At 41.5% G+C, this 144,179-nt stretch overlaps 7 protein-coding genes and 1 long non-coding RNA gene across 17 annotated transcripts; 2 read left to right on the top strand and 6 right to left on the bottom strand.

The window, feature by feature from the left end:
• Positions 1-22,913: 22,913 nt before the first annotated feature.
• Positions 22,914-27,402, bottom strand: mych (myelocytomatosis oncogene homolog). Of its 2 annotated transcripts, XM_031296755.2 has the most exons (3): positions 27,161-27,402; positions 24,962-25,511; positions 22,914-23,856 (listed from the first exon to the last, which is right to left on the bottom strand). In XM_031296755.2, the coding sequence occupies exons 2-3, from the start codon at positions 25,494-25,496 to the stop codon at positions 23,267-23,269; spliced, it is 1,125 nt and encodes a 374-aa protein (XP_031152615.1). In that variant the 5' UTR covers positions 25,497-25,511; positions 27,161-27,402; the 3' UTR covers positions 22,914-23,266. The 2 variants fall into 2 exon arrangements, with proteins under 2 accessions (XP_031152615.1, XP_031152614.1); XM_031296754.2 differs by lacking the exon at positions 27,161-27,402 and having other exon boundaries at positions 24,962-26,778.
• Positions 27,403-39,936: 12,534 nt separating this feature from the next.
• LOC116047780 lies at positions 39,937-51,150 on the bottom strand. The gene is made up of 3 exons (XR_004104473.2): positions 51,051-51,150; positions 41,129-41,223; positions 39,937-40,164 (listed from the first exon to the last, which is right to left on the bottom strand). It is a non-coding gene; the product is annotated as an uncharacterized LOC116047780 (long non-coding RNA).
• A 26,018-nt stretch (positions 51,151-77,168) lies between these two features.
• Positions 77,169-102,484, bottom strand: ergic3 (ERGIC and golgi 3). 2 transcript variants are annotated; one of them, XM_031296756.2, is made up of 14 exons: positions 102,295-102,484; positions 101,432-101,502; positions 100,574-100,661; positions 100,353-100,472; positions 99,829-99,925; positions 97,953-98,118; positions 96,400-96,457; positions 92,358-92,372; positions 90,752-90,783; positions 90,232-90,328; positions 83,444-83,508; positions 80,505-80,641; positions 78,324-78,379; positions 77,169-78,157 (listed from the first exon to the last, which is right to left on the bottom strand). In XM_031296756.2, the coding sequence occupies exons 1-14, from the start codon at positions 102,380-102,382 to the stop codon at positions 78,078-78,080; spliced, it is 1,170 nt and encodes a 389-aa protein (XP_031152616.1). In that variant the 5' UTR covers positions 102,383-102,484; the 3' UTR covers positions 77,169-78,077. The 2 variants fall into 2 exon arrangements, with proteins under 2 accessions (XP_031152616.1, XP_031152617.1); XM_031296757.2 differs by lacking the exon at positions 92,358-92,372.
• romo1 (reactive oxygen species modulator 1) lies at positions 84,439-87,484 on the top strand. Of its 2 annotated transcripts, none has more exons than XM_031296758.2 (3): positions 84,439-84,640; positions 86,397-86,527; positions 87,235-87,484. In XM_031296758.2, exons 2-3 carry the CDS (start codon positions 86,397-86,399, stop codon positions 87,341-87,343), a joined length of 240 nt encoding a protein of 79 aa, XP_031152618.1. In that variant the 5' UTR covers positions 84,439-84,640; the 3' UTR covers positions 87,344-87,484. The 2 variants fall into 2 exon arrangements, with proteins under 2 accessions (XP_031152618.1, XP_031152619.1); XM_031296759.2 differs by having other exon boundaries at positions 84,505-84,645.
• Positions 102,485-105,566: 3,082 nt separating the features above from the next.
• Positions 105,567-109,611, bottom strand: hesx1 (HESX homeobox 1). Its single transcript, XM_031296854.2, has 4 exons — positions 109,247-109,611; positions 107,549-107,757; positions 107,080-107,181; positions 105,567-105,846 (listed from the first exon to the last, which is right to left on the bottom strand). The coding sequence occupies exons 1-4, from the start codon at positions 109,365-109,367 to the stop codon at positions 105,652-105,654; spliced, it is 627 nt and encodes a 208-aa protein (XP_031152714.1). The 5' UTR covers positions 109,368-109,611; the 3' UTR covers positions 105,567-105,651.
• Positions 109,612-113,231: 3,620 nt separating this feature from the next.
• On the bottom strand, positions 113,232-119,170 carry LOC116047783 (cytochrome c1, heme protein, mitochondrial). Its single transcript, XM_031296760.2, has 7 exons — positions 118,998-119,170; positions 116,758-116,948; positions 115,952-116,078; positions 115,545-115,702; positions 114,881-115,041; positions 114,423-114,523; positions 113,232-113,921 (listed from the first exon to the last, which is right to left on the bottom strand). Exons 1-7 carry the CDS (start codon positions 119,076-119,078, stop codon positions 113,817-113,819), a joined length of 924 nt encoding a protein of 307 aa, XP_031152620.1. The 5' UTR covers positions 119,079-119,170; the 3' UTR covers positions 113,232-113,816.
• A 4,857-nt stretch (positions 119,171-124,027) lies between these two features.
• Positions 124,028-125,704, bottom strand: LOC116047786 (nuclear factor 7, ovary-like). The gene has a single exon (XM_031296768.2). The coding sequence runs from the start codon at positions 125,493-125,495 to the stop codon at positions 124,116-124,118; it is 1,380 nt and encodes a 459-aa protein (XP_031152628.1). The 5' UTR covers positions 125,496-125,704; the 3' UTR covers positions 124,028-124,115.
• Positions 125,705-127,089: 1,385 nt separating this feature from the next.
• lmcd1 (LIM and cysteine-rich domains 1) lies at positions 127,090-143,855 on the top strand. Of its 7 annotated transcripts, XM_031296761.2 has the most exons (9): positions 127,090-127,893; positions 128,018-128,177; positions 128,345-128,546; positions 135,990-136,075; positions 137,464-137,719; positions 138,997-139,146; positions 139,323-139,574; positions 141,097-141,315; positions 143,291-143,855. In XM_031296761.2, exons 3-9 carry the CDS (start codon positions 128,520-128,522, stop codon positions 143,399-143,401), a joined length of 1,101 nt encoding a protein of 366 aa, XP_031152621.2. In that variant the 5' UTR covers positions 127,090-127,893; positions 128,018-128,177; positions 128,345-128,519; the 3' UTR covers positions 143,402-143,855. The 7 variants fall into 7 exon arrangements, with proteins under 7 accessions (XP_031152621.2, XP_031152623.1, XP_031152622.1 ...); XM_031296763.2 differs by having other exon boundaries at positions 127,090-128,173; positions 128,360-128,546; XM_031296762.2 differs by having other exon boundaries at positions 127,090-128,173; positions 128,349-128,546.
• Positions 143,856-144,179: the final 324 nt, after the last annotated feature.

Below are 144,179 nucleotides of genomic sequence, written 5' to 3'. Positions count from 1 at the left end.
AGTGTTGGGTGTAAAAAGTACAAAGTAACTACTTTATTACTTACTTTTTCGGGTAAAAAGTAGTGTAACGCGCTACTACTGAAAATTTGGTAACGAAACGTAGTTCCTTTTTCAATTCGGCGCAACGTTACTTTTCCCAGGGACAGATTTGACAGCGACGCTGCCTTCTCAGCTGCGCGCTCACAAGCTCCATACGGGACGTGACAGAGGCTGGTAGCAGAGTAATCATGGCAAGCGAGAAGCAGCCAACGCTAACTTTTGAGAGCGTTTTAAGCTGTGGACTTGTGACGGTTGCATGGACACACAAGGATTTCCAGAAAAGAGGCTGCATGTGTCTACGACAATGCACGGACCATCGTGGCTGCACGACCGGTACAAGTCGATACAGACATTACATTGTATACACTAACACCGTGTAACGCCGATGACCTGCTGATGTGCATTCAACCCGCGCTGGACTCGTTCACAATGAATCAGCTGTCACTCTGTGAGTAGAGAATCCAGTCTGCAGTGTAGTTCAGACACTTCACTGATAAACCAGAGATTGGCTTTATGGTCAAAGATAGTTTTTGTATAATTAACTTCAGTCTCTGACAGAGACCCCTGCTTTTAAAAGTAACGAGTGGGGAGGTTGGTTGGGGTGGTGGATGGGGCAAACAGCACAGGACTTTCACCCAGGAGACCAGGGTTCATGTCCCGTTCTTGTCCCGCGTGTCACTGAAACGTACATTCTGTAACCCCACCCACCATCTTTTCCTGAAACCTGTCCCGTTCTTCTGCCGCATGTCAGTTAAATGTACGTCCCGACCAAGACATACAAAAGTGACGCCAAAAGACCCAATGAAGCCCGTCTAAATATGAACCTAAAGGAGACTTTTTGCATCAATAACATATGCCAAAGACACCTGACCAAGCATGCTTTTCGACGGGATGAGAGTGAGAATATGTTGTCGAAATAGGCAGCATCTCTTTAAGAGTACATCCGCTGTAAGCCATCATTTCCTCTCCGTTTCAGCCTAAAACAGCATCTTTCTCATCCAAAAACAGAGCTTTTACTACACCGGGTCCATTCACAATGAATGGCAGCCAAGTTTCTATGTATGAACAACCTGTGACTTGTTCACAGATTCAACTTAATCCTTTGTGCTCATTTACAGGTTTTTCTTTAGTTGGATAAATACCATTTTCCTTTCCAAACAGAACCAATTCTCCTGTGAACACGATATCAGGCTCAATAAGGAAGTGCAAAGCAAATGTCAATCCAGTTGGATGATCAGGCTACAGTGAATAAACTCTCAGTGGACTGCTTGCTGTATTTATAGAGCAATAGGGGGAAACACATGTTAATTATACTAACATAACCCTCAATCTGACATAGCGGGGGTTGTCATAGTGGACCCCTGTGAGGTTTATAGGTAAGTAGACTGAGTTTTTTCCCTTTTCTTACCCTCCTGTTTTTCCTCTCCTCTACTTTCTCTGTCGCACGCATGCACGCTCACACGCGCACACACACACAAACATGTCTCTCTTAAGTCCACACTCAGTGTTTTGTAAGTAAAAGTTATGTGTGCATCTGTCGTGTCCATTTGTCTTGCTGTCAGACAGATAGATCCCACTGTGTATGTATGTGACGATTGACCCAACACACACACACACCTGTTGTCTTGCTGTGTGCAAACACACCGTCACACACCAATTTAACTGAACGTGACACCTCACCTGTCCTCAGCTTTTGTCGCACAAATCACAGCCTGTCAAACTGACTCTCTCTCTCTAACTATCTATGTATGTATCTATCTATCGATATATTTATGTATCTATGATCTATGTGTCTATGTATCTATGTATCTATGCATGTACCTCTATATCTGTATCTATCAATCAATCTATCTATAATTTAGGAGTGTTTTGTGTGTTTACTTCAGTGTGTGAAGCCTCCTTGTAGTTCAGTCAGTCAGTGTGTGTTGGCATCTGTGTCAACTGTCTGTGTGTTTAGCCCGTTTCATCCAGTTGCTCTCTGCCATGTGTGTGTGTGTGTGTGTGTGTGTGTGTGTGTGTGTGTGTGTGTGTGTGTGTGTGTGTCTGTGTGTGTGTGCCTGTGCGGGGGATGTTAAACTAAAGTACAGTAGATTGTAAGCACAACACACACACAGAAAAGCATACTGTATAAGATAAAACAAAATAATAAGCAGAATAAGATGAGCCGGTAAGATGAGACTTCAAAAATGTTGTTGTCTTTTAGGTATTTTTATTACAAAAGCATTTACAGTGATTTTCCATCATTACTGTGAATTGTTTTCTGACATAAAACAATGAATGTTAACAAAGCCTTTCTTTTTTCCAGTCAATAAGTGGTCGTGGAATAAGATCCATAATACACTCTAATGTGCTTGATATTAAATTAAAAAAAAAACTAATTTGACCACAGTTATGTGGTTATTTTCAATAGTCTGGATATTGTTGTGTATTATTGCTGACGTGTAAAAGGTAATCCTGCAGAGTCACATGAAAACATTGTCGCTAACTATTTCTGCTGGAATGTATCCAGGAGGAGGAGGAGGAGGAGGAGGAGGAGGAGGAGGAGGAGGAGGTGTTAGTGTAGTCGAGTGTCAGGTCGTTTGATATTGAAGAAATGCCTTTCATCTTGAGTGGAGACAAGTGAAGATAAGATGGTTTCTTGGGAAGGCTGTTAAATACAGCATGTTAAAGATGGGGGGAGCAGTGGTGGAAAATAACCCCTCCCTCCAGCCTAACAACACAATGGTCAGTGTTGGTGTGGGCACATTGGTACACGGCGCAGATATAGAAGATAAGATATAAACCAGTAAGTCCAGTTGGATGGATTATCAAACACCAAGACACCACAGAGCATTATTAGGCTATATCTCCGTCCAAACAAGCGTTTAGACTGCTTATCAGAAATGATTTAAATCCATATTAACACATCTGACGACGCATCACGTGACCATTCGACAGAGATGCTCACAAGTCTCTAAGCTAAAGTCCAAGTCAAGTCTCAATGTCCCAATGATGTATGCACTGGCACCTTCGCTATTCTATTTAAAATACTACATTTGATTATTTCACATATTGTCATGTGAGGTTTTGAAAACAACAGTTCACTTGTCCAATGTAATAGTTCACATGTCAATTTCCCCTTGTGCACAGCTTAGCAGTCTTGTAGTCAAGACCTTGATAAAATAATCAAAAGGCAGTTGTGGTCTTGACCGGTCTTGAAATAAAACCTGAGTACTCTTTTTCTGAGACCGAGGCAAGACCGAGAAAAAATACGTTTTGATTCCGAGACAAGTAAAAAGTGGTCTTGAGACCGGTCTCGAGACCAAGACCGATCTTGAGTACTACAACACTGCAGCTTAGAGATTAAAAGTAGGTGAAGGAAATAGAAATATAGAAATATAGCTAAACAAAAGTATGTGGACACCCGGACATTATGACGCTATGTAATAGTTGAACATGTTGCTGCTCTAACAGCCTCCACTCTTCTGGTTTCAGGTTTTCCACCAGATGTTGGGACCAGGCTGCAGCTATTTGCTCCCATTCAGCTACAAGAGCGATTAGTGAGGCCAGACACTGATGTCGGGTGATAAATTCCATCTTTCAGACTACATTTACATTAAGCCATCTCAATTCTAAAATGCTGTCTTGGTGTGATGACAATGTGTGTCCAGATTTGTGTTTGTTTTTTAGAGACTGAAACACCAAGCAAACACTTGTGAGGCCGTTTTGGGGGAATAAAACCACAGTTTTAGTCTGGAGGAAGAGAAAAGGCTGTGTTTAATTTAACTTGGTTAATGTGGATGTGCTGTCAGTCAGAGTTGCAGTTCATCCCTGAGTGGGGGTGGGGTTGAGTCCAGAGCTTTGTGCAGGGCAGTAAAGTCCCTCCACACTAAACCAGGAAAAAAGCATTTCTTTACAGACTGGCTTTGTGCACGGGGGCACCTGTTTTTTCTGCTAGACCAAAAGTAAATCAAAGTATGCAGACATGTTGTTGACAGGGTTGTGGTCTGGTTAACTAGAGTGTGTGGTTGTTAGATGTGTTGTTGACCCAAACCAACCCTGTGGGTTTTTTTTCTTCCAAAAGCATCTGTGGTGATACCCCTTCTGCACCAGCGCAGTGGACTCATTATTCATCTTTCCATTCACATATCTTTTATGCTCATTTTGAAGGATCGTATTAGAAAAGCTGAATGGCAAATAAAAAAAAAACGGCAAAAGTTGATACAACTTTCTGAATTGCACAAAACAAACGTTTTTGCACTCGCTTGAGGTAGTTTTTACCTCTGTCGAAAAGAGTTGATACGCTACACGGGATATGGAAACACCTTTGCAGAATAAGTTCTGATGTAGCGAACATTAAATCACAACATGGGCAGCATGAAACATGGCCAATACTCGCTGACATCAAAGAACAATTCAAACTTGCTTAATTGAACCAAATTCCTGAAGACTTGTCTCCATTCTTCTCTCGTAGATGGGTTAGATGCCAAGATTTTGGTTCCGATTACCAACCTCTACTTCTTCTACTCCGTTTACTAGCAGATTACAGCCATGCGTAGTCGACAGCTCCAACTACTGACCAAACTATGCTGTAGCCTAGTTTATTTGCGGGAAATGCTAATTCACTGTTCCTTTTTTTTACAATTTTAAAAGTTTGCCTAGAAATTTGCTTGACAATTGAATGGAAACATGGCTACTGACATGAAGGGGCTGCTGTCAGTGTGAAAAGACCGTTAACACTCACACAAGACCCCACCCCCTCATCCGTTAGTGTGTACTCACCCAGCCCACTGCTGACTTCCTCACACACACACACACACACACACACACACACACACACACCTACACACTGGAAGCCCACTTTTAGTTCCGTATTTGAGTTCCTATCAGCACATCAGGTCTTACAATAAAAGATGTTGAGTGTGTGTGTGTGCGTGTGTGCGTGTGTGTGTGTAAAATAGATGTGGTGAAGTCTTCCTGTTTTCACGTAAGACTCTGCCTTTTCCTCTCGGTCTGAAAGAGGACAACTGTCATACTGTTCACAGCAGAGGACCAGGAGGCTGAATCAAAAAACCTTTCACACATAAGCTACTCTCGCATTGCCAGATCTTCCTCCACAGTGCTGCGGAGGAGGGTCTGGTTAGTCCACACAGCATTCTGGGATGGGAGAGAAACATGCTCTGGTTTATTGGCATTTCTTTAAACCAATCACAATTGTCTTGGGCAGCGCTAAGCGCCGGACGGAGCAACGGTGCTGCTGCAAAATAGCCTCGGGAAGGAACTTGTTTTGGTGGAACATGTGTACATTTAAAGGTTGTTTTAGTCGTGCAACAGAAAACTCAGATTGGACAGATAGTCTAGCTAGCTGTCTGGATTTACCCTGCAGAGATCTGAGGAGCAGTTAACCATAGTCATCATAAAGCCACCGGCGTTTAGAATGCCAACACAAAGAAAGAGGAAGGTAACGGACATCCGGCCGAAAAGAGGGACATTCGGCGGAACTGAAACGTTGTGGATATAGACAAGTGAGAGCACCCTAACTCTTACTTTATTTACCTATTCTGGATGATTATTTATCATCTGGTACTGGTGTTTTTCCTGATCTCCTCCATCTTTATCACCACACCTTGATCAGTGTAGTGAGGGAAATCAATAAGAAAGATAAATCTATCAATCAATTGTTTTCTAACGCCTTTCACGCAGACTTGTGCACTTTTAAGGGCTTTACGGATTCTTGCAGAAGTGATTTCCTAAAGTAAAAATAGTGTAACAATAGTGAAATAAAAAAAATAAAAAATGGTGGTCATCTCAGAACATAGACCTATAGAATCATAAAACCTCTGTTTGTCTGTGTGGAAGAAATCAAATTAAATAATAAATAAAATCTCTGAACTGGGAATTTACAGTGGGGGTGAAATACTACCCGAACTAGCAGCTTTTGTAACTCTTTACTGCTCTGCATTTTTTCTTTCTTTGTTTTTTCTGGAAGAACCCCCGTGGCACTAATACAGTGCTCTCATTGAAATGAATAAGGAGCCTGGGGGTTGTGCTGCGGAGCTATTGTTGATGTTAAGGGGCCATTAGCTACTGTGCTAATCAGACGTGTTCCTAGAGGATCTGAGGGCCTCCATAGCTGCCAGAGGTATGGGATGTTGCAGTTTTCTGCAAATAGTAGACTTCAGTCTCTCTTGTTGCAGAAACATTTTGCTTGCATGTTTCCTTAGACTTCAGCCTCGTGAAGTGTTTGGCAGCGGAGGCCGTTAACACACAGCTCCAAACCAAACAGCAGCACCATATGTTATATATATATACATATGTTGGCTCACCCTCACACTGAAAAGTTGACTTTTAACGGTTACCACAAATTTCCTTAAAGCAGTGATGTAGTCTACGTGATACGCAGGTATACGCAGTATACCCACTAAGAAAGCTCCAGGATTTCCATATACCCACTTAAAAATGCCCAATGACACGCAACAACATACTTTGTACTGTAATTTTGATATATTTTGAATTGTCGTCTGTGTTTTTCATCTTCACATAGGCTAAATAAAGGTATTTCCACCGCAAATTGGTGCATACAAGTGTGTCAGAATGGAGAAAATTAAGTCGTTGATGCTCAAAACTTCCCTGGGGGAGGACACCCAGACCCCCCACTATGAAATGCCCCCCCCCCATATATACAGTATAGGCCCATACATATGCAGTACAGTATACCCACTACAATACATTAGACTACACCACCGCCTTAAAGGATAAGGCTGGAACTGTAGTTTTGGTATTGTTAACACATCCAATAAAAAGACCAAAACCAACAATACTTTCTGACTTCCTTTCCCTGTCTGTGGCTCTCAGCTCGAAGCATGTTGCTACTGAAGACTTAAATCTTTAAAACCGACTCAGAAATACTCTTTTCCACCAAAATTACCTTCTATGTGCAGGTTTTTTTAAACGGGGGAAAGCCCTCTAAAAATAAGCGATAGACTCCTTTCCCATTGACAGTAGACGAGTGTGACCTTTTTGTTTTTTGTTTTCGGGTGTGTCGCGTTCAACGTCACAAATGCACCGAAAAACAGGGTTAGTAAAAAACATGGAGACAATGAAAAAAGTGAAAATGTTAGTGGTTACTTATATATATATATATATATATATATATATATATATATATATTACTTATTCAGTCTCTCTTTCAAACTCGGTGCTGACTTATTTGGAGCGATGTCCAAGCGCTGCTTGGGCGGAGACGGACACAATTTGTGGCTGAGACGCCAGAAGACACGACAGACGCACATCATAGCATTGTGTCAGAAAAGAGGCGAAAATTAGCGTGTCAACCCGGGCGTCATGTTTCAATCGCTGCCGGAAAAATCACCGTGACTACTGCAGAGTCATTTATCCCGGGAGTGAATGCCGATTGTAACCTTTCCCACTGCAGACAAAAGCCAGATGTTAGTGGGTTTTTTGTGTAGTGGGAATAGGGCTAAATATATATTTGTGTTTTGTTTTTGTTTTAAAGGCTCTGTACATTTCTTGAACAACTGGGCACTGTAGTTTTTAACAAAAGATACTCAAAGAGGAGGAAAAGGTGCATTTGTTTGGGACTGATTGTCAGCAGTGGATGACTAAGACGAGACGATGACGAGACGACGCTAATGTCCAAAAACGCTGACTAAGACTAAATTAGCATGCATTATTGTTGATGGAAAAAAAACAAGACTAAAATGTTTTGCATAAAATAAAAATTAAGATAAAATCTCTCTTCATTTTCGTCTACAATTGTCTCTACTTTTTCATCATGAGATAGAATATTCTGGCACGTTACGGGCAACCGAAGCATCGCTGCATGTGCCGCTAGTTAACACTAAACTTGACAGCAGATTACATTAGCCTAGTGTTAGCTAGTAGCTGGATTAAACAGGGTAGAAATGCTGACAGCTAAACGGTGTAAAGTGTGACTGTATTTAACTGTAAAGGATTCCAACAGCGGGACGTCCTACAGTCACCACCTGCCGTTGTCGGAAAAACACAGACGCACTTCAATTAAAACTGGTAAGCCTTGTGGTGCATTCAAAGTTATTGTAAAATACCCTTTTCCTATCTAGCGGATGTTCAGCAATTCACTGGTGAAATAAGTTATCGTTACAATGTTACATTATAAATATGGCCTTAAACAATAAACAAGCTGTTCTTTAATCTCGCCGACAGTCGTTTTGTGCTCTCTTTTTTTTTTTATAGATTTTACAGATTATTGAGTTTTCAAAAAAAGATATGTCAATGACTAAATATGACTAAAACTAACAAGGACATTTGGCACAAGACTAAGACTAAATTAACACTAACGTGTGTATGTGACAATAAAGTACCTTTACCTTACTTTCTTTACTTTCACCTGAGCTGTGTTGTGATGATTCATGCCAATGAGTCAGACCATTTAAGCAGGTATTCCCCCAAACACTAATCTCTCTTGTTTCTCATCTCAGGCGTGTGTGTCACACACACACACACACACACACACGTTAAAAAGCAGCATCTGTAACCACTCATGTTAGCATGTTATGTGAGCACCAATCTAGGTTCCATTCTCCTTCTCTGCTCTGATTTCATTGTGCAGCATTAATTTATTTAATTTTTATTTATTTATTTGATTTGGACAATGCACATTAATCAACATTTCTGTAAATGCGCCAGTGTTAGCCAGACGGCTAATTTTCAACTGTTGTACTGGTTACCTAGCATGCGTGTCTTTATGGTGGGAGGAAACCGGAGCACCCAGAGGAAACCCACGCAAACACTGAGAGAACATGCAAACTCCACACAGAAAGGCCCTGCCCGGACCGGGGATCCAACTCTGCTCAGACCAGTGATCGAACTCTGCAGTGCCAACTTGGTTTGGCAGAAGTGCTAACCACTGGGCCACTGTGCTGCCATTTAGTAGGCTATAACACACAAACAGTATGTATGGTATGCAAGATCATCAACTGTGGTAACACACGACGCTAAACAGAAGGTAACAACGTATCCTTTTTTACCGAACTTATAAGGTATCAAAGCCACCTTAGACGTCCTCATGATGATGTTGAAAAAGTCCACCACGTGACTAAACCTTCCACAAACCTAAACCTTAATCTAAGTGTAATCTTAAATCAAAGCCTTTCTTTTCTCACGCATTCTTATTCAAACCACAGAGGAAACAAGTCAGATGTCATGGGGGAATTTTCAAGACTCTGCATTTGTTTTTCCACTCAAAGTGACAAAGTGGGACGTCCCCTCTTCGCCCTCATTTACATGCACCCAGTAACCCCGATACCGCGAAGAAGTAGATAAAGGGTATCAGCCTGGTCAAAGTGCAGGGTCAGCAGCAAACTGACCTCAAACACCTGAGTTTGTTTACTTTTTCTTGTTTTTTGACTGTCAGGTTAGTCATTGGAAGAATGTTAAGACATTGTTTATGGTCAGACTCCTCAGTTCTCCACTGCCAGTGTCCGTGCTGGCAACACTATAGGTGGGGAGTACAGAGTCCCCCTAAATGAGGCCTAACGATCCACTTCAAGTATCGTAAAAAAGATCATGGGTTTTTAGACTCATAAAGACGGTTTCACAATCTTTCAGGTGGCTGTTGGTCTCCAATCATTTCAGTACGCTATGAAAATAACTTTGCAGGGACATGAAAGTGCAGTCATCCATCACATGAAAGAGAGAACATGTCTTATTGAAATGTGGCTGATTTGGAAACTCTAAATTGATGCCGTGTAGAAAAGTAAAGTAAGAAAGTAGTAGAATATTCATTCATTCATTTAAAACTCTATAGCATGCTTTAAAACGTAATGGGTAACGGCAACTCCTTGTATTTATCAGGTTTTTGTGTTGAATTGTAAACTTTATATTTGTACCCTTTATGTACTTATTTTGTTTTGTGTCAGCACTAGGAAAGTGTTTATTTAAAATGTGCCTGAATAATCCTAAAATGGATGGGCCCTTTAAGCAGCCAGACATGAAAATAAACAATTCATTTGTTCATTCATGCAACAATTTCACAAATCAAAGTCTGTTTACAGGTCTTCTTTTACAAGGGAGTTATACTCTATATGTCTGTACACCTCTCTGCAGGTATTAAATCACACCGTCTAATGTTCTCTGATTGATTGAAAACTTGAAAAAAAAACATGTATTATTAAAAACATCTTTGCTAGTTAAGTGTAACCAGCAGTGTGAGTGTAGTGACGCCCACTCAGATTTCAACTTTAAAAGGTGTTCACATGACAGTTGGAATAACTGCAGTAACCTAACCCGGTTGTGGCTGTCTGCATGGAAACACGAGTTCCGTCAGCGCTTCAGGAAGTAGACTCCGCGGAGTCGCCTGCAACTCACAGCTAACGATCAAAAGATACCAGAACAGAGCAGAGGGAACGTAATTGTGCGAGAAAGAAAGTAGCTGCTTCCTTTATCATGCTAACGATGTGTCGATTGTTTCACTGAGACTACTTTCACACATTAGAAGGACGGTGGGAGCGGGTCAGTGAAGCAGAAGGTGTAACTGAACTGAGGGCAAACGGGAGGCATAAACAAGCTTCTAAACTATCAGGTGAAAAAATGCAGCTGCCACGTCTCAGCCACGTGAACTCACTGGGACACTGTCACACGAACCCCCCCGTCCACACATACAGCTGTTGACACTGACTAATAACACTACGTCAAAGCTGAGGGCTCCATCATGCTCCCTAAGGTCTTCTTCTGGGCCTGAGGTTGATACTTGTTGCTCTTGCGCTGGTGCCTTCTAACGTATCTCTTTAACCCTTGTGTTGTCCTCGGGTCAAATTGATGGGTTTCTTTCAACCAAATTGCCCAAAAAAAGCATGGATGCATGATTTCATTGAACTTTGGGTGTTTTATCAAATATCATAGCGTTTGAAAAAATGTTACAAAATGGTTTCAAAACTAAACTTTAACATGTCTGTGATCCACTCAACACTCTCAGATCTTAACTATTCGTCAAAATAATTTATAATTTCTGCTTGTTTTGAACTCAAAAAATAGGTATGATGTCATATAAATTAGCTTCATTGACCATGAATGGGTAAAAAAGCTTTAAAAACGTGACAAACAGCATCAAAAGCATCGGAAAGCGACAAAAATGCTGGGGGGGGAGCACCAAAAAAAAGGCTTAATTTCAATTTTGAAACCGAAGGACATCGTGTTCATTGCCGACGAGAAGACAACACGAGGGTTAAGAGAACAGCAGGGCCGGCATGTGTGTGCGTGGGGAGTGTGTGGTGACGGTTATTAGCTTCTGAGCGAGTAGCAATTCTAGAGTCATAGAGAGAGAAACAAAGTGTCTCCCCTGTGCTTTCTGACCACGGTGGGAAATCTGTAGCAGGAAAAGTTAACCCTCTCTTGATTTCATGTTGTTTATTGAGAACAGGGACGTGCACAGCTATGGTACTATTGTTGCCCGGGCAGCAGCCCGTTTGCCCTGATTGGCTTAGCTGCCCCTCTGGTGAAAGAGTCTAAATAAACTTCTCTTTCTTTCTTTTCTTTCTTCTTTTTTTCTGTTGTGGCTCCATCAATACGGTAATTTCATCTCGTTGTACATGTGTATAATGACAATAAAAGGCATTATATTATATTCTATACGCCCATCATTACTAAAGTTAAATCAAATTAACCCTTGTGCTGTCTTCCCCTCAACCATGAACTTCTTGTCCTTCTGGGTCAAAATTGAAAATGTTTTTGGCCCTTTTTATAGGCCTTTTTAATACACCTACTTTATTTGACATTATACCTAATTTTTGAGTTAAAAAAATCAATAATTAGGAATTATTTTGAATAATAGTTCAGATGATGTTGAGTGGATCACAGACTGGTATCGGTCAGTAAGTTGTAAGTTTAGTCAGGATATACTGCTTTGAACATTTGTTTTCAAATGCTATAAAATTGTATTAAACACCCAAAACTCAGTGAAAGTAAGTATTTATTTTTCCTAGGAAGAATGTTGTGGTTCCATACGTCCAATGTACATCCATGCATCCATGTTATTATTTAACAATAAGCAATTTGGTTGAATATTTCTGATATACAAAAACTTTGAAAACGGGTCCAATTTGACCCGAGGACAACATAAGGGTTAAATCATTATATCATCCAATCTTGCCCTCAGCGATGCTTCTGCCCCCAGTCACGTGACATTATTTATATTCTCACACACGGAGCAGCGCATATGAAAGAGAGGGAACGCCAAGCCCTTCAGTCTTCACGTGAGTTTTTAAAGTTACGGAGATTATGACAAATGCCCTGTGAATAGTAACCAAAAAAATCCACCTGAGCTTTGAATCAAGTGCAGCTTCAGCTTGTAACATTTTTGTCATTAACGCACTGCCTTATATTAACGTAAAATGCTACGTTATCGACCAAAGCAAATGACCGATGTTGCAGCAGCAGGCTAATGTAGCTACGTTAAGTCTGTTAAATGAGTATGCGTTCTGTAGAGAAGAGAGAGGCTCATGGGATGATAAGTCGTCTTATTTCATTATGAGATGATAAATGAATGTCCCAATTGGTTAATATAATAAACTTTGCATTAAAAAAATAAATAAGCCTAATGTTAGTAAGTATATGTTTACTTTGCCTGTTATTATTATTATATTTTCTCTAAAAATTAGCATTGCACCCACAGTTTACTTTTCACACCAGCTTCTGTAGAAAAGTGCAATTGTCTTTTAGTCTGTAGTTTGAGTATGAAGCTTTTTTTTCTTTACCTTAGAACAGGCTGGCAGGAAATTACATTGATTTTCTCTGCAAACTAGTTTAACAAGAATGACTGCACACAGCTCTCTCTGTGTGCAGTCATTCTTGTTAAACTAAGAAATACACACACACACACACACACACCCACACACACACACACACACACACACACACAACACACACACAGAAAAGCAAGCAGGCAGTAGAGCAAAGGGTTCTGGGTAATGGGTTACAGATGAGGGGAATGTAGGGCAGCTGCATCAGCCTTGGATCCAGCTAGAAGGACGGTAGAGTCACCGGCTGTTGAGTCACATCCAGTCTAATTGTGGATTTACCATCTCTGCGTGAACACATGATGATGAAGATGATGACTGAGAACAGCTGCTACGCACTGACAGTCTGGATAATAAACTGCCGCCATTTTTTAGGAATGAAATGTTCACACTGGAAGGAGACGAAACAATAAATGATCAAGTTCAGAGAAAAAGTTGAAACCTGGAAAGAAGCTTTTTCTTTTTGTTGACAATAAAGTCAAAGTTTAGTGTGACTTGTTTGAACTTTGAGCGGCAGCTAAGCTGTTTGGATTGTGACACCCGGAAGGTCATGGGAAATTTGTGGGTTGTCAGCGGGTCACTTCTTAAACACTTTTACTTTGTCTACAGTATAAGACATTTTCAATATCTGAGCAGCTGTAAAGGTCCTTGTTTTATTGCCAAAAACTGTCAAATGCAAAGTATAAGAAAACATACATAATTAGAAAGACACCCAAAAGTTGCGTAAGTGACTTCTCGCTGTTTTTCCCGGAGGGGATGCGTCGGATTTCCCCCTTTCTGGTCTACATATCCCTGCCTCTGCTGAACTATTTTTATCCCTGGTGGGAACAAAATGTACCCCCCCCCCCCCTCAAAGTAATCAATGCTACTTCACCAATAGACCATATATTATATACCTAAAGTAGAAGTATTTTAAAGGTGCTCTAGCTGATGTTGGGTGACGTCACTTCTTGTTGACGTTCAAAGTATTGTCCAACAAAACGGAGGCTAGCTCGCCCCCTCCTCCTCATCCCGTCCCCTCCCCCTCCCTTCTGCACACTAACCCCCCTAACCCCCACCCCCAAATCCTTCTTGTCGGTTATAGGTTGGAACACTGTTATGTTTCGTGGTGCAGGTTGGCACAGTTTGTTTTTGTTGCCGTTTGTGGAGCCTGGGCCGTCTACAGAGACTGCGTTTTTTTACAGTATGTACAGGGGACAGGCAGCTAGCAGATAGTGAGATGTTTGCTGTATGTGAAAAAAAATGTTGTAGCCTAAAAAACGCGTGACAACGCTTAGAACACCTTTAAACTAAGTAAAGCGCTGTAACGTAAACACAAAATCTGAGTGACAGTTGCTGGTTCTATTTGAATATCCTTGAATGTTCCAAAGTCAAATGTTTTTTATTGTTATTCTGCCAAAATGGTGTGTATGTAGCTAACTGCACAAGCCACAAACAAACGTGTATTTAGTCATATTGTGGCATATTGTGGAGCACTCCTGTTAAATCGCCATTTACACAGCTACCTGGAGCCAAATGCTTACCAAGCTAGCTTTAATTGCAAGCTGTGTATTTATCCATATTTTGTAAATTATGTCCAAAATCTGGTGTTCTGGAACATACAGAGTGTACTGATGGACTATGGTTATTTTAAATATGCCAATGTAGTGGTTTGAGTGGTTTCTTTTTGAGTTTGGACACATTTCCTCGCCATGACTCTCGAATCCGTCGAAACTGCTGTAAATCCGGCTCACTACAGCTGCATTCCTGGAACCAACGTTTCAGAGCCATCTTTCCATTTATGATTCATGTGTGCGTTGCATTGTGTCTCAGTGTCTGTATTCAGACTGTGGTTTGGACCGAGTTGTGATAACCCACTCTCTCTGGGCTCTGTCATTATTTCCTGCACAGTAGGAAAATAAAACAGGGACAAACTTCAGCCTTATTCTCTGTCTCTCTCTCGCTCTCTCTCTCTCTCTCTCTCTCTCTCTCTCTCTCTCTCTCTCCATTTTCTTTGTTCCTTGCTTTTTTTCTCCATCCAATCTTTCCTTACCTCTTTCTCGTCCTCTCACATATAATTTTCCCATCGCTCCCTTTTCTCTCTCTCTCTGATGTGATGTGGCAAATCGGAATGAATGAGTCAGAATATTTGAGTCACTGAACCACATGAGAAGCAAACAGTCAGCTACTGTACAACGCACACACACACACACACACACACACACACTGGTCTGTTACAGTTTGACTTTAAAGTGACACTCCACCCAAAATCAACTAAATCAATACTCTGCCCTGTGGCCTTGGAATTTGTTTTTGTCTCCTCCTACACTTACAATAAGTTCCAATAAAGTTTTTTTTATGGCAGAAGAAAAGACAAAAAGACAGTGAAGCCATTTATAGCTCCAGCTTATTTACTAGCCTGTTGCATGCATTTCAAAAAAATCACAAATATATATATATATATATATATATATATATATATTGATATTTTATTTTTTCAGAAGATTCCCAAAACAGCTGGGCACTGTAGTTTCTAGCAAATGAAAGGGGACATATACATATGTTGGGGACTTTTTTTCTGTGGAGGATGAATATACATTTGATGCTCCAGTGATTCTCAAAGTGGGGTCTGGCACTCTGCCAGGGGGTCCGTGAAAAGTTTTCAGATTAATTCATTTAAACTATCATGACTTTTTTTATATACAAAAGGCTTCATAGTTCAAACGAATAATAGTTTAAAAAACATTTTCTATAAAAGTTTGTAAATTAAGTTCTAATCTAACAAATCTATAACTCTTAGAATCTCCAAATGTGTTTAATAGCTGTCTAATATCTTTTTAATACATTTATTTTGTGTTGTTTTTTAACATAACTAAGACTATAAGTGTAGAAAATAGTCAAATTGTTTCAAGGGACATACATGAGGGGGTCCTGCACTCTATCCTGCAAGAGGTCCTTGGCAGGGGGGGAAATTGAGAATTACTGCTGTAGTAGTCTTGCATTGCCAGACCTTCCTCCACAGTGCTGCGGAGGAGGGTCTGGTGAGACCACACGGCATTCTGAGATGGGAGAAAAACGTGCTCTGGTTTATTGGCATTTCTTTAAACCAATCACAATCGTCTTGGGCGGTGCTAAGTGCCAGACGGAGCAACGGTGCCTCTGCAAAATAGCCTCGGGAAGGAACTTGTTTTGGTGGAACGTGTACGTTCAAAGGTTGTTTTAGTCGTGCAACAGAAAACTCAGATTGGACAGATAGTCTAGCTAGCTGTCTGGATTTACCCTGCAGAGATCTGAGGAGCAGTTAACCATAGTCCTCAGAAATCCACCGGAGTTTAGTGTGTGTGTGTGTGTGTGTGTGTGTCAGTGTTGTAGTCACCAACTGTCGATTCGGAGTCAAGTCACCATTACCTGAGTCCGAGTCGAGTCCCAAGTCCAGAGAATAGCGACAAGAATCCGAGTCCAGGACTCCATCACTGCCTATTACACATAGAAGTAGTCAGAAACTTCATCCAACTTCCGAGTCCTATTTCATGAATGCTCGAGTCCGTGTCCAAGTCATTAGTGCGTAAGACCAAGTCGAGTCATGAAGAGAATAGCAACTCACAGTGGCGGGCCGTGTATTTTATACCCCAGGAAGACTAGCTGGTTGTCTAGGCGTAAGCTAATGGGGATCCTATTAATAAATACTAGAGATGGCCCGATACCATTTTTTGCTTCCCGATACCGATTCTGATACTTGAACTTGCGTTTCGGCCGATACCGAGTACCGATCCGATACCAATGTGTCATATATTTTATTATGTTTTAACAACTGTATACTACTATCCCTGTATGGATGTGATATGATTTCTATCTTTGTTGTTGGTCTGGCTTATGTTAAACTCTTTGTGAAACATGAACAAACACAAAAGATTAATGCCACAGAACTTTCTTTTATTATCCAGTTTGACAGTCAACAGAAAAAGAAGATAAATAAACTACTTTAACGTAGATTTTCTTTAGGGCTTTATTACGTCAGATTATTGATTATTAATCAGATCAGCGCATTAACTCCAGTAATTTCCGATACCGATACCAGTGTTTTAGGCAGTATCGGAGCCGATATCGATACTGGTATCGGTATCGGCTCATCTCTAATAAATACCAAAAAAAATAATAATACCTGGGCCTTCAGTACTATCCTACAGCAATTAAACCACCTTTAAATAACCTCACCATGACACTAGGACATTGTTGTGTGGAATAGAGTGACTTAACACAAGGCTCAACACCTAGAGAGTTTCAATACACTATTGCAGAGACATGAATATGCACGTGACTGAAGCCATCACTTTTACACAGTATGGCAGAATGCTGCATCACATATAGTCAAAATGAATGCAATTACCAAAGAAACAAAAACAAACCCACAACAACTGGTCACATTTACTTATACGACGACCATAAATCAATCAAAAACACAATTTACACAATCAGCGATCAACAGGCTTCCCCACAAACTCCAGCCAAGCTGCTGGGGCTCAACACACGTCACCGCGCACACACAAAGGCACAGCGGCAACTCTCAACTGCTCAAATCTTCAACACCAGCAGCAACTATCCAAAGCAAACAGTTCAGCTAGTTAAATCCTTTAACTAAAATGCAGAAAAATCCATTAAATGTACCAAAAGCTGCTCATCATGTGAAGAAAAAGTACATCCACCTTTCTTTCATTAACTTTCTAAAACTTGAAACAAACTTGAACTAACATTACTGCTACAGTTATGTGATGCTAGATAGTTTTGCTTCTCGGCCACCATACACGTAGGTCAGGCCAGCCACAAGCAAGACTTTGGCCTGTCAAAGAATACGCCCAACAGGGCAAACTCGAAATTTGATAGGCTAAAGAATATGCCAATCAACAACATTGTCCCTATTTGCTTAAACAGCAGAGGAATTCACTCAAAATTCTGAAGGCCTGTAGACCTTTTTCATGGCAGACATGTTGACACGTCATAGTAGGAAAAGCACAGGTGTATTCAAAACCATTAATGATGGCTGCATTCCACTAAAGCCTGGTTCACACAGCAGGATAATTAGGCCGATTTTAGCCCCGATTCACCCCTTCCGACAATCTTAAGGATGCTCCGATTATCGTAAAATAATCTGATCAGATATTCCTGCCGTGTGTGGTGTGTTAAGACTGCTCTCGTCTGCTCGGAAGGACGTCGGGACCGCTCCGATCTCAAATTGGGGATATCCAACATGTTGGATTGTTTTGGTCCGATTTCTCCTTGTGTGTGGTGTCCCCCGGGGACAAACGAGCACGCAGCCTGTGGACTGCGGCATGTAGCCAATTAGAAAGTGAGGTGAGGAGGCGGCGAGGAAAGCACCGGGAAACAAAATCAAAACAGCCGGCGGCATGGCGCACCAGAAAGTCCGGTGGACGTCGGAGATAAGTATAGCAAGTATAGTCCATGCTCGCGTTGTCTCCACTTCTTTGACCATCGCCTTTTCTTTTGATAACGTTTTTTTTTTTCGGTTAAAAACAAACTACAAATTATCGCCACTGCATCCTCTTCGTCCGCCATGATTGTTTACTCTGAAGTCACGTTTGATCTCGAGGGATTTTGTGAGATTTCCCGTCTGACCTGGGAATGCTCGGGAGTCAAATCGGTTCGTGTGTGATGTGTTAATTTTGCCGTGTGCTGCGTACCACACACTGTACGACCAAAACTGTTAGACCCGTGATTTTTTATCGTCGTGTGTGGGGTCTCTCAGGATTGGAAAATCGGCCGACAATTTTAAAATCGTCCTGTGTGAACTAGGCTTTAGGAGAGGTCCTGGTGTTGTGCATGCTGACTCACTGAAATAGCTTACTGGGACACTTGATGGAATTGAGCCATCGTTAAGGTTATCAATTTCAGCTGTGCTTTTCCTACTATGACAAGTCAAAATGTCTGCTGTGAAAAAGGTCCATTCTGGTAGAATTCTCACCCGGAGACAGCAGAGAGGGAAATCTGATTGGATGAAAGCTCTGATGCACAGGAAGTCGCACAACCGAGGGAGAGAGAAGCAATGAAATAGACTCATGGGAACGGACTTTGTAAAAATACATATACAATTAATATATATATATATATATATATATAAATATATTTTTATAAATATATAATTATCAAAATATAATTTTCTGATTCTGACAATCTCTTGGCCAGCAGAGAGGACCATGTCACCCATCGCATGTCACCCATTGCAACAGTGTTTCAGTGATGTTGGGGGAGATAACAATGTCAGTTGGTTGGTCGGTGCAGGATCTCTCCAACATTTATGGCCTCTAACTGTACACATGGCAAGAAGCAATAAGACAATAAGAGATACACACTAATAGCCTGTAAATTAGAAATGTAAACACAGATGAACGCCTCAACGATGCCAAGTTTTAGCAAAGCTCCACCCCTTCACCTCCTTCCACCAACAACATGTTTTCTAAGTAGGAAAACACACTGAGATAGTGTGTTTATTTAGCAAAGTTACTATCAGGCCTCTCCCTGCTCTCTTTCATAAAACAGCAAACCTAATCTGTCGCTCGCTGATGAAAAGGCTTTTATAGCATCTGAACCGATCTGTTAGCTGCTATCTGACACACCTGACAGTCACATCCAGTTGACCTACATAGCTAAACACACAACACTTTACTGATTGACGTTCTTTCTCAGACCCTAAAAGAAACTCATAATAACCATCTACATGATAAACTGTCCTTTTCTATTGTTATGTTCCTTTGTGAACATCTGAAAAGTTGTTTTCCAAAATAAAGTACTACGCCTTTACTTAAAGGATATTTCCAGTGTGTATCATTTTCCCTGTGTTATGCCTTTACCGTTCATTCTGACTGTTTTTACATGGATGCAAGATGATTAAAGACTCAGTTACTTTGTACTCTTTGGAATGAAAATAAATGGAGTGAATGTGTTACTGAAGTGATCCGACACCGTAAATGAGAGTTTAGGTGAAGCACACTTTTTCCACAAGTGAATTCAAAAGAAATACCTACGCTGCACGTAGATAACACACATTCCACCTGCTCCACGTGTACACTTTGACACATGGACTGAGCTCTGGTTGCACACATTCTACCTGCGGCGGCCCGACACTTTGCCCTGAGAAAACATTCTCATATCTCTACGCTTGGGAGGGGCTGCCCAGGGTGACAGGTCTGTGATGGTACGCATTTTTGCACAGAATCAAGACTGTGAAATTTCTCATGGTGCAGACTGAAGTTTGCTCAATCAGACATTTTGACACGCAAAGTCTCAAGGCTCTCCAATGTCTTGTCAGCTGAGTGGGTGGGATAGTCCTCTCATTCAGAATATCATCAGGATAGATGTCATGCTAAATCTGTCCAGTTTTAAATCCTGACTCATATTATTGCTTATTATTGCGTTGCTATTCGGTCCGGTAGATAACGGTCGATTAGTCACCGGGTCTCGGACACCCCCCAAATAAAAACTCTTCAGATCTACACGATTCACGTGGATGACATTTTCCCCATTCAAAAAACGGCGATTTTTGCCGAAAAGTGACTAGTTCAGTCGGTAAGCCTATGGCCTAATTTGATCTTATAGTGCGTTACTCTGCACTTGCTTTTTAGCAAAATGATCATCTTAGAAGATGTCTCACATCACAGAAATTATGAACAGGTAAGAAAGTGGTCTTTTCGGTCTTGGCCTCGACAAAGGTGGACTCGACTACAGCCCTGAGTAAGACCTCTATGGATATGTTTCACTCTATTGTATGTATGAATTTTAAATCCTCCTCTAAAGTTGTATAATTACACAATTAAAATATTAAAACATGCAACACTTTCCCTGCTTTTCCCATGTGGACCTACAGTATATATTTACTCAATGGCTGCATGTACATGTGTATGTATGCGTGCGGTGCAATGAAACCACAGACATCCCAACTCTCGTTCATTCTTTAATTACATCAATATTAAAAAACAAAAGTGCTGCTTGGTAAAGAATAACATTTCTTTTCAATCCTCAATCAAAATGAACAAAAGGGAGGGGAAAAAAAAGACTAAAATAATTTATGATACAATAACAAAAATATTTACATTTTTGAAAAATAAATCTGTACAATATTTAAACCAGAAAAAAAAAACATTACAGATCAGACTGAAGCCAGGTGGAGGTAGGTTTTATCATGTCAAGAACTAAAAAGATCATTGCTACTGTCTTGTTAAAACCTGACCATTTACTTCAGAAGGCGCATCTTTGCCAGTGAAACTCCACAACAAGAAAAAACATGACGTTGGGAGACGTTTGGAAGGAAAACCAAGGAGCAAAAGCTTTGGTTTTAACTAGACAGTGACATAATTAAACAGGAAACCAGAAGTCCTGAACAGAATACATTTCAAGGCAGAACAGGTTTTACCGCTAAAACACCTCTACTCTCATTATTCCTACCAACCAGGGTTGGTACACCGAGTCTGAACAAGGAAGAACTCCATTAATAAAAAACAGGATGCATTTTAAGACATTTGACACAAATCAGCAATTGTTTGCCCTTTGCACATTTCATGACAAACCACACACTAACGGATAGCATTGGCAATAACTGATATTTAGAGTAAAATGGCATTCCACCTCGTTAGTGATATTTCAAACATCAAAGCCAGCCAAAGATCAAGCTCAATAAAATACCTGATCCCAACCAGGCTCCTGGTGAACGCGTCCAGCCTTCGCGTTTTAAAATATTACTTGGCGTCCCGGCTCTTTTGTGTCCATGAAAATCAAAAATAAAGTCTGTTCTTCTTTTAAAAACAGGGGAATGTTGATCAGTGGCCCTTGTTCATGTAACATGTACATGGTTCAAATCTTATTTGGAAATTACAAAAACATAGGCTTAAGATCTTGTGTCACATGTGCATTGAAAGCGTGATCAGTCTGTAACTGACCGCGTATTCAAGGCCATCCTCATAATGTGACAAAGCGCAACAGCTTCAATCTTTAAAACGCTGAGCGACAGTTTCAGAGAATCGGCACTTTCCAAGGTTTGATCACACAGGGCCACTGACTAATAAATCACAATGGCATTTCAACAATTTCCGGATTTCCTGAATTAATGGTTGTCTCATAGTAAAAATGCTAACCGGTCTCTTAAGTTACACTTAGCAAGATGGCTGCTTTGTCAGCCATGGAACTAAATATCACAGTATTGCGGTTGCAGCTTCCTCCAGAACTAAAACCTTTATACGTCAGGACACCATGGGTCCGTCACTCCATTTCGTACATACGAGAATCAAACGTTACGCAGAGGTTTTCCGTCCCGACTTTGGCCGATTTGCTACAACAGCACGGCTCACAGTTCAGTTCGCTTTCCAGTTCAGTCGCCTCAAACCTGAATGCTGTTTAATATGGCTACTTTTGAGTTCAAACAGTTAATTCATGACTGATACCTTAATACACAAGTAATTTCCAGGAGAATTCAACTCCAGGAAACACACACATACTCTGAAGTGACTGAGCTGGTGGTGAACTGAACCGAGGCCGAGCACGGTTACGTGTACAGCATAAAACCTGGTCTATACAGTACGGTCATTGACACACATTAACCTGATAACAGAGTGGTGTTGGGCCCAAGGGTCCGCCTGAGGCCAAACAGGGCTGAAAGCACACTGAAGAACCTTTTATCCGGATCACACAAATAAAAAAAATAAAAAAATATTATATTTTTGCTATTTTTATAGCGTCGGGTTTAGAATTTAACTGTAACTGCTGGCAGAAGTGCAGTCGACCAAATAACTTAGAAGCCACCATCAAAGGCCTGTCAGAGTGGAGGGATCACTGGTTAGTATGGCTATAAGACACTGAACACACAATATTCAAGTTTTATTCAACTACTGAGCTGACGTGGCTTCCAGTTGTTTGACCCAAAAGGCACTTCTGCCTCGTGTCATTTTCACCTGTGCTATTTGGCATCCCCAAAGTCCTCCAAAATGGCATGGCATAAACAAAAAAAAAAATTTATATATATATATATATATATATATATATATATATATATATATATATATATATATATATATATATATATATATATATATATATATATATATATATAGAGTCCTTGTCTTTCAGTGTGCGTTCAGCAAAGCTTTAAAAAATAAAAATCTGCTCACTCCGTCCTCGTTTCACCTTTAAAAACATCCTACTTTCTACAACAGTCAGCAGTCAAGGCATGAGAATGATCAATTTTGAGGCAATGAGTGTGTTGGGTCTGTCCATGGCAGCAAGTGAGAGTACACAGTCCAGCGCTATCGTTACAAGAAAGTCTTTGAAATGTCAAACTTTGTGCGCTCTTTTCAGCATGACACGCCATCCTTTAACCCCTGCTCAACCATCTGTCTTTGTACAAAGTCCCCCCCCCCAATCCCAAATTGTCTCTAAAACAGCTAAAAATGCAGCCCATGGTTTCTCCTGTACCATTAGCTGCGAAGCTGAGACAGCCTGGCTTTCAGCTCTTCCTGTTTAGCTCGGAGTTTGTCCCTCTTGGATTGCAGTCTGTGGCTCTCCTCCTCCAGGCCGTAGATGCAGTCTCGGGCCTTCTTCAGGATCACCACCTTGGACGCCTTGTCGTTGTGCGACAGCTCCGGCACGTTGTCGCGCAGGTGCACAAAGCAGTTCTTGAGCTCGTTGCGCCGCTGCCGCTCCATCACGTTGTGCGTCCGCCGCCGCTCCTCCTCATCCTCCGTCTCTGTCGAGTTTCGGGACGAGTGGTGGTGGTGGTGGTACCGTGACGAGGACGATGATGAAGAGCTGCGAGAGGAGTGGTGGAAGCGCGGCGAGCTGTCGCTCCCTCGCGAGCGCTTGTTTGAAGATGAAGAGGATGAAGGTGGCGGTGAGGCAGGACACGGTGCAGCATAGTTGTGTTGCAGCTGGATCTCAAAGTGGTGACGCTGGAGAGCTCGCTTCTCCTCTTCCTGCTTCTGCTGACGGACAGACAGGTCAGCCAATGAGGGCCGAGGGGAGGGGCTGGAGGAACAGCGCACCACAGTTACCACATCAATCTCCTCTTCTGTAGGAAAGGGAAGAAGAAACGAGAGACGGGTTAGAGGAGTTTCTGGCACAACCTTGTTTTCTGACCTTTGTGTTAATTTTATCTGCCCTGTGATGGCACTTTCACCAACACCAAAACAAGAGTGTAGACACTGTACACAGCACACCAATGGGAGCTTGGCTCACACATACAATGATACCAATCATCAGTGAAAATATGTCCTTCTACCGTGTAAACGGCCATAAACATGCAGAAGCTCACAACTGTTTGCAAACTGTAACTCTATTAATGAGTTACGGCAGCTTAAGATTACAGCAACAGTTTAATGTATAAACAGTAGTTAGTTTTGAGACTTTAAAATGTATAATTAAGTATTTCCAGTTAAATGTATCGACAAAAAGCTTTGTACTGTTAAAATTAAAATGTTATGTATTCTTCAAATAGAATACAATAAGGTCTAAAAAAAAAAAAAAAAACACACAATATAAACATAATAAAGGCAAGTCTGCCTCTTCTTCTCTGGTTAATAGCCAGGGATGCTAGAGTCGGAAACATGACTCATTAGGAGGTAATGGATGGAGCCGCAACCATTACCACACACACACACACACACACACACACACACACACACACACACACACACACACACACACACACACACACACACACACACACACACACACACACACACACTCTCTAAACCACCCATCTACTCATGTCAGTCAATGGCTAAAAGCCTGCCAACACTGCAACAACACACTCAGTAATAAAGGCTCCTGCAAATAAGCCAAGTGCAAAGAACAATTTGTGCTCAGTGACATTTAAACATTACATTCACTAATCATTAACTGTGAATGATCAATGAAATGCCAGTACTGGGCGAGGACTGTTTATACTGATAAGCTGCACAATGACAATGCAGTAATGAGATATCACTATTATTACAGTATTAGAACCAAAAAAAAATACAAATTTAAAAAGGGCATTTTGTTTATAAAAAAAAAAGAAAGAAAAAGATCTAAAAGGAACCACGGATTGAAGACTCACAACAACAAGTCTTAGCATTTTGGCTAAACTTTCATAGGAGTGAAAATCACGAATGTAAAATGAGGTCGGAACTCACCAGAGTCACTGGATGACAGCTCGCCACCGGTTGACCCGTAGTCTGATGTGGCCTCGCTGGGCTCTTGAGTTTCCATCAGGTTCTGGCAGTCCAGCGTGGAGCCGGCAATCTCCTCAAAGATGCTGGTGTGGATCTCAGACAGCAGTGGGCTGGAGCCGAGCATGGAGGAGACCAGCTTCTCCTCCAGGCTCTTGTCCCCTGCCAGGCACCGCCACAGGCAGTCCTCGCCACTCGCCTCCAGAGGGGAGCAGGGCTGGCTGAGCTCGCCATCCTTCTCAGCGGCATCCGAGTGGAAGAAGTCGCAGTTCCAGGTGAGCTGCATGTCGTGGTCCTCCAGTAGGATGTCCGATACATAGCTCAGCTGGTCCTCCTTGGATAGGGGCTTACTGCCGCCCAGCCCAGTATTAGTTGGGGGGGACTGAGGGGGTGTCGGCAGCGACTGGAGGTCCTTCATCAGACTCTGGCAGAACTCATCGTCAAACAGCAGCGGTTCAGAGTAAAGCCAGTCTTGCGATTGAGAGAAGCTTTGCAACATCTTTGCTTGCAGAATCTGGGAGAAGAGCATCAACAACAAAAATCGAAATCAGAGAGGTAGTGCAGTTTAAATCCAGAGAAGCTGAGCCAGTAGTGTGTTTAAAGCAGCTCCGTGTCAGTAAGTGGCAATTCCCAACAGCAGCAACACCAACACGTGTTGTAGTGAAAGTTCAAACTAATTTCTCCAGACTGACCCGCGACCGGCAGTGAGGCACATTTTATCTGTGTTTACATCACTGTAGCCCCGCCCCGCAGCTCCCCAGGGAGGCCGTAAATCACCCAAAAAACGTTAACACCCTCCCTCCCCATGACATCATAGGAAAAGCTGGGAGAGACCAGGGCAGAGATGTAACACCTCTTTCCACAATTTGCATTTTTCCTTCTCAGAAAGATAATTAAAAAAAAAAAATTTAAAAAAATTTAAAAACCGTAAATGGAGCCTGGCTGCCTGTTGACATGGAAAACAAAACCCCCGAGAGAAAGGATGGGTGGCTTTTGTTTTCCTTTTTTAGTTACTCCCTGCTGCTGTTTCACATAACGTTACATGACCCACAGCCTCCATGCAGGTAAAGACACTCACAACTTCTTAACAATACAAAACCTACTTTGCTCAGCACAAAGCCTGGGTAGTTGCCTTTTAAAAAGCCCCAGAGGTTCCGTATGATAACACTTACTAGTCAGGACAGTATGCTGATTTTCTACTACCATTAGTAAACTCTTCAGTCAGCATTAAAAAAAAACATGTCAAAATGCTATAAAAATCAAACCTCTGAGTTAACATAAATAACTGAAAGTGGAACAAACTGAGAAAGAAAATCCTGTGGTATTCCCATGGGCTCTTATGGTATGCGTATGTATGGCAGGCTGTGTTGGAGAACAAAGCAGCAGTGTGTGGTGCAGAGAGGCTCTGGGAGTTTAAGACTGCCTTTCTTTACCATCGCCGCCTGGGAAACCAGAGCAAATACTTAAATGCAGACCAGTCTGCGCCATTACACAACAGTAAAAATACGTAATAACGCCTTTAGGATGACATTTCCCCCACCCAACATGAGACTAAACGACTGATAATCGCATATGAATACATGCCATTCACTAGTACTGACAGCGATAAGGACAGACCGTGCATAAGTGTACACATCTAAAAAATACACATTTCTCGACGAGGTTTTGAATGCAGCTTCGCTGAAGTATTATTCTTGCCCGTTAGGTCGCGCTAAATGCACGCCTTTGCACCAGACTCAAGTTTTTTACAACTGAACACAATGTGCACATTTTTTTTTTTTTTTTTTTTTTTTTTTTAAACCAGATTTCGAAAAGCTAAACATCTTCTAAAAACGTCAACATGCAACGAGCCATGCATCCAACATTACCTTAGTTTAGAGTTTCTGTGTGAAAGGAATCAGCCAGAAAAGCTCAAAGTCTTTAACACCTCCAACCCCTTGTACGGGTCCTTTAAACCCCGCATGGGTTGAGCAACACTGTGTCTCCACGTGAAACCGGCATTCTTTCTTTCAGTGGCCACTTAAAACCACATGAAACGCAAAATTACAACATAGAAATGCACGAAAGCAAAATTTATCACACAGACATGATGTGACTAAAACTGTGCACCGTTACTTATGTGCAAGTTGTTAGCTAAACCCCAATTCAGCCGCATGTCCTTACCTTCAACTGTCCTTACAGGGGAGGAATTCAAAATGAAGAAAACTGGAGGAGACGTCCGAAAAATCCGAATAAAGTCCACAGAGAGGAAAACTAATATGATATGCTCGACTGCGATTTTCTGCGTGTGAAATTAAAGTTGGGGCAGGGCAGCATGATGTTTGTCACCTGTCAAATTTCTTCTCCTCCGACCGCTACGAACAGACAGAGTAGGTGTGGCTGTCGGGGTCGACCACTTTATATGTCTGCTACCCGCCCGTGTCCTTCCGCCACGACCAAAATCGCGCCAAAACATAAAAACCGATAACATGTCGTTAACGGCAATAAAACCTGTAGTCTGTATATCCGCCGTCGGTTCCCGTTTCGATCAAGTCCTGGCGGAAAAACCGGGGGCGACGGCAATACTGGTTATTTTCGCATAGAAATCGGGGTCTATGTTTTCTTGGCAGCGGAGTGATACAGCGCAGGCTGGGATTCCAGGAAAATGGTGGCGGGTAAAAGTTAGGACAGAAACACACGTGGATTGTGAGCAGATGCCGGGTGTCTTACTGCATGTCTCACTGCCTGCCTACTTGTCTTTCTCGCCTCAAAGCGCCGCAAAAAAAAAAGAGCAGATACAATTTAAAACGATGCCAATTGTTATTTATTAAGCTATATTCATAAAAACATTCATATGCGAAGAGTTGTGAATCATCCCTGTTTAGATGCATAGTAGGATTATTCGCACACTGAATAAACTAATGTCCACAGTCATTAGTGGGGAATGTGGTGGTTGCAGTGAGTAAGCAGGTTTGGTATTGTTACGGCATGTTAGAGGCATGTATTTTACAGTAGCCTACTCCGCCTGTCTACCTTTAATTCGTATTATGACCGAGAGACAGGCAGGCAGATAGACAGGGTGAATGCGTTCAGAGCCACGTTGTCCTAATTTCAACTCTTGCAGGGGCGTTTCACCATCCATCTATTCCTAACGCCTCCTCCTCGTCCTACTACTGTTACTACTACTACAACCACACACTAGGCTATCTCAAACTGTCATCCACATAGTTTAAAGCAAAACAGCATCTACTGCATTATCACTTAATGAAAGTTTACTTACTGTTAGGCTAGTTTTATGCCATAGTCACATTCTACACTGTGTGCTCACCTTTCAAAATTTCTTGCTGATGGTTGGTGCCTTTTTTATTTATATATTTTCGCATTTTTGCACATTTTCTGTTAATTAACCAAAAAGTGGATTAAAATGTAAAATGCAAAATAAATAAATCGCTTTTATAGACAGACATGAATATGAAACCCATACAATGCAAAATAAATGAATACAAATGTTTAAATATAGGCTATATATTGCAGTAAGTCAGTGGTTAAAAGGACTGTGCATTGGGATGAATGAACTCCAAACAGCCCCACTCCGATACCGCAGACCTCCCTCCTTCTTTATCCGCCCCCATGCATGTAGCTCTGTCGTGCTCTGCACGTTACATAACGGGCAAGGATTCGCCGTTACACGTGCGGACACGTCGGCCAATCAGAGTGAGTCAGCCTCTGTTCACGTGAGTTCTCAGCAACCTCAGACAGAGGATCTTGTAGCCTACCACTAGGAACTCAGTCTTTATATCCAGCTCTTTAACACACGCCTTATGGTATTTTCACATAAGACGGTCCAGTTGGTGGCCATATGGTAGCCTAATTATATATATAAAAAAAAACGACATAGGCCTAAAATACAATATCTTAATTATTTTTAATATCTGTTCTTCCAATCAATATATTTTTAAAGGTGCTATATAAATAAAACTATCAGTAATATTAATCGCTGTTAATTTATGTTAAGATGGTAGTCTGGTCCACACATCAAACAAACAAAAGGCTGGTAGCCTAAATTAAGCTCAAATACAGATGTGTCACCATAACCAGCTCCTTCATGTTTATTGTTAATGTTGCTTACCTTTTCTGCAGGCATTATGCACTTTTACGGATAATCACAGACTTGTTGGGAGTCTGTCACATGGAAACTATTTCTGCTAGTAAATGCTCTCCATTTCCACAAACAGAAGGGAGGAATGCAGCATAATCCTACAAAGAAATACAAATTAAAAAAAAAACTGCACTGCATGATTAAAAAGTTCTACTGTTCCACATTTAGAGGAAGGGGTTTCTGTATAGTGCTGATGTAGGGCGGATCACAGCAGCAGAGTAGAAAAGAACATTTTGCACACAAAGAGGGGCGATCTGGATGTGAATAACTGGGTTAATGTGCCACCTACAGGCCAACTGGCAGAGTGACTGACTGGCCTGCTTTCAGCTCTAAATACTAAACCTCTTGGCTGGCTGAGTGACTCACTGGTTATCTGGTCAATTCTGGGATTTCCTAATTGTTTCACATAAACCCCACCCTAAAACATCTGTACCGTGAATTCAATTGAAATGATTTCCATTTATTTATTTTTTTTAAACTTCCAGCGCAGTTCACTGTGAGATCAACAGATCATCTGCTGAGTAAAAATACAAGTTTGTCAGTTAGTTCATTATTAGGGAAATGAAGGCGCCACAAGTTGTGCTTTTTATATTGTTTAGTCATTTTTAGTAGTACACAGCATGTGAGGTGGTTAAACAGAACCTCCCCCCCCATCTTCTAACTCATTGTCAGGACACACTGTCTCAGATGAGTCTTTTTGCTGCTTACCATGACAATATTGATGATTATAATGATGAGCAACAACCTTTATCCTTACCCCACACAAGCAGTCTTTACTACACTGTCGTTGCCATACATAAATAATAAAAGAAGGCATTTTTAACATGTTGTCATTGAACATTATCTGGGTTATGGAAAACAGTTTTTGGGGATTTGGATTCTTGGTTTATTATATTTGTTGTTCATTTTAATATATGAAAACCCATCTGTGTGGGGTTTTTGCTGTGAGATTTGATTTGACACAAGAACTTTATTGTTTGAGTCATATACTGTAGGTGAAAAGTGTCAGGCAACTGAGAAATCTGCATAACAGGGCTTGCGTAATAAAATGCTATAATTGGAACAAATGTTGTGGCCAGGCTTGTTTTCAGTTTCAGGTTATTGTCCGATGATACAGTCCGTGACTTCCTCCTCTCATCAAAGCCAGAATCCCATTGGACGTGCATTGAGTCAGAGTTTGATTTATTTGATCCTTTTCTGCACAACCTGGCAGAAAATTAGAGAAGTGTATGCCTCTGTGGCTCATCCAAACAGGAGACAGCTGTTTCTGCTTTTAGTGTGAAATCTGTGAGAACTCTGAACTCCTGACTCGCTGATTGTTTTAAATGCCCAATGAAATCAGCCATCTCTCTATTACAAGTTCTGTGCCTGACTGCAGCCAGCGTGACGAGAACCCTCTCCAAGATCAACACCCGCAAGGCTGCAAATCCAGACCACATCCCTGGTCGTGTGCTAAAGGACTGTGCAGAGGAGCTCAAAGATGTCTTCACGGACATCTTCAACGCTTCTCTGAGTCAGGCTGTTGTTCCGTCATGCTTCGAAGCCACCACCATCATACCTGTTCCAAAGAAGCCCTCTCCATCCTCTTTCAATGACCATGGCCCCTTTGCACTGACCCCCATCATCATGAAGTGCTTTGAAAGGCTAGTCACGGCTCACATAAAATCCACTCTCCCCCCTGAACCCCTACCTATCCTCCCTCAGCAGCTGATCTGCAAACTGGACCAGCTGGGGCTCAGCACTTCACTATGTAACTGGCTGCTGGACTTTCTTAGTGAGAGGCCTTAGGCAGTACGGGTTCGGCAGCAGCACATCAAGAACCACTGTTCCGAGCACGGGGCACCCCCCTAAGATTGTGTGCTCAGCCCCATTGCTCTTCACGCTGCTGACTCATGACTGCACTCCATCCTACAGCAGCAACCACATTGTGAAGTTTGCGGACGACACAACCGTGCTGGGTCTCATCTCCAACAACGATGAGACCTACTACAGCAAACACTGCATCACTGGCCAAGAAGTTCCAGCGGCGTCTCTACTTCCTCCACAAACTGAAGGGAGCGAGAGCCCCAACACCCAACATGTGTTCCTTCTACAGGGGCACCATTGAGAGCACCCTGTCCAGCTGCACCGCTGTGTGGTACGGGAGCTGCACCGCCTTCAACCGTAAGACTCTGCAGCGCATAGTGAAGACTGCTGGGTGGATCATTGGTGTCCATTGATGTCCCACTCCCCTCACTCCTGGACATTTACCAAACCCCCCCTCACCCGCAAAGCAACCAGCATTGCGGGTGACCTCAGCCACCCCTCACACAGCCTCTTCAACCTACCTGCCATCTGAGCATCCAAGCCTGTTCCACCAGACTGGCGAACAGCTTCATTCCCCAGGCTGTCAGGAAGCTCAACGCCCTCCCCTTTTCCTTTCATAGTGCACATTTCACTATCTTTAGCTTTAGTTTTTTTTGGTTTTGCCTTACATTTGCACTATTTAGAATGTATTACTGTATTGTACATATAACTTATCGTTTTAATTGTATATATAACTTATCTTTCTTTATCTTATGTGTGTATATTTCTTTTTTTTAATATATTATACTTGTTGTATGTGTCCTTATTGCACCGTGGGTCGGAGAGAAACATATTTTCAATTGCTCTGTATGTCTGGCACCTATTGCAGAATTGACAATAAAGTGGACTTGACTTGATTAGAGTGTAAAAAAGATAAACATCTTAACTGACTCAGACTTGGTTGACTAATTTACAAACTGTTGACTCCATGGCGTACTCACTGAGCTTGTTAAAATACTAAACAACTGACTGGTTTCCAGTGAAGTGGCCTGTAGTTGACAGACAAAGTCAAAAAATTCCTGGGTCAAATAATCTGTCTATGTACTGAGCCTCAGATCAGTTGGAGCCGCCACATTGTATCTACACGTTTGCCTTATAAAATGAGTTTATTCTGGACATAGGCTATCTGAAAGCTGCCATTTGAGCTTGTAATTTACAGAAATCAAAGGTCACTGTAATTTGTAGGTCGTTAAATGTCTAATACCAAGTCCTAGTCATGCAGTTTCTTCCCTGTTTAAATGGTCAAATTGCTGACTGACAGGGTAAAAGGTTAATTGACTGGCCAATTGACCGACTGACTGGTTGACTGACCCAGAAAACTACATGGCATAAGTAAGCTAATAGGACACACACACAGCCGAAGCCCCAGGGGTGAGAGACAGCCTGGGAATGGGATTACTGCTCTGCGTGTGTGTGTGTGTGTGTGTGTGTGTGTGTGTGTGTGTGCGTGTGTGTGTCCACTGCTGTGATCTCCTCCTTCTTATTAAGACTCTTCATCCTGCAGTGTGTCTCCAGGCAGACAGACAGGCTGCTGCTGCTGCTGCTGCCTGTCTGTCTGTCTGCTTTAATTACTAGCAACTGCTAGTGAATAAACACACACACACACACACACACACACACACACACACACACACACACACACACACACTTACACAAACCACACACACACAAACTCTGGTCTGAGGGCTTCTTCTGGGTTTTGTTCCACCGGGTGTTGATGGACGGACTCAGGGTAGATTAACTTGTATAAAGAAAAAGAAGAAGAATAATTTGCCACGTACAATCGTACAGTACAATGTAATGAAATGTAATCTCTGCATTTAACCCATCAACTTGGGGTTCAGTGTCTTGCTGAGGGGCACTTTTGACATGTGGCCGAAGGCAGAGATGGTGACTCAAGTTTGAGACTCGGACTCAAGTCGCACACACAGTGACTTCAGACTTGAGACTGGTCCTCAAAAGACTTCAGACTCAACTCGGGATGCGGGACTCGCTAACAATCTTTATTTTTAGGAAACATCTGATGAGCTGAATGTTGTTCCCCTCCCTGTGTAACTTATAACCTATAGCCTGGATGGAACGCAGCAGGTGATACTACACTCATTATAACCACAAGAGACTTACAGTAAGATTTGACTTGGACTCAAGCTCAAAGACTTGAGACTTGACTTGGACTGTAGCTCAGAGACTTGAGACTTCACTTGGACTAGAGAGACTTGTGAGCGTCTCTGGCTGGAGGAGCCTGGGATCGAACCACCAATCTTGTGGTTGAAGGCCAACTCTACATCTGAGCCACAGCCACCCTCATTGTATAGAAAGATGTGTGATTTAAATCTTCAATTCTTTATTCTCCTTTGGCTTCCCTTTGGACACAGAGGCTTGTATTTGAAAGGTCTCAGTTCAAATAAATAAATGAACAGTGAGGGTGAGATGTTTATGGGCAGTCATCTATCAGTTACATTTTAAATGGACAGCATGGGGAGTAAAATATGTCTCATGCTTGGGCACAGCCAAAAAGAGATACAACAAAAAATATTTATTAATTTAATGATTAAATAAGGTAGTGTCTCCAAACGTACCTCAATTATAACTTGTCTCCTGCTGGTTGTACCACAGCACTTACTTTAAAAAAATAAGCATATGCCTATTTTTGAAAATATTTTTGTATCTCTTTTCGGTCCAGAAGCACTTGTCTTGCCGTCTCAACACCGGAACTAAACAGAGGTATGAATTAGCACGACTTTTATGCATTTCTTTCACGTCTCCTGCAGTCAGATTCACTGTGTTCACTCAGGAGGAATCACACACGGGTAGGCACTTGTAATGACATCTCAAACATGTTAAGAGGCTAAAAGCACATTTAAAACTTACCCAGTTTCAGCCTCCTGGGTGCAAACTGTAGCAGGAGGATAACACGGTGTAGGCAGCACCAATTGTTTTCGTTTTTCTTCGCTACTGACAGCACTCCAAAATTTACAAACAACAGAGCGACGTGTTGAAATCGACCGGAATTCTCCTTTAAGAAAAGAAACAGAAATCAACTGAGAACATTGTCAAAAATCTGAAAGGAACCGCTTGCTCACTAATTTGCCTCACAAATCACATTACACCACTCAATATAAAATCAGGGTGGTTCACAGCAGGACAATCCAATGGTAATTTCCACTTAAGCCCCCATGGCACAGCAGGGAGCTGATGACCAGTCTTACAATAGTGTCTTTTCTTAAGGAGACTTTGGTACAAAAGCTGTTGTTGTATGACTTGCATTGATGGAGGGTTTAAGTATAATCTAAGACAAATATGTAAAACCTTTATCTCTCTAGTTTTGGGCATTTTATGCTTTCAAACAATTATATGTTCTCTGGCATTTATTAAGATAATATTTCAACACTTCAGGCTCATGTAATCCCCTTAAATGAATACCAAAGATGCATTATAATTCAAAGTAATTCCAAAGATTTCTCCTGATAACAGTAATTTACTGGACCCCTGGGGGTACTTTTGAATAGTACGACCACAGTCTTATCTGTTGGCCACTGATCAGCTACACTGAACAATGGGGGGTTAAAGGCCTTCCTCAAGGCCACATGAGTGATGCAAATATGCAAGAGCAACTGACTTGGGACTGATCACCAGCCCATCTGATGAATACTGTTTGTTTTTGTCATTCAAATGGGAGCTGCACCATTTTACACATCAAAGTCTGTTTACTGTTCTTAAGGTAGTACTACTGCATGTTTTAAAGTGCTCATATTATGCTCATTTTCAGGTTCATAATTGTATTTAGAGGTTGTACCAGAATAGGTTTACATGGTTTAATTTTCAAAAAACACCATATTTTTGTTGTACTGCACATTGCTGCAGCTCCTCTTTTCCCCCTGTGTGTTGAGCTCTCTGTTTTAGCTACCGAGTGAGACATCTCACTTCTGTTCCATCTTTGTTGGGAATCGCACACGCGCAGTAGCTAGGTAAGGACTACTAGCCAGTCAGAAGCAGAGTATGAGCACGTGCCACGCTAGCAGCTAGGTGAGCATTAAAACATGTGTTACAAAGTGATGCACGTTTGTCACGGAAGTAAAGGCTGGACTACAATAGCAGTTTGTGAACAGTGTTTTCTGTTGGAGATGGTAAGTCCCTTTGGGGTGGACTTTGGGCTTTTTCACATTGTAAACCTATAACATGCACAAAAAGATATATAACACAATAAAGGAAAGGGGAAAAGCCAAAAAGCATAATATGAGCACTTTAAAAAGATGGAGCTGTGTGAAGCCTTTTTTTTTAATTTCCCATCAAGAAAAAGTAGAATTTAGAGTTTTAAAATTAACCTAAAGCCAAGTCTCAACACTAAAACTTTATAGTTTATCTTGTAGGAGACAACTTTTTGTACCCGTTTGGGATTTTTATCCCCAACACCATTCAGAAGTATGCAGTGCCTGAAATGGGCCAGTACTCACCAATACTGAGTACACTTCGGATTTTTGTCCACAGGAGTACTCTTACTGACTTACAGTAGCCTAGTGTTAATAATACCAAAATAGGCTATAAATCAGGATTTATTGAGAAAAACTAAGCAATTCTGTATTAAATCAGACCTAGAATAGAATAAAATAGATCTTTATTGTCATTATTTTCCAACAACAAAACAGAGTTTAGCAGCTCTCAATATGACAGTTTGAATTACAGACAAACTGAAATATAAAATTAAAATAGTAAACTATATAATAACAAACATACAAAATATGAACATTTAATTAGTAAAATATAAAAATCAAGATAAATAAACACAATGAGTTGGCACTATTTACATGAGTATATTGCACTTCCACTTTTTGGGGGTTTATTGCACATAAGTCTTTATAGAGGGAGGAGATGGAGATGAGGGTTTGTGCTTTTGACTGCCTGAGGGGGGAAAGCTGTTTTTTTCAGTCTATTGGTTCCGGAAAGACAGAATGGAATGATCCTTTCTTTCATAACCACATTTTCAGACACTACGACGGTTCGAATGTGAGATTGGCCGTCGATACAGGCTCCTTAGATTGACTCGTCAGATAGTCGACTATTCAGGGAGAAGATATACGTATGAATATTAATATATCCAACACACATGCTCTGATCATGTCATTCAACTGCTGAATTAGGGTACTGGCACCATTTTTGGAACAATTCAGGCCCTGGTGGTATGGAATTATTGCTTCACTGATTTCAATGAGAAGGACATGACATACTTGCAGCTTTCTGACATTCAATATCAGATCAGTGAATATCATTTATAGCAATACTTCCTCAGAATGCTACAAGGTCAACTTTCACACCTTCTTAACCAGGCGTAAGGAAGGGGAAGTAGAGCCAAATGTGAAAGGGAGGAACCTTTTCTCTCATTATCGCAGGTCACTAAGGTCTCAGAGAGAAAGAGAGACTCATCCTCGTCCTCCCTTCATTCCTCTGAAATTACAGCTCTCACAGCATCACCACAGGATCCTACCAAACTGTGTAATGACAGACCTATACACACACACACACACACACACACACACACACATACACACACACACACACACACACAGTCTCTATCTCTTTCTATGGTAGTGCTGTTCTGTTATAGAGCTGTAAATATACATTTTTCCTGAGAAAAATCATCCCCCGTGCGCACAGGCAGTTATGCTTCCAATAAACAGAAGAAGACACAGGCCGTTGCCATCATGGTTGAAAAATAAAGAAAAGAGTGCCAACTGTATCACGATGTTGACACTAAGTAGACTACTGAGCAACAGAGAGCACAAAGAGGGAAGACCACACACGTGGGCTGTAACTGAAAATAGTTTGACCTGTAAGCGGAAAACAAACTACAAACCAAAGTGAAAACATGTGTATGAAACTCTAGTCGTGTTTGTGAAGCATGCATGAGAGGAGAATGTGCAGCGTGGAATGTTGTATGGTGCAGAAAACACACCAGATACGACCAAACAAAATCTCTACACTTTGGAAGAGAAACTGGAATTTTCTTTCATTCTTCATCGATTTGTCGCACATATCACCTAGTCCTCTCTAGTCTGGATCGACGACAATGAATATACCGGAAAATTGCTGGAACATCCATCGTCGCCGGAACTTCGGCCGGATCTTCAGCCAGATGTCTCTCACTGTCTCCCATACAGGTCCAGGAGTGTATGTGTTGGGGGGGCCAGGCCTTACTCCGCAGCGCTGTGGATGTAGGTCTGGCAAGTGAGACTATCCTCTCTGATTTGATCGTTCATAAACATTTTCTTACTTACCTCTACAGGTGTCTATTCATGCAGTTTGTTTTGGTTTTATTTGCTCATGGTTTTGCGATGTCTGTGTCTCTCTGCCTTCACCCCAAAAGAGACAGAGCGCACCATCATAGTCATAGTCTGTAAATCTGTACCCACCATCCAGTTGGGAGTTCTGGATTAGGGAAGCTAGTCTATCATCTCATCGCTAGTGACATAATTTCTTTTGCTGTTACCGGGAGCACTGTTTTCTGTGAGACATTGCAACACATCTGTAAGTTTTTTTTTTTTTTACATTAATATTTGACATTGGTTAAATTTGTACCGCAGAAAACACGTCCGAAACAACTTCACCCGTTCGCCCCTTAGTGACTCATTTAGATATTGTTGAAAGTCACTACAGATATGACTTCATCATTTGACCATGTGTGACAATATGAATATTGTGTGAGAATGTGTGTGCATGGCTCTTCTGCAAATATGAGCTCCTTGACTGTGTAAACCCGGCCTGTTGGCTGCTATTTGAGACACATTTGTTCAGCTAATCAGAGTATAAAGGTGGTGTTGGTGCAAAAAAAAAAAAAGAATCAATCCCTTCCTCTCGCTCACTCGCTCGCTGAGTAGACTGCGTATGTGTGAGCGTGGGAACCTAGATGTTAACGGACGGGCGGGCGGTTCTTGCCACTGTCCTTGGATAAGGAAAAACTCCCTTCCAAAAATGCAAGAAACCTCAGGAAGCAGTCGTTGGCAATGAAATGATTATTTCTTAGTTTCCTGGAAAGGAAAAAGTCTAATAAATTGAAGCAAAATTGTGCCTTGGTGTTGAATTTGATTGCCCCTTTAGACTCTTTTTGATTTTTTTATTCACAAAAGTTTGTTCTTCGTCTCAGCGACAGACAATAAAAGTGAATACATAGCCACCTTCACGACTCCACGACGTGGAAACTTTTATAAAAACTGACACCAAATCCCAGCAGCTACTCTTGTTTCATTCCGGGGAAACATTTTCTGCCCGTATAGCCTACTGGAAATATCTGGGAATGGCATTACAGCCAGGAAAAAGAACAATGCAACAAAAACACCAAGCAGAGCCAAAAATCTAAGACAGACCACCGGCAGCTGGTTTTTAAAGGGTTAAGTGGTTTTGGGTGGAGTTTTCCTTTTAATGGAAGCGAGCGTCCGTCTGACCTCACTCAGCTGCTGGAAGAAAAAGGGAGGAAGAGAAGCAGGCAGCGGCGGCGCATTCCTTCTGGGAACAGCCTTCATGTGGTGTGTGTGCCTATGTGTGTGGTTCGGCATGCTTGGTGGTAGTCATCAAAGGAAGTAACCACAGTTTTGCCAGGAACATGTAAAAGTGCATCCTGTTGCACTTTCTCCAGGGCTTTGTGTGTGTGTGTGTGTGTGTGTGTGTGTGTGTGTGTGTGTGTGTGTGTGTGTGTGTGTGTGTGTGTGTGTCTTTGTGTGTGTGTGTGTGTGTGTGTGTGTGTGTGTGTGTGTGTGTGTGTGTGTACGTGCATGCGTGTGTTCCTGTACTTATATCCTTATAAGGACCAAATGTCCCCAAAGTCTTCTTAAACAGAGAATGTGTTAGAAAATAGCTGTAAGTTCAGCAGGAGACACATTGGTTGCAGGCCCTGCACACTCACTCAGGTGCTTCCACTTACGCTGTCTGATCAGACCTCTGCTCAGGTTGAAGCTAGCTGTGGCGGCATGCTGGAACGTAGGGATTTACATGTGCTGTGTACAAGAATGGCTGGGCAACATAAGTGAAAGGGCTTCCTCATTTACTGCTACGGTCAAATGGAGTGTAGGCAGCCCGCCTGCTATTATCAGCTAATAATCAAACGGCAGCAGGCTGTGGAGATGCTGTGGTAACACTTCTAGAGAAGGATGAGTTGTAAAAAGTTGTAAAAAAAAAAAACATCGTTACGCAACCTATCACGGCAGCCACGTTTAAATTTCATGTTTTTAGAACTTTTGCATGTGGGCACACTCACTACAGTGCCTTTTGCATTTGATCACATGATAAGCCATTTAAAATGGTCACTTATGTTGCCTGAGCTTTATCCCAAATCCTTACTGCATACTATTTCTATACAGTATGTACTACATGCTAGCCGTCATAGTACACCGTTTAAGCAGTAATTATAGAAAAGTATCAACCTACTTTATAATGGTAAATTTACAAGAACTTATACAACATGTGCGACGTTGTTGTCAATCAAACTGCGACTTTGTAACGTCACTGCCAATTAAATCTCACAAATACACATCAAAATGTTTTTTTCCTAAGATCGGATGTTTCTCAAGATTTTTTGGAGCTGTTTCACCACCAACCACAGTTTATTTCAACTTCTTTCAGGTGTGGGCTGGTTTATGGAGCCCTGGAGGTGACATTTATTTGTGCACGCGCTTAAAAAACAATTGTCCGTGTCACCTCCAGGGCTCCGTACTGGTTCTCCATTTCTTTTGCGCCTGAAAAAGCAAACAAATATGGATGCCTCACTTATCCTAAAAGACTATGGTCTTCAGGTGGGAGATTGTAAGAAATACAGCTGTCAAACAACTAACACAAATGCGTTGGTGTGGATCCTGTTGGAATTTTAGACCAGACTGAGGACATTTTATTAAATACTAGAATTAGTATCATTTCAATCAGGAGAGACTTTGTTTGCAGATATGCAAAATATTTATTGTACAAATGCATAATAAAAAGTACAGAGTCTTTGGAGATTAGACTCCATCGTTGTAATATATTTTTTTGAAGGGGTAGAGAAACAGGACATAACCCCTGATGGAGTCTAGACACTGGTGGCGGCGGAGAAGGAGACCGGAGACCAGACCGAAGGAGGCAACGTAGTGGTCAGCCGGAGGAAAAACGATGACCGGAGGCGGCAGGGGAGGTAGAGGGTTGAGCGCTTTGCCTGAAACGACAGCTGACAGTACACAGAGAGAAACAGATTTAAAGCAGAGTTGTAATGCTGTGATTGGTACTTGAATTTCATGACCAAGTCTGATTGGTTTAACTAAAGTGACGCCTCTAAACAGAAGAAAGAGTAGTGATTGGGTTATTTGACGTCTTCCTGAAAGAATTTGCGCTGAGCTTTATTAGACATGAAGCTGTTATGCTTCTGGTTTGGGAGTAGTAGAGTTTGGTGATATATATTTTGCCAACCAACTAATCCCATAAATAGACCAAAACCAGAAATGATTTGGACTACATTTACACGTGGCCGGCTATTTTCATAAACGGACATTTAGAACCTCTACGTTTTCAGAAAAGTGTTCGTTTACATGTACCCGTGTATATATGCTGTCAATGTCGTTAAGAGCATGCCACACCTGTAGGTGGCATTGTAACGAGAAGCTCAAGCCCATGTTAGCCAATCACAATCCCGAAAATAGCAACAACAGCAACGAATCACTTCCTCTTTCTCTCTCTCGGCTGCCTAAACCTTTGTCTCAGTTTACATGCAAACGTGCAAATGAAGTTTTCCAAAATCTCCACTTTGGCCGGAGTTTTTAGAAATAATCGTTTTCTGTGATAAAAACGGGGTTTTTGTGTAAATGAGAGGCCAAACCGCAGGAAAATATCTGCGTCTTCCCTTCGTGTAAACAGGGCCTTGATCCGGAGAACAAGTATTGTGTGTGTATCCAAAGCCTGATATATCTTATTCCTAGTTTATTTTGACTCAACCCCACATACACTGTCCGGCTGCCACAAATACTCAATAGAACACAAAAGGTAACACTTTACTTGAAGGTATCTACATAAGAGTGACAAGACACTGTCATGAACACATGACACTGTCATGACACATGCACCCTAACTCTAACCCTTATCCTTTTCTAAATGCTTTATTTTTCTACAGTACTATGAATGAAATGCAGTCAGTGTACCTCCACTGTATAAGAGCACAAAACGGCACATTCAGAACCTCCTTCCGCCTGAAGAGTGGAGAACAGTTTCACATCCTGAAGCCCCATCAGCTGATCTGAGAACGGAAATCATCTGTAGATATTTATAGTTATACACACACACACACACACACACACACACACACACACACACACACACACACACATACACACACAAACAACACACAAACTCAAACAAATTGGGGAGATCCCGTTGGGGGTGTGTGTGCGTGTGTCTGAAACAGAGTACACAGACAGAAAAGACTTTTAGTTGATTAAGTTAAAGGGGCTGTACTTAATATTCACAACATTAACAAATAGTTGCTATGTAAAGAAATAGCGTCCTGAGCAGAGAATGAAGTCACACTCTCTCTGTGTGTGTTGTAATCCGAGCTTCTCTGTTCTCCATTTTGATAGCCGGTCCGGCCGCCCGTGCATGTAAGTGCACCTGAGTGCCTTGTGCGTTGGTATTTGACGCCGAGGGCTGTGACAAAGCAACAAGTCCTCTAAACAGGGGTCTTCAACGTTTTTTAAGCCCAGGACTCCTTAACTGAAAGAGAAATGGAGCAGGGACCCCCCCCCTACTACATATATTGTATAAAATTAAGTAGTATTAAAATAGGGCCTACAAGAACTTGTAGGGCAGCCTAAAGCCTTTATGTACACATTTTTAGTGCATAGAATTCTAAGCTATAAGTGATATTTGTGCATGGCTACTTCAGTGACTACCTTACCTATGGGCCATCAATGTTTTTGTGTTTTTTTCCACCAAGAGGCTGATTTATATATTTGCTAGTAATATGTTGGCCTCATGTTAACCCTCCCGTTGTCCTCGGGTCAAATCTGACCCATTTTCAAAAAGTTTCTATATCAGAAATTTGGGTTTCTTTCAAACAAATTGTCAAAAAAAATAAGGTGGATGGTTTTGTACAACGTTCTTCAGAAGTAAAATAATTGATCAGTTCACTACATTTATTTAATTTGGGTGTTTTATTCAATTTTATGGCATTTGAAGAAACAAAAAACATCGGAAAAAGTAACAAAGAACTTCGGGAAAAGTGACAAAAGCACCAGGAAAATCGACAAAAGTGTGAGTGAGGTTTTAATTTTCAATTTTGACCCAGAAAAACTAAAAGTTACATGGTCAAGACATTTTAATTCTTTTTTTTTTTTTTTACTTTCCAAAAATGAACAATAATTTGAAGGCCCCCCTGCAGTAACTCTGAGGACACCCTAGGGATCCAGGACCCCCTGATGAAGATCTCTGCTCTAAACCATACAACGATATAGGTCGCATATTCCTACCCTCTAAAATGACCCACAGGAGCGTTTCATAAATTAGAGCCCCTAGCAGTGGGAGGAAGTACGTCACACAGGAGCGTTTTCCGTCATATCTAAACCAGAGAATGCTAAAGGTCACGGATGCATTTCGGCAACAGAACAGGACAACCCCGCTCTCCTGGGTGAAAGTCCTGTGTTTTGTTTTTTTTACCCAGTCCACCACGCCAACCTGCCTTGTACACACAATTTTGGCGCTCTTATACTTGGTCACCACTTCCTGCTTTGCTCCTGTCAAAAGTACTACAACCGCTAGAAGAGCAGTCACCATAAACATAGTGAGTTGTAATTGCTGGGTGGAAATAATTTACCTTAACACAAAATGTCTTCATTCACTACAGAAGTAACTCTAATCATATTATAATAACTCTTTTCATTTCATCTCATTATATTGTTTTCTTTACCCACGGTAACTATAAATGTGTAGAAAGATCAGAAGTGTTTAATGCAAGTTGTTGGAGCCACCCTACATTTTCTTATACCTACATGCATTTTCTAAAAACTTCTTTCAATAACTTCTTGATTCTACTTGACACTTCTTTCCTTATTAGACACTATAGTTCAAATGAGCCCTGCATGCACAGAAAACACCCCAAACCTTTACTTTGTATTTATAAATAAAAAAGTTACAATCTATATGACAGCAGCCGGAAAATTGAAATGTAAAAAAATGTAAAATCGGTGGTAGTTTTGTCAAAGTCTCACTGTAATAATGACGTCATTGGCTAATTGGTTGATTCTTAACATCCTGCTGCGGGAAGGTTTAATATGTCTGTGTGTGCTCCTGTTGTGTTTCAACAGAGAGGAAATCAGTTGCTTGTGTGTGTGTGTGTGTGTGTGTGTGTGTGTGTGTGTGTGTGTGTGTGTGTGTGTATGTATATGTGTGTGAGTGAGTTAGTAAGAATGTGTATATAATCAGTTGCCTGCTGTGTCATGACAGATAAGTGAATCCTGACTGACAATCAATGGAAACTGTTCATCCACAGAGTGCTGTTGGAAACAACATACTGCTGTCCTGACCCCCCCCCCACACACACACACACACACACACACACACACACACACACACACACACACACACACAAACTCACACACCAGACGCGAGCTCATTGATAAGAAAGTTGGTCTTATAATGCAATATTGAGCATCTGATCACACACAAGCACACAGTATCACTTGACTCCACACACACATCCCACTTCCTCCTGCCTGTACCCCCCCCCACACACACACACACACACACACACACACACGCACACATACACACACACACACACAAACACACGTCTGTTATCACAGTTACTGATACTTCTGTCTTCTGTTTAAGTGGAGAAACGTTGGGGAAAGTGTTTTTTACTCAAACGCACATGCACACACACACACACGCACACACACACACACACACACACACACACACACACACACACACACACACACACACACATACAGCAGTACTTGTTACTTTGGGGTCACCAGTCATCCAAGAGTCTCTTTTATCATGGATTGTGATGGACTGTGTGTGTGTGTGTGTGTGTGTGTGTGTGTGTGTGTGTGTGAGAGAGAGAGAGAGAGAGAGAGAGAGAGAGAGAGAGAGAGAGGGAGCAGGTAACTGCAGGCTGCTATACCATAGTAACCAAGATGACAGCTGTGGGACGATCAGTCTGGAAGCCTAAAAAAAAGTCAAGGCACAAACACAAAGCATCCATGCAGCTCTGATTCCCGTCACACTGATGCTTTTTTGGCAGTCTTGCTGTTACTAGGCAACGTGTAATCGACTGTCAGTCCCTCATGGGTTGATAACAATCAGCAGAGGCTACAGCTTGGTCCAGACCGAAATATCTCAACTACTGCCTATTGCCTATCTTTTTTTACAGCAACTATTGAATAAAGGCATAAAAATGCTCCAAAATACAAAAAATATATTATATCAGCCTCACGATGATGTTGCAACATGGAAAGATTTGACCTTTAAAAGTTCATAACAACATAACACAACATACAAAGCAATGACAGAAGGAGACACTTATTTTTCATTATTGTAAATTTTTTTTAATCATTTTTTGTCTATTTCTTATACAAAAGCAACACAATATTACCAGTCGTCAATCCGTGCTTGAGTTGACGCTGTGTTGTGCATGTTTATTGCACACCACAGTTAGGAGCACATGAACATGAGAGAGCTGATTAGGAAAACTCTACTATGCCTTCAGGGCCTTTAGAGATCATGCTGTTACTTTAAGAGCTGGGAGGAAGCTGCGCTGTCAGACTCCAAAAATTTCACTATACGGCTTTTTATACACATCGGTGTGATCTTGATTTGCATGACTTCTGCTGAAAATAAATCTATGAATACCACTGTTGCTGTCATGTCAAAGTGAACTGGGCAATGCAATTTTGAATGAACCAGTAAGTCTTCAATCAAAAGTTTGAGCTGGTTCAGAGTTGAATTCAGCAACAGACGCCAGGGTCCAGCATTTTCCACACTTAAGCTGTTATTAATAGAACAAGAGTCTACAGCTAGCTTGTGTCCCTGTGACACAGTACTTTGGGCAAAGTGGGGCTTTGTGCTGAATGCTATCGTTAACATGCTAACATGCTCACAATTACCATTATGCTGATGTTTAGCAGGTAATGGTCCCCATTTCAGTTTAGCGTGTTAGCATGCTTACAGTTGCTAATTAGCAATAATGTACAGCTGATGATGGACATGTCATTAATTTTGCAGCTTTTTGGTCATAAATTAAAGTCAGAAAATTAGAGTCATTAGGATTCATCCTCAGGGCACCATGAATGTCTGTACCAAATTGAATGGCAATCCATCCAATAGTTGTTGAGATATTTCACTAAAAATGACTTTTTATCTAGTGACCCTTCACCTGATCACTAGATAAAAAGTCAGGGGATCACCAAAGTCAGTTGGCTTTAATATTCATACATGAAAAGCATGAATGACAAGAGATCTGCCTGACACAAACCACTTCTCCATTTAATCAGCTCAAAATCTGCTCATTCATGCAACAGGAAAGGCAGCAAGAGGAAGAGGCCCCATCACCCCAATGCTCTCTCTTCCTCTTTCTGCTTAGTAAAAGAAAGTATAGGACATGGTGGACCCTGCATGTTGCAAGTGTTGAGAACTTGTTGCATGCAGACCGCAGGTCATACGTCTCCGTCTTTGAGAACACGCTGCAAAATCACCATTCATGTCAGCAGAGAGGTGTGTAGAGCAGTTCACAGGAACAATCGGCAGCGTTTTCCAAATTTAAAGAAACGCGTCTCCCTCATACAGCTGCAGTATGGCTCTCATACGTTCTTCACTTGTTTAGATTAGAGCTGAAGATATTTGCCCGGGGCGATGGGACCCGACGGTCTTGGTCTTAATTTCTATCATTTTACACGGGCTCGGGCCGGGCTCGGGCCAGGCTCGGGCTTTCGATTAGCGCGAAAATGGATGCTGAGAAGGTGAAACAGAGGCTGGCCTCTGGAGGACTTATTTTATTTCTTTGTTCCAACTTCCAAGTGGCCTATAGCCTACATTAGCCATGAATAAATTATGTTACAAAATTTATAAATTACTCATTCTTGACAAAAGGCAAAAGAGCTGTATGCCTGTGCACATTTGAATAATGCTGTAAACGCGTTCAGGCTTTTAAAAAGCTGTCAATCAAAATGTACTCGGGCCAAATTCTGTCGGGCTCGGGCCTTGTCTGGCCTAACTTTTAAGGCCTGATTACAGTTCTAGTCTAGATCGTCATACATAATGTTTATTTCGGACCCAACACATCTTTTTTTGTGCCAGATGCCGGACAGTTTTGTTACCAGGCTTTCGGACTGAAAACAGCTCTGAGGCTATGCTGGTGTGGGCATTCTACTGCTTCAGGTACAGTTGAGATAAGACGCAATCTGAAGAACGGTTTGAGTAATAGATTCACAAGTTAAAAGGTTTATCCCACGCCAACACAGTTTATAATAGTATCATACAGGATTTTACAACTAGGACAATTACCACAGCGACAATCATTCTCCATCTCAATGTGCACTTGTCCGCATTTGATTGGCCAATGCAGCGTGTTGTCGGTAAAGTTGAGCCAGATCCAACTTGGTCCAAGGTGGTCTCATTGAAATCACTGAGGGGGCTATGGTTTTTTGCCAATCTGAACAAGGCCTTAAAGTGGCTCGCAGCATGACGGTCCTGGGTTCAAACCCACCAGCCGGCTGGATTCAGTTGTTGTGGAGTTTGCATCTTCTCTCTTTGTCTGTGCATTTCCTCTTGGTGCTTCTGTTTCCAAACCACAGTCCAAAGGCATGCAGGTCAGTGACTCTAAATTGCCCGTAGCTACATAGAAATGATTGTGTGAACGGTTGTGTTAGCACTGTGATACACAGAAGACCTGGGTGTACTCTGGCTCGAGGCCCCTATAGAAAATGGCTGGATGGATTAAACTTGGAGTCCGAACCGCAAGATATATAGAGCTCAACAGTGACCGCCCACTTTTTGAACGTCTCTGGTTACGGAAGTGATTTTTTTCCCCATTCAATATCTCCATTGACGTTTCAGAAAATGCTTATATAAAGAGCCTATAAAAAGCCTGGAACCAAGCCAACCAGCTGCGAGATGATTCGTGACCATAAAACATTTAATTTGGCGCAAAAAAAAAACGCAAAAAAGGGCAAAGGTACAAGATTTTCTGTATAACGGTCATAGACTTTAGTGGTGGCAGCTCACTACAGCCATTCACAAATGAATGGGATTTTTACTTCTATAACCACTGCTCTATAGAGATCTGTTGAAAAATTAATTAATTATCTCTGATGTGTTTTAAATCTGAAACACGAAATTACTGGAAAAACAAAATGACTCAAAAAATGAATTAAGCATCTCGAGGACCTGTTTGTACATGTGTGTACATTTCGGGCCTGTGGGTAATGTGTAATATCACCAGAGTGTAAAAATTTAATTTTCCCCTTAGGGGTCAATAAAGTATGTCTTCTTCGTCTACATTTTTCTGCATTGAATTTCAATCAACGACTTCCTGTTCCTGTGTGTCTAACAGTGGGCTGGTGGCCAGATTTTAAGTTTTTTTCCCAACTGAAAAAAGTTTCTTGGGAGGACGCAAAAGTATTTATTAAAATGTTTTTTTCACCCATCTATTTTTTTCTCCTTCCCCTTAGGGGCTCAGCACATGTCAGAGCACTTAGGGGCCATCCACACGGAGACGGTTTTTGGTGCATACGCACATGTTTAGCATCGTTTGGGCCCGTCGTCCACACAAATCCAGTAAACACACTGCCTGAAAACGCACTTTTTTGAAACCTGGTCCCAGGGTGAAAAAATTCGAAAACGGCTCCCTTTTGGCTTCGTTTGGACAGCGAAGCCGCATACTTATCGTATCGATGATGTCATCGCCACACCCCTCGACCTCTTACCCGCGGCCACTGACACACACGACTGCGGTGAAGCTATAAGCGAGCATATCCCATCTCCATGGTCAAACAAGCTCACTTCATCTAAATACTTGTCTAAATAAATGTCTCTGCTCCCTGACACTTCCCTCTGCTCTGCCGGTCCTGGATTCTACACAAGATATATTGCTAACGTTATGTAGCTAACGTTAAACATCGCTAAAGCAGCTACGTTACATTAACGTTAGCTGCTATGGTTATCTGTTTATAAAGTGGAAGTAGACAATTTATCAACTAGCTAGCTAATCTGTCTGCTTATCAACTCCTTGAACGGATTATAGTAACTTTTAGCACGGCTTATTGTAGAAAGGCTACTGCAAGAAAAACGTGTAGATTATCAAAAAGACATTAGATCATTGATGTTTGTTTGACTGCCGATGTTAGCTAGTTAGCAGAGCTAACATTAGCTAGCGCGCTCCAATCATGTCCGATGGCAGACAGAATTGCAAAATAAAAAGCAATCCAACAGCACATTATACAATGTAAACAAAGACACGTTTTCTTGTGGCGGCCTTTATAAAATGAGCAGTGGTGAAAGTTATTATAGTCCATGGACGTATTAAGCGTTAGTCTAGCTGGTCATGTTATGATGGGAAGTGGAAGTGACGATGCTCTTCTCCGTTTTTTGGTGTATTTCTGTAGCAGAAACAGCGCCGCCTATAGGCCTGGAATATGAAGTAGCTCGTTGAGTCATTTACAAGTGGATCCGTTTGGACGCAACTATTCTTGAAACGAATCCAGGGAAGACGGGTAAAAAAAAGATCGTTTTGGTACGTGTGGACGTGGCCTTAAGCTCTGACATTAAGGGACATTTCTTTTTTTCTTTCCCATAGAAATTTCTCTGACATTTGCTCCTGATAGAACTTTGTAATGTTTGTGGTTTAATGAAATCATTTGTCTTTAGAAGATTATTGTGATGACATTTCACGGTACATTTTTTAAGAACAGAAGCCAACAGTGATCATCGAACCGCTGCCGGCTTCAGAGTGAGTGATCCCCCGCCAGCTGAGCAACCGGCCTGCCCCACTTATGGTACAGTCATTCAATTACACTGCTCCTATTGTCACTCGGCCAACATTGTACACAGACATAAACAAAATACACTGTCCTATTGAGCTGTAACGAATCCCCTGCAGGCCTCTGAACACACAGTCACAGATGCTCCTTTGTGTGATCGAACACTCGTTCAGCCCTGTGGAGAGATTTTTTTCTGTGTCTCATCACATGTCTGTTTTTATGGTTGGTTATTATATTATTTAGGGAAGGAGCTCCAGGACGTTTTAATGTCACGCTTTCTGGCACATCTCAGTTTGGGAATATTTGGTCTCAAGATCCATTAATTGTTTATTTCGATTTAATACTTGAGTGGACACTGTACTGTAGCTGGGAAGAGTGAATCCTTTGGTTTGGAAAGACCTTGATACAACTTTTTAAAGAACAATGCATGTTTCAATTAATAAATAATAAGAATAATTATATATATACATATATAATTATTAATATATATATATATATATATATATATATATATATATATATATATATATATATATATATATATATACATACATATTTATTTATTTTTCCCAGAAATGTTCATTATTTTTACACCAGTATTGATCCAGGCTTGGCATGCTCCTGTGATTTGAAATAGGAGACAGGGAAAGCAGAACAATGTCTTAGGATAATAACAGGCAGTTAGCCATGACATTTTTACCAAATGATCAATGGTATTCTTTACCTCTGTCACTGGTTTTCTGCTCAATTGTAATGTCTAGCTGATCTGTTCCAAAGTGTTGGACAACAAGTTTATCCAATAGTGATCTTCGCTTAAGCAGATTTAGTTTGACTGTCAGGAACTGGTGCCGGCTCCATCGTGTTGTTGCCTCAACTCTTGTTTCAGTTCACGTTCACGCGTAGGCTGTCAATCACCCATTAAATCACTACGGGGGAGACTTGGGGCAGAGTGGTCTGGATCCGGCGCCTGATGTCAGGCTTTGCCCCTCACTTTCCGCTCACTATGTATTGCTGTTCTTAAAATCCCTTTGCTACAGGAAACTACAACAAACTTTTGAGCTAGCGAGCTACACACTGAAAATGGCAAGTTTTGAAGAAAATTTGGATCGTGCAACAAGACAGGCCTGCTTTGTTTTTTTCGGGGAATGATTGTAAAGATTTACAAAGAATATGTTTACGGCATTTACTCTCTAACTGGGACGTTTTGGGACTGATTGGTGGGATTGCTGTGGACGTAGTACACTTGGCGATACACTGGTGTATCCAGCTAATTTAAAGAGCTCACGTTACTGTATTGTGTGAACATTTAACTTCATTTATTATTGTACGTGGCGTTTTCATTTGCGGGGTGGAAATGTTCCACCAAAACAAGTTCCTTCCCGAGACTATTTTGCAGAGCTGCCGTTGCTGCGTCTGGATGATTGGGATTGGTTTAAAGAAATGCAAACAACCCAGAGCGTTTTTTTTCTACTATCCCAGAATGCATGTGTGGTGAAGCCAGACCTTACTCCAAAGTGCTTTAGAGATAGGTCTGACATAGCGAATCTAGGGACGGAGAGGATCTGCTCCCCTAGTCCTATCTGTTTATCAGACAGAGCAAGCTGCACGTGCAACCTATTAATGATTGTGTGGAAGTGTCAATCCCATCATCACATTTCTTGTTGTTTGTTGCCAGCAACCTCCACAAAGGAAAAAATCTATTTGCATTGCAGTCGTAGCTTTCAGTTAATTTTATTACATAAAATGCATTGTGAGCTACTCACTGACCGCACAATTTTAAACATGGAATGAAAATAATGAACAAATAAAATTATTTAATAAAAATTAATTAATTTTGATGTAGAGCAGCAGGAGGGGCGGCGCCCTCTATGGGTCAACTGCCACTGCCATTATCACATAAACATAATCACATTTAAGTTCTCAACTACTGAGAGATGAACTTTCGTGAAATAAAAGTATTTTGAAATGGAAATAAATGTTTATGCTATTGAGTGCACATACTGTAGAAACAGACAGGTCTATTCTCAGCCAATAAGGCAGGCATGTGGACATACAGATGTGAAAAGAACAAGATGTCGTCGAGGCTTACCACATTTTTTGGAGCCGGCAGCTTACCGACGTTCCCTGAAACTGGAACTGTGGAAGATTCTAGGAAACTTCAGGGACAAACCAGGAGGAGCAGGAGGAGGAGGAGGAGGAGGAGGTGGAAGAGTGGAAACAGGGCGGGAGATCAGGGTTAGTGTGGTGGAGTGGTGTTATAGAGGACTTTATTTTTAGGACTACAAGAAGAAAGAGACGGAGAGTGAGAAAGAAATGCAGAAAGAAATTGCTTTATCTTTATTATTATAAATATTTATACATCTGAGCATTTCAGCAGATTTCTCTGTTTGAAGTCCTTGATATTGTCCTGATGATGCTCCGCTGTAACTTCATGCATCACACAGTTGAACTTTTGAATATATTTTTGAACAAAACAAACACTGTGGCTTTTTTCGTCCATCGTATGTATGTTGTTGTTTCTCTTCCACATCATGGGTCTGAAGAGAGTAATCACCAGATCTCCTTTATCCTCTTTCTTCTCTTTGTAAATAAATCTATAATCTCATCCATTACAATAGAAGCACTCAGGGTTCAAAATTAGCACCATCAACTAGCCAAATGCATGGTGAAATATGCATGTGGCTGGTAGATTTGCTTCACTCATCAGCCAAAAAAACAATGGCAATCTATTGAGTGGCTGGTAAAACTGGCTGGTGGATGAAAAAAGTTAATTTTGAACACTGGAAGCACTATAGGGAATGGATCCTTTAATGACCAGTGAACAGGAGGAATGGTTACAGCAAGAAAAACCTGTTTCAGTGTTCACATGGGCACTGTACTATTGTTTTAAGACAAACGTTCAAAACCAATTCTTTTATTTTTGCGACACACAAAACATTCCGAATTAATGGAAAGTGCCCTTTCTTGTCCAGAATGTATTCATTGCTGCTTCATCTCTGCCCTGAGCTCACATCAGAGGGACACTGAAGAGAGTCTTCTTTTCTTTGTTTTTGTCTTTGGAGGACGGCATTTAAAACATGTCCAACATCAGCTGATACCAATAAAGGACAAGGACATACTCACACACACTCTCTCTCACACACTCACACACACACACACACACACACACAAACACTCATCACCCGTAGTATGAAGGGACATACTGTAGCCGCCGCACATGTTTGGACGCTCGTCTCTCCTCGCCATATTTGGCAACCTGTTGCTGCCACACACACACACACACACACACACACACACAAACACACACACACACATTCCCCTGCTGTTCCCTCTGTCTCTATGACCGGGATTGAACCCATAAACCTGATTACCCCTGTCCACCCACTTCCTCCTCTTTCAGGTTCACTTAGTGACCTTCTGGAAATCGAAAGCAGCAACACTCTTTTTAGACAGCTTGTTAGCGGGAGTTTTTTTTTCTCCTCTTCGGGCGACGTGACAAGTGTTTGTGGAGTGACACTGAGCCTGAACTGTGTTTAGCTGCAGAGTGATTCTATTTTTTCAGGTTTCATTTTTAACCTGCTGTACATTGTATGAACTTTAGAGACATGTTGAAGAATGATGGTAAAAGTCTTCTCTTAATAAATGAAGCAACATCTTTAGCTATGACTTTTATAAATGGTGTTTATTCCTACTCACAAAGCCAAAAGCGGGGGATCCAGGCTTTACCCCTGACCATGTGTTTCAGCAGAGATGGCGCCAACGCCGCCGGTTGGCTAGCCATCCCACAGCATCTTGCCCCGCCCACGCGCATGCTGCCGTGGCATGCCTCGTTGGAAGCGCGCAGTCCGCTCCAAGAATAAATGTGCTACTATGTCATCGCCGAGGATACGATCTGTGTAATGCAGCTGAGCGGGTCAGGTCGATGAAATCCTACACTCGCTCTATTTCAGGCAGGAATGTGTTGGCTGCAGCTTGCCGCCTCAACACTCTGGAGAAAGGAGAATGAAAAAAAAAGATTGGTCAGGGTTCGTCACACCTGATTCTGCTCTAGATATCCATGAACTGCTTTGAAGGGTTATATAAAAAGAGATTTTTACTCAAATAGTAATAGTAACTCAAATTTAGGATATCTCAGCTTTACTTTGAACTACTCATAACTCCAGTTCCAGATATGTACAACTGCACTTTGACTGTGTTATATTCTTCAGTCTTTCATGTTACTAGATATAACAATAATAACCCAGACTACTACCGAATATTAACCATTTATTAGCCCAACAGCATGTCTTCACGGCAGCATGGCTAACACCAACAACGGAAGCTAAAGTTACCCACAATCCATCAGGTGTATCTCACTACGGAATACGGAATAGCCCAAAATACACAACAGACAGGTCATATAATATGTTTAAAAAGGTAATTAGGATATCTTTAATCGTGAAGAATTAAATCCTGACTACTTTTGACTTTTGACTTTGATTAATGGAACTGGGTATGAAACTATTGTGTTAGATACTCATAGAAACACCATAAAAATGTCTTAAATAGCCAGAAGTGAACTGTTGATATCAGTAATCAAAAGCTTGCAAAGTTGAAAAAACCTGATGAATAAAAATGGAATAAGATAAATTAATAAAAAATGAAATAATTTGTGATTTAGCAAAAAAAGGTGAGGTGGCAGCTCTATGCAAGGTTAATTTAGCATAGATGGTGGCTTTATCTATTATTAATAATAATAGTATTAATATTATATTATTATCAGAATGTTTGTTTGTGTTGTTTTTTTTCTCTGAGAATGTGTTTAATTTCAAATGTAGTGGTGGAAAAAATGAAGTAATATAGGCCTATATATAGATAAAAATACAAGAAATAAGATAATTAAATTAAATGTGTACAAATACATGTACAATGCTCCATCATCCACCTGCTGTCTCTTCACTTCCACCAGTATCTGTGCTTTAAGAGGACATCCTGTCTTTTATCTTCATTCACTTGCATTGCAACCAGTATTCAATATCTGAAATTTGAATACCTGAATACCTGAAATTCATAGAACCAGTTAGATTTGTAACTCTTCTCTGCACACTGATTGTGACTGATTGAGCTATTTGCTTGTACTTTTAGATACTCAGGTTTTCCTTTGCCCCACCATTCATGTGCTGTTCTGATTAATTACCACAAAGCGAACATATGATAAGACGATTAATCACTGTCACCTGCTTAGCTGAATCAGGCAGACTGTGACACATTTCTTAGATGATGGCATAAACCGCTTCCTCGCTTATTAAATATGTGGTCTTTGTTGTGTGTAGTGACTCTACTTCTACCCTGCAGGGATAATGTCACAAAAACCTGATTATTTATTCTGACATTAACATGAGCAGGCTTGGTTTCAGACGAGGCATCTCTGCTATACTTGCTATGCTGCATCATCCAAGTTGTTGAATACCGTTTTTATTTGATTCCAAGGTATTTACTGCAGGAAACCACAGAGGCTGTAAAGTGAAACACTCAGTAAACTGAAGCTGAAGTCACTCTTTGAGCCTGTGAAGAGTTTCAGTGCAGCTTTACCGAAATATTAAACTCACATCTGAATCCAAACCTGATGATGAAATATGCACTCTGACTGCTCCCTGCTGCTGGAGACAGCCCTATACAAAGCTCTTTAAACACACACACACACACACACACACACACACACACACACACACTGTGCAGAGTAAGGCTGACCCAGCTGACGTGGCGTCCACACAGCACGTGTAGAGATCTGTGCTAAGAGAAAAAAACAGAGCTTTTCAGCTGGAGGGATTTAAAGGGGAGGTCTAACTTTAAAGTTCTTTCAGTCTCTTTCTCTCTCCCCCCAGTCACATACATAGACGTATACCCATAGAAATCTACAAGCATCAAGACACAGAGATCCATGTAAAATGCAGGCAAACACAACATACATTCATAAACTTGTGTTGAAAAACCAAAAAACTATCTGTCCAACTCTGCACACAGTTTAGTTTTCAGTGCAATGCTGCATCACGCAAATCAATTAATTGAACTGGCCATGTTCATGTGGGGACTTATGGGGACCGACGTTCCTGCCCTGGAAGTACTTAAGGGGGCCTGCTTTCCTATCCTGGAAGTACTTATGGGGACCGGCGTTCCTGTCCCGGAAGTACTTATGGGGAACAGGCTAGCGTTCCTATCCTGGAAGTACTTATGGGGAACAGCGTTCCTATCCTGGAAGTAGGCTACTTATGGGGAACAGGCTAGCGTTCCTATCCTGGAAGTACTTATGGGGAACAGCGTTCTTATCCTGGAAGTACTTATGGGGAACAGGCTAGCGTTCCTATCCTGGAAGTACTTATGGGGAACAGCGTTCCTATCCTGGAAGTACTTATGGGGAACAGCATTCCTATCCTGGAAGTACTTATGGGGAACAGGCTAGCGTTCCTATCCTGGAAGTACTTATGGGGAACAGCGTTCGTATCCTGGTATAAGTATTTAATTTAACCCAAACCACAAAAAAAAAAGTTGTACTTAAACTTAAGTATCGTGACCGTCACATATTGACTCACAGTGTTAAATATAGTGTTATATTTCGTAAGTTATCATACAAACAGTTTTTCGTAAGCTATATCATACAAACCATTTTCATAATTTCCTAAAATAGCATACGAACCTGTTGATGAGAATATGTTGCCTATTTTGGTAGTCGCAAAAGGTAAAAGATGGACAATGTGATCAATCAAGCACATTCTTAGTGGGTGGGTTATGCTTAGTCACAAATTCAGTGGATTTTGATGGAGTCAGGCCCATAGCCAGAGAAAATGTTTAACTGAAGTCTAGCAGCAGTTGGGGATGTAAAGAGAACTTTTTTTTCAACTTCCTGCAGTCCAGAGTAGTAGCTTCCATCTATTATTAAATGCATATTCAATCTGTCTGATTCTCTGCTGTCTGTATCATCATCCGTCATCTGTCTCTGCTTCTTCTTTTTCTTCTGTTAGTCTAAGATGACACTGTGAGACTAAAATCCTCGTTCTTTGGCTCTACTCCTTCAGATGCTTCAATAAAGCAAATAATAAAGCCGAATACTTGCTAAATATTATAATAACTTGTATACTGTACATTGTGTAACTAATAAGTTAAAATCAACATATTTGAAATTGGATTAAATGTTTAGCCCACTTTAATAAGATTTTAATGTTAATTACAATACAACTATAGGGCTGCAGTATTTTTTTAAACAATATGTTTATTGAGTTTCATTCTAACTAAGACATACAGAAATGTAGACAGTCAGACAGACAAAAACTAAATTAGCAAAAAAACTAACAACAGACATCAATCACAGCAACAGACAAAAAATAAAAATGCATATGCACGAAAAACCTTTATACAAAATAAAAACACAAATTATAAGGACTTAATACAAAAAAGTCCTTTCACTTTGGTCTGATTCCTTCTTATAAGATAGATTTGGAACATAACGTAACAAATCAAACAGTGTCACAAGCCAATATAAACCTCTCTCTGCTGAAAAATACTAAATTACTCATAATTCCCCTCGCTTGCCAGTATACCACCCACGTCATTTCGTTCAACAAAGTCCAAGAATGGTATCCAAACCTGTTTAAAAGTATCTTGTCTATCCTTAACCATATATGTTATTCGTTCCATTGTTAGGCAAGAAGACATTTCCCTAAGCCACTGACCAATACTAGGCCTATTTACACTTTTCCAAGCAAGTGAAATCAATAATAAACACATATTAGTATATGTACAGTATTATTTGATTATTTAATGTGTGATGTGTGTTAACCCTCCTGTTGTCCTCGGGTCAAATTTGACCTGTTTTCAAAAAGTTCCTATCTCAGAAATTTAGGTTTCTTTCAATCAAATTGTCAAAATAAATAAATAACGTGGATGGTTCCATCCAATGCTCTTCACAAGTAAAATAAATTATCTGTACTTTGATTGAATTTAGGTGTTTTATTAAATTTTGTAGCGTTTCAAAAAATATATATAAAAGAACGTTGAAATAAAACCTCCATAGGGTTATCGCCTCCCCGCCGGCCTCCAGAGGGATATCGTCTTCGCTACTGGCCTCCAGAGGGATATCGCCTTCGCCGCCGGCCTCCAGATGGGTTTCGCCTTCACCTCCGGCCTTCAGAGAGGGCTCGCCTTCGCCTCCGGCCTTCAGAGGGGTATCGCCTCCGACCTTCAGAGGGGTTTTGCCTTCGCCGCCGGCCTTCAGAGGGGTTTCGCCTTCGCCGATGGCCTTCAGAGGGATTTCGCCGACGGCCGCCTCAGAGTCCTGCCTGACCGCCTGAGGGGCTCTACCTTCACCTTTGCCTTCGCCTCCGGCCTTCAGAGGGGTCTCGCCTACGGCCTTCAGAAGGATTTCGCCTTCGCCGCCGGCCTTCAGAGGAGTTTCGCCTTCGTCGCCGGCCTTCAGAGGGGTTTCGCCTTCGCCGCCGGCCTTCAGAGGGGTTTCGCCTTCGCCGCCGGCCTTCAGAGGGGTTTCGCCTTCGTCGCCGGCCTTCAGAGGGGTTTCGCCTTCGCTGCCAGCCTTCAGAGGGGTTTCGCCTTCGCTGCCAGCCTTCAGAGGGGTTTCGCCTTCGCCGACGGCCGCCTCAGAGTCCTCGACGTCCTGCTTGGCCGCCTGAGGGGCTCTACCTTCACCAACCTGTTCGGCCGTCTGAGAGGCTTCGCCGCCGGCCGCCTCAGAGTCCTCGACGTCCTGCTTGGCCGCCTGAGGGGCTTCACCTTCGCCGCCAGCCTCCTGAGGATCTTCGCCGTCCTGCTCGACCTCCTGAGGGTCCTCGATGGCCTGCTCGGCCGCCCTAGACCTACAGTGTTACAGCAGCAAAATATCAGACACACAGCACACATACAGAATATACATGAAATAATAGGATACAATATACATGAAATAATAATGGGATAGAATACAAGAACAAATATTTAAAATATATACAAAACATATATAAGTTGGGAATAAAAAATGTACAATTACTTAACTAGTATTGATAAAGATGTAGATTAAACCTATAGTGCAAGTTGCACTTAGTGCAATTGTGATGTCTATGATTCTTATCTAACAGTCAGTGATGAAGTGTTAAAAAGTTGTATTGCCTGCGGTAGGAATGATTTCTTCGGTCCGTGCGACATCGAAGCTGTCGGGGCCTCTTAGAGAAGGTGCTCCACTGTTAATAGGCGTATGAATAGGCTATATTTGGGTCTTTTTTGAAACTTTCCCCTAATGGGATTCTTCTGGGCTTTTTTTTCCTTACTCAGGACATATTGAAGATACAAAATCAGTTGAGTTTGCTTCTGTTGCAATTTGGCCTACCTTTTTTCATAAAATGACTGGACTATAGGTGGTCCATGGGTATGGGTGTTGGTTAGGTTTGGACATGGGTTGTGGAGTGGTAACCCATGTTTCACTAGCTTTGTAGGGATGTTCAAATGTAAAAGTCTTTTAACTTGAAAGACTCCTCATAAAGGCGTGAAAGGGGACTTGGACATGGGTTTGTATTTGAGACTATTCTGGAAACCCCATAATGTGCAACACAGGGCTCAGATTTAACAAAAAACATCTGTCAGCAGTCTGACCACAGCCGGGCAGAGACGTGTACAGACTGAATCCTTATTTTCCTTGATATTTAAAGGATATTGAATGAAGAACTTCAAATTATGATTTTTTTTTTTAATATCCAAAATAGACATGTATGGTTTTGGAGAAGCCTGAACTTCCCTCCTCAGAGCTGTAGATGCCGGACTGACTGACTCACTGCACTGAGTCGTCTGCTGCCTTCAGTTCCTCCACAAAAAAACAACAAATGAACAGGAGGAATTAAAGAGTCAGGAGTGACTCTCAATTCCTCATCTGTAAATATAAAACAGCGTGTGGTGACATTATGAAATGAAGCTCAGACTCAGCGGTATGCAGGTTAGAGTTGAAAGCTGTATGTTTCTTTTTGGCTCTTTGACTTTCACACTAAACATTTTACAAGCAAACCAGGCATTGTAAACAAAAGTTACATGACTGGCAAGGCAGCTCATTAACTGAAGAAACCTTCCACCATTGTCAAACTGAATGTAAGGGGGAGTTTTAAAAAAAATAGTTTAGACAGTGTTGCAGACTCAAGTCTGTACTATAATAAAAACAAACACTGTATAAACAGTGACACAATGTTAGACTACTTGTAACCAAAAATTAAGCCAGATTTATTTATACAATTTTACACAGCAACCAGGTTTGCATCAGAGCTTCACGAAAATTACAGAAAGAGGTAGGTGAAGAGCAAGCACCAAACTCACCAAAATCTACAGCACGTTTTCAGAATCAAAATGGGTGATACAACAGATACATGCACAACATCAGAGAGAGTAAAGCCTACTGTATGAATAAAAACATGCTTAAACTAAAGGGGCACTCGGAGAACGCAGACTTCCGCCAAGGCATGCCCGATTACAATGTTATTTTTTGAAGTGCCCATATATGCTCATTTTCAGGTTCATAATTGTATTTTGAGGTTGTACCAGAATAGGTTTACATGGTTTAATTTTCAACAAACACCATATATTTGTTGTACTGCACATTGCTGCAGCTCCTCTTTTCACCCTGTGTGTTGAGCTCTCTGTTTTAGCTACAGAGTGAGGCATCACACTTCTATCCCATCTTTGTTGGGAGTCGCACATGCGCAGTAGCTACCACGCAAAGTTGGAAGTGTGCCCTGTACTGACCGAAGTTGGAGAAACAGCTAGCTGATGTGGTATTAGCTAAAGGGGTTAGCACACACCAAATGTTTCGGCCAATGACGTAGACGGCCCTGCCGATTTTGAACAGCTCACCCGGAGACTGAAGGCAGGATACATTCAGAAACCCGTATCTCACTCAAAACAGCATGGCTGTTTTTTTTCCAAGTTTGTATGCATGTGGAAGCACCAGAGACACAAAATAACACCCCAAATCCCAGAAAAAGTGATTTTTTTTCATAATATGGGCACTTTAAATGAAAGTGAAAAATGATTTGTGTATCCGCATGGTGATTCGGATTCGGAGTCCTTCCTTGGCTTACGCTGAAGTTTTTCCATAATCCTGCTGATAAATGAACAAACTGAGAACATTGACACTGAAAAACATTTTTGGATGAACTACGATACCATATACTTAACATACTGCCAACTGTTTTCCAAAGCTACAATAAGTTTCGAGCCCCACTATGCAGCTGGAAGTCAATCTGTCGGTCTTTCATCACATGTGAGTAAAATATATCAGTATTGGACTTGATTTGGTTTAGAGATTAGACATTCATGGTCCCCGCCCCGGAGGATGAATACCCAATGCCTTTTTTATATAGCGCCACCAACAGGTCAAAATCTATCTATCTAAGCTGTTCTTTGGGCCTAAAGCTAACATAGCACTTTACTAGACATTTTGTTTTCTGGGGTGTAATGAGCATTACGGCCCCTACATTTTAACAGCAAAACACACAATGTACTGTACGCTTTCTTCATGATGCCCATAACAAAAACTCTTCAATTTGCAAATAAAAAACACCAATGACTGAAAGAAAGGAAGGAAGGAAGGAAACCAATGTGCTACACTTTGCCAAACCACCACTATGATCCATTAAAGCTGAGTTTTTGTTGTGATTTCCATGAGCTTATAAAACTCAGCTGTAGTGTGAGTCACAATGGATCAGAAGCAGACTAATGCCTGGAAAAAAAATCAGAATAAAATGATGGTGGACTCTTTTTGGTGAGTTTTGGTTGATGTTAGATATTTTCCATTTTGCTGCGGAGGAAATGAACCATCTTCAGACAACTCGATGAATCATGTCCAGCTCTTCTCTCTCTGAGGGAAGTACGCTAATTTCTAAGACTGTCTGCATCTGGTTGGCAGAGGAAATCAGTACAGGAAGTTCATCGCTCAATCACCTTGTCCAAAATCATTTCAGTCTACTTCTGTTCCCTATTTTCTATTCAAACAGACCTCCATTGGGTTTAAGTGTGTGTGTCAGTTAAGCTTAAAAAGGGGCTGTCCATCTAACACACACACACACACCAATACATTAATACACCTGTGTTTTTTTGTTGGGTGGGATGAATAGGAGCACAATAGCTCATTTTTAACCTGCAGGTTCCTAAACAGTTTAATGTAGGGCCGGGTATCGCCAATCATTTCCTGAATGGTCACCAACTGCTCTTTTTTTTTAACACTGCATTCTGGGGATTTCTTAGAAAGCTAAACCTTCAGTACACTGGAATCATTGTCTTACTCTGGCGGACTGGAAAACCTCCATGTAAGCACTGAACTGCTCATTTTCATTTTCATGTTAATCCTTTTTTTCTCAATGTCTAGATTACATGTTATTGTTGTTTAACAGCATACAATCACTATATTTAAATATGTAGTTAGGAGCTGCTTCACACTGAAATATAATCATTTACATTCCACAGAAACAACCGTTATCTGTGTCCTGGACGTCCAAAAAAATTTCACTTTTAAACCAAATGAAGCCCAGTTTTTACCTTTTTTTGTCTAGACGTCTTCGGAGCTGCAAATCACCAAATACGTGCTTATTTTTGGGCATTTCAGTTCCTACTGAACAAGGGAGAGACACACCCAGAGTTCAGATAGGAGAGAAGATGAGGAGAACCTTGATTGATCACTGACAGACAACACTAACCCTTACTTACAAAGGAGTTAACATTACGTTTTATTTCAGTTTAATGGACCCAGTCACTGTTCTGGTTTCAATTCTGCTTCACTAACCAACACATCTGGTCAACAGAACCACTGACTACGCCTTTTCCCTTTTCCTACCAGCAAGTGTGTGTGTGTAAGAGAGAGAGAGAGAGAAAGAGAGAGAGAGAGAGAGAGAGAGAGAGAGAGAGAGAAAGAAAGAGAGAGGGGTCCACTGTGTGTAAATCCCAAAGCTAACATCCGTAGCGGGTAGATCCCAGCTGATAGAGCAGCGGCTCGCACTGATGGCATCATAATCCAGAGACAGGAAGTAGGTGGATGACGTGTAGATGTGTGAATACAGTGCCAACACACACACACACACACACGAAGCTGACATAGAGGGAGAGTATGAGGCCCTTTAAATCTCAGAAGCGGTCATAGGTTTAAGTGGGTAGGTCCAACTATAATAACAATACTTAAAAATTGCAGTCCGTGAAGACAGCGATGTTATGTTGACCACACACCACAACAGAAACTTTTTATTATTGATACAGAGAAACATTTGTACAGGGTACAAGCGGCCGAAATGGGTTTCCTCAGGAGGGTGGCTGGCGTCTCCCTTAGAGATAGGGTGAGAAGCTCAGTCATCCGTGAGGAGCTCGGAGTAGAGCCGCTGCTCCTTTGCGTAGAAAGGAGCCAGTTGAGGTGGTTCGGGCATCTGGTAAGGATGCCCCCTGGGCGCCTCCCTAGGGAGGTTTTCCAGGCACGTCCAGCTGGGAGGAGGCCTCGGGGAAGACCCAGGACTAGGTGGAGGGATTATATCTCCAACCTGGCCTGGGAACGCCTCGGGATCCCCCAGTCGGAGCTGGTTAATGTGGCTCGGGAAAGGGAAGTTTGGGGTCCCCTGCTGGAGCTGCTACCCCCGCGACCCGTTACCGGATAAGCGGAAGAAGATGGATGGATGGAGAAACATTTGTGAGCCCGTTAATGAAGATGGACGATGGAGAAAAGCACTGGAGAAAGTCTGAGGGTCAGTGCAATCCAAAGTAGGAGTTCTTCCACGTAAACATTTGATCTTATCTCAGTTGTCTAAACAAATAGTTCCTGTAAGTACGTCAGCCTCTTGGAAGCTGGATGGGTGCTGCCAGGATGGGAAAGTTCTCCAGTCTTACTGAAAGAAATGATTATTAAATGTTTATTTATTATGACTCTTAAGCCACTCCTCAGTCACTACACTTTGCATAAACCTTCATCCTGGACTATACACCTGCCAATTGCACATACTATGATTGTTTTTTGCACATTTTGCACTCAATCCATTCAGCCTCTTTTTTCTTTCTTCTTATGTTAAACAGCTATTTTGTATGTATTTGTTTCAGTATTTATTGTATATTTCATAACAATGTTCAATATGTGTGTTTGTTTATGTATGCACCAACCACCAAGGCAAATTCCTTGTATGTACTTACTTGGCAATAAACCAGATTCTGATTTGGATTCTTCAGCATCATAACTGAGTAGTTGATGTAATGAGAACGTTTTCAGATATAAGAGGCTCTTTTTACAAGATTGCTGTGCGTTTCTGTTCTCTAAATATTTTAAATGTTGCACAACAATTTGTGCAATCATCCAAGCGGGAAATGGGAGTTAGTATGACAGAGTACAGGAATGGGAGGACAGAGTATGTTCAGTTTCCATTTGGGTGTGTTGCAACTGTGAAAAAAATAATCTCAGTTTAAAGGCCCGCTTAACTCGCTTTTCCTGGTCTTTTAACATTGCACTATGAGTTGCGGCCAACAGCTACACCAGTTCTCCTCACTGTTAAATAAAACATGATTTTAATATCATAGCTCACGCTGATTTCAGCTAAATTGATATATTGATAGAGCTGGATACAGTGTGGCCAATCAGCCATGCTATCCAATTTCCCCCCAGAGAAGAAACAGACAAATTCACCTGCAGCCCAAAAGAAGAACCTAAAGAACCTGCTTGGTAGACTAGTTGACACCAAACCCTTCTCAGTTGTAACTGAGAGTGGGCCTGGGCAAGGTTCATTCACAGCCGATTTCCAAATTGGCATCACCAATGGACACCGCTCAAATGCTTCTTGGCGCAATTGGATAGTCCTTTCAACCAACCAGACCAACGATCCGGGTGACGTAGCTGTGACGGATTGCTGCGCTTCATTGACCGTCATGTTGAATGTAAACAAGAAGCTGCTCGCCGTCGCTGCACTATCGTCATCGTGTAAAGCCCGCCTCAACAGTTGTGATTGGTGCCTCGATTTGGAAAAAGTTGAAAATGGGCTTGAATGGGCTCTTGGCAAGACTGACTTGGAGAACAAATTTCAAATACTTGGTTCTTTTGGGGAATGATTGTTAAGATTTACAAAGAATATGTTTACGGCATTTATTATCTAACTGGGACGTTTGGGGACCGATTGGTGGGATTGCTGTGGATGAAGTACCCATGGCGATACACTGGTAAGAGCAAATTGCATTTAACCATGTATCCAGCTAATCAAATAGCTTGCGTTACTGTTGTCCATCAAGATAATGTGTTCTCAGTTTTGTTGCTGTGTAGTTGTATGTTTCACAGCAAAACAAATAATAAATCATACAGGAGAGAGAGGCAGTCTGTGTCCTCAGTGGAAACACATTTATACTATGTGATAATTGACTTCTGTATGTTGGACTAAAGTCAGAAAGAAAGTCAGAATAATGAACATGAGTCAAGGAAAACTGAAATGAAAACTAATGGCGTTTTTTCATTACATGGTACCTGCTCGACTCTACTCGGCTCGACTCGACTTGGCCGTGGAGTCCCGTCCTCCATTTTCCATTGCAGATTTAGTACCGCCTCACACGTGAGGCGAGCGTGGCTTGGTTGTCATAGCAACGTCGCAGGAAACTGCCGTGATCTAATGCGACACACACACAGAACGTCGAAGGTGTGTTGTTTTTGACTCTCGGCATGTGGCTGTTGCCACAGCCAGAAGACAAATTCTGTTTCAAAAGAATCTGGAGGGAGCAAAAAAAAAAACACACCACTGGATAAACTATTTAAAAATGGCGGGTTTGTTCAGGACACCCCCGTCTGTCGCTAGCAATGATGACACAGTGATTAGTGACGATTGTCTCCGACCAATCAGTAGTCTGCAGGTCTTCACGTCACCTTTTGGTATCGCCTCAGCTCGCTTGAAACCTCGTCGGAGGTGATACTAAAAAAAGTACCTGTTGGCAGGTACCAGGGACTTTTTTTCGTAATGGAAAACCAAAAGAGGCGAGGCGAGGCGAGTCGAGCAGGCACCATGTAATGGAAAAATGGCATAAGTGGGGCTGGGTATGGAACCTCAGTACTTTTTTGGTACTGACTGAAATGTGTCCGTAGAGGAGTGTCGAAAACTTCCAAGTGCCAAAAGCTGGCCTTGCATGTCTTTCTTCTTTGTTTCTTTCTTTCTCCTTTGATCACATAGTTTCTGATTAAAGTCAAAATGTGCAAATTTTTATTCTGTGCAACTGTTAAACTTTTGAGAACTTGGTTTCTTTTATAAGGAGGTATTAAAGGTTCTGCTGAATAAGTAGGATTAAAAAAAGTATTGTTTTGGTATTGGATACTGAAATTCAGGTATTGTATTGGCACCAGTATGGACAATTCAAATGAGGCCCCACAACAGCGGATGTACTTCCTGCGGCAGCTGAAGAAATTCAACCTGCCAAAGACAATGATGGTGCACTTTTACACAGCCATCATTGAGTCCATCCTCACATCGTCCATCACCATCTGGTACGCTGCTGCCACTGCCAAGGACAAGGGCAGGCTGCAGCGTGTCATTCGGTCAGCTGAGAAGGTGATTGGCTGCAATCTGCCGCCGCTCCAAGACCTATACGCCACCAGGACTCTGAAGCGTGCTGGAAAGATTGTGGCTGACCCCTCCCACCCCAGACACAAGCTCTTTGAGCCACTCCCCTCTGGCAGGAGGATGAGGTCCATTAGGACCAAAACCTCACGCCACATAAACAGTTTTTTCCCCTCCGCCACTAGCCTTCTAAACAAGGCCCGGAATCCATCCTGACTCTCTCCACACCCCACCTCTGGCTCCTCATGCCACTGTACCTACTCTGCTGTAGCGTCCCTTTTCACTACTGTTTTTTTTTTTAAATTTTACTATTTATTTAAATTTATTTTATCGTTATTAATACGTACTGTGTGTATATGTTTATACTTATATTGTTTATATCTTTTTATCCTTCTTATATTTGAATGTGTGACATGCTCCAACAACACCATGACAAATTCCTCGTATGTGCAACGTACTTGGCAATAAAGCCCTTTCTGATTCTGATTCTGATTCTGATTCTGAGAGCTGGATCCGTTATCTACATCTGTCGTTCCCAAACTTCTTGGCCTTGGGCCCCCTTAAAGCAATAGTTTGACATTTCAGGAATAGGCTGATTTGCTTTGTTGCAGAGAGTTAGATGAGAAGATCAATACCATTCACATGTTTGTGCGATAAATATGTAGCTACAACCAACAGCTAGTTAGCTGAAAACAGGGAAACAGCTAACCTGGCTCCATCCAAAGGTGACAAAATCCCTGCACCTCAGAATCTCAGTAATGGAGTGGGTTTTACAGCCCTGTAGCTGCTCAGCGTGCTAATTGTCTCGCAGGTAGTCATGTGGGTGGAGCTGTCACATTATTGCAACTGTGAGCACCTGGGCCTGACACTCTATCAGCACTCTACCTCTCTACCTTCTACCCATGTGCTAGGGTTTGCTTTCTTCATCATTTTGCTCTCAAATGTTCACACACACCACATTCTTCACATCACCTGACTCCACTTATGGCCACATCCCATCTCTTCTATGCATCTTCATTTGATTTTGTTAATAAAATACTTCACTTAAATATTTCTTTCTCGTCTTTTACATTGTTTGCAGGCCTACGAGACGAAAATGCAAGAGTGGGTTCAAATTTGCAGCACTACATTATAACAGATTGACGTGTGTGTGTGTGTGTGTGTGTGTGTGTGTGTGTGTGTGTGTGTGTGTGTGTGTGTGTGGGGCGTTCAATAGCAAGGATAGCCGTTAGAAATTTCACCTTGAGACATTGTGCTTTAAATTGAATGCAGAGCAAACCTCAGACCTCAGCTCCTCCAAGTCTCCACTCCAACCCTAACCCAAAGTCTAAATCCTGCACCCTCTAAATAAACCAGAATCCTCAACTTCAAATTAAATCTCAACCCTATCTCTAGGCCAAACACATTTTAAACCAAAAAAAAACCCAGAAATAAACACAGAAACCAAAACCTCTAACCTAAAGTCTACCTCTAAACTATAGACCTTAAAATCATTACCCCAAACCCATTAACCCTCTACTCTAAGTCCAAAAAATAGACCCAGAGACCTAACCATAAATTGAACCCGACACAATACATTAAAAAAAGAAACTCATCTTTAAATCTGGAAACTATAAAGTAAACCCTGATCTAAGGTTGGATTTACATCCATAGTGCACTTAAAGTAACTATATGTAACTTTCACATGTTTCTGAAACTGTGTAATGTTCCATCTGATGATCATAAATGACCTGTATGGGCGCCCGGACAGCTCGGTTGGTAGAGCGGACGCCCATATATAGAGGTTTACTCCTCGATGCAGTGGGCCAGGGTTTGACTCCGACCTGCGGCCCTTTGCTGCATGTCATTGCCCCTCTATCTCCCCTTTCATTTCTTCAGCTGTCTGTCCCAAAATTAAGAACACTAGAGTCAAAGGGTGAGTTGGAGATGATCACTCATGCTTTCATTTCCTCTCGTTTAGATTACTGTAACAGTCTTTTTACCTGTTTGAGTAAGAAGGAGCTTTACCGTCTCCAGGCTGTTCAGAACTCTGCTGCAAGGCTTTTAACTCACATTAACAAAAGAGCACACGTCACGCCTGTTTTAGCGGCACTTCACTGGTTACCAGTCCAGTATAGAATTCAATTTAAAATCTTGGTCCTTACTTTTAGATCCCTGCATGGTCAAGTTCCTCCCTACATCTCTGACTTGATCCAGCTTCATACTCCCACCCGTAGTCTGAGGTCATTAGGTTAGAGGCTATTAGTGGTTCCCCGCACTCAGTTTAAAACTAGACGGGATCGATCATTCCAAGCAGTGGCTCCTAGGCTGTGGAATGTCTTGTCAATGTTGTGTGAATTCTGTCAAATCTTTTAAAAAGCAACTGAAGACTCTGCTGTTCAAGCAGGCTTTTAGTAAGTCGAGGGGTTTTTATGGTTGGTTGTTTTGTTTTCTATTTGTAATTAAATGTTCTTGTATTTTAATTTGTCGTATTATATTAGATTTTATTGTGAAGCACTTTGTGATTTTTATCTGTGACAGGTGCTATACAAATAAACTTTACTTACTTACTTACTGTAGTTTGAGTTTTGCACATGTAGCTTCAGTTGTGATCACTGTTGTTTAGCAATCAAAAAAAAACTGTAATGCCAAATTAAAGCTGAACTTTAAACTCTAAAAATAACCTTTAAAATGTTTAAGTCCTGAAATTCTCATGTCCCCTGAAGTTAGCACGTGAAACTGTGAATCTGTTCTGACGTATTCTGTTGTCTACAACATGGCGGAGACATGAAAACACTGTACTGTACTTAAGGACAATTTGGAGGTACTTTATTTGAGTATTTTCATGTTATACTACTTGTAATAACTTGTAATTAAAAGAAATATTGTATGTATATACTTTATTTATTTGAAAGTTGTAGTTGCTAGTTGCAACGTGAGACCAGCGGCAACATTACAATACTGATTACATTTTGATTCAACAACAACACTAATCCAGTAACACAACAACACATTATAATATAACTCTCTGACACCGAATGAGTACTTTTTTATTTTTACTTCACATTTTGTGGATAATACTTCCGCACTACTGAAGTAAAATTATGAATGCAGGACTTGTACTCGTAATGAAGTAGATTGTTGTTTCGCTTCTTTTACGTAAGTAAAAGATCTAGAGCTTCCACAAACATGTAAATGTGTGACGCAAATGTCAGTGTGTAATGAACGGGATGATGTCTTCCTTCTCCTGTGAGGGTTTGATATATACGAGATTTGATGCGATACAGAGCACTACGCCCCAGACAGATAATTACATTTCCAGTATCAAACGATTCTCTGTGGACTGTTCAATGCTGGACTGCTCAGCTTTGTGTGGCTCTGACACACACACACACACACACAAACACACACACACACACACACACACAGGAAGTTGCTCAAGCCGGCTGTAATTTCATTCAGATGCGCTGTTCGCTCTGTGTGTGTGTGTGTGTGTGTGTGTGTGTGTGTGTGTGTGTGTGTGTGTTTAGACCAGGGGTGGCCAACCAGTTAGGTATAAAGAGCCACAAAAAAAACGCACCATATTGAAAAGCCACACAACACATGCACGTCCACACTACAACAGCAACAGTGTCTTCCAGATCTAATGACATAATGTCATAATACATAGCAGTTTTCATAGTTTTTTTTCTCACTTAGATTGACTCAGTGGGAAACCTGACAGTCTTTGTTATCCACAATCCTTTTCAGGTCTTGCTTGAACTCGGTTGTGGCCACTCGAAGCAACTCTCACTAATTTGTCACTAAAGGGGCTTTCAAACAATCGGATTCAGCAGTGAAAGGGTTAACGAGGAAGGTGATCTGTGGCCGCTGTTTTTCCTCAGGTTGCAGAATCTGTCCTCAAAACTCTGCTGCATTATTTTCCATTTTAAAATAATTGGCAAATGTATTGGCAGATGCATTCAAATGTGTTTTTTTTTTTTAACTTATCTGAAATACTGTATGTTTCAGAAAAGTTAAAAACAACAATCAACCAATGACACAGCCCCCAGTCACACAGTAAGAGCCTCACAGGAGCAGGCAAAGAGCCGCATACGGCTCAAGAGCCACAGGTTCGCCACCCCTGGTTTAGACTATAGTAAGAACTTTGAACATGGTCGCCATCTAGTGGCCGACAAGTGTCACTGCTACCAATTTCAAATTATAAAAGAGAACATAATTTATATGAAGGAGAAACTTTGATTTTGTTATTATATATAATGTGTAAGAAAAAGAAGTTACTACTCTTGTGTTTTATAGAGCATGTGTTAGTTTGATTTGATTATCTGCTGCTTCAGACAATTCAGTCTGAAATCCTCTGAAAGAAAATGAAGAACATAACAATGTAATGTATGTAACTGTAGAGCTATAGGCAGTATTTGGTTATGGTATTGCCCACGCCATTCCTGTATTCTTTATTGAACATGAGCAGTTACCTTGTGTGTGTATAGGTGTCCACGAGGCAGCATTTGTGCTGCGCCGTATTGGGCAGGTCAGGTGTGACCATAGGATGACATAATTATTATATTATCCCCTCCATTTGAAGGAAATATGGTATTTATAATTCTTTCTTTTTTGTAGGATAGTTTGATACTGTTTTTCCTTTTTCTAAGTTTAATTCCTATGTTTGGTTTTGGTTTAGCAAATATTCCACTTACTGTGTGGTATTGTCTACTCTGTTTGTGCCTTGTGGGACAAAGTAAGGTTATTCCAGTGGAAAACAGCATTTGGAACGGAGACAATTTCTTTAAAAAAATAAAAATAAAAAATATCACGGTTATTAATAATCTTTTTACAGGAGAAACGAGTCCGACCAACACCAGGAACATCAGGATCCAGTGGTACCACAGTAAATTCAGATAATACTGAGCTTCTGAGAAGCAATACGGCACCGGAAGGGATTGCATCAAAAACTAAAACATATTCCTTTGGTGGTATAGGAATACTATACTTGTTCAGAAGTTCAGAGCATGACATCATTGCACCACTAGAATTAAGGAGCTGGTAACCAGATTTGTGTTTACATAATATGTCCAATGTCTCAATGTTTTCTGGGAACAATTTATACATTCATGTGACATCCCTGCGGCATACTGTACATATCCTGATTGCCCAGGTTGTCCTAAAAAAAAAAAAAAAAAAAAAATAGATGTCTGTAACTTCATTGTGCATAACAGGATTGAGGTTATACAAGCATTATTACACAAGGAGACCAGGCGAACCAAAGATTGGAAAAAATGGCTAAGACCTCAGAGGGTTGAAGCCAAAAATAATGAGGAGGCAGACAGTTGAAGCTGGTGTATTTAACATTTATTTTCTGTCATTTTAAAAACGGTTTCTGGACAATCAAAATATAAATACATTTTTCTCCCACACTCATCCACACACGCACACCCACACACACCCACACACACACACACACACACCCCTGCCACTGATTTAGATGTTAAAAGGTGCAACAACCAGCAATCAACAACTGCCTCTGAACTGAACTTTCGTGATCAAACGTGATCATCCAGATTTCAGAAGCTATTTAAACACAGAGAGAAGAAATATTGGACAGTTTTCATACTTGTAAAGTGTCTCTTTACAGCCATAATACTCCTCTGGAATTGTTGATTTACCCTTCCCCAGTTACAAGCTATAACCTCAGTCACAGATTCACATTGACCCAACATGTCTTCACGTCCTGGGTGAACCATCGCGTTAGCGATACCTGCTGTTAAATACAGTATTGTCTGTAAGACGGAGTGAATCTAGAGAAGTTGATTATTGTCAACAGTTTGGTCTAATTCTGCATGGTCTGACTGTCTCGAGTGTCTTCAAGCAGTAACCTGGCACATAATTGAATAAATCATTACTTGGACAAAATCCTCCAGCAGGCAGGACGTGATATATTTTTATGGTCGTAGTTTTGTTAGGGACAGACAGAAACAGAAGAAGTGGGAGCAACATTGGGATCTCCAACACAACATCATCAAAACACGTCACAGTCCTGCTGACTTTCATTGATTGACAGGTATTTTGTGGTTAAGTGTGGATTTCTGCATGTTTTAGTCTGATTTATTTTAATGCAACTTTAAAAAAAAAAGAAAAAAAAGCCCTTTTCAGCACTTTAAACTCTAAAAATCGAGCTGGAAAAGCCAAACTCCAGCCGGGCCAATCACATCGTGTATAGAGTCGGTGGGCGGGCTTAACATAATGACGGCAGAGTTACGACGGTTCCGCGTGAATTCCCTGCTACTTAAAAACAAAGACGATGGCTGCTGCTGCTGGCGAACAGCGGTCTTTCGAAACGGCTTTGGAATATTTGGAGTTAAGCTTTTCTTTGAGAAAAGAACAAAGAACGGCACTGAAGTCATTCTTAAAAAAGGAAGAGGTGTTGGGAGTTTTGCCAAACGGATACCTTCTTCGCTGCTCTGCCTGGTTGTAGCGCTATCCTATTGCATGCAGAGGGAATTTGAAAGACAACCGTTTATCCCACCCCTCGGATTGAGCCCTGCCAACGGTGAGTTCCCAGACCCAATCCTGATGTGGGTCTGGCTTGTCAGGCTAAGAAACTACAACTTTAACCAGAAAACTTTGATTGATACTATAACTGCCCAATCCCAGACTGCTGCGTTGGTGCAACGGTATACAGCTGTTGGATTTGGAAATGGTGCTGCAAGAAAAACTGATCAAAATAAAGCCTTCAAAGTGCTCATATTATGCTTTCTGGCTTTTTCACCTTTCGTTTATTGTGTTATTAATCTTTTTTGTGCATGTTATAGGTTTACAGCCTTTACTTCCGTGAAGAAAGTGCATCACTTTGTAACACTTTGTAGTCCTTACCTAGCTACTGCACATGTGCCTCACTCTGTAGCTAAAACAGAGAGCTCAACACACAGGTTGAAAAGAGGAGCTGCAGCAATGTACAGTACAACAAATATATGGAGTTTTTTGAAAATTAAACCATGTAAACCTATTCTGATATAACCTCTAAATACAATTATGAACCTGAAGGTGAGAATAATATGGGCACTTTAAAGCTCAAAACTCAAACACACATGGTGGTGGTGACTACCTCACAAACAAACGTTCCATCTCATTTGGTAGTGTGTGGTGAGGTGGATTCCAGGTGAAAGTGGAGCTTTCAGGATCTGGAGGCTCTAAACAGTTCAAGTGTCTAAGAGATGACGCCTAGTGAGACTTATTGGGCAATATACTCTGAAATTTGGGATTTCCAGTCCTCCTTGAACGCACCAATAATTAAACCTTTGCTCGCGACAACATTAGCACGTGATGAAAAAGATAATATAAAAAAGGAAACGGATTAATTTTAAGCAATCTGTAGGTTGAAGTTTCTTAACATATTGAAATAAAACTGGTTGGCCGTGATGTAAACTATGCCCGATTGGTGGCTAGTGGGCCAAAACATGCAAAAACCACCAGTGGGGTATTTTCAGAAAAATTGCTTTTAACCAACAATCTCACCCCGCCGGGTCTGTTTGTGTCAGTCTAACACTCGGTCGGGAATAAACACAGAGAGCGCTGAAGATCAACATCTGGGTCTCATATGGTGACTCAATACGTGAGTCAGGGATAAAGTCTGAATCAGGCAGACATTTACACGCTGTCTTCTTGTGGTCTGGAGCTTCCTGCTGCCTCCCTGTCAGCCCTGTCATTAACCGGCAGTTTTTGGATGAGAATAACACGTCTGAAAGAAGCAACTGGTTGTGTTATAACCCTTTAACATTCCCAACTCCCACAAACCAAATTTAAATAAAATACAAAAACATAAGCATATTGTTTAACAGCAGTCTAACGGGGCACATTTTGTTTACTGTCCCGTGGAAAGAAAGAAAGAAAGAAAGAAACAAGCAGAGTAGAAGCAGCCCTTTCCCCTATGATAAAAAAAAATATATATCTAAATAATCGGAGCGCGTTTTTAACACCGATACAGTGCAACACTCCATCTGGTGGGATTCACATAGTGTTTAGTCGTTTCCTTCCGTTCTCTGAGGCAGTGGTAGATATGTGTGTACAATATTTACACTCCTGAAGGAAGTCGGACAACCTCGCAGTACCCCAAGCCTCAAAATACAAGATGGCTGCCCCGTGCATCAACAGTAGTGATAGCTGTAGTAACATACAGTTAATTAGCACGTCTGCCTTATTTGTGTCTCATTAAACCAGTCGTATACACAGTCCTGTCCAAATTCTATCTGTGGACATGTTGTTACGCTGTTTGTATGCACAAAATACAGCTTAATGTGTTGTTATCAACTGGTATTGCTAACAGTTGCTAACCTGGCCAGAGCTAACCCCACAATGAAAATCGGACTTGTTCAATGGGACGCATTCAACTCGGGCGCGACGTCATTCCCAACTCCGGCTTCCGAGTTCCGAGGTACGTGAAACGCACTATGAGCCACGTGCTGCAAGTTTTGGCTATGGCTCATTGGTGTTGCCTCAACTGCCACTTAAACACTGAACACAGCTGACTGGCTTCTTAAATACCTGGCTCCATTCACACTGCAGGTCAACCATGGCCTGAATCTCAACTTCTGATTATATAAGTCATTTTGTCATTTTAAAGCCACTATGTGTAAGATTTGAAAAGCAGACACTATGGCAGACACACATTATCCATTATGGTCTCAGACCTCTGAATCACTGCACACATATTTTCTTTCTTTTTCTCACCGATTCTAACAGGTCTGACGTTGAGCTCATTGACAGCTGTCTGGTTACGATCACAACCGAGCCAATCAGAGCTTTGTAATTGGGTTTAAAACTGGGGACGTTTCCTTCCTATGTCACAGCCTATAACAGGACAGCAGAAAAATTGGCACGAAAATACCCTAACCCTTACAGACTCTTGAATTGACGGGTCTGTTCGATCATCGCGAAAAATGTCAAGTTAACAACTCCCAGCAACCGCTGCCACAGCTTTGTGTTGACTGAAAAGATCAACGGGACTTTTATAGCGTTTTATAGCAGAGGTGCTCTGCCTCGCCTGAGAATTAACAGCACCTCTGCTAAAGTCAGAGGAAATTATACTTGTTAATGAAAAATAATATCAGGTTTAATAAACTTCAAGGACAACAAGCAGTGGCAACAGTAGTCTCGTTTTGATCTCTCTTGAGTCAGTTCAGAAAGTTATAGATTGATTCCAGGAAAAAAACATTTTGTGATTGTTGCGGGAATAAATCCTTGATTATGCGTGCCGCATAATTTTCTTAAAAAATGCGATGGAATATGCGGGACATTTATGCAATTTTATACAATGAAATTGCGGGAACTTGCAAAATTTGCTGGAACTTCGATGATGTTCACGTCGCGTAATTACGTCACTTCATAACGTTCCCATGGCAACAGGGGAAAATGGCTGCTCTTGTGTGAAGTAAACTTTCTGCTAAGATATATGTGACTTTTTTGCAACGAAAATGCGGGGATTATGAAATCATGCAAGCCCCGCATATTTTGTGCTCCCATAAATATGCGGAATTTGGCAATTATGCATTGAATTATGCGATCGCATAATCACGTTTTTCTGGAGGGACTGGATTACACCGTGTGTTCCCTTTGCAGTAATAAACCAGAGCAGCATCGTCGGTATGTTCTTCGGAGTTTTTACAAGCTGGGAAAGTTGAAACTAACGGCCCAATCAGTCATCCAATCAGTCACCCAATCTGCTGCTGAACTGCAGGTCAAACGCCAAGCTGAAGTTAGTTTAATAATCACCCAGTTGAACACGGGTGTTACCCAACAGTCTGCATCGAGTGGAAGTCAGTCCAAAGTTTGGGTTGACGAGTTAGACTTGTGTCATTAACGTCACGATGCCAGACTGAATAATCAAGTGAACAAAATTCAGTCCGATCAGGATGGATTAACGTGCACCCGTGCATCCAACACAGCGGCACAGATTTTATTTTATTTTTTTTTTTTTTTACAAACTTACAAAATCTTACACATAGTGGTTTTAATTTAAGTGAGGACAGAAATCTGCCTGTATAGTGTGTCTTTTTTTTTTTTTTAGCCGTTTCAAAAGAAAATCAGCTCGTCTCAAATAGTATTTGTACAGAAAGCCTTTAAGGGAACACGTCACCCACAATGTTTCGTATCAGCTACTCACAACTTGGTCCAATAGAGTACCGGATGGTTCCGTTCTCACATTCACAGAGAATAGAGGTTCAACCAGTGGAAGAGGTTTCTTGTAAGTTCATCAAAGACTCACAGAAACATATTAAAACGTGTCAAACTACTTGTTTATATTCTTTTCAGAGCCTGCTTGGCTGTGAACATGGGTCTTCATCTGAGGGATTATTTCATTACTTCTGGTTTAGCGCTCCACTTGTCTATATCCACGACCTTCCACTTTCGGGATTGCTCCGTTGCCGCCGGAAATTCCGCCGAATGTCTCTCTTTTCGGCCGGATGTCCGTTACATTCCGCTTCCTTTGTGTTGGTGTTCTAAACTCCGGTGGATTTCTGAGGACTATGGTTAACTGCTCCTCAGATCTCTGCAGGGTAAATCCAGACAGCTAGCTAGACTATCTGTCCAATCTGAGTTTTCTGTTGCACGACTTAAACAACTTTTAAACGTACACATGTTCCTGAGGCTATGGCTCCGTCAGGCGCTTAGCGCCGCCCAAGACGATTGTGATTGGTTTAAACAAATGCCAATAAACCTGAGCATGTTTTTCTCCCATCCCAGAATGCTGTGTGGACTAGCCAGACCCTCCTCCGCAGCGCTGTGGAGGAAGGTCTGGCAAAGCGAGACTAGCGCTCCACTAACTCGAATGGGGATTGATGATATAATCGTGCGTCTCTTCTAGACTTTCCAAATGTTATCGGACCGAATGTATCGATGTATGGGCTGTGACGTTAAAAATAAATGTATCCACTGATTTACAGACGTGTTTTTCTAAGTGAGTCTATGGGGAAAAAGTCTTTTGGGGCCAGAGGGCATCACGTAACGGGCTGGGAGTTGCAATTCCACTGACACCCGTACTACTGCTGAATCACCATCGTGTTACCCCATTCGGCAATAGATAGTGACTTAACAGACATTTATTTAAATGAAAATCTTTGTGATTATTACTCTAAACTCCAAATTCCTGACTTGTCTAAAAAACATACATAAAAAGTCTGTGGAGAGAACTTAAAAGAGAAGGCAGGTGATTTATTTTTTTTTTTTATTTATTGTCAACAAATCCCATGAAAAGTCCAAAACCAACCATGTGTCAGTCTGTCTCTCATTACTTTCTGATATCCCTAACCTGTCTGTGGCTCTCAGACCCAAGCCTATTGGTTCCTACTGAAGACTGATCTTAAAAAATGGGGATTTTTTCCCCAAAACAGCTGGTCAATGTAGCTTTTAGCAAACATTAAACAGGAATAAATAGTGCATTTGTTGGGGACTATTTTCAGCAGCGGACTAATCCACATTCGGTGCTCTAGTGAGTATATGTGGCAGTAGAACGGTGTATGTGGGATTGAGACAAAATAAACTACAGTGTGTGTGTGTGTGTGTGTGTGTGTGTGTGTGTGTGTGTGTGTGTGTGTGTGTGTGTGTGTGTGTGTGTGTGTGTGTGTGTGTGTGTGTGTGTGTGTGTGTGTGTGTTCATGGTGATGAAGAAACATGTCACCCAGTGCAACAGTGTTGCTCACTGATGTGTTTTTAATAGTATTTGGACAACAATTAAACTCTATGGCACAGAGGAAGAAGATATATTAGGCTTTGCGTACACACACACACACACACAATACTTGTTATTGGTAACAGTTCATAGTTGGATTTGGTCTTTTCATGGGATTTGTGGACAAAATATCACCAGATTTATCCTTGAATCCTAGGACCAAAACAATAATTTTCTGATCTCAATAAATGTATTACATTGAGATCACACAATAACTTCCTTGTACTCATGAGAAAATATTATCTATGTCTGTCTTTGATTCTGTTAAAAGAAATGGGAGTACAAACAGCAAGGGATGAGACGTATTCTTTAAAAAGTCTCTGTGCCCTCTCACCCTCACCCCTCTGGAACAAAGGATCGACCACAGATCGTCTCACGAACATTCAGTGTAGCGATCGGAGCGCTGAGCGGCGCTGAAGCACGACCGTTAACAGGAGCGAGGGAAGGAAGTCCCCCTTTTTCCAGGAAAAAGCACCTGGAGGCAGTTGAGGCCTCCTCCTTTCTGCTCGAGTTCAATCACAAAACGTCGCCCGTCGATGTCTGATTCTGACTCTGTCCTGTTGGCGTTTAATTTAACAAAGAGCAGAATTCAAAAAGGACCACAAGTTCCTCTCCTGTGCTTTTCCAGAGCGAAAAGAGAGACAGAGGAATTAAAAACATGGCTAATTTAAAACCTCTCTGTCTCTCTCTCTGCATTTATCACTCAATCTGACAGGAGAAAAAAAAACTAAAACTACTTGATTCGGCTTCCAAACTTCTCCCTCTGTCTGTCTGTCTGTCTGTCTGTCTGTCCCTCTTCTTTCTGTGTCCGTGTCTTGGTCTGTTTTGCACCGTGGAGGCCAGTGGGGGAGAGGGGGGGACGCTGTTAGGAAGCCTTGCCCAGCTCTATCTTCTTCTGGATGACCCGAGCTGAGTGATAGATGAACGAGTCGATCAGACCGGCCACTGCAGGAGTCCAGCAGACAGGAAACAGAAGAAAGCAGGAGAAAAAGAGAGTCAGGTTTCACCCACTTCATTTAAAATTCTTATTCATATCCACATTTTAGCCTTAGTCCGTATATTATCAGGTAACACACAGCGTCAAATGACATGATCACATGGAGGGACTGACCTGTAAATACACCTCCAATAATGGCACAAACTCCTGTTAGGAAGTGTGTGAATGATCTGAAAAGAAAGAAAGAGAGGATATTGACTCAACAATAAGGTTAAAAGAAGGCTCACATTCTTCTTTTTTCGTGGTAACTGTGCTTCCTTATTAAATATGGGGCATTTAAATTGACTTCTTGTATTATGATACTGCCTTTAAATGTCCCTTAAAACCATTTCCCCTTTAAATTAGCCTTCTTAATACTAGTATTGCATTTATTAATTTGGCATCTGCTTGTTCCAAAATCTTGACTACAGCTAGTTAAGACCATACATTTAAGAAACTGAAAGCAATAAAAGCAAACAGACACTCAGTGAGGTATTCAAACCTAGAATACACCTTATTGTTCAACCAGTTGAACCATTACATTGAATGGGAAAAACCACCATGTTAATAGTAATTCTTTTTTTTTTTTTAAACATCAACACAAAACATAAACTAGAAGGACAATCGGAGAGTGCAGACCAAGGTGCAGTGTGAATTTTCCCAGTCAGGAACTTGTTTTTCCGATTATTCAGACACCACATAAATGCAGCACAAATGCCCTATTTTATATTGTTAAAGAAAAGTGGAAAAAAGATTTGTGTATGCGCCCCGTGATTCGGGTAGCCTGGTCATACCAGACTCTGGTCCATTTCATTATCACAGAGAGTCTGGCCTCTCTCCATTGACAAGTGTTAACTTCCTTGAAGGCGGGTACTCTGTTGAAGTTTAAAACTATTGGATCTGCCCAGAGCCACTCTGGATCTGCCATAACCAATCGCTAACGTTTGGTCGTGACGTATATCATGCACATGTGCGACAAGAGGGGAGACCGACAACTATCGGCTTATATTTAGCATTAGCATCGCTAGCGTTAGCCTTAGCCAACTCCTTCACCACTAACGGAGCGAGCTGGAAAATCAAACTTTTCCCGAACCCCGTGGGGAGGAGGGCCAGAACATCGTGGCCACCAACAAACTCAGCAAAGATTGTTCTTGATCGGGCTTAAACTTCTGGATATTCGGAAGCGTTGCTGCCACAACGGCCCTAATGGCTTCGCTCGCATCTTTCTCGCGCACATCCTCAATGTCATCGTTCTCAGCCACTCCCACTGTTCGCTGATTGGACCGCCAAATATTTGGCCAGAGAAAACCCAAGAATATACCGCGAACCCAGACGGAGTACTGAAGGGAAATGAAAATTGAGCGGAAGTACGTAGGAGGACGGAGCCAGACTATGACTTGGGTACACTCCAAAATGTGAATGGGTTTTCCTTGGCCAATGCTACACCCTTTCACCAAGTTTCATGAGAATCTGGCCAGAAGTTTCTTTTCTGTAATCCTGCTGACAAGACAGACAAACCACCAAACAAACCGAGCTGAAATCATTACCTCCTTTATGAAGGTATCAAATAATCTTTGAAACACATCCCTTAGACTTGTGACCAAGATACAAACTGAGCACGTCAATTAAAATGAAAATATCAACTAAACCCGGACAATTCATCGGTCTATCTCGACTACTAGTTTGTAAAAATGTATTGTGAGAGTTCGAACAAAGCTCAGCTGCATAACATGCATTTGCAATTCAATTCAATTTACAATAATAAATAATTTACAAAGACCTAACAATTCCAGTAATTCCCCCAAGAGCAAGCATTTAGTGCGACAGTGGCGAGGAAAAACTTCCTTTTAGGGAGAAACCTTGGACAGACCCAGGCTCTTGGTAGGCGGTGTCTGACGCTGCCGGTTGGGGGTGTGATGGACAGTGCAATTAGAGCAGGGTGATAGTTCGACATTGTGTATTCACTCTCAGTGGAATCCTATCATGATGGTAGGATCACATAGGTCTTACAAAATGATGTTGTTGAATAATGTATGTTCATTTACTAAGCTGGGAGCCATAATCTGTGCACGAGTTAAAAAAGCATCAAGGCCAGTATAGTGTCAACACCAGCTGTCCAATTGGCACTTGGTACATGATTTACATGCTAAAAGGTCAACACGGCCAAAAGCTAAAAGACTCATAACAGTCGAGAGGCACTTTGCCAATTTTGAATCAGTTTGTGTGAACGAGACATCAGCAAAAAAAAAAGGAAAATTTAAATGAGAGGGACATAACGTTTATAAAAGTGCTGCAACTGACAGCACCGTCTCCTACCTTTGTTTCTCTGTGAATTTAACCATCATGGGTGACAGCTCATATAAAACAAAGACGCCCGGCAGCCCCTGGTCTCCTATTAGCCCGTTGGCCACTTTCTCGTGCCTGGTGACCGAGAACTGGTTTGTTTTTACCACCTGCAAAACACAAAATGACAACAAAACACGGTTTTAGGATGATGAGGTTAAATGTAGCCCGGTAAATTCAATTAAACATTAGATTAGATGGGGTAAGACAAACCCATTTGACAAGAATTTATGGTGAACAACATGTTTTTTTAAGTCTCACCTGAATGTTAAGGAACATACTAAAGATAATGTTATGAAAAGAAAAAGGATACAAAAATGTTCTGTACAGCACCAGCCTTTCGTAAAACAATGAGATGCAATACTTTTTCTTTCTTGATGTGTCGCTTTAACATCTCTGAGCTAACCAATCTAGTTCTTTTTGTTGGTTTGATAAGGCTTGGAATGTAAGAGGAATTTTAAAGAACAAATGTAAAATTAAAAGGTCCCACGGCATGAAAATTTCACTTTATGAGGGTTTTTTTTTTTTAACATTAAGGGACTGTTCGTTATTTAATTAAGGGGCCACCGGAGGAGTTTTGTGGCCTCTAACCTAAAAAGACTTGACCCTCCCCTTGTCAATAATAATTTTCCTATGACCCTCCAAAATGATTTGAAAAAGAGGAATGACCCTCCCCTTGCGTGCAAGTTTGCACTTAGCATAGAAGTACAGATACCATTTGATTTTTACAGCCATGACGTACAGGAGTTAACCTCTGCATTCTCATCTTACACATCACACTCCTCTGTTATGGTGTGGTGGCCATTTCAGTAGATTTACTCACTAACATTGTTGTGGAAACACAATAAGCATGGAAACTAAATGCACACTTCATGCATTACTGCATTACTTCAAATACTAAGTTACTCCTCTAGTAAACTAGTATTCATATGAAATAAAACAATAAAACATTGAGACCATTCAGCAAAGGACGCTGGGATATAACCAATTCAACACTGGTTGCTATGGACTTGTCACTAGGCTTTGTCAAAACATATTCCAAAACATATGTTTATTTTTAAAGCAGATTTTAAGTTACATTGTAACAATTTAACAATTCGCCCTTATGAAATCCAGTCGCGGCACGGCTGTTTTGGAACGCAATAGACAGACGCTTAAATTCAACTAAAATGTAACGGTGAACAATCAGTGTTGGAGGTACATTCTGTTGAGGTGCCTCTCCAAACTCACCATAAAACGTTAAGACACGTTAAGAAAAAAGATCCGTATTTTGCCGTAATCCAATGACACGGGAAAAAAGTAATCCACAGCGATCAGTAGATCCACAAACAGAGTCACGGTGTATCCAGCAAGGCCGATATGAGCGTCACATTCACCAGCCAGCTCCAAACTCCACTTCGCCGTTTAAACAAAGTGGAATAAACGTATACAAGTCCAAATCTACACAAAACCCGCAATCAATTAGTAAGCTGACATCACATGTATATACATGGCATTTAGGAAACCTTTATTACAAGGTTGGCACGGCAAGATGTCCAGACTAGTGCAACAGTAACTTTTGTTTTTTGCGTCCTGCTGCTCCCATCGTCAGCCAGGTAATATTTTTTTCCTAAAGCAGTATATGAAATCTGATGTATTACCTACCACCATTTAGTTGTTTTGTGTTATTTAAGATATTTATAAAATATCTGGTCATGCCAGATGTAATTATTACACTCATTTTTTAAACAATGCAATTACCTGTTTGAGCCACCGGGGGGGGGCAGTGCTCCTCCTGCCCCCCCCCCCCCAGCAAACTCCGCGTATGCGGTCAGACCCATCTGCTAGGGGGCCGAGACTGAGAGCTACATGGATAAATATGCACCAAACAAGCCATTTTGAAATTTTGCTCTTTTCATGAATAAAAAAAGTTGGGTGACCCTCCCCTCAGCAAAAAATAAAAAGACATGACCCTCCCCTATTTTCCTCCAGTGGTCCATTCCATAAATACAGAACGGTCCCTAATATGAGTTCCCCCAGCCTGCCTATGGTCCCCCAGTGGCTACAAATGGTGATAGGTGTAAACCAAGCCCTGGGTATCCTGCTCTGCCTTTGAGAAAATGAAAACTCAGATGGGACAATCTGGAATCTTCCCTTTATGACATCATAAGGAGGAAGGTTACCTCCCCTTTCTCTTCTTTGCCCCCTGCCCACAGCTGCCAAGAGAATTTGGCCCGCCCATGAGGAAATAGAACTACTGTCACTGCCCGATGTGAGTCGAGTGCAGATGTGAGTTGCGCATGCGTCACTTTGCGACAAGTAGCCTACAAGATGGTAGCCTACAAGATAGCCTACAAGATGCTAACGAGAGACTTCTGTAATGTCAATACAGTAAAAATGGACCTACAACGAAGTTCGTTCACTGCTAGCTACAAGTTAGCAATCATACACAACAAAGGCTGTCACTTGGCGTTTTGAGCCAACGTTAGCAATCAAACAATCATAGATAGCTAAAACGTTTTTGAAATGATTTCCATCTTCTCTTATTGTATGTAAAGAGAAAAGTTTATTATTTTATGGATTTCACAAATTTCAGTGTGACACGTTATGCCGTAAACAGTTTAAATCTGAGCATGCGTGACTCACATCTGCACTCGACTCACATCGGGCAGTGACACTACAACCGTGGCCGCAAGCTGGTCAAGGCCACACCCCCCCCCCCCCCCCTCTCTCTCCTCCTCAATAGCATTTAAAGCTACAGACACAGAAATGGCACGTCCTAAGGAAAGCTCATTGTGGGACTGGCTCTAGTGGCTGTAATTCTGCACCAAGGCTGAATTTTGGGAAAGAGACTTCAGATACAGTATTAGGGGACCACTAAGGCCTATATAAAAGCATCCAAAAAGCAGCATGTCATAGGACCTTTAACTCACCTCTCCATCAGTTTTCACGTAGATGGTAGGAACAATTTTCACAAAATACTGGTACATCATTGATGCTGTGGGGAGAGAAAGGACATCATTGTTAAAAACTAAAATACACTGAGACGACACTTGAGATCAACATGATTGGTAATAATCTCTGATGTACCAAACGGAATCAAACAGTAGGCCAAGATAAAATAGCAGGAAATAAGGAAACCAATGGGTATTATCAAACATTACAGAGCAAACAATTATCAGACCAGAATGTAAGAAGTTGGATTTTAAGTAAGATCATTTGGAATATGAGGATTATTACAGCAGTGAAGTGTATTAAAAACAGCATTAAAACAACTTGCAGTATATTCTACTCTAGTTCATTCTACTCTAATAAAACAGAAGAGCTTAAGCATTGTCTCAGGATCAACCGCTATCTGATTAACTTAACGTACGTATGTTTGATTTTGAAAAGTGGGCTGAGAAAGTCAGTGGTAGAAAATAACTGAGTACATTAACTCAATTACCGTACAATTTTGACATACTTGTACTTTACTTGAGTAAGTACAGTTTCCATTTTCTGCTACTTTATACTTCTACTACATTTATTCATTTGATAGCTATAGTTACTTTTTACATTAAAGACACATATATGCTTACATGATATGATGCAGTACTATACTAATCTTTCTAAATATCTACATCTTTGCTCAAAATTGACAAACGACAACATTAGAATGCTCTTCGTGACAAAAACAGAATAATATTCTACAATAATATAACAGCGTGAAAGATGTCATTCTGCATAATGAGTAATTTGACTATGTACATTTTGCTGATAATACAAGTAGCATTATGAATGTGATGTGAACATTGTGAACTTTTACTTGTATTACGTATTTTTAGACTATGTATTTCTACTTTTACAAAGGATTGGACTGGGACTACTTTTTCCACCACTGGCTCTTGAATGCAGTAAATACTTAAAAGCTAAATAATAGCAATAATAAAATCAACCACAGGTTGGCGCTGTTTCTTTTTGTCCTACATCTTATATCCCCTCTTTATCTGTCTCCTCCGTCCTTCTCTCCTTCCTCTATCCGGTTATGGAGGTCTGCTACAAAGGCATTTAAACGCAGCTGTGCTCCAAACTACGACAATCCTCCAGTTAGGAACCGCAAAACCCAGCTTATTTTAAACACATAGTTCAAGGTAAGGTCGATTTCCGACGAATCTTCCAGAAGGTGTTGATCAGAAAGACACATGTTGTCGGTGTAAACGTGCCGTGTTTATCTGTCAAGGCCACAGTCGACGTTAGCCTGTTAGTTAACGTGCATTAAACCCATAGACAGTACAATAAATAAACCGGTCTGTTGGAATAGAGTGTGAATTTGACAGAATTGACGTCACCATGGTATTTTATGGTTCCCGTTTAAAGACTGCATCTAAACAAGCCGCTGGTTATTCCGTCTGCAAACGTAAACCCAAGTGTGTTCACTAACGTTAATGCAAATAACGTTACCACTGATGAACCTAAAGTTACAGGCTTAGCAACACAACGTAATCATTAACCAGCAGCTTAACTAACGTTACCACGTCTTTAGTTAAAGGAACACGCCGACTTATTAGGACTTCAGCTTATTCACCGTATCCCCCCAGAGTTAGAAAAGTTCATACATACCCTTCTCATCTCTGCGTGTCGTAACTCTGTCTGAAGCACCCACCGCTAGCCTCGCTTAGCACAGATCCTGGAGGTAACCGGCTCCATCTAGCCTACTGCTCCCAAGAATAGGTGACAAAATAAAGCCAACATTTCCTGTTTAGCTACATGTTGTGAGATTTGTATAGCCACAGCGTGTACAAATAACAAGGTCATGTGAGACACAGCCATCTTCTAACCATATACATACTGGGAACTATAACAGTTCCCAGTATGTGTATGGTTAGAAGATGAGAATAATTCTCAGAAGGCGAAGCACTGCTACTTGGGCGGAGTGATTTCCTCGCAGCATCTGAGAAGCCCAGTGGTGAGGAGCAGATAGTTCGCCTGGAGTTCCAAGTAGCAGTGCTTCGCCTTCTGAGAATATAGTTCCCAGTATGTATACGGTTAGAAGATGGCTGTGTCTCATGTGACCTTGTTATTTGTACACGCTGTGACTATACAAATCACAACATGTAAATAGGAAAATGTTGGCGTTATTTTGTCACTTATTGGGAGCAGTAGGCTAGATGGAGCCGGTTACCTCCAGGATCTGTGCTAAGCGAGGCTAGCTGTGGGTGCGTCAGACAGTTATGACACGCACAGAGATGAGAAGGGTATGTATGGACTTATCTAACTCTGGGGAATACGGTGAAAAGCTAAAGTCCTAATAAGTCGGCGTGCAACGCTAGTAGCTAGTTAGGACGGTCAGCTTGGTAAGCATTAAAGACTGGTTGGGTAGTAAAATAACTGACTAGTAGCAAGATAGATACAAAGGTCAAACACTAAAATATGAATTTCTTAACTTGCACTGTGTATTGAAAGCATTAGTGTTGAAATACATATTAATTCTAAGGAGGTTTGGACTATGTAATATGTCTACAGTGGCAAAGAAAAGAAAGTATACTCCAAAAAGTCAGTAGGCCTACTCATAAGGTTACTAAAAAAAGATTGATTTTGAGTGTGTGGTTAATTCACTGAAATACACAAAGTAAATAAAAGCAGCTCAAAGCTGGAAAAGGTATAGGCTAACCTAATGCGGGTGCTTTAGGAGAACATACTCCCATACAAACTTAAAAAACAAAAACTACTTTGAGGCATTTCTGTGTCTTCTGGTGATGAAGCCATGGCATTAATAATTAAATCACAGGGCTGGGCTCTGAACCTTCAGACCTGCTCAGTATCTGATACTATCGGAGTATGTTGTCGTCATCTACTGATCCATCCATCTCATCTCTTGCCTGTCTTCTCTCCGTCTTTCCTCTCCAGATGCCAGTGGCTGTAGGTCCGTATGGCCAGACCCAACCCAGCTGTTTTGACCGGGTCAAGATGGGCTTCATGATGGGGTTTGCAGTGGGAATGGCTGCTGGTGCCATGTTTGGCACTTTCTCCTGTCTCAGGTAACTCTGCGCTTAGTGTGCACCCAAACTATTCTGTTCTTAAAGAAACGGCAACTGTGTATGTGGTGAAATTTGAAAATGTGGACTTGGTGTCTATTAAAACCAGCTGTTATAGTCCAGGAGCAGAATAATGTGAACTTTCCCTGAGTTTAAGACCTGGTGTGGTTGGGGGTTCCGATTCCTTCAGGTGTACCTGTCCGTTTCCTACCAAAATAAAACCAAAAAGACCTACCAAATATCATAAATGGCATCATCAAGTAGTCGTTTTGTGTGTGTTCTGTACAATTCTGACTAATGTCTATAAACAATGTTAAATGACACAATGCAAACATTGGAGAAGGTAAATTGCATTATTAGTTATAGCTATTGCTGGGAGTGATAACTGCTTTTTTTATATATTAACAGAGGGTTAATTGGAAGAGTACTTGATTTGGTGATAGACCAAAAGGATCTGCAGCGTAACTAAAAAGTTGAAATAACTGACCAGCCCTCTAACTCACTGTCCACATCACAGATATTTTATCAGTAACTAAAATAGGTCTGTTGTCGTGCTGTTCCCCTGATTTCAAACAAACTGGGCCAATCAAGCGTTTGTAGGAAAACAGGCTAACGTGAACACAATGTCAGCCTGATTAATGAAGTGACTCAAAAACGGCAAACATTTCAGTTGACACTTAATAAAATCAAATGGTCTCTTCTGTCTCAAGGATTGGAATGCGTGGCAGGGAGCTGATGGGAGGAGTGGGCAAGACCATGATGCAGAGCGGGGGGACGTTCGGCACCTTCATGTCTATCGGTATGGGCATCCGCTGCTGAGGAGGAACATCCTCCTCCACACAACTTTACAGCTATGGGACTTTTCCAGTAACTACAAGTACAGCTCTCTGTCTGCTCAATGCCGTCACACTCTCAAACGACAGTCTAGTTTTGTCAATAAAAGTTCAGATGACAAATGGTTCTCAGAGTGGATGTGTTACACTTTCTGAAGCTGCCAACGTCCTGCCCAGAGTGACAGACGCAAAACAGCTAATCTAATTTCAAAGGAAAATTCCACCTGCAGATGCAGCGCACTTTGTAAAGTATCTATCCTATGCAGGGGTTGGCAACCTTTTTAATATCAAATGCCATTTTTAAAATGTTCTTGTTAATCAGTGTGCCATATCAACATTAAGTCTGCCATCATCTACAGAGCCTGCTCAGGCAGTTTTATTTTTTTTCCCTTCTTGCTGCATTCTGTGAAGAAGGCAACAAGTACTAGCCAATCAGAGGCAGAACAGGGCAGGTCTTCACATAATGTGGATGGGGAAAAAGTCAGTCAAATTATCCTAAATAACAGGCTGTGCTCCTGCCAATGGCTGCGAAGGAGGTCATTTGGCATGTGGATTGCCAACAGTGGCACACGTGCCTAAGGTTGCTGACCCCTGAGGCCTGTACTATGAATCAAGATCAACATGCCCTGGATTTATTTCAGTTACCCGGCTTCACTAACCCTAACAACCGCGGTCCCGCATAAGCTGTGTCATGACGGTGGTTAACAACTAGTTCAATCAACCCAGGGTTTCCCAATCCAGCGGCGCACGCGTTCACATAAAGGAGTCGGTGTTTGCACAGCACGACCAATAGCAAACATCTACCACAGCCGCATATTTTATATAAGAAGAGCAAACTATAATTCTACATAAATATGAAAAACGCAGACACGGTTTTACAGGAAAAACGCAATACAGTCGCTGCTTCCTAAAACAGGAGGAAAGCTGGCAAAAAAATAGTCGCTGTAAATGCGTAAATCAAAACACTTATCAAATATCACTTCCCCATCAGTCAGGCACAAGATCTGACCATAATTACACTTGTGCTTTCCATAAACTGTCGTTGCTTTAGCCTATTATTTCAATTGCAGCCCTGGCAGTGGTAATGTGCACATTGGCAACACACGGCTCAAGAAGCGACAAATGGCCTATACGTAAAAAGTCAGGGAATGTTAACAGGGTTGTCGGTCTCTAAATGTTAACTTTTCTGAGCGCACCTCTCTCCCCGCGCACCGAGCTCCGCCGGATCTTCTAGGAATGTTGACACAGTTATCAATCCAGTATTGATTGCTCAGTAGGCAGTGCTTCAGTCACCGGTTGATCTCTAATCTCCAACATAACCTGCTCCCGAGCAGGCTAGTGTTCAGCATAAGTTACCAGAGTGATTTAACCCGGTAACAAGTGATCCACTGTCGTGATACCCAAATCCCTGAGTTGAACTTGAAGTTACCTCGTTAACGCCAAATCTTGCTTTGTAGTATAGGCCCTTGATCCTATGGATCTTCTCTCTGATACGGTGCAAAATGCAGCTAAAGAAAGAAGCTCACTCTCCCATTCTGGGGGTCTGACAAGAAAAACCAAATGTTTAGTCTATATATGTTTAAAAACTGGTTGAGTGAAACCAAGGTGGGCTTCTGTTTTATTTGGGTTCAACTCTGAGCAGGTAAATTCAGCCCTTGAGCCAGAAGCTGAACCAGTAACTACTTCTTTCAGGGTCCGGTGCAAATGTGCATTGATTGTTAAGGATACTGTTACATCACTGGTTGTAAACGCCCTGTGAAAGCCCTTCCTTTGTTCCTCACATAGTCATTCTTGGGTAGTGCATCGACGTCCACACAGCCATGAGCAGCTGAAGAAAATTACATCATCGGCTATGACAGGGTTTTCAAACCAAAGATGTAAAAAATTCTGGCCAAAGCATTGACATGATTAACCCTTGTGTTGACTTAGAGTGAAATTGACCTGTTTTCAATTTTTGTTTTATATCAGAAAATATAGGACGTAGAAATAAGCGCTGGAAATGTGTAGAAGAAAAATTTAACAATTTAAAACGTTGGAAAAAGCAAAAACAAAATGTTAAAGTGTTTTTTTCCAGGGTTGACGGGAAGACAACACAAGGGTTAAATGGTAAGATGTAATGAAAAATGATCCATTTATTTTTGAAGAAAACATTTAGTTTGAACATTAAGGGCCCTATCTTGCAGCACAAAGCCCGAACCAAGTGTCTTTGCTAGTTTAAGACTGACGCAGTTGTCAATTTCCCGTCCAGCGCCTTTTTAAATAGCAAATGCACCTGCGCCCATCTTTGCGCCCGTGGGTGTGCTGGTCTTACAGGGAGGTGTGTTCAGGTGCATTCTTGGTGTATTGCTATTTTGACGCAGCAGGAAGTGATCGCACCATTGACCAACAAAAACCTGGTCTAAAGTCAACAGCGCAGCATTTCATTATTATTTCAACAGCAAATTAGTAAAATGTGCCTAGGCTCGTGCACAGCGCGCGCACACTATGCTTGTCACACACACACAAACAAAAGATTACAAATAAAAATATTACGGTGCAAATCCGCCGTCATAATAGCAATGCGCCAACGTACAAACACGCCTGGCTTTTAAAGGGAATGGGAGATGACACTCTGGTTTATTGCATGTTACGCCCAAAACACACCTATGAATTAATGAAGACACTAAGTACAACCATTTTGAACCATGCGCCTGGCGCACGGACCCTTTTTTCCGCCATCAAACTAGCAAAAGTGGATTTGGACACGACCTAAACGCACCTGCGCCGTGCGCTTAGATCATTAAAATAGGGCCCTAAATGTTAAGTGTTACTGATGCTTACAGTGTTACTCCTGCCAGCATCATATTGAAAACAGTGGAAGCGTGAAATACTGACCTTGTGGTGCTGTGACGTCCGTCTCGTCCAGAGGGTTAACGATGCCGGGGTAGTCTTTACCAAACGACAGGTGTTTTATCAGATGGGTCATGTTTATCTGAAGGATGACAGAAAGATCAGAAGCTGGCAAGGCTTAAACAACTTTTCACAGTAATTTCACAGGTTTTTCTATTAAAAAAAAAAAAAAAAAAAAGTCTTCATTCTCAGCTTTTTGTTTTTGTGACCGATCATAGTATCAGAACTTCAAACGCAAAATTTGATTTTACAGTTTGTCACCTCAAAAGCCATTTCCTAATATCATTTATCAAGGGGGTCGTGAACTGTTTATATAGTATTACTATAGACAATTTAGAATATTACAGTCAACTTGGTTTGGAGTTTTGGTCATGATTTTTCTAAAGTTATACAAATCATCTTTAAATAAGCAAAGAAAACATCACTACAATACACTACTACAAAAAAAACAGTAATTGCAGGAACTTTAAACATGAAAGAAGATGTCATCAGTTGAGTAACTTACGTTGTCTAAGCCGAAACTCTGTAGGTCGTGAACTGCAAACATAAACAAAGCCCATCACTTAATTTGTTAATTACCAATACTTCAAATACACAGTAAGAAAAGAAGGAGTGTGAATGGGAGTTATTGGTTAGTTTGTGATTGATTGCTGCCCATTGAATCAGCTGTTCAGTCTGATTATAGTTTATAGATGTAAGGCAGCAAATGAAGCTGAAGCCAACAGTCGCACAACAGCTGATATCAGAGTGAGTAGCTGCACGTCCCATCTGGTCTCAGGGTGCTCAGGCTCGGACCGTTGGCCTCCCTCAAATGTGCCTTGTAATTATAAACGTTCATGTAGTATAGGGTTTGAGACATCTTTCGCTTAACTTGTTATCACTAACTCGGAATGACCTTTTAAGGAGCAGGTGGTGTTGTGAAGTTTTCCCTTCTCCCTGTACCTAAAATCTGATTGGCTGCAGCTTCACACTGCACAAACCTGACCAGACATGAATATTCTAATACGTTTGTAAAAATACAAAAAACTGGAAAAGATCAGATTTAATGTCAGACTGAATGTCTGCTAAAGAGGTTGGAATATTAACGTGTTTGTTAACATGTTGGAAAGTACTGCAAATACACAATAACAGAGTTTCTTCGCACAAAGGACATTTTCAGTCTCGTCAAGATAAAACTTGAGTCTGTAAAGAGGATGAAGAGTAAACAAACTGAAACACGGTGGATTTGTTTGCCAAAAAAAAATAAAATACAGTTGTGGTGTCAGTGTGAACTTAAATGAAGTTGGTGAAGTCACACCACTGACCAAACTATGACTGACACCATCAAAGGTTCAAGCTCAGGACGCCTGCTGGATGAGAAAAGTTGGTCTTCAATATCACCATTATTTCTAACTGGAAAGAGTCAGCTTTCTTCAGCCCTTTGAGAATTTCATTCCTTTGCCCAATCATATGCTGATATTCCAATATTTAGGTACATTTACTGATTTAATGTGTAGTGTGTATTGAGAATTAGTATGTATTTAGCCATATGTGGGATACTAACTACTGTAATATTAATTATATTTTAAAAAATAAATATATAATAATAATTAAAAAGGAGACAAATACTCATTTTTAGGTTCATACCAGTATTTGTATTTTGGATTGCCTGTCACTTTAAGCCCTCATCCTGAAAAGCCCAGTCTGCTCTGATTGGCTTGTGAGAAAAATTATGGCACACCTTTTGCAAAGGTAGTTCTTAAACCATGTGTGGAGATACTCAGATGCCTGCATGTGACATAGGAAAGGGAGCCAAATCTGAATGGCTTTTTGGATCCTATGTTTTCTGATCTAGGCAGCCCACAAAAACAACATACTAGATTGTCTTATTTCACAGTTTGTGGGTTGGTAGGGACTCCAGATACCCAAATGCATCTGATTTGTAAACTGGATTCATCCAGTACTTAAATGTAACATTTTTTTAAAACTAAGTCATTTTTTACTTCATATTACAAAATTGTATACTTGCAATACTTTCCCATATATCAATAAACAGGTTACTGTACAGGAATGGGGCTGTTTTTAGGTACTTATAAGATTTTAAACAAAACTGCAAATAAAGATGGACTTACTTTCCACAGCGTGCACTGCAGAAAGAAGAGAGAAGAGTCACTATGATGATGCAGGTAGACAACAAACCATGGTATATTAATGTGTAGGAGGGGTGCCAGTAGGGGCTGCACAACACTGACAAAACATTATATTTACGTTATATTTTGTATGCTCTGTATCTTTTTACAAATCTAAAATGATATTGGCGCATGAGGACACAGTTTTTAAAACTTACCTCAGGCTTCTGTGCTCGGGATTTGGTTGGTTTCAAAGTATTAAAAGCTCAACTCCAATATACGAATTGATTTACAAGCTACGAGATTTTACACAACAGCTGAATGGGATTTGGAAAGGATTACATTCTCTTTCTTTTTTTCCAGAGCCAAAGAAAATAAGCTTTAAAAAAAAAAAAAAAAAAAAAGAGATTTTTTTATAACTTCTGTCAGGGTGATCGTGCAGCCCCAAACACATGACGCAGCATTTAACACTTTAAGGTCAGTCCGGACTAAAAAAGAGAGTTTGGGACCAGAATGAGGGTGAGGCCGATTTATTTCTGCCGCAGCCTCATTTAAAGTCAAATCCTTAGCACAAGTGATTCTTGTCTCTTGTTTCTGCTGCTAAGCATTCAAATATAACACCAAACAAAATGAATGACACACATTCAACCAGAGTAATTTAGCTCACGCCGCAGAGCCGGATCAGAGGATGCTGTTGTGTTCAGGGTAGGAAACTAGCAGTGGGAAGTGCAGCTCAGACTTGAGCCACTTGCATTATTTTATCAACAATACAGATTTGCATCACAGCACAGTATTTTCGACTGATGCTTGGGCCCCTGAAGAATAATCAAATTTAGTGGCCATGTTCTCCATTTTAGTAGCCAACTAATGTTTTGTCCAGATTATTGTGGCACTCCTCCTGCTGAAGTGGCTGTTAGAGGAGATTTATTTGAGCATTTGATGGCTGGCGACTGTTCATTTCCTTCTCTGGTTAAATGTGCAGAGTGCAGACGATGGAAACATTTAGCAGGCAGGCAAAACAGGACAGTTCAGTCAAGATAATAACTAGGACCAAAATAGACGTGACAGTGAAGGCAGAGCAAATGTTGGCAAACATACTCAAAGGAAGAAAGAAATGAAGGACATAAAAATGTAGACACATGCAGAGGAAAGGAAAACAATGTAAGGGAAATGTTGCTTTTTTTAGAGTTAGACTAACACATAATCAAGTGTGTGCTGATGCATCAGGTGATTATGTCCTTTGCGTTAACAAAATAATCTGCCAGCCAGAGCAGACACAATAAAGAAACGGATTTTATTCGTCAGCTTCTGCAAAATGATGTCCTCAGTTTGGTTTCAGTGTAGTCAAAAACTAACGCCCCTTCACAGCTAAAATATGTTTCTGAGGCTTTTTCCCTACAGACAGGAAAACAAACACTGGACACAAACACTGACCTCAAATTCAAACTGTCAAATTTACACTAAAGAGAATATTGCATGAATCAGATAGCACTGGCATCAGCTTTAGAAACCGTGTGTCAGTCAAACTCTACTGCACTGTGTAAAAAGAAAAAAAAAGAAATGAGAGGAATGACACGTCATGATGTAACATGCATTCATCTTCCCATTGAGGTATTTTTTTGTATTCTTAGTTTTGTTTTGAAACCAAAATACACTCCATTCTCTGATGAAAACAGGAAGATGCCGCTTCAACCTCCAAAAAAAGCTTGTGGACCTTAAGCTAAGATTATTTTGTAAAAGAAAAATCGGAAGAAATATTTTTTGCCTGCAGAATACATGAAACATTTTCTGAACCACAGACCAAGGCTTTTGCAACCAACTTCATTTTCAGTTTCCAGTGAAACACTAGTAAAATGCAGCAAACAGAAGATGAATTGCATTATTCCTTAAACGGTGAAAAAGCAAGCGACTAATTGCAGCTCTGCTGCCGCGTATTTAAGCAGCGTATGTCCCGATATTGATAACTTTTGACTCGCACTTGCACACTGAGGACTTGGGCTTTGACCTGTGAACTTAAATCAACATCAGACATCTGCTCCAAAATAGACCTTTTTCACAGCAGACATTTTGACTTGTCATAGTAGGAAAAGCACAGCTGAAATTGATAACCTTAACGATGGCTCCATTCCATCAAGTGTCCCAGTAAGCTATTTCAGTGAGTCAGCATGTACAATACCAGGACCTCTCCTAAGTGGAATGCAGCCATCATTAATGGTTATGAATACACCTGTGCTTTTCCTACTATGACTTGTCAACATGTCTGCCGTGAAAAAGGTCTGTATTTGCCATAATTTGTACCAGATCAACTGGTGAGTTAATAATAAGATTTGTAAGGTGTGAAAATGTATCCAACAACACAACCTTTAACAGAATAAAGTAACCCATCAAACAACAGAGAGCTGAACAGGCGCGCTGACTGCAGGGCTGCACAATACAATACTGTGTCCTACACCCACATCTTCATGATTTAACAACAACAACTGGTGTTCACCAAATACATCGATATTGCGGCGATATTGTAAGGTTGACGATCGGTGCTTTCACAAAATATTTACACAGTGAGATTTTTGATAAATAATCAATAATGTGGATATAATGACTTAAGGCTGTGGCTTGGTAGAGTTGCATTTCCGCTTACTCATCTCTTGTTTCTCCTACTGAATAAACAACATAAAAAGCAAGGAGAGGGTTACCTTTTCCTGCTACAGATTTCCGACCGTGGTCAGAATGCACAGGGAAGACACTTTGTTTCTCCGGTACTCACTCCAAAGCAAATCACCGTCACGCTCTCACTCGCTCTACCACACACTCCCCACGCACACACATGCCGGCCCTGCTGTTAGATCGACGCACAAACCAACGCACAAGGATAAACTTCAGGCCACTTACGTAGGCTACGGAGAAAGCTCTGCGTGGAGCCTCCGCGGAACCACAAATCACGCTTTAGAAAATAAAAATACAGCTAGACCAGTCTGGTACGTAGAAAATAAAAATACAGCTAGAACAGTCTGGTACGTAAAGAAAATCACTTTACTGTAATCTAACCTTCAAATTCAGGAAAATATATCGATATAATATTGATATATTGCCCGGCCCTAACTGACAAGTTGTCAAAGCTTATGTCATTTTTAGTGCACAAACACTGAAAACATGTTGGAAAATCTCTTAATTGTTTCTGGAAAGTCTCAACATGCAACCAGAAATGATTGTGTGATTAATGGATGATTTGTTAATGGATGTGGTGGGTGTGGATGTATGGATCTATGATGAGGGATGATGAATGAACAGAAACTGATAAACACAGTTAGCAATCAAACGTTTCTGAACAACCCTTTATTTTAGCATTGTGGGGTTAAGCAATGCACTCATTGTAAATACCCTTAACTTGGAAAATATGAGTTAGGAGTACATCAGTGTGAAATGAGAACTAAATCTGATCAGACTTTAAACTTCAGAAAGGTGTTTTTAAATTGTTGAAAACAACGGATTTAACTGTAACTTAAAGGGATACTTTGCCGATTTCAAGCCAGCTCTGTGTCATCTTAGTGTGGACAGTGTGTTCAGATGAACGGTGTTTGGCTTCCTTCCGTGGCACCAGCGCTCAGAGCCAAACACTGTTCATCTGCACACACTGCCCACACTGCCATGACACAGAGCTGGATTTAAAGTGCGACTACCCTGGACTACTGTGCCTGACTTCAGCTCTTTGCCAAATTTATTCTCGATAGTTGTGTAGTGTGTCTTCCCCAATGAAAAGGTTCCGACAAAGACTGAAGTTGTTTTATTTAGGGGCTTACTGCAAAGTCCTACATCCAAACAGGTCTCCAAAAGCAGTGTTTTCCTTAAAGGTAGTTTTAAAAAAAGGGCAAAGTATTCACCTAGTATATGTTAGAAACATGTAGAAAGTGCTGGTGTGTAATCATAGAACAAATATCCAGTGTGTCTGGATTTTGCCTGACACAGGAAACTAACAGGCTGTTCAAAAACCTTTGAATGGTTCTGTGTGAGTGTGTTTCGAGTATAGTGGATGAACAACAGGTCTTACCGTGGACATGAGACTGCTGGAAACTTTTTCCTGGAGCAAAGTGGAAATTCCCTGCCACCTGAGACACAAAGAAGAGGAGAGGGTAAATAAATAAAAAAAAAAATCCAATCAATATAGTGTAAGGGCCATATAAAATGTGATTATGGACTGCAGTCACTTTTCCAGTGTCAGGGATACAATATGTACAATATATTCTTTTTCTTATACAATTAGCTCATTATTTTCATAACATTACAACTATTTCTTGTCATATTATGACATTGTGTCCTTTAATTACAACTGCACATATCACAACCTTTTTAAAATATTTCAACTTTAATCTCAAAATGTCAGATTTCCTCCTCCCAGTGAAACATATTTCATTGTGATAAGCAGTCTGAGGAAGAGTTCAAGTATGTTTCGCGATTGTTCTTGTGAAGATTTTCTTTTTAAGGAACTATTAAACAATTGCACTGCAAACAAACAACTAACCGTACGTACACACCGCCGCCGACTTGAGCTTCTAAAGATACCCGAAGTCATTCATTTTCAATGGAAGCTGCTTCTCTCAGCTGCAAGGAGCGTCAAATCTGTCGGCGTCACGTTTTGAGCGACCAGAGCGTCAATCAAAAAGTTGAAAGTAGGTCAACTTTATGGTAATGAGCTATGACGCCGTTCAGCGGCAAGCAGCGACAAACGCCAGCAACCAATCGGAATATAGACGTCCTTCGCGCTGGCTGATTCCGGAGAAACATACGATGTAAACTTTCGTTCCTACAAAAACATTAGTTCCGAGAAAAAGGAGGAAAAGCTCATCATCGCCGTTGCTGGGTTCCCTATCATTTATGATATGACGTTGTTTGCGTATAGAGACCCGTTAACGTTACCTGCCGGTCACATCGTCTCTAAACAGGCCGCTCACGGTGAAGTCCTGCACGGATCAACAGCTGCCGGCTGCTCGCTCTGCCTGCATTCTGCTGCGGTTCAGCGGCTAACAAGCGAGCTAACTGTAACTACGACCAACAAACAATACAAATTCTGTCATTACATATGTAATTTATAAAAGGTTTCTAGTGTCAATGTATTGGCCGCGCAGTGGCTGCTTGTGCTTTTTCCATGATCGAATGCTAGAATAGATATGCTGCTACGTCAGAGCGGCCAAAGCGTCAAACAGCTTCCCCGTACTTTTTGACAAGCGTCCTTGACCGGGCGGCCAGAGCTTCTTTGCAGCTCAAGTCGGCGGCGGTGTGTACGTACAGTAAGGGGTGTACACTTTCTTTAAGGTCAGCAAATCCAGGCTGTTATTTGTAGATTTCTAGTTTTAGAAACTAAAATCCCAAATTTAATTTTGCAGCTTTATCGAAAGTACTATTGACAGCCAAGTTCCTCTTGTTGGCCAAGGCATTACATATCACTACATTTTCAAATCTTCACCTCCAAAGCTTCACGTTTTCATGAACATTTTTCCAAACCCACCGGATGTCACCGAGACAGAAACAAAGCTGCTGCTCTGTGTTGAAAAAAGTGATATTTTTGAGATACCAACAATCGTTGACAGATAGGATTTGGAGTACCTTGTTGACTTCCAGGAAGCCGTAAACCTGGCAGCCTTCATTCTTCTGCTCCTGCATCCTCTGTGTGAAGCCCTCCCTCTTACACTGCTCGATGGTGTCGGCATTTTTGAACGCCCAGCCTCGCCGCCGGTACGCCTCCCGCACGTCATCACAGGTGTTACAGCATCTGCACACACACACAGCAAGCAGAAGCAAGGCACGTAAATAACAAGGTTATACAGAAACACACAGAGAAAGACAAGACAAGAGCCTGTGTGTGCACGAAGGGATGGGCAGTATTTGAATTCAATTTAGTTCAAATACGTATTCAATTATTTTGAGTAATTTGTATTTTGCTGGACTCTTCTGTCCAGCAAAATACAAATTACTCAAATGTTTTTGTGTATTTATAAATACTTAATTTACATTATTTAATATGAAATTTTATTCTCAAATAAAGTTGAGATTTTTTTTATCACCAGGTTTAAACTATAGAAAAAAAATCATTAATTCAAAATCAGTCTTTGGCTAAATGCAAGCGTATCACGTGACATGTCCTGTCTCATTGTGAAATACCGGATTTAATTCATACCTGCAAACTCAGAAGGGCTGAAAAAGGTGATTACAGATTATATTGTTGGCAGATAACAGCACTTACCTCAAAACTAATGTCAGTGATCGTGATTGGCCAAATGACTCGCGTGACGTATCAAAGATGTTTTATTGTGAAGAAGACCGCAGTAGGTTTTTGAAACCCCCGTTTATGGGAAATTGTACCCCTCCCCCCCCCCCAAAAAAAAAATATAAACACTACACGGATCTACACGATTAACGTGGATGACATTTTCCCATTCAAAGCGGCGATTTTCGCTGAAAAACGACTAGTTTGCAGGTATGTTAATTTGTGTTTCCCTGGACTGCAGTGTTAGGCGTTACATGAAGAAGATTTTTTTTTTTTTGTCAGTTTGTTGTTGGTATTGGGGGGGGAAGGGGAGTGTTTCTCTTTCTCTTCTATTTTGTACTGTATCACACTCTTCTGTGATGGTGCTGTTTTGTGTCTTTTGCACTCGTTCAATTGGTTGCTTATAAAGTTTAAGATCTTAGAAATGTACTCACTCCACTCATACTTTTATATTTATCGCTCTTCAAAAAAGACACCTGCTAAATGCCCAGTCTTATAAGGTAAAGATACCGTATTGTCATGTACATGTAGCTAAATTCATTCTCTGCATTTAACCCATCCCTCAAGGGAGCAGTGGGTAGCCATTCACAGCGCCCGGGGACCAACTCCAGATCTGAGCCAGTGCCTTGATCAAGGGCACTGACTGGAGAACCTAGTACATGTTTTTTTTAATGGGGCCCCCCCGGAGGAAACCAAACTCCACACGGAAAGGCTTTGAACCCAGAACCATCTTGCTGTGAGGCCACCGCAAGAACCACTAACCATTGGGCCACCATGCTGCCTCATGATTGTCATCTCAAAGAACTAGTGCGTGACGGTGGCCTAACTGTTCACTACCCCCAGTTGCATTGCATTTCAACTGGCTGTTCACTCAGTCAGTCAATGGTGGCTTTGACTGACAGACTCCACCCAGCATGCACCCCTGAATTCACAGCCTCCCACCTCTAAGATATCCTGATCGGCCACTTCAAATCTATGATGTGGGAAATTAGCAAAGTTCATCTTTTTTTTTTTATTTATTTTTTTTTTTTTTTTATGATTAACATTTTTTTTTATTTTATTTTTAAAACAAAACATACAACTCACGACATAAACACATCACTCCCTGTCTGAACCCCCCCACTCGCCATCACCACCTCCGTGTGTGTGTGTGTGTGTGTGTGTGTGTGTGTGTGTGTGTGTGTGTGTGTGTGTGTGTGTGTGATGGGTTCTTACTTGAGGTCGTCAGTCTCAGCTCCGTAGCAGCTCTCACATCTGTTTGGGTCCAGTGAACTGGGGTCAAACACTTCACCATCGTCGGCCATACCAAGGTCTACACACGAAAACACTAAATCATGATCTAGTTCGACACTTCATTCTAAAAATTCCAATTTGCCAGACGTTCTGGCAAAAAACAAAAAAACAAAGGCTGGTTCATTTTACTTCTGCAGCCATCTGTTAGGGTACTGTGTTGACAAATGGAAAAATGTGCACCCAAACTTTGCAGTTAGACTACCTTGTAGTGTGTAGCTTTCAGCGTTCTGCAAACTCCACAATTTACCGAAGGAAAAGCAAACAGTTGCTTCCTGTCTCTGTGCATTTGTGTTTTGATGGCACTGATGTATCACCTTCCTGGATCATATTTCTACTACTTGCGGACTACTTTCTTTTAAAAACGGAGCACTATTTTGGCCTCAATGCCTGCAAAGAGCAGCTGTCAATCATCGTAAGTCAAATGTCAGAGTGAACTCAAAGGTTACCATGTTTTTCTGCCTCGAGGGTGACAGCTTTCAGGTCTTTGTCCAGCCGCTGTTTGAACAGATTGTGTTCAACGTCCAACTGCTGCTCACCGGCCACATCCATCGCATCTATACTGAGATCTGATAGTAAAAAGAAACAGATAGGGAAAGGCGGAGTACAATTAACATGTGTCATTATTAGCAGGTCGCTAAGCCAGCGAGGTAACAGCGGTGCTACTTACAGGCGCAGGGCATGTGAGGGAAGATGACGTCGATGTTGATTTTCAGTTTGTCTCCTCGCGACGTGTCGACGTACAGCTCAGGGTGAACCTGCAGGGAACAGCGGGGGGGGGGTTGATTTGAATTCAGTCAAAACTAGGGATGCACCGAATCCAGATTTTTGGCCGCACACGTTATATTGTGTCTGTGTTAAGGGTCAAATTTCATTTCTATCAGGGATGCACCGAATCCAGGATTCAGAAATTTTTTTCCACCAAACCCTACGCTTGCACTACACGCGCTACGCTGGTCGACGTAATGACCATTGATTACGGAAAGGGGTTTACGTAGGCGGACCGTTCAATGCAGTAGACTGTGAGAAAGTGAAAATGGAACTCGTGAGCAGAAAAAGTGTAGTTTGGCAGTACTTTCAGTCAAAAGAAGGCCATTCAAGTCCAGCTACATGTTCAATTTGTCTCGTGGTGGCAAGGACCCTAAACAATACACAACATCGCCGCTGTTAAGACATTTGCGTATGAAACATCTGAAAGAATACGAGTTGTGCATGAAGGAATCTACAGACAGCAGCCAAAATGCAGCAACTTCAGGTACAGCAAAGGAAGGACAGTCACAGCTAAAAACTTGTGTTAACCAGAACACCATTACCAGCTTTGCTAGCCCTACACCGAACAAACAGTGGGCCTCAGATCACCCACGAGCCAAAGCCATTCGTGTGAGGATGGGAGTAGGATTCGGTATTCGGTTTCAGATTCGGCAGAATCTTAACCAGTGGATTCGGTATTCGGTCGAACCCCAAAAATCTGGATTCGGTGCATCCCTAGTTTCTATCTCAAATGATGAGGTGATGTGGATGAACTGACCTCTTTAGTAAGATAGTACTGCAGCTCAGAGACAAACAGGATCAGCATGATGACACCGCTGATGATAGTCACTGCAGAGACACGGAGGAAGAAGATTGTATGTTAGACATCAGAAGAGTTGTTTTAAATCCTGTTTCAAAGTTTAAAAGGAAAATCCCTTAAACCTTTTCTGCTGTTTAAAAAAATGTTATGCATCATAACCAAGAAAAAAATATGAAATGCTATGCTTTTCTGCTATGAAAATAGCAGAAAATGTACTCAAGTAAAAGTATGAAAAAGAGTTACAGAGTTGCTATCCACCACTAGTTTTATTAGCTCTTAGCCTGTGTATGTGCTGCTGTAACATTTAAGTGTTATCTTATATTAAATATAGGCCTACCTCCAAACTAAACCACAGCAACAAGGTTTGTAAAATTAACACCAGTAACGTTACCGTTAATGTAAAGTGCTCATGGTTTATAGCAAATGGGCTAAAACATGCAACACCACTGGTGTTATCCTGTACAGAAAATACAGGGTAAAATATCTGAAAATTAGTAATATCACAAACGTTTCTTGTAACAATATATCTCCTGGTTATGTATATATTTGCATTTTTATCACTAGCCTTGTTGATTTGTTCTATATCTATGGATATGTTGCTCTATTATTTCATTTTAACTGTAAAATGTGTCAATTCTGCTGCTGTTCAGGCTCACACAGCGTTATAAATATAATAGTCACGCTGTAACTGCATGCGTTGTTTATATTGTATCATTAAAAGAAGAAATGCTTCAGGTCCTTGTTGATAGCCGCAGCAGCTAACAGCCAGGGTGTCTGAATGATGGCTGCTGCTGCTGCTCGGGTAAATTAGAGCCTCTCACCGGTCGCTCCTCCCCACGTCTTCACTCGGAAATCCTCCAGAGTTTTGGGATAAGCGTCAAACTGTTTCAGTTTATTTAACGTGTCCATTTTCTAATCCAGAAAACCGCCGCTAAACACAAATGTTACCGACAGGTTCCTGCACTCCAGACACACATCAGTCCTTCGCTTTCACTTCCGGGACACGCAAGGCAAGGGGCACTGCTGAGCCAATCAGCGCCGGCCGCGTAATTTAGACTTCTTTTTTTTCTTTTTTTTGACAAAATAAAAAGTGAAAATACACAACAACAAAAACATAAAAGAAGGATAAACCTTGTAAATTTAGATTACATTAAACATCATGAAGGTAGAGGTGGAAATAGTATCAATATCGTGGAATGCCATTTTATTCAATATTAAATGCCTATGAAATACACCCTAAAATAAATAAAAGAGGGAATAAATATGTAAATAAATAATAAATAAACGAGTCAATATAATAGCTTTTTTATTTTAAAGCGACGTTATTTTTAAAATAACTACTTTTATTTATTTCAGAGGACTTTTATTTTATAATGCCACATTTATTTCACTGCTCTTTTTATTTCCATTTCTTATATTCAAATGAAGAGGGCATGCTTATCTGCAGTGTTGTAATGTAACGAAGTACAAATACTTCGTTACTGTTCCTAAGTAGAATTTTCCCGGATCTCTTTACCTCGTTATTTATATTTCTGGAAACTTTCACTTTTACTCCACTTCTTTTCCAAAATAAAATGTATACTTTTTCTCAGATACATTTCCCCTCAGCATCTTCGTTACTCGTTACTTGCAAGAAATGTTTTCGTACGTTGGAGAGAAAGATTCTTTCTCACAAAAAATGAAAATTCTGTTTCTGTTTTTACCTCTTTGTTGATGTCAGACTTTGAATTTGATGTTTAAGAAGGTGTGGAAACCCTGAATATGGGTGAATGAAGTTAATAATCAAAGTTTTTCTTTACTTTTACTTCTAAAAATTGAGTAGCCTACATTTAATATCAGAAAATGACTTTTAATGCTGAAGTACAGTAAATATCATATTCTAAAAGGTGACTTTAACTTATACCAAAGTTATTTTCTTGGGTGAGATACTTGTACTTTTACTCAAGTACTTTATGCAAGACTGCTTATCTGACAGACTGAGATCAAAGCAACTGTTAGTAGCCTGGCATCTCCCGCCTATCACTATCTGCCAGAGCAAATATAACATCAGCTTGGCAGGGTCGTCTGGTTCAACACTGCTTCGTTAGGGCCCAGGTCACAACAAGAATAAATAAAAAAATGAGCTACCAACAATCTATGATAAATAATATATCATATTGAATGGCAGCTTGTCTGAAACTATTAAAAGGTTGGGTGACTCTTTGGCTTATTGTGTCTCCAGTATTACAGTGCTCATATTATGCTCATTTTCAGGTTCATAATTGTATTTAGAGGTTGTACCAGAATAGGTTTATGTGGTTTCATTTTCAAAAAACACCATATATTTGTTGTACTACACATTGCTGCAGCTCCTCTTTTCCCCCTGTGTGTTGAGCTCTCTGTTTTAGCTACAGAGTGAGACATCTCACTTCTGTTCCATCTTTGTTGGGAGTCGCACATGCGCAGTATTAATTCAATTTTATTTATAGTATCAAATCATAACAAGAGTTATCTCAAGACACTTTACAGATAGAGTAGGTCTAGATCACACTCTATAATTTACAAAGACCCAACAATTCCAGTATTTCCCCCGAGAGCAAGCATTCAGTGGCGAGAAAAAACTTCCTTTTAGGGAGAAACCTCGGACAGACCCAGGCTCTTGGTAGGCGGTGTCTGACGCTGCCGGTTGGGGGTGTGATGAACAGTGGCAATAATAGTCACAAATTATTATTATTATTATTATTCCAAAGATAATGGAACTATGACTAGAAATAGTAGTTGTTGTGTATTAAGGCAAGCACTACTAGCCAGTCAGAAGCAGAGTATGAGGGCGTGCCATGCTAGCAGCTAGGCGAGCATTATAACCAAGGGGGTAAGCGAGCATCCGCAAAGCGTACCTCCTATGGAGCTATTTTGATGTTAACAAGCCATCACCTGCCGTTAGCATTCCATTGACTGCCATTCATTTCGGCTTTACTTTGACAGCGAATAACTTTACATCTGAAGCTTTTAAAGACTCTGTTTGTCCATTGTTTATTTCTAAAGAAACACGACAATGTATAAAAGGCTCCATTACCTTGTACCTCACGTTATGGCTCCGTAGCAGACGTTTTTATAAAAATAGGCTAACGATTGTGTCATAACCACGCGACTTTCTGTCGCACAGTAGACAAATTACCGTATAGTCAGGAGAAGCTTGCAGGCAGTTTCGACTTACATTAGTTGTTTAAGTTTAATTACTAATGTTAACTAGCATTTTAGTTAGCAATAATTAGCCTGTGCCTATGTTATCTCCTTACATATACCTACGCTCTCCGTCTCTGATTCGGAATGATTGAGATTTCTCTTGGCACAGCTACCAGAAGACTTCCAACTTTCAGACAGGTTGCTCACGTCACATCTACGTCTTCAAGCTCAGTTGGAGGCTGCGCAGTAACGCTCAGCCATCAGTGGAAAAGTGCTTCTAAAATACTTCACTGGTCTCCGTGGAAGTTTACGGCGTCGCTTTGTCCATTTCTATGATTATAACGTTTGTTACAAACTGACGCACGTTTGTCACGGAAGTAAAGGCTGGACTACAATAGAGCTGTTTGTGAACAGTGCTTTCTGTTGGAGATGGTAAGTTCCTTGGGGGGGGGACTTTGGGCTTTTACACTTTGTAACCTATTACATGCACAAAAAGATATATAACACAATAAATGAAAGGAGAAAAAGCCAAAAAGCATAATATGAGCACTTTAAAAACAGTGTCAGAGATCTAAGCAGTAAAAACCTACATAACAACCATGAAACTGATACAGCCTTATGACTTAATGTATACTACAGCGAAGTCATACAAGGGACACACAAGATTCAAATACTTTAATTTGTTTTAATTAGACTTTGTACAGTTTAAAGAACAGAAACCTATTCACATATTAAGACACAAACTGATCCAGAGCAGATCTCATAACAGTCTGATCTGTAAGACAAGAGACGGCATACTTCCTCAGTATGCTTGATAGAGGAAGCTATTTGAGTGTAAACAATAAATCCTGTGTAGGCTTTGTAAGCAAACTGTGACTTTCATTTGTCACCATTTGTGTGCCACGGTTGTCTTTTTGCATGACATTTAGCAGGACGAAAGAGTAAAGACAGAAGCTGGTAGAAACAAATGGAAACAATCCGGGGCATCCAGAAACAGGGCGAGTTCATCAGCATCACTCCTCCTCTTCCTCCACCTCAAGCTGCAGACGAGAGGCGAGCCGCTGGGCGAGATCCAGGTCGCCTCGCACACCCCCCTCTGCCTTCAGTTGACCTATGACCCCGAGGTCAGCCACAGCTGTCTGAACCAGCTGCAGACGGGTTTCTCTGAGGGAACGCCTTAGCTTGGCCCGCCGATTCTGAAACCAGATCTGAGAGAGAGAGGAAAGTTAATGCGGCAGTAGTCTATATCCACGAAGTTCCACTTCCGGGATTGTTCAGGTGCTGCCGGTAATTCCGCCAGTAGTTCCGCCGGATGTCACTCTTTTCGGCCGAATGTCCGTTACCTTCCCCTTCCTTAGTGTTGTAATTCCAAACTCTGGTTGGTTTTATGGTGGATTTCTGAGGACTATGGTTAACTGCTCCTCAGATCTCTGCAGGGTAAATCCAGACCCTAGTCCAGCTAGCTAGACTATCTGTCCAATCTGAGTTTTCTGTTGCACAACTAAAACAACTTTTGAACGTACACATGTTCCAGTATTCCAGAATTTTTACTTTATTTTTTTGATTAAGTATTTCTGTGGCGTAGTCCTAAAACTGTAGAAAAGGCCGTAATATTGTCTCGCTCTCTCTCTCTCTTAAGACGCTCTCTCTCGTATGATCGAGCCAATCAGCGCATCGTGCCCTTCTGTCAATCATTTGCTTCGATTTTCAGAACCACATCCAACTTTACGTGTAACTTCATGTTCAACTTCATGTTCAGGTTGTCATTCATCTGGCATCTCAATAAATCTTCCTGGATCTCAAAGTCAGTCTTCTCTGGTTCAAGTTCTTACCGGGGACCCTGCAGCGGGCCAGTTTTTCAGTACTTTTTACAAAAATTCCCCGCTTCTCCACTGATAAGCTACAAATACTGATAGTGCGAGTCGAGATACAAACAGGGACAGCCCTATCTTCACTCATGAATCCCACAGTTTTACTGGTTTTGGAGCACTGTCTTCTGCAACCTTTTACACCCATTAGATGGAGGCGGGATCAGGAGGGATGTAATAGTAAAATGCTCAAAGGTAAAAAGCAAATTCATTTGCTTATTTATAATATTGAATGATAAAATGAAGTGGGACTACAAACACAGAAATACTAAACATATGTCCAGGGTGGTACGGTATGTTTTTATATATTTCATGGCTGGTGGCTTGTGCATTTAACACACATTATTTCCCCCAAAACAAAAGCCTGGCATTTGGTTATTTTGGGTTTAAACATCCACAGTGGGTTAGCGAGGTATAAGAGGTGAAACGCAGTAACAGCAGCAGAAGCAGCGGAGCTATCTTCATTTCAGAATACAATTTCAGGGTTAAATTCTCAGTGTGTGTGTGTGTGTGTGTGTGTGTGTGTGTGTGTGTGTGTGTGTGTGTGTGTGTGTGCGTGTGCGCTGTATGAACCTGTACTCTGTCCTCGTCCAGGTCCAGCCTCCCTGCCAGCTGCTCCCTCAGCTGGATCCCTGGATAAGGGTTCACCTGAAACACTGTCTCCAGCACATTCACCTGCACACACACACACACACACACGCACACACACGCACACACACACGCACGCACACACACACACGCAAACGCACGCACGCACACACACACGCACGCACACGCACACACACGCACACACACACCCACACACACACACGCACACACACGCACACACACACACGCACGCACACGCACACACACACACACACACACACACACACACACACACACACACACACAGAGAAAGAGAGATAGATTAACAGGCATGTCCTTATTGTTTTTGTTTTATTATAACTGAACTCAGTGTTTGAATGAAAGACAATCCTTTATTAGCATCTATTTATCTGAATGATTAACTGCCAGACTGACAGACTGATTGATTGATTACCTGGCTGTTGGTGAAGGCAGTGCGTGGTCTGCGTCCGATATACCAGTTTGATGGCGGCCTGGGAGAGTTCAGCTGCTGAGGGTGATGATGATGACGATGATGTTGCTGTTGCTGTTGCTGTTGCTGTTGCTGTTGTTGCTGTTGTTGATAACAATGTTGTTGTTTAGAGCACATACTGTTTCCTCTGTTCTCCTTCTCCGCTCCAATCTCTGGATTCACAGGCAAAAATAAAAGAAGAGCAGATCACACATTATACACCTCTCATAAGTAAAGTATGACAAATAATCAATTACCATTAAACTGAAAGAAGGAACCTTTCCATGTTAATATATAATCAAAATTAAACGGCATTGTATTGGGTTAATATTAGCCTTGATTGTATACATTACAGGGATTAGTTTAATATTCATTCCAAAAAAATTTATAATTTAATTGCTACCTATTGTGTACTTTATCCCTTAAGTGCGTGAAACACAGATTTAGTTCCTTTAGTGTTTGTTTAGTTTACAGTTACAGAACAATCGGTAGAGACACCAGAGAAACTGAATGAGCAAGAGTTTGTTTAGATGGTTCCTTTTTTCATCTGTCCTCCCAGAACAGCTTCTCGTAGTTAATTATTTGTTTCAAGAAGCTGCAAAGAATCCAAATGTCCAACAGCCACGGGTTGAATGATAGGAGGGCTGCAATTGGATTCTGCTTGTCCTGAACCAAAATGTTAATTGGAACATTTAAAGCAGGATCTTTAAGACAACAGACAGCATAAGTCCTCAGTACGCTTGATAAAGAAAAGTAAAAAAAAAAAAAAAAATCCTGTGAAGGCTTTGTAAGCAAATTGTGACTTTTATTCGTCAACATTTGGCAAAGGAAGATATTGGAAAACTGAAAATGATTGTAAGTGAATGTACTAAATATAGCAGCTATGTTAGGGGAAATTGGGGAAAATACCAAAACAATACTGAGCTCAGAAGTCTTGTAATTACACAAATGAGATGCATTTATAGAAATTGACTGCTTTCCAAAAAGCAACTTTTACTCTGAAAAGATTTAGAGCCTCTAAAGTTGGATTTTACATCACAAATTTAACCTTCATATGCAGTTACAGTACTGGACGGGATATTGCGTTGCTCTGTGTCATATACCTTTAAATCAAACTAAATGGTGTCAATGTCTGCAAAAATAATCTTTCTATTTTTATTTATTTAACCTTTATTTAACCAGGTAGGCCGTTGAGAACAGGTTCTCATTTGCAACAGCGACCTGGCCAAGAGAAGTGTAAGCGTACAAGACAACATACAGTTTCACATTCAATATAGTGCAAGAAAACAGAATACAATAGGCTACAAAGGTACAGATTAAGTAGGTAGTTCAAAGCCGGCGCAAAGTGAGGTGCAAGTAAGTCGATGGATATGCGAAAGTGGTATGGTGATAACATAATATACATGAAAAGACAATCTTTAACATTGCTGAGATGTAGTAAAGAGTCAGAATACAGTTAGTGCAAAATTGAATTGGCCACTTGAAAATTGTAAATGCATGAAAAGGAAATAATGGGTCAAATCTATCTAATCTAATTTCTATAATTATAAATATTTGTGTACCACTGTAAAGATGCGTAATGATTTATATCAGACTGACAGTTGGTGCTTCATCAATAAGAAACTAACTTATTTTTCCAAGTCAAAACCTTTTGCTCCTCACCTGCCCAGGGTCGGTGGAGTTTCAGGCAGTTTCCAGGTCTTTCCAGCTCCAAACCAAGAATCCGCTCAATGGAGAACGTCGGCCTGCTTTCTGCCCTCACGGGAGCTAGAGTGGACGCCATAATGATTGATCTGCCTAACTGATAAATAAACAGCCCTGTGTGCTAACAAAACTACTGACAACAACCAAAACCCCAAAAAATAGCTCCATGAAACGATTCTCTTTCAATAAAGACGATGATACTATCTACACTGTGGACCTGTCTACTATCAGAGGAGAAGCGGAATGAGTCTGAGGTACATGTGAAGCAGCAGGAAGACAAACTGCTGACTGCTTGTTTGAATGGGAGTCGAGGATTTACACTGGCCACCAATTAGAATTAAGAAGCGGTTTTCCATGTGAATGAGATTCCCCGAGGTTCCATACAGCAGCTAATCTCTGCTCTGTGTGTGTGTGTGTGTGTGTGTGTGTGTGTGTGTGTGTGTGTTACTGAGAGAGAGCTTACATGTAAATTTATAGTTTACTTAGTTTAACAACTCTGCAAAAAGAGAGTATTTGGCAAACTATGCAGGAGACAAAAAGCATCTTTTTGTGTGTGTGTGTGTGTGTGTGTGTTTTCCCTCATGTGAGACACCGTATGAGTGTATGTGTGAGATTAGGATGAGGAGCCTTTTTAAAAACTGTCACCAGTGTCACGCAAACACAAAGCATAATTCTATTCCTTTCTTCTGAATTACCAAAGTAGAAAATCAGTTTAGTTTTCACACTAAAAATCCACCCTTCTGTTACAGGTATGTGATGGCTTTAATCAAATAATAATAATAATAATGATAATGGTGGCAATAATGATGATCCGGTGAGATCCACTAATACTATTAGCCTAATCTGTGTGTGTTGTGATGCAGATGAAGCTCGTAGCGTCTGAATGCAGGTTGAAGCAGCGGGGAGGAAAAGCTTTTCAGAGCCAGATTAGCTCCTAATGAAGGCCTGAAGCAGCTTTAAACTAACTGCACACTTGTTTATTTATCTCCCAATGAAAGGCAAGATGGTATGTAGGGATGTGATGACTACAAGCAGAAGGGGAGGCCATCTTAACTCAGCTTCACTGTGATGGTGTGTGTGTGTCGTCCTCCCGGGGCCAAAACAAAAAAAATCCACACTTTTTCTGACGTTTTTGTCCCACTTTTGGCGTTTTTTTGATGTTGCCGTTTTACACTTCTTTTCACTACCGTGTATAAACACCACGAACACCAACTTATTACTAGTTTTACACTTCTTTTTGGAATTCATGGTCAATAAACCTCATTTATAGGAAATTATACCTAATCCTTGAGTTAAAAAAAAGACTAATATTAAAGGAAGGATGATCACAGTTGGGATACTGTTTCGAAACGTTTCAATTTCTTTTTCAAATGCTAAAAAAAATGGAACAAAACCATCCATCCATCCATCTTCTTCCGCTTATCCGGTAACGGGTCGCGGGGGTAGCTGCTCCAGCAGGGGACCCCAAACTTCCCTTTCCCGAGCCACATTAACCAGCTCCGACTGGGGGATCCCGAGGCGTTCCCAGGCCAGGTTGGAGATATAATCCCTCCACCTAGTCCTGGGTCTTCCCCGAGGCCTCCTCCCAGCTGGACGTGACTGGAACGCCTCCCTAGGGAGGCGCCCAGGGGGCATCCTTACCAGATGCCCGAACCACCTCAACTGGCTCCTTTCGACGCGAAGGAGCAGCGGCTCTACTCCGAGCTCCTCACGGATGACTGAGCTTCTCACCCTATCTCTAAGGGAGACGCCAGCCACCCTCCTGAGGAAACCCATTTCGGCCGCTTGTACCCTAACAAAACCAAATTCAATGAAATTAGAGATCCCATCTTTTGTTGTACTTGCGAAGCGCGTTGTATGGAATCATCCATGTTATTTTTGGTTAATTAAAATTAGGAAGTTAAAAAGCAACCCATATTTCTGATATAGACATTTAGAAAGACAACACAAGGGTTGAATGCATTGTGTTAAAACGTAATACTTGGGTCACTTTCTTTCCGAGACTGAGATGATTAGATGGCTATCAATCTCATGTCTGTGTGTTCAGAGCAAAGCTGGTGCAACAAGGTGATTACTTTAGCTTAGCGTAAAGAGTGGAAGCAGAGGGAAACAGCCACACCACCCAACACCACTAATTAACATGTCGCGTCTACTTGACCCCTACATTAACAGAAAGCCTTCTGCTAACTGCAGCCGTGAGCCTTTGGCTCAGTTAGCAGAGGGCCAGTCTGAATCAACAGAAGTACATTTCCAGGATAAAGCCCGCAGGACCTCTGAAAATGGAAAATGGCCAAATTTTGAAGAAAATATGGACCGTGCAACAAGACAGGCCTGCTTGGTTCTTTTGTGAAATGATTGTAAAGATTTACAGAGCCCATGTTTAAGGTATTTCCTCTCTAACTGGGACGTTTTGGGACCGATTGGTGAGATTGCTGTGGGCGAAGTAGTACACACAGCGATACACTGGTAAGAGCAAATTACATTTAACCATGTATCCATCTCAGGTTACTGTATCTCAGTTAACTTCATTTAATATTGCATGTGGCGTTTTCTTTTGCGGGGTGCAAATGTACCACCAAAACAAGTTCCTTCCCGAAACTATTTTGCAGAGACGATTGTGATTGGTTTAAAGAAATGCAACCCAGAGCCTTTTTTTCTTCCTATCCAGGAATGTATGAGGGGTGTAGCCAGAGCTGTGGAGATAGGTCTGGCAATGCGAGACTAGCAGAAGGCTAAACTATTAGCAACACGTTCTCGCTACCTCTGAAATGCTTTGCGGATATTGTCGTTTTTTTCATTCAACTTGAATCACAGTTTGTCATCTCAAAGAGTGTGCATATGCCTGTGCTCTGGCTTTTCTTTTTGCCTATCCCAGCTTTAAAAGCTCGGTAACAACTAATCTCTACGTAAGAACCAGTTTGCGTGGTGCAACTAATAATACACTAATTTAGTGATGTGTTAATTTCCACTTATTAGTTATAAGGGCTAAGTTTTAAAGGGAAGATTCAGGATAAATTAACAGCTTCACGAGCAGCTTGTACATCTCTAAGTCCAACATGACATCATGACTTTGCGTAAACATACACGGCCACTTTCTTAAGCCAAGTGGCATGTTATCTGTACACATTTTGAGCTATCTGCGTGTATGTGCGTCTACGCTGTATACAGCGGACGTAAACATACACGCCACCTTCTACAAGCGCCGTGTTATCACGTGACACGGGCTTAGGAAAAGAAGAACGGGGTTGGCTTTAGTAAAAGAAGAAAGCGACGGTTGAGTTTAGGAAACGTGACACGCGGGACACGATCCCGGTCTCCTGGGTGAAGGTCCTGTGTTTACCCGTCTACCACCCCGACCAACCTCCCTACGCGGATTTTTGCCCTTTCATATTACTCGCTACGGGGTTAATTCACACGCAATCGCAAGGTAATGTAAGTCAATGGAGGCCAAACGGCGTTGATAAACACGCTAAAAAGCGACGCGCCAATAATGGCATACGAATTGTCACACATACGCCACTTCCTGAGATCAGTCTGCTAAGTCGTAAGGTTGAATTGATTGTGAATGTCGTGTGTATTACAAGGATGATACCTGGAAGTGTCAAACTTTATGGAAAACATTCAGAAACTGAGAACTTGTTTTGGGAATTATTTTTCTTCTTTATAGTTTTGTAAAAAATACAGCGGGGAAACAGAATGATCTGATTATTTCCGACATTCTCAAAGGATCAGCGATTAGACGATTCATTCTGAAGGTCAACAAACAACCTCATGAAAAAAAGTTGGTTCATTCGCCACTTTATTAAATATTTACATGACAAAAGCACAGAAGCAGTTTGAACGCCTCGGACAGAGAGGATCACGACACAGGTAGCGTTTGAAAAGGTGTTTGTGTGTATACCGTCTACTGATGCTAGAAACAAAACAAAATGCCATAGTTTCTTTTAAGATAATTTATTTTGTACAGTAAAACAGAGGTTCAGAGGTTGCGTTGCATCCACTGAGTGGCTGTGTGGGGAGGAGAGGGGAGGATGGATTTACACACACCCAGGATGTTACAAACTTTGACGGCAACCATTTCTCAGCGCTTGTGTGATTATTGAGTATCTTACAAAGATGGGGCGGTCAATCGACTTATCGGTCAATTGTGACAAAGTGTCTGATACGAGGTGTCGAGACCTGAACTGCTGCCAGTAGTGACTCGATGCAGATCAAACCAACTAACTTTGCGGAGGGTGCGTTCAAGAACGCCACAACTCTGACACAAGCTTGCACATTATTCCAGATATAAGAACATTTGTCACATAATCTGTTCTACCACGCCAACAACTAAAAACAGGCATTCTTCTGTAGAAATAAACATGGTGTATATACTCCATATATATTTCTCTTCCCGCGTTAAAAAGGCATGTGTGTTTGTCAGTTGTTCTTTGTCCGTATGACCATTGTGAGGTGAGCGTTGTGGGGTCGTTGAACGCAGCCCTCTCTGGTAGGTTTTAGGCCCAGGCAGGGGTGTGTGGCTTTCCTTTTACTTGGGGGGCCTGTAGGCGATCTTTCTGCTCTTCAACACAGACCACCTGTGTCTCTTCATGTAATAGAGCAGAGGGATGATGATGCCGGAGCCCAACAGCAACTGGAAATAGAAGAATTAGAAAAAAAGACTTATTCCACTGTGTCTTGATGCCGAGGCTACATTCGACAAATTCCTTCGACGACACAGAAAACATAAAATAAAAAAGGGGGGTTTTTATAGGTGTGTCTGGTAGCCTAGTTGTTAACAAACACACTATAAAACCAGACAAACAGGATCAGGATTCCTTATCTTATTTACTTATTTTGTAATGACGATAAAGACTGTATTTTATTCAGGCAAAGTTCTTGTATTGCTGCTTGTGTTACAATAACATTTGAAACTGTGGCCTCTTTTGTTGAACAACAAAATCACGCAACTTTTGTAGAAAAAACACACAAAAATAACTGTTTCCGTATTGGAACCCAAACTAAAGTAACATACTGGAGATAGCATCAGGAAATCTTTCATTTCAGTTTAGCTCAATTGCAGATGCTGTCTGTGTGTGTGTGTGTGTGTGTGTGTGTGTGTGTGTGTGTGTGTGTGTGTGTGTGTGTGTTGTACCTTCAGTCCCATGCGTTTGCGTTGGTCGTGCTCTGGCTCGGCGGCCCACCTCAAGAACGTACAAACGTCTTTGGCAACCTGGCTCATGGTGGCAGGGGTTCCTATGGCAACAGACACACAACACCCATAAGCCCCATAGACGTTTATTTCAGCAAACTGTAAACGCACTCTCAGAGACACAGGTTGGTGTGGGTGAAATCTTCTATCGCAGTATTTCTTTTTCTAATCCAGTGTATTTAATACCTGTAGAATGCCTGAAAAACTCTTCGTACAGTACATTACCAAACGTTTTTGTGTCTCGGGACAAACTGAAAACGTAATCGACATACAACAAGAAATACATGTGATGGGCTACCAGCTGGCTGTTTGAGCATGTTCTCCCTTTCGGCACACCTCGACGGTGTATTTGTGGGACCAGTTAAATCAAAACGACCTGACAGCGCTGCGTCTTTACTTACCGTCCTCAAACTCCAATATCTCGTTGTAGATGGGCGGGGCCATGCCGATGGCCTGGCCCGGGAAGTACGGGTTGTAGTAGAGTTCCTCTCTCACCGTCACCCCCGCCGGAGGATCGCAGTATCCCGTCAGCAGGCTGAACACGTAGTCCTCTCCTCCGTGTCTGAGGGGGGCACACAGCAAGTGAACACAGAGGGCATGTGGATTTAAGGCGGTTTTCTGGCTCTTAGGGTTGGGCGGTATCCAAATTTTGATACCGTCAAAACCTCCTCCCTATTTTACCGCGGTATATGGTATTACCGTGACTAATTAAAAATGATGACGCAAGGTTCAGTCGGCATCACCAAACTGTTGGCTTGTGCACTGTTCAGAAACTGAATACCAAACACTAATACTGATACAATAATAACATAACTTACAAAAAAACTACTTTCTCCTCCACACTGTCACGTGACGACAACCACACATAATTACATAAATTATATTTAATATTTAATCCTTGTCTTCTATATAAGTGCATTGCATTTTTTTTTAATGACGGTATTTAAACTGATACCGTTGTAATTTTTAAGACCCCGCGGTATACCGTATTACCGCCCAACCCTACTGGCTCGCTCTCTTTCTTTCTTTCTTTACCATGTAGGTTGTCTGTCTTTCGGGAGTTACCTGGCATTGACAATATAGCTGAGATCTGGAGGCAGCGCCCCGTTGTTGGCGACCCGGGCTGCCTCGGGGTTGGGGTAGGGCTTTGGGAAGTAGTCCGACAGCTTGCCCGGCCGGGTGAACATCTCTCCGCTCTCATCAGGACCGTCCACCACCTCAATCTGAACACAACACACAAGACGCCGCTTTAAAAGTACGGCCGAGGACGTAACAGCAGATACGGCCGGGTGGCACCACCTACTGGCAGAATCAAGTGTTTAATTCGAAGAAAGAAAAAAAAAAGAAATAAATCAAAAACAGTGACACCGTTTAGTTTTTTTTTTTGTTAAATGTGACAGTGTTATGTGATCAATGTGAAACTCCATTTCATTCTTACACACACACACACACACACACACACACAGCCTCACCTCCTCAGCGATGGCCTTCACCTCCGCCTCTGTGTGCGACACTCCCACCAGGTTTCTGAAGGCCAGGTACTCCATACTGTGGCAGGCTGAGCACACTTGCTTATACACCTGGTAACCACGACGAATACTGCGGGGCAGACAGAGAGAGAAAGAAAAAGAAAGCACAGAGACACTTAGTGTGAAAAATGCTGCCATCCTCCACAAAGTGTAAGACGTAAGGGACGTTTTTTTCAAGTGATTAATCAGCGCGTCAATATATTTTGATATATTTATTTTAAAACTGTTGGTTTTGCCATGAGTCCTTTCACACAGAACACGAACATTACGTGGCGATAGTAGTGCAAATTCTTTTTGGAAGGCGGATTTTTCGGAGATTTCGCACCGCAAATAAACGCGTCAACCAATCACGTTGTTTTAAGGATCATGAGGATTCTAATGATACAACAGGAGGCTGTCGTCCAAACCATAGACCGCACAGGTATCCGACTGACCGTATTACTTCATTCAACCTTGACAAAGGCAGTGTTTACCAGACTACCTGACCGTTCTCACCTTTCTCAAAATTGCCACAAAAAAAATTAGAAAATTTGCATCATTTGCGCCGTTTGATGTGAAATATTCGCAGGTCGAGCATTTCACATTTTTTTATGTTGTTTCTGCGTCACACCATAAAAAAGGTGCCAAAAAACACAACAGACTTTAAATTAAAAAGTACTAACAAAACAGTACAGAAATGAGTGATTGCATTTGATAACTGCAGACCCTGGCTGAATGTGTGCGCGTGCGTGTGAATCCGTCTATCACACCTAGCGTGGTCCAGAGAGGACAGGGGTCCAGCGTGGCTCCAGGGGTAGTTAGGGGGGTGGAGCTCCAGGTCGGAGGCTTTGACGGACTGGTGCAGCATCAGGGCGAGCCCCGCGCCACCGGCTGTGACCACGCCTAGCGTCGTCAGGGCGACTTTCTTACTTCGGGGCAGGCTGGCGAACGACATTTTAGCCTATGGAGGAACAAGAGCACAAGATACCAGTTAAGTCGTTTCATCCCAGCACAAAGCTATACATGTGATTATTCGAGACATCTAATTACTTTATATTCCGTTATAAAGACTGACATTACAGCTAAAACTTTGAATCTATTTGTTGTTCAGCACAAAATTAAGCTTGGACTCTTTTTAAGATTTTTTTTTTTTGGGCATTTTAGGCCTTTATTTCTACAGGACAGCTTAGACTTGAAAGGAGAGAGAGAGGGGGAATGACATGCAGCAAAGGGCAGAGGTCGGAGTCGAACCTGCGCCCGCTCTACCAGGTGAGCTACCCAGGCGCCCATAGCTTTGAATCATTCAAAACGCAAACCCCAAAAATTTACGGTTTCTTGCAACCCAAAAGTGAGTATATGCTGTCTGACGGACACTGATGGACATTTTATTGCAATTTTCTGAAATTTCAAAGACCAAACTTATAATTGAGAGATCAGCATCCCTCATCTTGTGGACTTGTATCTTAAAATCTGGGTTGGTTGTGGCCGGGTTGGTTCAGTGGGTAGAGCAGGCGCACATGTACTGAGAGGTTTATGCCTCGACGCAGATGTCCAGGGTTCGAATCCGACCTGTGACGTTTTCCTGCATGTCTTCCCTCTCTCTCTCCCCTAGCTGTCCTGTCAAAAATTGAAGGCAGAAAAGCCCCCAAAAAAATTATCTTTAAAAAAAAAAAAAAAAAAGGTGACATCTTCACACTTTGCATGCTTTGTCCCACCAACAACGTTTTTATGATTTCTATCACACAAGACAAAGAAGAAGAGCAAAACCCTCGTATTTGAGAGGCTGGAACAAGGTTCCGTTCAGCATTTGACTTGAAAATTAAATAACAGATGAATAGATTTTTCAAATTGTTGTTTATTCATTTTCTGTCCATCGACTAGTCGTTTTAGCTCTGTTAAGTAAGAACAAAGATTTTAAAAGTAAATGCTCAGGACAGCAAAGAATGATTCTTGCGTGCTGACAGTAACAACACGTTGACATCCAGACACAGTTTGACTGTATGGATACTATTAGCAAAGTGCAGATCAACATAATGCCTTTGCTTAAACTGTGTTCACTGGTCGTCCTTATCACACTGCCCTTTACTAGTGCTTCTCTAGCCAGGCAGCACATGACAGCACCACGGCATCAGGAAACGCGCGCGCGCGCGCGCACGCACACACACACACACACACACACACACACACACACACACACACACACACACACACAACAACCATCACTAGCCTGAAACCAAGCTTCACTCAGAAAGGGCAACTATTTATTACAAATTTGGGACTTAAGTACATTTTTAATTTACATTAACAAGCTCAGAAAAGCAGGAGTCTACATACAACCCACATATCTGACCATTGCACACAGTAAATATCCTAAACTTTTAGCCTGCCGCTCAACATTTTAGCACGTCCTGCACAATATCACACAGCCTTATTTTCCCGTTTCCGGAAGTCCTTCACCGGAAGTCCTTTCAGTCCTTGAAATGCTAACTTGTTAGCAAGCCGATTAGCTCAGCTACTGTTTCTGACCGAATATGAACGCAACGTGACCTAAGAAGAGATTGGAACGATTACAAAACAGTATCATCACATACTCTGGTGTACACATCCGTATCTCTGCACCGTTAGCTAAGGCAGACGTTTTATTTTAGTGAACCTGCCCGTTTGCCGGGTGGTTGACACGACTTCATGAGTTAAGCTAACCGGCTAGCTTGGTTCGTCCAGCGACGGCTATAATGTTTTCTATATCTGTGGCGTTTGTCGTCGCAGTTATTGACGCCATGTCAACCTCTACATTTCAAGAGTGACACAATATCCGAGGAGCTACTGCCACAGCCGTTGCCGACATCCTAAAATGTATGGGAACACGAGTGACCTTGTCTCAACCCGCTGACAGCAATCAGGCTAACATTAGCTCGGTGCCAGGACACTCAATGTTAACCAAATTCTATTAAACTGTTGTTCTAAACGTACTGTCCTGGCTGATACATACAACATTCATCTATCGACCTACCACGGGGGTCTTGATAGTTTTTGGTGTGTTGAGGAGGGCTCTCCCACTCCCCGATAGCACCACGACTCGTAGCGCCGCCATCTTCTCACGGTGTTCTCTGAGTGAGCTGTAAAGAAAGAGAGCAGCCGCGAGACACAGGATCCTTCCGGTTGGAACCTTCAAAACAAAACACGGCCTGCGAGAAGTGATCCGCATTTACATAAGTCACTGTCAGAATAAAACCACTGAGCCCCATTCCAATCCCATCAAAAACTATAGTATGCAAAATGAACATATAAATATGGTCCCTGTACGTGTTCATTTTTTTGGTTTTCTTTTAAATCTAAAAAAAAATAAATAGGAAAACTAAAGTTAAATAACAGGCCAGGTTTTTTTTTCTTTTGCTAATTCTTTTTATTGTTATTCCGTTTAGAAGTAAAGACTGAAGACCGACACGTGACCATTACTTTCTTGAGATAAATTTATATAAATTAACCGTGGCATCTCTTGAAATTTGCAGATGACGTGGTTGTAGTAGGTCTGCTCCAGAATGCAGATATCCTCAAGTTAAATGTTAAAAAAAAACTAAAGGACATGGTTATTGACGTTTAGAACTCCACATCCACCTCTCCCTACCACAATCAAGGGCAGATGGTTTAGTCCTGTAGGTACTTGGGAACAGTGATTGATAACAACTTGACCCATGACCTCAATGTATCCAAAATCTGCAAAAAAAAAAGGCCTGCAGAGATTGTATTTCCTGCTCAGACTAAACTCTTTTAATGTGGATAAGACTCTGATGGTTTTATTCTACAAATCTTGTATTGAGTCCATTATAACTTTTTCTTTTTCATTCTATGGGAACCTTACAGTACAAAGCAAAAGTCGTCTCTCCTAAATTGACACAGAGGCCAGCAAAATAATCGGCATGCCGCAGCTCTCTCTAGCAGAAATCTTTGACAGACAAGTTTTGCTGAAGGCACGGTCAATCTCGCCAAGCTCTGACCACCCACTCTTGGAGGAATTCATTCCTCTTCCCTCTGGTCGGAGACTGCTCCCTAGAGCAAAAACAAACCGGTACACATTTTCTTTTATTCCTTGTGAAATTAAAGCTGTTAACTTGCACAACTCCTGAACGCACAGTGTTTATTAATGTCACTTTTGGTGGATTTTTCTGTGACACCCGTAGAAATCACTATTACTGACAATCTCGAGGGATTTTATTTGATACATGTCCACTTTTTAAGTGATGAAATTGTTCAATCTGTTGATTGTGTGCTGCTAGGACGTTTGATGTTTTGTGCCTTTTTTATTGTGTTATTGTTGTTTTTGTTGTTTGTTGTACCCTACCTACAACTTCAAATCAAATTTCCCCTCGAGGGACAATAAAGAACTCTGAACTCTGAACTGAACTGATTAGTATGTCTCTTAAATGATATACAGTTTATCCTTTTTGTTGTTGTTGTTGTTGTTGTTGTTGTTCAATGGACCTAATAGCCTACAATAGTTTACTTTTTCTTTTCCCCGTCAAGTTTTCTGCTCTTATTTTGAAGGTAGCCTTCACCTACCGACCGGATCTACATATCGGGCCGATTCTTGCTAACTTGACGCAAACTTTATGCAACCTGGATTTTTACCTTACAACCGTTAGCGGTGTTAATTAACATATTACAATATTAAAAAAGGCGGCAGACTGCAACTCAGCATTTTATAAGTAATACCAGAAACCGTTTTATATACGGCCAACGAGATGGTTCATGTTGTTTAACACTGACATCCGGACAAGGGGACATGAGGACAAGAATAGCCCAGTCCTTACTGCACATTCAGCCCTTGACCTCTTTGTTGACCACTTCTGCCTCTTCACAACTCACACTGGCCAGATCTTCAGACAGGATGAATTCTGGATGAGCACAGTGTCTAGGCCAGGAAATGGGCATGCCGTGTATTAGGGCTGCAGCTATCGATTATTTTAGTAGGCCTAATCGAGTATCTACCGATTATTCCATCGATTAATCGACTCATCGGATAAGAAATACTTTTGCTTTACAGTAAACGGCAATATACAAAAGAGAGGTTTCCTTTTTAGAAAAAGCAACATTTTCATGCCTAAATTGCAAACAATAACGAGGATAAATGCTAATATTTTTAAGCACTGGCTGCACGGGCCACCAAGCCCCTCATTCTGTTGGCCATAGTACATTTTTGGTGGCCCAAATGTAAATCTTTTTCGCCCCCTTTCCCCTTCATGCCAATCATTTTGCATCAAGGATTTTTAGTAATCCAATTATTCAAGTTACTCAAGGAATCGTATCAGCCCTACTGTGTACATGCATCTTTAAAAAAACAACAACAAAAAAACATTCTCCATAATCCAGACATAAAGGCTGTGCCTCTCTTTCTTTGGACAGACTCTGCTGCTACACCCAGCAGGCTGTACTGTCTCCAACCTCAACGTCCCAGATGTGAGTCCCGGAGTCAAAGCCCTCAGAGCCCAGAACAGAGATGAAGGAATCAAACCTCTCTGGATTGTCAGGAAGCTTCTGTGTCTCTCCACATCTCACACTGGTCAGATCTTCAGACAGGATGAGTTATGGATGAGCAGAGTTTGGATCCAGAATCACAGGAGTGTAGGAGACCATCTCCTTCATCTTGTTCCAGATGTTGAAGCTCAGGTTGCCCAGATGTTTGGCCACGTCTATCACAGCTCCTGAGATCAGCTGTGGATCATCCAGCAGGGGGCGCTGCTGGACTCTTTCCACTGCAGCCTTGTAGTTCTGCAGGAAAGAGACGTCTTCAGCTCTTTCTCTCCCTCCTCCTCTGTTGTAGGGCTGCCACCTCTTAGTCGATTAGTCGACTAATCGGTCGTTTTGGTCTTAGTCGAGATTTCTTTAGTTGAAAAGTCATTTTTTATGCTTATTCATGCTTAATTACTCATTTCCAAGAAACTTATGAGCACATTTCTGGTAAACACAAGATTTAAAGTGGTGCTTTTGCAGGATTAATTGTGGAGAAAGTCAGTTTTTAAGATGGTTAATTAACTACATTTATATTGTGCTTTTCTAGTCTTAACCACCTCTCAAAGAGCACAGCTCTGTCGATTACATCAACTAATCGATTAATCGACAAAATCATGTAAGTGTTAGTCGACTAAGAATTTCTTTAGTCGAGGACAGTCCTAGTCTGTTGGGCTGAGTTTCATGTGATGACTTTTCTACTCACTTATATTCCACACAGGTATGAAATATGCTCGGTGCCTACCTTTACTGTAACTGATTAAAGCAGCCATATTATGCTCATTTTCAGGTTCATACTTGTATTTTAAGGTTGTACCAGAATAGGTTTACATGGTTTAATTTTCAAAAAACACCATATTTTTGTTGTACTGCAGTGGTCTCTCTCACTGCTGCAGCTCCTCTTTTCAGCTGGTCTCTGTTTTAGCTACAGAGTGAGACCTCTTTTCTTCTTCTTCTTCTTCTGTACTATCTTTGATTGCACTGCACATGCTCAGTAGCTCAGGTGTAGATCATGTCAGCTAGCTAGCTCCATAGACAGTAAAAGAAAGGCTGTTTCTACAACTACTACAGTTACAAGGCAGGATTAGCTGGGAGACTTCTAAATGAGGGCGCACATGGAAGTAGTTCTTTTGTAGATTATGGTGAACTTGTGTGTGTTGTAGCAGTGCTTTGCTAGGTAGCATGCTAGCGTTAGCATTAGCATGCTAACGCTACGAGCTAATGGTTGCGGTTAGCCTGCTCGTTTCGGCTTGTGACGTCACAAGCCGTGCCGATTTTGAACAGCTCACCCGGAGACTGAAGGCAGGACACATTCAGAAACCGTATCTCACTCTAAACAGCATGGATGGTTTTTTTTCAAAGTTTGAATGTGTGTGGAAGCACCAGAGACACAACATAACACCCCAAATCCCAGAAAAAGTGATTTTTTCATAATATGGGCACTTTAAGCATAAAGACTTCAGTAAAAATAGGAGTTTAATGCCAACATGGGGGTGGTGACTAGTTACTCAGGACCAGCAGCCAGCTCTACAATGTAAACTGAAACCATGTCCGCACATCCTAAGGTGAAAAAAGAAACTTAAGTATATTTTCTGAAAGTATACTAGGTAATATGACTTATTAATAATTGTACTTTTTTTATACTGAGTAAGGAACCTACCAAGATGGATAACATCACACATTGCATGATTCATTGTAGCTTGGATCCGATTATTTTACAACTTTATTGTCATTGCAGTTGAGTACAGGTACTGAGAAAACAAAGGCAGTTTAGCATCTACCAGAAGTACAAAAAAATCTGTATCGTACATACGTCTAATATAAATAATACATGATATAATAGACAGTAAGGGGTAGATACTGTATGAATTCATTGGATATGTACAGTACTAGCAGTATGGACACTGGGTAATGACAAAACACTAGGAGATGTATGTGTTCTCTTCTCATTGGTTGTTTTATAGTGATACAATATTTAACAGACTACAATACACACAACATATTCATTCAGATTCAAAACAAAAAAACATATAAATCATACATATAGCAAGATCTTTAAAACATGGTTGGTAAAACTACACAAAGTTATAAAATACATTGTCTGTTAAATAATTTAATAAAAGAACATGATATACAACACAAGTGCTCTTTACATTTAATAACAGTAGGGAAACTTGCCCACAATGTGTAAATTCTAAAATGACAGCGTTTATATATTCTGATTCTCTGGAGAGGAAAACCAATGATTGAGTATTGGATTCTGAACTTGGCATTACTTAAAACTAGGGATGCACCGAATCCAGATTTTTGGGGTTTTGGCCGAAAACCAAATCCACTGGTTAAGATTCTGCCGAATCCGAAACCAAATACCGACTCCGTCGTCTGGTTAACACATGTTTTTAGCTGTGGCTGTCCTTCCTTTGCCGTACCTGAAGTTTGCGCGTATAGTGCAAGCGTAGGGTTTGGTTCAGTGGAAAAAAATTCTAAGGTTCGGCAGAAACCGAACCCCCGTCAAAAAGCCCAATATTCGGCCGAATCCGAAGCCAAATCCTGGATTCGGTGCATCCCTGCTTAAAACACACATTGACTGAAAGGCCACCAACTGCTGCTGTATTACTTTACTTTAGCCTTTCACTGCTAATATCTGAAGTGGGAATTCTTTGTTTGTATTAAAGTATGGAAACAACTTTTCAGTGAAAGTACGTTTCAAGGTGTGCATGTGTGTGTAAGTATCACAATCGAAGAATGACAGTTCTCCTTTAGCCCAGTCCAGTTTTACTCTGATCCTCTGGAGCTTCTTCTGCACTGAGAGAACAGTGTCTGGGCCAGGATATGAGCACGCTGTGTATTCATCTTTATAAAACACTATTCTCCATAATCCAGACTTTAAGGCTATGCCTCTCTTTCTTTGGACAGACTCTGCTGCTACACCCATAATCCAGGCTGTACTGTCTCCAACCTCAACGTCCCAGATGTGAGTCCCGGAGTCAAAGCCCTCAGAGCCCAGAACAGAGATGAAGGAATCAAACCTCTCTGGATTGTCAGGAAGCTTCTGTGTCTCTCCACATCTCACACTGGTCAGATCTTCAGACAGGATGAGTTCTGGATGAGCAGAGTTTGGATCCAGAATCACAGGAGTGTAGGAGACCATCTTCTTCATCTTGTTCCAGATGTTGAAGCTCAAGTTGCCCAGATGTTTGGCCACGTCTATCAGAGCTCCTGAGATCAGCTGTGGATCATCCAGCAGGGGGCGCTGCTGGACTCTTTCCACAGCAGCCTTGTAGTTCTGCAGGAAAGAGACGTCTTCAGCTCTCAGCCTCTCCTCTGTGGCTCTGACTGTGTCTGAAAGAGCTGCTATCTCTCTGCTCAGAGCCTCAATCTTCTCCTTCATCCTCTGACTCTTCTGCTCCTCTTCCTCCCTCAGAGCACAGATCCTGGCCTCCTCTTCCTCTTCTAGTAAACGGTGAAGCTTCTTAAACTGCTCCCTAATCTGCTTCTCTGTGTGTCCGGCCTGGACCTTAATGTGTTCTGCTGTTTGATCACAGTTTCCTTTAACTTCTTTAAAGAGCTTCAGTTTCTCCTGTAAGGGGTTCAGGATTATCAGGAGCTCCGCTTTGTGATCCTGTGCAGCTTCATCGATGGGTCTGAATCTGTGGTCAGCGTGTGTTGTTGAATCTCGACAGACAACACACACTGGCTGCTGATGATCCAGACAGAAGAGTTTGATTTTCTCAGAGTGCAGACTGCAGAAAGCCTCTGCTGGGCCTCTCCCACCTCTCTCCAGTAAATGGGCCTCACACAGATTCTTTAAAGCCAAGTTACGTGGTGGTTCTCTTAGTAAAGTTTTTTCCTTACAAACTGGACACTCTTGTAGTGGTTTAGATCTCCACCATTTCTGCAGACATTCTTTACAGAAGCTGTGGCTACACGACAAGACAACAGGATCCTTGAAAATGTCACTGCAGATAGGACAGGAGAGATCCTCCTCAGAACGGGAAGCCATTTTTCTGAGTGAGTGAAGATGGAAAACACGGCAGGTGCTCAGCTAAATTGAAAGCTCGCTCCACTTCAGAGGTCTTTCTCCTTCCGACAAAGTTTTTCTAAGATCCCATTCACTGCTTGGAGCATTCCGTCTTCTGCTTGCTCTCTGTCGATGTTGTGATTTTAATCTGATGGTGAATCATATTGTGCATGTGCCTCGCCTCAGTGAAACAACAATAACCTGTTTGCTTGGAACGGGGGTGGACCTTTGCCATGCCTTTTGGCTCAGCTGTACATACCAGGATGAGTTCATTTTCGTGTGTTGTGTTGCAAACCAGAAGTAGCACCATTGGCCTACTCACTCATGTATCTGATTTAAAGCTTTAGTGCGTAACTTTTTGATATTAATAAACGTCCGTTACATTCAAGCCATTGCCAAATGAGTGCGCGATATATATAGGCACTATAGCTTTAACTGTAAAGTGTGGTCTCTTTATTCAAATGGCAAAACATTTTTCATTTTTAAATTCAATTTGCAACTTTTGTCATTCAATTTCAATATGCATTTTTCATTTGACAATTTAATATGCAAAGCGGCAATGCAATCCTCAATTCATTTTGAATTATTCTGACAAACAAAAAAACAAAGTTCAATCTATTGCATTTTATATTGCAGTGGTGTTTTGGGTCTCCATAAACAGTGCCCCCAGTCTATTGCATTACATTTACTTGGTCACCGCGATCATTTGGTCTCTTTATTTAAAATGTATAAGGCGGGTCTTCAGTTATGACATCACTCCTTCATTCAGTGAAAAACAGCCAGGGGCCGCCACTTCACTGGACTCCGGTTGATGTGGTGTCCCTGCTGGTTTTAAACTACCTAGTTCCTGTATGTTGTGTTCATCTTACAGAAGCAGGTGTGGCCTGCCTCTGTCACCAGTATCGTCACACAATCACAAACGTACTACTGGGGATTTTCAGCTCGCATCTCATGGGTACAGCGGTGAATATGATTGTATAATAATAAGCATCACATCACAGCCACCTACGAAAAAATAAATTGAACAAAATATAATCATTGTAAGATTGCGTCAAGCTGGTTAATTCAGAGCAACGCTTAAATAACACTGTATTGCAAGCACTTTTTGCAAACGCAGCTTTTACTTTGCAATATACACAAGGAAGGAGAATGACTAAATCATTCAAGTCCTTCAGAACATGTGGCTAGAATATTATCACTTGTGCTCTACTTTTCCTGGCTCAGTGGCTCGGTGTTAGCAATTGTGTATTTTGGCAGTATAGTCTGAAGCTGAGAAGTCATACAGGTGTACTAATCCATCATGCCAGACTAGGGTTTGAGCTCAAATTATAAAACGCCACTTTTCTATTTTTTGAAGCGAGAAGCCGCTCACATGCTCATACAGGAAAAACATGCAAAGTCTGTGCATCTGAGCATGCATTTAGTAACAGTGATAATATTCATTTTCATCTATTAACTGTTATTTAAACAGTGTGTGTGGCAGGGATATTCATTTTAAACTGGATAGAGCATTCTGTTGCTACTGTAATGTGTAGCAGTTGCTAATTTTTAGGTTTTAGCAAAACCTTTGGAAAACTATTGGAATACTGCCTCTGAATACTTTGCCCCTTTTAACCCTGCTGGCTCTGCATGGTCCTGTCATGCCAAATGTGGCCTCACCTGACTCTGTTTTTCCCTGTTTGGCCCTCTTTAGATTTATTTAGCCTCTATGGACAGCCTGGCTCTGTTTAGCACCTTTTGGTCCTGCATGGGTCTGTGAAGCCCAGGTGCCCTGTCTGGTTGTTATTAGCCCAATGTTGGCCCTGCATGGCTTTCCATACCTCCCTATGGCTCTGTCTGGGTCTGTTTAGCCCTGTGTGGCCCTATACTTGGCTCTGTTTGGTCCTGTTGGCCCTGTCTGGCTTTGATTGACCCTGGGTGTCCTGCATGGCTCTTGCTAGCTCTGCACGGCTCTGCGTGGATCACTTTATTCCTCTTTTAGACCCGCCTGGCTCGGTTTGGCCTGGTTTGGCCCTGCTCAGCTCTGTGGTCTACATTCTATTGAGCTTCACACTAAAAAGCTGCAGAACGAGAGGAGGAGGAGGAACCTCTGATGTTCCTATTGGCCGAGGAGTTTTTCAGGCTCACTCTGATTGGCTGGCAGAGCGAGAGCAGGGAATCCCTCAGGGCTCCCTCTGTCTTTGTCTCAGTTTAAAAGCACAAACAGTCCAGCCAAGCCTCGCTGCTCCAGGTAGTCCTCCAGTCGGCCGAAGACCAGGCCTGAATCCAAAGCCCTGGTCTGTTGCAGAGAGACAACAGTGCAGCTGTTGTTTTCAAGACCATAAATCTCCCTGAATACTGCCAGTCTGCTGCTACATGGTCTGAGGCTGTAACATAGGAGGTACCTGTAATATTTAGCCAAGCACAGTGAATACATTGTTCAGAAAAGTCAGAAAGAGAAACAGAGGTGATTGAGTGCTGTAGTTTTACTGAGGCAAAAAGAGACTTATCGGTTTCCCCTTCAGCGGCGTGTTGGAGCAGGAGGTGAAGAAACCTGCTGAGTTCATGTTGCAGAGGGTGCAGAAGGAGAGCCGGCAACAGGACGAGTCAAGAGGGAAGAGTGGAGAAGAAAAACAGAACAGACAACAAAAAGCAGGAGTCCACAGCTGAAGAGGAGAAAGGTGAGTTTTGATGTGAGTTTATAAAGATAGAAAAGGGGAAGGAAAAGAAACAGAAAAAGTGAGAAAATTGAGTTTGAAAGTAAAGTGTGGCGTGCAAAAACTTAGCACTGAGAGTTCAAAGTGAAAAAGTGAAGCTGATGTTTTCTGAGCAGGAATGAGATGAAAGTCTAGACAGTTAAATTGCAGTGGGCTGTGGAGAGCCGGTGGAGCAGAGCGGCAGCAGGAGCGACTGTGGGCGGGGAGAGAGGAAGTGTGGTCGACAGGAGAGGAATTTAAGCCCCATTGTTCTGAAAGAGCAGAGGCAGAGAGAGCCGAAGAGTCAAACAGCCGACAGACGCTGGACAACATGGACGTGAGCTCAGCCATGGAGAAGGTAGGACAGAAACGTTTACATCTGTACAGCTGAAATTTCTAATTGCATGTAGTAGATACTTCTAGTTAAAAAACTAATGAGGATGTCAAGGGTCAGAGGGTCAGTTAGTCTGATGTTGATCTTCTGTTGATGGATGTCTGAAACACTTGCCTTGGAATAAAGAGACTTTACTGAAGTTCAAGTGAACTTCATTGCCTTTTCTATATACAGTATATATGTTTATTAAGGTCATAAAACCAAAGTTTGAAGCAAATTTACCGACAAGCACCCAGAAACTTCTCACACTTCGGCTTTGATTAAGCCCAATAGTTAGACTGAATGGACATTTATTTTTCACTTCACTATTCAGTCAGCATAGTGTTCATGTAAATTCATTTCTGTTTGAGAGCAGGGTTTTATTTTGAGTTACATATCTCTCTCGCCAATGTCATTTTCAATTGGTTAAAGCTATAGTGCGTAGTTTCTGTCGCCCCCATGAGGAATTCTAAGTAATGACAACAACACTGTCTGCGCGTCCACATGATACAAGCCTTACGTGATCGCGCACGCGCACGCGCCCCCACGCCTCCTCGACGCAGTTGCTAGTAGCCAAGGAGGACACAGAAGAGGTAATTATCTTCACTCGAGTTTCTGCGCGTGTAAGTCACAGGACGACACAATCTTCTGAACATAGCCATACTGAGAAATACAGAGAGAGTTGTGTGGAGCTGATAGTCTTAATTAGCTTTGCAGCAACTCATTTGCTAAATTTTTTTTTTACATCAATGGCTTGAATCAAACGGGCGTTTATTAAGATCTCGTTTCGTTCTCTTTGTCGGCATCTATGGCGATAAGCAGGAATTGCAGGTGTGTTTTGGGATCACTTCCCAGAGATCCAAACTGTCGCCTGTGTGATGTCAGTCACAATTCACAAAAATATGCAATTTGCAAAAATGCATAATGCTTTGGAATCTCGCCATTCATTTTCGAGTTCCAAGGGGCGTTATCAACGGTGCAGACCAAAATGCCTCTGCACGCAATTGAATAGACCTACAACCAATCACAGCAATGAAACAACTCAGCTCTGAGTGATTTGGGGCAAGCTTTTAAAGCAGGACAAAAGTATGATAGACAATTACAGATTCTTCATTAGTTTTTGATCAGCACAGCCCAGTTTGACAGTTTGATCTGAGTTCCATGAGCCTGGTGCGTTGCCCTGACGGAGAATGCCGGTAAAGTCCAGTTACTACATTACAAGCATGACGCTCCTCTGTCAGTCATCGTCTTAAACCTGCCCTGTGTGAGATAAACAGATGTGACGCGATGAATCTGAATGGCTTGAAATCTGTTTGAATGGGAAGAGGGGGGGGGGCAAATGGAACATGAGCTCTGCAGATTTGTTTGGTTTCCAGGCTACACCTTTGCTGCACAGGGGATTCACAGGAAATGATACACTCATGCAATGGGCGTGATGCAGTAAACAACACTGTGTCGGGTGCCATTTGGTATCTCTTCTTTAGTCTTTATTAAAACAACGTGAGTTAATAAACTGATGCAAGTCAGCCATCCATCTTTAAAAGTCAGTTTGGATGAAATCTCTCAGGCTTGATCTCATCCAATCCAGTTTAAACAGCTGGAGAGTTCTAATTCAGTCAGAGCAGGTAATCCATGACCGCGAGGACCTGATCCTCCCGCTGGGTCTGTTCTGGCGGCTCTTTGTCTCCCACAGATCTGTCCTGTGATTCATCCTCTGGTTGTCCGTCCAGAGGTCACATCAGTCTGAGGCAGATAACTTGACAGATCAGTGTCACCTGTCGGGGGTTTGATCCCCCACGTCCTTCTTTATATACAGTACAGGAGCTGGAAAAACTGCCATCACCAGGATGGAAATAACCCCCAACATACACACACACACACACGCACACACACAATAGGTTTTAGGATTGCAGGAAGGTATCTCTGTAACCAAAGTACAAAACAAAAACTTATATTATACATTATGTTGTATACATTATACGTTATCGATTCATCTGCCGTTTACTTTCTTGACTAACTGATTAATCATTTTGTCAGAAAACAGTAAAAAAAAATGTCTGTAAACAGTTACCTGTTTTGTTCGACCAACAGTCCAAACTATAAAAAATATATAAATAAGAGTTGCCGATTATTTTTATGTCATTAAATGTTATTATTTAATGTTATTAAATTACATTAAAGTGCTTTCAGTTTAATTTCCAGACATTAGAGTAACAAAACTAGGTCAGAACTCAATATATGGCTGGACCGTGTATGGTCATTGTGCTTAATTTTGGCCAAATTGTAACAGGTCAGCGGTGGTGTTCTAATGTGAATATAGATATCAAATGTTCATCTAGGTCCCAGTAATATTTGTTTGTTGTGTACTAAAGTAGCATATCACATGACACGATAAAAATACAGACAAATAATCAAGGACTGCTTTTCAATGTAATCATGCTATTTTCAACAAGTTATTGTTATGGATTACTCATCGGAAGTGTTATTGTGTAATTAATGTAACCTTGTTAAACAGACCAGACCTAGGCACACAGAGGCAGTTAATTAGCTGATTAAAGCTGCAGACACACCAACCAGACGGCCAACCGTCGGCAGAAAAGGCAGTTGGATCGATCAGTCTCCCCGAGTTGGTCAAAAAAGTGCCTCGGAACACACCAAAGCGACGAGACGTAATACGTCTCCATAACAGCAGGTGGCGCTAATATGTATTGTCGCCCAAAAATGAAAACCGGCAGGTGATTGGACGAACGCGTCACTTGGGTCTGGTTTCTCTGGAAATTCAAAGACAGACTGTCATGGCGGCATGTTTAGAATACGATCTCATATTGTACAAAAATAGTTCACCGAAACGTGTTTCTGAAAACATTTTAAGCGAGAAATAGGCCGTGCAGTTGCTGAATTGGTCTTCATTTCAGATCGACAAAGGTCAGTTTAAAAGATTTTCGTCAGATTCTGAGAGACTCTAGTCACGCTCATTCCGCTCCCCGTTTCCGGGTTAGCACTCCACCAATCAGATGGATCATTTGAGTCCGACTGCTGGCAGTGCCCGACCCACCGATTATACATGTCAAATCGGTCAAAATGAAGGCCGACGGCCCCTCGGACGGATGACGGCACGGAACACACCGAACAGACTCGAGTCACTGACCTCGACAGATCGGCTTGGTGTGTCTCGGGCTTTAAGCAACGCTAGAGAACTTTTCCCGCTTCAGTCCCCCTACAGGTTGGAAGCGGAATTGTCCCATTATGTCTCATTCGAACTACAGATCCGCTACCCGATCTGGCAAACTTGCATAGTGCGGTTTTAGCCGATAGAGAGCCGCAAAGCGAATGCAGAAGTGCCGTTCACCCTGTTACGAGTTGATGAACCATATTGTCTGATTTGAACAACAGGAAACATCCAGGATTCCATGTGACAACGTTCTGGAGATTAAAGAGGGTCTACTCGCCGCCTCTTTGACCTCCAGCTTCTTATCTCACAGCGTTTCCTGCAGTTTAACCGTCACATAGCCGACATATTTAGAATTACTCATCGTGGCTCAGCAGAGTGTGATCCACCTACGACATACTTGGGTTATCTGACTCCTAAATATAGAGCTAACACATGTTTCCCTCTTTCTGAAGAAATACATTTCCACTTTGGCTCATATGTATCATTTGGCAAACGCTTTCATTCAGAGCAGCTAATCAATCATACTGTACTGTTCCATTTATATTTGTGGTTAAGATAACTCCATCAGACTAAGTGAAGGTTGTCAGTGATTGCCTGATAACAGAGGAGCCACACAGATTAAATGTTTGAGCGGAACTTAATTTAATAGGTCGAATTTGCTTCAGAACAGGGACCCGACATAGGGCAGCCAAATTATGAGCGCTGAAACGATAGTAGTATGGATAGGATCTAATTCTCAGTAGATTGTAGAAGAATTGACTACATAAATCAGTTTCTTCCAAGAACCGTTAATATCAGACAGCATTAATGACAGGGACATAACGTTACTGAATGCAAGATGAAACAAGTGAAGCAGCTAAATCAACTTTTGAACAAGATATGTATTATTTTATAACCCCCACTTTTCCACGTCTTATGCCGATCACACAACTGCCTCTTCCCTGTTTGTCTCGGTTGAAGACTTTGACGACCATGTTTGGTTTTCTTACCGCATATTTTCAGCTGACCTTTACAACTGTGTTAGGGCAACTCTGTGGGTTCATCCTTTTAATAGAACTAGAGATGGGGTTCCCTGGTGGCCCCTAGCAGGTAAGGTGCTGACCGTGGCCTGCAACGTCCTTGGTTTGCGTCCATCTGGGGAATTTTGTTGCATGTCATTTCCCCACCTTTCTCTGCCTCTTTGCCGTTGTTCCGTCTCTCTGGCTTGTGTGTACACAAGCAAATTGGAAACTTTTTGCAATGTTGTACAAGTTGGTCAGTGTCACAACAAGCCAGCATTACATGTACCATGGCGTCTGTGTCATAACTGGTTGCAGGATGAGTAACAGGTTCAATTCATGTTTGTTTGGAGGAACTTTTGAGTCACGTCTGCTCTTTCTGTGACTCCCACCAGGATCACAGTGAGTATATGCACTGACACATACACCTTCATTTCATTGGGTGTCTTTCTACAGGAAGAATAATACTACATTAAAACACACAAAAAAGAGCCAAATATGCAGAGGTTTAGTGCAATGCTCCTTTGAACTGACTTCGGAAAGGTGTTTTCGTACCACTCTTGGTGCTGTTAACTGGTGTCAGCTCAGTAACATAATAATAAACACACACGCTGTCAGTCAGTGTATTCCAGAGGGATGTAAGGCAGTCTTGTTCTTCTTCAGCTGTTTCTGTTGCAGCCGTCATCGATGTGACCTTTTCAACACGGGCCGATCAACAGCCTCTTCACCATCTAACACACACTTACACACACACTCTCTCTCTCTTCACACCTCTAAACGCACTCATCTGTCCTCTCTCTCTCACCTAATGACTGCTTTGTTTGAGGTCTTTGTTTCCTGGTGGGAGTTGGATGATGTCGATGAAGTGGCAAATCTCTAAGGAATAGTTTGACATTTTTGGGAAATACGCTTATTTGCTTTCTTGTTTAGAGATGAGAAGATTGTTTGATATTTTAGACAGTGTTCTTCGCAGCTTTGTTTGGGAGAACAACATGACAATGCCCTCATAAGCAAAGCCAGGTTTTAAAGGAATGGTTTATCCAGTTTGGTGTGGAAGAACAGAGCCCTGAATGCGAGCCAGAACTTATCACCCAACATCAGTGCTGGACGTCACTAACGCTCTTGTGGCATGCTCAAACATCTGATGGAAATACCTCCAAGAAAAGTTCAGGCTGTTATATCAACTTATTTTGTAGTTCATCATTTTGGGAGAGCTTGTTTATAGAGAGAATATAATATGTGTATGAATGTCTCCCTGAGGAGAGACGAGCTTGTAAATACCTGGTGACAGATGGACAGGTGGACAGTCTGTCAGCAGCAGGTTGATTTAGCAGAACAGTCATCAGGCTTCCTGCCAGAGGCTTTAAAAACAGTATTGTTTCCTAGCCTGCATGCGCACACACGACGACTGATAAGACTGTTTACCCGTACTGAGATGATGTCAATGGGTGGATCAATGAGATCATCCACCCTGTGTGTGTGTGTGTGTGTGTGTGTGTGTGTGTGTGTGTGTGTGTGTGTGTGTGTGTGTGTGTGCGTGCGTGCGTGCGTGCGTGCGTGCGTGCGTGCGTGCGTGCATGTGTGTACTCCCTTCTCTTCCTCCCACACTCACTGAGAAAAGTTGAAAACACTCTCTTTCTCATCCAACACTTCCTCTTATGTCTACAGAATCATCGTCACTTGAGGCCTCTGCGTTAATTCTGTGTCGTACGAATACTTACTTGTAGGTTTTTGCTTAACTCAAGGTCCCCATACTAGCCTTTTCCAGAGCTTTCACCCGCATCTCACAGTCCTCATCAGCAGAGGAAATTGGTTGAAAGGTATAGAGAAGGCTTGCAAGTGGAACTTGAGTTGAGATTTATTTTGTCACACTATTTCATATTACTTTAAAGTCAAGAATTAACTTTTCTTTCTATATTCAGTTTCTTTCTTTATTCAGTTTCACTTAAAAAGTATTCTTTAATCATTAGGAAAAGCAGGTGTGTGTCATTGAAGAACATGGTAGTTACTACTTGCAGTAGTTGGTGAACTAATATTGCTGGCAAGCTAACCGCAAAACATGCTAGCCAGCCGAGCTAGCACTTATCAGTCACAAAAGCTCTCGAAACGTCCCGTTTACTCCCCCACTGGCATTTTGTTTAAAGGATTGTACTTCATTTAGTTAAAAAAAAGAGTTACTGAAGAGGTGAAAAAAGGCTCTCCGAGCTAATGGTCAGTCACTCACAAGTAACTCATCAGCTTCAAAAACAAGTCAGTAATATGCCAAAACAGCTGTCACTATAGTTCTTAGCAAACGTTACTCAAACAGGAGAAAATAGTGCATTTTTGGGGACTATTTTCAACGATGGAATAATACACATTCACTGCTCTAGTGAGTATTTGTGGCAGCAGGACGCTGTATATGGGGTTGACTCTAGGTGCCGCGGAAATTCAGCCGGATGTCCCTCATATCAGCAGGATGTCTGTCACCTTCCTCTGTGTTGGCATTCTAAACTCCGGTGGATTTATGATGACTATGGTTAACTGCTCCTCAGATCTCTACAGGGTAAATCCAGACAGCTAGCTAGACTATCTGTCCAATCTGAGTTTTCTGTTGCACAACTAAAACAACTTTTAAATGTACACATGTTCCACCAAAACAAGTTCCTTCCCGAGGCTATTTAGCAGCGGCGCCGTGGCTCTGCCCGGCGCTTAGCACCGGCCAAGAAGATTGTGATTGATTTAAAGAAATGCCAATAAACCTGAGCACGTTTCTCTCCCATCCCAGAATGCTGTGTGGACTTGCCAGACCCTTCTTCGCAGCGCTGTGGAGGAGGGTCTGGCAATGCGAGACTAACTCTAAGTAAATTACATGTCACCCAGTGCAACAGTGTAGCTCACTGATGTGTTTTTAATAGTTTTTGAACAACAATGGAGCAGAGGAAGAAATTATATCAGGCTTTGATACACACACACAGCAAGAAACATGTAGAATATCACCAGGCTGATAGAGTTCCTTAAAAAGTCAAAATGTTTCCATGTCTCATAATATTGATGTTTTTGAAGTGTTTTATTTACTTACCATAGTAATTTTATTTTTATCCAACCTTTTCATCAGTTGTATTTCCTGATCTAAATGGTTTTCTATATTAGTGCTAGCTCTTGTGACCTTTGGTCTTTGAAGCTCTCACTGTTACATTGCTTATAATATAGAAACTTGAATGGACTGTTCCTCGCAGGATCCGAGTTACTGTGTTTGTTATGTGTGTCTCCTCTCAGATGTCTGTAAAGCAGAGTGCAGGAGGTGCAGCGGTGTGTCACGTATGTGAGGAGAGCTGCTCTGGATTCCAGCCACATTCTTGGAGGTACACCCCTTCACTGCTTTTTAATTTTTTTTATTATTTTGTTGCCTAAAAAACGAAAATCAATGAAGGGAAGGAAAAGAGAAATAACTGAAGCGCTGGATACAGTACTAGTGGTTTTTTCACTCCTCCCTCCCAACCATTCTCTGCTATTAAAAGAACTTGGTTTTGCATATTTTTAGCCAATTGACTGAAGGCTCTGAGGGATCATGTCCCACTGATTTGTACTGCTAGCCTGTACATCCATGAATCATCTACATAATGGATGTTTTTGCTTAAAGATTGTTCTGTTTGAAGATGTTTTAATAATTATTAGGCTAACTCAAAACCACGGTTAATATACTAGAAAACAATCTATTTTTCTTTTGGATAAATGTGACATAAAAGGTTTCACTTATACGAACAGATGTAACAGTCTTTACAAGTCTTTTTTCACAGAGCTATGAACGAATAATAATTTGAAAGGGAAAAGAAGTTAAACCTAGTTGTAATGAATTGAATTGTCATTTGGTTTGGTGGGTCGTCATCAGCCATTCCATGTTGATCCCTGTCATTTCAACAGTTCTCACTCCCATCTCGTAAAATACGGACGCTTGGTCAGGTGCCTTTGTCGTTGTTATTGATGCTAAAAGTCTCCTTTAGCGTCATATCTAAACGCGCTTGGTCGGGACTATTGGCGTCACTTTTGACGCAGTTAGGTTAAGGAAAAGGCCGTGGGTGGGCTTATGTTTCCATGACACGTGGGGCAAGAACGGGACAGTTGGGTTTAGGACAAGAAAAACGGGACGGTTGGGTTCAGGAAAACAATAACGGGACGGTTGGGTTTAGGAAAAGAATAACAGTATGGTTGGGTTTAGGAAAAGAAGAAAGCGACGGTTGGGTTCAGGAAACGTGACATGCGGGACACGATCCCCGGTCTCCTGGGTGAAAGTCCTGTGTTGTTTGACCCATCCACCACCCCAACCAACCTCCCTATGCAGATCTTCGGCCTTTCATACTACTCGCTACCGTAGTCGCTCTTAGTGCTACGTCATCTTCAAACGCCGTGTGGCTGCTGCTCTCCCTGTTGCGTTCTACAAACACGCTGATGGGTGCTTTTTGCAGTGAGAACGGGTTGGCATTTCATCGTACTACTTGGAGAGAAGGGGGACGATTTATTGGAATATAACCTAATGTTTTGTTGGGGGAAACCACCAAGATGGTATAAAAAGCAGCACAAATTATTACAAACTTCCCAAATCAATATTCAACCACCCAATTAACGTACCCCAATTAGGCAGAAATCCACCCAATCTGGCCCCACACAGTCTTTAATTCAGCAAAATTCTCTAAGAGATGATCATGTTAGCTTACATCTTTGCTCTCCCATTCGTCTTGCCCTACCTGTGCAGGAAAGCATGTGTCGCCTGCGGCTGCAGCGCGGTCGACCACGCTCCTGGAAGTGACGTGGAAGATGACCAGCGAATGGGACGCCTGCTCGCAGACTCACCCTGCTCCCATTTGACAGCGAAGGTTAAAGGAGGCGGCGGCCTTCGCATCTACAAGAGGAACCGTATGATTGTGACCAATCCAGTGGTGTCGCGCAAAGACCCCACCTTCAACACCACGACATACGTCTGGGCGCCGGCCGGCCTCAACCAGACACTGGTGAGGATCAGTGTGGCGTACAGGAGGTTGGTGGTTGGTGTGAAGCTGCAGTAGGTTGGTCTGCAAAGGCTTGTAGAGTCACCTTTTACTCACCAGTTACTGATTGTTGCTGAGATCTGGGGACACCATGACTCTGCTGGATAGACCTAAACAAAAATGTATGAAACAATCATACAAAATAATCAGGTTTTAAACAGACTCATAATTTAACCCCCCGGGGCAGACCATGTCGCATACGATAGCAAACTTTCTACTGGGATTTACCAGAATACTCATTTTATTTCTTTTTTACTATTTTAGTTTAGTTTCTACAGCCCCCTCTGCATGTGGGACAGTCTAGACCGCCTGGTTTCCATTAAAAACAAGTATGTTTCAGGTTTCACAACCTATAATTATAAGGATGACAGTGATTATTGTGCACTGCAGTGTGGTGGGGGAGTTGCAGGGGACATTACTGTGGTTCAACTTGTAGAGACAGATCCAGATCCAACACTGGGACCACTCTCCAGATCGGTCTCCAAAACTCTTCAGCATGTTGTTTGCTGTGAAATGAACGCTGCAGCACGTAGAGTCTGCTAGTACAGCTCTAGACTTATTGTACTCTGGTGCAGTCATCTGACAACTCACAGATGTGTCACTGAATACACCGGGACAGTGAGATGACAACTGAAACACAGACTCAGTCTCCTGAACATTCCCTCTATGCTGAAGTATGTCATCCAACCATGTTAGCGAGAGGTAGGCAATCATATGTCTTATGCATGTTTTTAGGTAGTTAGGTAGTTAGACGGAGCCCAGAGGAGATGCAGCTTTCAAATCCTGCTAGCTTTTCAACATTACCAACCCTGCCTTTAATTTGGTTTCTGTTTTTTTTTTTTTTTTTTTTTTTTTAAGTCTTAATCTTAATCTTTCTGATTTGCCCCAGTAACTTACTGTATATTTCTCAATATACAGACTCGAGACATGAGTATTATAAATGGTTGTTGGAGCTGATGAGGTAGAGGTCTGTATTTTACGTAGTATAACCATTTTATTCTATTCTTTAGAGTAAAGTATTGTACTTTTTAATTAAACCTGGGGTCCAAAGTCCTGCAGTCATTTAACTATCTTGTAGGTGGTGCAGGTTGACAGTTGCAGAACTGATCTCATAATGACCAAACAGCTTGTGTTGAATCTGCAGCCTGATAAATGTGAATGAATGTGAATTATATCTCAATATAACTAATGCTGTAGAAATAAAGGTAACCAGAATTAAAACGCCCCTGACCCCCCTTCAGGCCATGCAGTACATGGAGCTCATCCCAGACAGTCTACGTCCCGTCTTGGGGACAGATGGAGCGTTGGAGCGACGCAGGCAGCTCTTCAGTCAGCTCCCTGCCTACGATCAGGACCCCATGAAGTGTCAGAGCCTTGCCAGTGATGAGGAGGTACAGTACTCTGCCAGGACCAAACATTCATTATTATTTAAACAGTATGTTAGCTAACCAATATCACTTAAATCAGTTTTTATGGCTGGAAAACAACTTCCACATAATGGAAAAGTCTGATGAAACAATGTTACATGATGACTTGTATCTCTTACTTCTCCTACATTCTCTTGTAGATATCCTCCATGCTGCTGTTTGTGAAGAGCTACAAACAGGAGGTGCTGGGAGTTGGGGAGGTGGCCTTACCTGGTGAGGGTGGAGCTCTGAGGGAAGCAGCCACTCAGAGGAGAGCAAAGGAAGCCAAGGACCGCAGCAACATTGACAAAAAGGATGCTCTTCAGCATCAGGACCACGGCTCGACCAGCAGCATCACTGCCTCTGCTACTGGCTCCACTAATGGAACAGATGACAGCACTAAGACTGGATATGTAAGTAAATAAGGCGTCTGGCATCTTCACAGTTTAAATCGTGCTAATGTCGGTTGCACCCTCGAGAAATAAACATTTTGCTCTGAAAAGCATCAGACAGATAGGAAACATCAGCAGAGGCATTTCCATTCCAATCCAGTTATTCTGGTCCAGTTATTTTGTAGGTTGCACTCTCTTATTAAATATTCGCAGGTTCCTGTTGCACTGCTAAACGACTGTGCAAAGCCTAAAGTCACCCCAAAAAGTTGAATTTACAACCACAGCAATTGGTTCAGTATTTCTGCATTGTCCCCACTTTTACTCAGAAAAAGGTTTCTGTTCCTATCACGTTCATATTGGATACTAGACCCCGAAAATATTACTGTTAATAGGCCTTATCCCACCATTCACACCTACTTCTGGGGCAATCTGGGGTGTGGCTCTCTTTCTGGTTGTACATTTCTATCAAATACAGAAACGACACAAAGTAAAAAACACACAAACCCTCAAAACACATACAACAGAGCTCTGAATCATGGCAGTGTGTGCAGATGAATGGTGTGTGGCTTTCCTCCATGGTCGTAGCGCACGGAGCTTCCAGCTTATCAGAGGAGCGGAGGTCTGCCGAGATCCGCCAGATATCAGTGGCTGCTTCTGGTTCCGTGCACTGGTGCAATGGAGGGAAGCCACACACTGTTCATCTGCACACACTACCCACACAAAAACTGGATTTAAATCGATAAAATATCGCTTTAAGTAAAAGTAGCAATGCCACAGTATACAAATATATATTGTATAAAAATACTCTATTACAAGTAAAAGTCCTGCATTCAATTTTTCACTTAAGTATTTACTTAAGTATTAGTGGCAAAATGTAACTTATGTATCAAAAGTTAAAGTATGCATAATGCAAGGTGGCTACTGTCAGTCACAGTGTTATACTACTATATTATTGGATCTTTATCATTGATGTATTATTTTGTAAGTGGTACTTTATTGTTGTAGTTGTAACTTCTTCATGTACTTTCGGTAGTTTAATCTGTAAGAATGGATCATATTTTATAATCTGATTTCATGTTTTGTAAGTAAAATCTTAATGTGGAAAAGTAACTTGTAGCTATAGCTCTTAAATAATACATGTAGTAAAGTAAAAAGTACAATATTTATAACTCTTAAATATAGTGGAGCAGAAGTATAAAGTAGCATAAAATGGAAATACCCAAGTTAAGTCCAAGTCCTAAAATGTGTACTTAAGTACAGTACTTGAGTAAATGTTGGCCACCTAATTTATTTCCACCACTGGAACTAGATCCAGGCAACTTATTTTTTTCAAGTGCACTTCTAAAAGATTATGGACCTCTTAATGTCACCCCATATAGATTAACAACCCCACCCAGCTCGCCCTCTTTTAGTCACTAAATGTTGCACACTGATGGTTCCCCCAGAATGCCTCACTGTATCTGACACCACTCATTTTAAACATAAAGTTTGTTGCAGTAGTTTGGTTCACGGCCTTCTCTCACTTTCATATTCTGTCCTCTAGCGGTGCACTGGTTGCCAAGGTGACGTTGCCAAAGAGAGTCCAGCTGTTTATGCTGAGCGTGCAGGTTACCATAGCGCCCTGTGGCATCCAACCTGCTTCGTATGTTCAGAGTGTGGCCAGGGATTGGTGGACCTGGTCTACTTCTGGTCCAATCAGAAGCTGTACTGTGGACGACACTACTGTCAGACGGTGTGGCCGCGGTGCTCAGGCTGCGATGAGGTGAGATGACACGGAATAGTTTTAATAGACACTATTGATATCAGACAGAGGAACATTGTGATCTGTTAGGGAGATAGACTGTGTGGTGATGGTTTGCTCCCCAGAGGATAAAGCCTAATGACTTTGTGATCCTCTGACTTTTCCTGTACCGCCACCATGAGATCTCATTTTCATTTTGTCTTTCACTTTGGTTAATGACTAATAATAGCTGTAAAACTAATGACAGTTTGAATCAGCTTTATAGACAGCTTTTTGCAGTGGACATTTTGACTGGTCATAGTACAGTAGGAAAAGCACAGGTGTATTTAACATAAATGATGGCTGCATTCCACTTAGGGGAGGTCCTGGTATTGTGCATGCTGGCTCACTGGAATAGCTTACTGGGACACTTGATGGAACTGGGCCATTATTAATGTTATCAATTTCGGTTTCACCTCTGCATGTCCTACTATGACATGACAAAATGTTTGCTGTGAAAAAGGTCTATAAGTCAAGTATGTGTTTACATACCATGTACATACACAGAAATATACATACAGCTAAAAACAAGGACAAAGGTAATAAAAAAAACCATTAACCTACTATTTACAGATGTGAATCAAGTATATATGTATATATATATATATATATATATATATATATATATATATATATCAGAGGTGGGAGTAAGTCACACATTTGCAAGTCACAAGCAAGTCACAAAGTCACTGTGGTCACAATCAAGCAAGTCAAGTAATACAGTCTAAGGCCTAGTCCACACGTACACAGAGTTTTTCCTCCTTCGATTAAAAAAAAAATCTTGTCAACACAAGCAAGGTTTAAAAATACCTCCGTCCACATAAAAACTTAAAAACATGCTATCAAATGCTGTCAAGAGCATGCCAAACCAACAGCGTGCCAAACCAACAGGTGGCGATATAACCCTAACCGTTAAGTCATGTTGGCCAATCAGAAGCCTGAAGTTCCTGTAGAGGTCTGACCGGGTCTCATCCAAAACCGGCGACGATGGCGGCGAGTTCTGTGTCATGGGAGTGTAGTCATAACCAGTGACTTGTGGAGTATTGCATTCTGACACCTCTATTCCGCAATATAATGGGAGAACTGTGTGTATGTATCTGTATATATGTGACAAGCCCTGTTAGCACAGTTATTAGCAGCAATATCTTAGCTACGTCCGCCATTGCAGAGATTCGTCTCATGTAAACAAAGGTGATAGCGGTGCACAATCTGATGTCAAACAAAGGAGACAACAGTGCGCACTCCAACGTCACAAGCCAAAATCACCGTTTTCACCGGCTACATGACAACAATGGAACCAGAGTTTCTAAAAATCTTCACCCTGGCAGGAGTTTTCAAAAAGGTTCAGTTTCAGTAACCTGATACTGCGTTTGCTTTTGGACGAACGGCCTAACCATGTAGAAAAAGCTGCCGTTTTGAAAATACCTGTGTTTGTGTGGACAGGGCCTAAAGTAGATTAAAAATGAATGTTTGCTTTCTAGCTACCATTTAACCAGCCAATTAATTAGCTAAAAAGATGCATTCATTCGTTGTTCAGGACACCCCCGTCTGTCGCTAGCAATGATGACACAGTGATTAGTGACGATTCTCTCCGACCAATCAGTAGTCTGCAGGTTTTCACGTCACCTTTTGGTATCACCTCAGCTCGCTTGGAACCTCGACGGAGGTGGTACTAAAAAAAGTACCTGTTAGCAGGTACCAGGGACTTTTTTTCATAATGGAAAAACAAAAAAGGTGAGGAGAGGCGAGTCGAGCAGGTGCCATGTAATGGAAAAATGACATAATTATTCAAGTCACAGGATCAATACCACAGGCTGAGATGGGGTCTACACATGGAACCACATGTCATAGTACTGACCCACCTACAAACATTATCAGCCAAACTATATTTATTTATCATTATTTATTTAATAATCTCCTCTCCCCTTGCCACCCCCATCCTGTTCTCCTTCCTCAGTTGATCTTCTGTCAGTCTTTTCACACGGCAAAAGATGGACGCACGTGGCATCATCATCATTACTGCTGCTGGAAGTGTGGACAAAACCTGCATGCACCTTGTCAGCACTAAGACACTCACTATATAGTGTTCAGTTTTAAGACTCAAGTTTAGCTCTAAAACAGAATTACAAGGATGGGACAAGACAAAATAAAAACAGTAAATCTAATATGGGATGGCCTCTAGCTCACCCAGTAAGAGCGTGCGCCCCATGTAGGTTGAGTACTTTACAAAGGCCTGGGTTCGAGTCTGACCTGTGGCCCTTTGCTGCATGTCATCCCCCATCCCCTATCTCTCTCCCACCTTTCCTGTCACTATCAAATAAATGGAAAAGACCTAAAAAAATAATCTTTATATCTAATATTAACCGTGGTTGGTCAGCTTTTTTATATGAATAAAAGAAAGACATAAGGATGAAATAATACCAAGTAAGTAGCACTTAAAGTCTTTCAATGACATGTTTAGTTGACATTAACAATTACTCTAGTGGTCTGACAGAGATGTTTCCTGCCCAGGGACTACAGATGAAAATTAGCTTATAGCTAGCTCTGGTACTGCCGAGGAGCTGTGCATTGTCTCTGTCAAATAAATAAATAATTGAAAATCATAGAAATAGTCCAAGTCTACAAACTCATTCTACTTCTATGGTCAATGCACAGTGCTGAGCGCCAATTTCTTTCGGACTAGTCAAATGACCACGGCAAACAGTTCAGTGTCCGTTCTACTCTCATTCTATTTCTATGTTTAAAATACTGCATCCTACAAGTCCAGTTGATATTTTCAGTATTTTAAATACTTAACACATCTTGCTGACGTTGAAGTACTCAAAGACTTCTTCAGTTGAGCCTAC

Source organism: Sander lucioperca, chromosome 16, assembly GCF_008315115.2.
Source record: "Sander lucioperca isolate FBNREF2018 chromosome 16, SLUC_FBN_1.2, whole genome shotgun sequence".
NCBI classification, from domain to species: Eukaryota; Metazoa; Chordata; class Actinopteri; order Perciformes; family Percidae; genus Sander; species Sander lucioperca.
Note: the sequence above shows the minus strand (reverse complement) of the source record. Positions and strands in the feature narration are given on the sequence as shown.

Bases quoted from the DNA above. Each gene is read 5' to 3' on its own strand.
- mych (XM_031296754.2), bottom strand. From the start codon at position 25,526: ATGCTCTTCTCCCAGATTCTGCAAGCAAAGATGTTGCAAAGCTTCTCT. The intron at 23,857-24,961 runs GTGAGTTCCGAC...CCTTTCCTACAG, and splicing joins GCTGTCATCCAGTGACTCTG to AAGAGGAGATTGATGTGGTA.
- romo1 (XM_031296758.2), top strand. From the start codon at position 86,397: ATGCCAGTGGCTGTAGGTCCGTATGGCCAGACCCAACCCAGCTGTTTT. The intron at 86,528-87,234 runs GTAACTCTGCGC...TTCTGTCTCAAG, and splicing joins GGCACTTTCTCCTGTCTCAG to GATTGGAATGCGTGGCAGGG.
- ergic3 (XM_031296756.2), bottom strand. From the start codon at position 102,382: ATGGACACGTTAAATAAACTGAAACAGTTTGACGCTTATCCCAAAACT. The intron at 101,503-102,294 runs GTGAGAGGCTCT...GTGTCTCTGCAG, and splicing joins GACGTGGGGAGGAGCGACCG to TGACTATCATCAGCGGTGTC. The intron at 83,509-90,231 runs GTCAGTATTTCA...CTCTCCCCACAG, and splicing joins GGACGTCACAGCACCACAAG to CATCAATGATGTACCAGTAT.
- hesx1 (XM_031296854.2), bottom strand. From the start codon at position 109,367: ATGGCGTCCACTCTAGCTCCCGTGAGGGCAGAAAGCAGGCCGACGTTC. The intron at 107,182-107,548 runs GTAATCAATCAA...GTGTGTGTGCAG, and splicing joins CTGCCTTCACCAACAGCCAG to GTGAATGTGCTGGAGACAGT. The intron at 105,847-107,079 runs GTTCATACAGCG...TCTCTCTCTCAG, and splicing joins TGGACGAGGACAGAGTACAG to ATCTGGTTTCAGAATCGGCG.
- LOC116047783 (XM_031296760.2), bottom strand. From the start codon at position 119,078: ATGGCGGCGCTACGAGTCGTGGTGCTATCGGGGAGTGGGAGAGCCCTC. The intron at 116,079-116,757 runs GTGTGATAGACG...TCTGCCCCGCAG, and splicing joins TCCTCTCTGGACCACGCTAG to TATTCGTCGTGGTTACCAGG. The intron at 115,042-115,544 runs GTAACTCCCGAA...TGCCCCCCTCAG, and splicing joins AGCTATATTGTCAATGCCAG to ACACGGAGGAGAGGACTACG.
- LOC116047786 (XM_031296768.2), bottom strand. From the start codon at position 125,495: ATGGCTTCCCGTTCTGAGGAGGATCTCTCCTGTCCTATCTGCAGTGAC.
- lmcd1 (XM_031296761.2), top strand. From the start codon at position 128,520: ATGGACGTGAGCTCAGCCATGGAGAAG. The intron at 128,547-135,989 runs GTAGGACAGAAA...GTCTCCTCTCAG, and splicing joins TGAGCTCAGCCATGGAGAAG to ATGTCTGTAAAGCAGAGTGC. The intron at 139,575-141,096 runs GTAAGTAAATAA...TCTGTCCTCTAG, and splicing joins ACAGCACTAAGACTGGATAT to CGGTGCACTGGTTGCCAAGG.